General features: G+C 34.9%; 2 pseudogenes; both read right to left on the minus strand.

The window, feature by feature from the left end:
* Positions 1–61,247: 61,247 nt before the first annotated feature.
* Positions 61,248–62,794, minus strand: LOC124098077 (tubulin beta chain-like; annotated as a pseudogene).
* A 2,166-nt stretch (positions 62,795–64,960) lies between these two features.
* Positions 64,961–112,446, minus strand: LOC124098076 (fatty-acid amide hydrolase 2-like; annotated as a pseudogene).
* Between the last annotated feature and the right edge of the window lie 31,733 nt (positions 112,447–144,179).

The raw sequence follows: 144,179 nt of genomic DNA on the forward strand, positions 1-144,179 counted from the left end.
AATGCCAATCAATTTTCTGACTGCAAGACACCATGAAATAAGACTCCATCACTGAATCTTTAACCTTGCCTTTGATGTACGCCCTTAAATAAACCACAGGAGCCATTTTTCTAACTGTCTAGCTGTAACTCCTCTACAGATTGGACCTATCAGGTACTTCTTCCTTTAAAACTAAATCCAACTTTGTGTTTTGTTCTTCATTAATTATTCTAGACTTTAATTTATTAGGTTAGTTACATCCTCCTGAGCAGAAAGAAGAATCCCCTAATGAGGTGCTGGATGCCCCCCCATATCCCATATTTTCATGATTACATCAAAGTGAACTTCAATATCATGTATAAGTCACTAATAAAATAATAAAGAAGACTGGCAAGAATTATGGCATGTCATTGATATAATTAGCCATGGGCTGAGGTTGTAACTCAGTGGTAGAGCACTTGCCTACCATATGTGTGGCACTGGGTTTGATTCTCAGTATCACATATAACTAAATAAAATAAAGGTCTGTTGACAACTAAAAATATTTTGAAAAAAGATAATTAGCCTTGCTAAATAAAATTACTGAAATTGAAGTTTGAGAACAAAAGCATATGAGGAAATAATATTAAAGAAAGAAGACTCTCATTATTTCTTTTTCAATAGTAATGGAAATTTAAACAGAGTAATTAAGCAAGAGTAAGAAATAAAAGAAACCAAAAAAAAGGGGTATTATGTGTTTGTTGACAACAAGATCCTATATAGAAAACTAAAGTTTCAATCACAAAATGTTTAAATTGATAAGTGAATTCAGGACAATTTCAAGTTAAAAAAGTCAACATACAAAAATCAGTACCACTTGTAGGGTACTGAGGTCAATCCTCAGTACCACATAAAGCAATAATTTTTTTTTTAAAAAAGGAAATTAAGAAAATACTACCATTTGAAATAGCTATAAAACAAACCCTTAGAACTAAATGATCAAGGACATGAAAGACATGCATATGATGGAATATTTATAAACAAAATTCAAGAAAAAACAGATGGAAATATATTATGTAGTCATGAATTGTAGGAATTAACATTGTGAAAAAGTCTATATTAAGTAAAGTGAAAAAAATGTTCATCATGAATCCAATTCCATTTTTTTCACATAAATAGAAAAAAATTCTTAAATTTCTATGATACAATAAAAGAACCCACAGTTCCAAATAAATCTTGAATAAAAAAAAGTGCTGGAAGAATCACATCCCACAGTTCCAACATATTATAAAATTACTGTAATAAAAACAACAAGCCACTGGTATAAAAACCTAAATGTTGAAGAATGGAACAGAATGTAGAGTCACAAATTAATGGTCAATTTATGACCATTGGTTTTTTAAAAAAATGCCAATAATACAAAATTGGAAAAAGTCTTTTCAATAAATATTGTTGGGCCAACTGAATATACATATGCATGTAAACAAAATTTGTTCCATGTCAAACAATAAATTCAAAATGAAACATTATATATTACATTATATATATATATATATATATATATATATATATATATATATATACACACACACATGCATATACACATATCCTAAAAATGTAAAATTACTAGAAGAAATCACAGAAAAATTCCCCACAAATTGCTCTGTGAAATTATCTTTTTTGTTTGTTTTTGGTTTTGGATATAATCCCAAAAGGATAGGTAATAAAACAAAAAATAGATGAAGGGATTGCATCCAACTAAGACACTTCAGCACAACAATGGAAATAATTAACCAAGTAAAGAAACAATTTACAGAGTGTGAAAAAATAATTCTTAACCACATATATGAAAATGATTCAATATCTAAAATATGTAGGTCAAACAACTCCATGACAAGAAAGCCAATAACCTGTTTAAAAATGGTCAAAGAACCTAAGTAGACATTTTCCATAAGGATACATACAAATGACCATGCGGTTCAAGAAAAAAAAAAAAAAAAACATTTGGTATCACTAATCATTAGGGATATCACATTAATACATCACACCAGTTAGAACAGATATTATCAAAAACATGAAAATAATAAGTGTGAGAATGTAGAGAGAAGGGTACTCTTATATTCTGTTGGTTGTAATGTATATTAGTGCTTTCATTTTGGAAAAAAACTGTATGAAGTTATCTAAAAAAAAAGCTAAAATAGTGAAGGGAATGGAATATGGAGAGGGAGGAGTTGAGGGAAAGGGAAAGTGCTGCAGAAAGAATTAGAGAAAATTATATCCTATGCTTTTATAATTATGTGAAAATTAATTCTAGTGTTACATATAAGTAAAAATAACTAATGTTAAAATCAATGTTAAAATTACTTATGCATTTCTTTGCTCATTGAAACACTATTCATATTAGCTAAGCAATGAAATTATTTTAAATGTCCCTTATCATAAAAATGGGAGAAAATGTAATATACACATACAAATGAATACTATTCATTCTTTAAAATGAAGGAAATTCTGTCATCTGCAATAGTATGAATGAACCTAGGAGACATGCTAAGTGAACAAGACAAGCACAGAAAAAGAAATACAGCATTATCTTTTTAAAAATAATTGGATTCTAATACAGTTATACTCATAGAAGTACAGAGTACAATTCTAATTATCATATGCTGGGGAGGATGAGACAGAATGAAGAGTTGATGATCAAACACAAAGTGATTCAGTCATACAGAAATAATAAGTTTAGATTGTATTGTACAGTAAGTGACTAAAGTCAACAAAATATTTATTTCAAAATAAATTATTGGTTTCAAATGCTTCAGCATAAAAAAGATAGACAAGATAATGAATTTATTAATTAGCTTGATTTAATTATTCCACTTTGTTAGTTTGCATATATATCTATCTGAAATTATCTACAAAATTATGTGTCAAGTATTATACTAAATTTTATAAATGTAAACCACTATTATTTATTGATTAAAAGAGTATCAAATAAAATATACTTAAATGTAGGGATTTATTTATGTGCTTTTAAATTTATTCCATTTATTTTTATAGCTAACCTTATGCTAATACCAGAGTTTGTTGATTACTTTTGCTGTATAAATTTTTCTTTTATGTTGTCAAACTGTTTTGGCTAATGCAGGTCATCTGATTACATTTGCTTATTAATTTTTTAATGAATTGTATAAGTTTTAAAAAGAAAATGCCATGTAGAATTTTGATAGGGATCACACAAACTCGACCAGAATTTGAGAAATATTGTGACCTTAATATCAATTCACGTGGTTTATCATCATAGGGTTCTTTTCCATTTATTTAGCATTTCAATTTCTTTCAGGAAAGGTTTGAAGTAAAGCTCTTGGATTTCTTTTCTTATTCCTCCTCTATGTTTCTGACACTACTGTGAATAGAACTGCCTTAATTTTGTGCTTATAGGTTTCACTGGTAATATATAAAATATAATTGATTTTTGCATATTCAACTTCAAACTGCTTTATAAAAGGTTTTCAATTTTTTTGTATTATTTGTTTTTAATAATTTTCCAGCCTTTTATTTCCAGCCAGCTCACACTTCCTAGGGCTACTTATTGTCTCCCCATGCAGGACAGAGGTGACCATTGGTGCCTGGAACAGGGATACTCCATTGGAATTCAGAAAAAAAATGTCAGGTTGGTGCTTCGGTGCTCCCTCAAGAAAAACAGACATTAGTCAAATTAAAGAGAAAGAGAGAGTGGAGAGAGGTATCTTTAAGATAGTTTGATGTTAAGAACAGGGAATTCAAACTCTAAACAGTTATTATATGCTTAGAATGAAGAAGACCCAGTTGATGCCCCTTTTAGAATCTGTTATTAAAATTTTTCTTTGTTTCTTTAAGAACGGATCACTTGATTTGCATATTTGGTAAAGACTTTTCAGAGAGTTGGATGCTGGCTGTAATTCAGCTAATATACCCAAGAGCAAGATTATAAATGCAGAAAAAATGTGGACTTGGATACAACTTTGTTTGGATTCAGATTGAGATAGTGTGATATGGTCCACAGAGTCTCCAATTGCTAGCTTTAAGAATGATGTCAGAGGGTACCAGCCTGCCTGCCTGCCTTCCACCACAGCTTATTTGCCTGCAGAGAGCATAGCACAGGAATGGAGAGAAGTTTGGTAAGTGTTTGTTCTTCACTGAGAGTCTGAACAAAATCCCTGTGGGAGGATTTATCTTGTGGTTAAGAAATTGTCTTCAATCACCTTGTCATAGTGTAAAATGTTTGGGTTCTAACTCAATTTCTGATTTTAAAGACTACAAAATGTGAACTATGAATCTTCATCCTCTTGCTTTACTTCTAGCCCCTCCCTTTCTCAACTGTAGCCTTTTTGTCTGAGAGTGGACAGGGGAAAGAGGAGGGAACAGCTAAAACTCTGGAGGTGTCTTTTAGAAAAATCTTCTCAGCCTTCCTGGAGATAAAACTCCAGAAAGAGATATTTTAACAGTGAATCAAACAGAAACTGTTCTGCTGCTGCCTGGTTGAAAAAAACAAACAAACAAACAAACAAACAAACAAAAATCAAGCCAGAGCTGTGTTTGTGCAGATGCTGAAATCATACAGGATTTATGACCAGGGAAGGTGAGAGACAAATTTAGCTTTTCAAACTAAAACATTTTCTGATTTGACCATGCTTCTTTTTTAATAACTCACCTTTCTTTTTAAACAGCACCAGGAGAGAAAAATGGAAAGGTTCTAAGTGTACAAGTTTTAGTTTTCAGTATCTTAATTAATGTATTTTTCTAATAAGTTTTATTTTATCTAATATACAGGTTTTTCACTCTGTCTTAGTTAAAGGCCAATTTCAGGAGAGGTTAATGCTGGGGATGAATCTGACAATCATCAGGACAATAACCTAGCAATCTTAAATATTTTATTTCATTGTCCTCATAATTGTCAGATTTCAAATCTGGTATTTCCATCCACACAGACTTGCCTTATAATTAAATCACAAAAAGAATGATTGGCTCTATCTTAATTTCTAAACAGGTTAAATAAAATAAAAGCTTTCATAAAAATTTGAACCATTGCTTCCTACCTATGGAGCTCCATTTAAAAAAAAGTTACAAATTTTTGTGTTTGTCTATTTTGTGTGCACACAATGTGTTGTCTTCGTGTCTATATTATGTGTTATTAAATATGACTTGTAAATAAATGAGTGTGCTCATAATTTGAAATTAAAATCAAAATGGATACAAACATATATTTTTAAATTTTTAATTCAAGTAACTTATAAAAAATTATTTTTAATTCAAGTAACTTATAAAATATTCAGTTTAATTTGGGTTGAAAAAGATAAGAGTAAAAATGTCTAATTATCTCTTTCTTCTAATAATTTTCTTCAACAGGAAAGAGATAATACTGTTATCTACATTTGGTGTGATGTCTTTTGACTTTTACAGTTAAGAATAAGTAAGTTATATGTATATGGGGTAAAAATGGGAGCTCATAACCCACTTGAATCAAATTGTGAAATATGATATATCAAGAACTATGTAATGTTTTGAACAGCCAACAATAAAAAATTAAAAAAAAAAATAAAAAAAAAAAAGAATAAGTAAGTTAATTTTAAGATAAGTAAGATTAATTATAGAAGTCTTTATTAAAGGAGACACTTATAAATTTACAAAATTAAAATGCTAAAATATTATCTAATAAATATAGAAATATCAAGCACTCAACTAAAATATATTTAAACATTTGGTGTGCTTATAACTTGGTTAATGTAATAATAGGGTTTAAATTTCCTATGTTGTCTATGTTCTCACTGAGAATGAAGTTGCTGGGAGCTAAGCTTCTGTCAGGTATGATTTATATGTAAGAGTCTAAGAAATTTTTCACCTGGTAAGGTAAAAGGCTGTAAATGTCTAAGTAAATTGAAAGAAAATTTGAATAAAATAAATTTCCAAAAGTTTACATGTAATTAAATTGGTTATATATAATTAACACAATAAGCTAAAGTTATTTAAGACTTTTTACTCTTTTTAAAAAGAAAAGCTTAGCTTTCTGCTAAGTTTCTAACATGAGGCCTATTTACAAGCATAGATAAGATCTTTTCACAGATGCCTGTTAATTGGGTCTTCTAAGTTAAGAATGAGAAGAAATAAATGCTTAAAACAGGAATCTATCCTCATTTAAATAAAATAATTTCTTATGTCTGTTGAGTTTTATTATTTAGAAAAAATAGTTTTAAATGAAGTAAGATTTGTACAATTTTGGTTAAAAAATAACTGGTAGTTTAAGGTGTCACATTACATTCCAGATTTCAAATTTTTCTTAAAAAGCTAAATTTGGTTAATATACAAGCATCACTGTACTTGTAATACTGTTATTTATTTCTACACTAAAAAATTTTTGTCTCCCAAATATATATCTTTAAATCATAAGATTCAAAGGAACAATTTTACTAAGCTGCTACTCTTCAAACTAGTTTTCCACTACAGTGGTCTCTTACAAACTTATATAAAAATAACAAATGAGTCTGTAGAAACTATCCCAGTATTTAAAATGATACTCATATGACAGGAAGTTTCACAAACACATTACACGTATTCATGCCACTGGATTTTACTATACTGGCTATGGTGGGAATTTACCTATATGTTGGTCCCATGATAAACATGCTGATTGTTTAAAAGTAACTTTTGAGGAAAATACAGCATGGGGGGACCTAGCTCAATTAATCATATTGGCCACTGAAACTTAAGATCAAACATTTGGACAGTTATTAAAATGGAACTTTCCTAAAAAAGGTCAGTTATTCCCATGGAACATCCTCCAGTAACTTATTGCCATTATCAATCTGCAATATAATTTGGTGGCTCTCCTAAATAAATGGATTGTGCATATGTCTTGCAAATACAATATAAAATCTCTAGAAGTGGTGAATGTTTTGGATTTGTCTCCAAGAATTGATAAATGACAGTTATGTCAGGATTCTACGGATCTTGGTGGATCTGTTTGTAGTATCCTAACTTTCAGTGTAGGTGACATACAAAAAGATCTGTGACATTTAATAGCTGCCTCAGATTCTCTCCATTTTACAGATGGCCCCTTATCTAACTTTATAGGCAGGAACTTCAAGGATGGTTTCTGCTATGGCCTGTGAGCCTGTGTTCAATTTCCTTATGATTTAATTTCTGGAAATGTGCAAGTGCAAAGAAAAGGAGAAAAATATCATGTACCTTGTAAGAGGTGTTATCTAACTAACTGTATCACTAGATATAATAGAGGGAGAGGGGTATTGGTTCTCTCATTTGTTTTACTCCCAGCCAACATCTCAGGGCTATGGTATGCTGGAGGGTTCAGGTTTTACAACAGAAGAATAGCCAGCTAATCCCCAATCAGGCCAACTTAAACACAACCTCTTGCTTTTTATTTACCTTGAAGAACCCTTCCTCACAATAAATTCCTTTGGTGTGTTTCAGTATAAATGAAGCATTCACAGGCTTTCCCCTTTCTTAGGATCAGACTGATCACATCTTACCACCTTTCAAGTCCCTGGTTTAAAAATAGTTTACTTAATTATGCTTTACTTCTTGATATTACTTTTTCACCCTTTTATTTTGTGCCATCCCACACCTCAGAGGGTTACTTATTCCCTCCCCATGCAGGCCACAGATGACAGAGAACTAACACACAACATATAAAGAACACAGAAAAATAACACCACCCCCCAAAAAATAACCCAATTAATAAATGGCAACAGAACTACATATACATGTATCAAAAGAAGGAATATGAATGACCAAGAAATATGTGAAAATATATTCAACATCAATGGCAATTAGGGAAATGCAAATCCAAACTACATTGAGATTTCATGTCAATCCAGTCAGAAGGACAATTATCAAGAATATAAATAACAAATTATCATGAGGGCATAAGGGGACTAGGTATACTCATTCATTGCTGATGGGACAGCAAATTAGCACAACTACGGTAGGAAGATACCCCACAAATCCAGGAATAAAATAGCCATATGACTCAGCAATCCTAATCATTGGATTTTTTCCCAAAAAGATAAAATCATCATACAATTATGATGTGGTTGCATTGGTGTATATAGCAGCTCATGTCAAAATAGACAAAATTATTAAAAAAATAGAAGAAATCCCATGAATATGATAAAGGTATCAATGTATATGAGGAAGTGGATTGAAGAGATTGAAGGATGGGTTGGAAGAGAGAACTAGTTAAATGAGATTGACAAAATTATGCTATGTACATGCAATATATATATATATATATATATATATATATATATATATATCATATAATCTCCAATAGAGAAGAGAAAAGGAGAATAGATGGATGGTGAAAGAGGAGAGGGAAAAGGCATAAGGGGATGTAATGGGAACTAATTGGAGCACATTATATCCCAGACATATTCAATAATGTCAAAATGAACCTTGGTATTATGTGTAGCAATAATGCATCAATTTAAAAAAGGAAGACTTGACACAATGATCAAGTGGGTTTTATCCATTTGTGCAAAGTTGTTTCAACATATGCAAACAAATAAATTTAATTCACCATATTGATAGCATTATGGGCAAAAATTATATGATCATCTCAAAAGATACATAAAAGGCCTTTAACAATATCCAGTGCCCACTTATGTTAAAAAACCTGGAGAAACTATGGATAGAAAAACTTACCTCACCATTACAAAGACAAAATAGGACAAACTGAAAACCAACAACATATTAACGATAAGAAAATAAAGCAAAACAAAACAAAAATTGAAAGAATTTGCCCTAAATCAGAAATAAGACAAGACTATCCACTCTCACCACTCCTATTCAGTAGAGTTCTTCAAATTCTGGCCCCCTAATTAGTCAAGAGAAGAAATTTAAACAGATTTTTTAAAAATTTCTCAAACAATCAGTTTGTTAACAATGTTACACTATATTTATAAAATTAAAAATCAAGTGCCATAAGACTTCCAAACTTCATAAACAATTTTTAAAATGTAGTAAGATAAAATATCAACATCCACAAAACAATAGATTCCCTATACTGCAATAATAATTCTACTCAGAAAAATATCAGAAAAATTATGTCCTTCACAATAAATTCAAAAAGTACTTGCAAATTAGTTGAAAGACCTCTACAAAAAAAACTGTAGATCACCAATAAGAAATTTAAGAAGAACTATCATTCTAAGTGAAATAATTAAGTCCCCCAAAGTCAAAAGTTTTGTTTTGTTTTTTTTTTCCTGATATTTGGAAACTAATATGAAATAAGGGAATGGTGGATTAAAAAAAAAAAAGAATAGAAGAGGGCTGGGGATGTGGCTCAAGCGGTAGCATGCTCACCTGGCATGCGTGTGGCCTGGGTTTGATCCTCAGCACCACATACAAACAAAAATGTTGTGTCCGCCGAAAACTGAAAAATAAATATTAAAACTCTCTTTAAAAACAACAAAAAAAGAATAGAAGAAAGATAAGTGGAATAGAGATGAAAAGAATGAAGGGATGGGAGGTGCAAAGGAATACAAAAATACAGTGAAATGAATGTGACCTAACTTTTCTATGTACATATATAAAGTGAATCTCACCATCATGCACATTCATAAAACACTATATTTTAAAAAATTATAATAGCAGACAGATCAGTAGGCATGAAGAAAATGGAAGAGTATACAGAGACAAACCCACATTTTTAGTTCTTTGATACTGAAAAACGGTGTAATTAATAGGTTGGAGAAAAAATAGCATTTTAAATTATTTGTACTTGGAAAAGTAGATATACATATGTAGAATAATAAAACTATGCCTTTGTCACTCTACACAAAAGTCAAATAAAAATGGAACAAAGACCTAGAAATGAGATCGCAGAATTTACAATTTCTTGAAGAAAACAGGCTCTACACTGCAACATATTGGCAGAGTCACAAGACTATGACTTCCTTAACAAGACCTCTAAACATCAAGATATAACACCAAAATTCAATGTGGGATGACATCAAATGAAAAAGATTCTGCACAGTAAAAGGAAATAGAGAAATTTTGCACAGTAAAAGGAAATAAGAGCATAAAATCAGAATCTAAAGAATTGGACAAAGTATTTTCCAGATGACAGATTAATATCCAGTGTATATAAAAAAACTTACACCCCCCCCAGGATACATACATTGGCAAAAGAATTCAAGAAACAGAATGACCAACAAATACATTTGAGAAGTTCAATGTTATTAGCAGTTGGGGAAATAAAGATCAAAATTGCATTGAGATGCCATCTCATTCCAGATAAAATGGAAATCATCATGAGTAGAAATAATAAATGCTAACAAGGATGTTGGGGGAAATACAGATTAATGCATTTTGATGGAACTACAAGTGAGTACACCTACTTTAGAAAGCAGTATGGGATTTATCAAATGACTGAAAGAAAACATCATATGATCCATCTATCCAACCCTTGATCTTTATGCAAAAGAGTGAAGACAGCATAGACACTATATTGATACTACTACATCAATGTTTATAGTGGCAGAATTAACAATAACCAAGTTATGGAACTAGACCAGGTGCCTTTCAAAAGATGAACAGATTAAAAATATGAGATATATTTTCAAAATAAAGTTTTACTCAGTCATAAAGAATTATAAAAGTAGTAGCTTTTGTGGTCAATGGATCAAACTGGGGGAAATCATTTTAAGTGAAATAAGCCAGACACAGTAAGTCAAATGTGTTCTCTCATATGTAAAAACAAGGACAGAGTTAGGGATTAAAGTAGGGTGGAACACACAAAAAATAGAAATACAATCAGTGGTGTAAAGAAAGGAGATTGAAGGGAAAAGGGAGGAACTGTGGAATAAAGTTGACATTTTTATGGTATGTTCATGAATGAATATAACACAGTGATTTCAGCTCTTTTGTAAAACAATAAATAAATATAATAAATACCAGCAGGATACATGTAGGGGAACAGAGGAGGAAAGAGAGGAAGGCAAGAGGAAGTATTGGGGACTGAAATGGAGCAAATTATATTCCATGCATATATGATTGTGCCAAAGTGAACCCAATATTATGTATGACTCTAACACACAACTAAAAACATCACAAAACATCTAATTTATTAACCTACTGAAGAATATTACTTTCATTTTTTTCTTGAATTTGAGGACTTGAGGGAAACATTTTCTGTAATTTTTTTTAGGTTTATTAATACAGGCCTTTTTTTTCCCCAAAGTGATTGAATTTACTATGGATTTGTAGCTCCACTCAAAGCAGTGGTGAATAATTGGTACTGAAGTGGGTTCACATTGAATGATAGTAGTGATGTTTACATATTTGCCAAACTTGGGGATCTTAGTAAATAGGAATTATATCACCAATAATTCAATTGTGTAACAGTATAATATAATAATCATTTCAGAAGATGAACAAAAACTCCATGTAATATGATAAAGGAAAGGAAAAAGATATTCTCAATATCTTACAAAACTTCACCAATTAATCCCTTTGACATTACAGTGAAGGAAATGTAAAATACAAATTTTAGAAAGTTAACAGGTGAAATGTCCAATGAACTAAATGATGGTTTAAGAAATGAACTCAGAGAAAAAATATAAAAAGCAAAGAAACATTTCAATAAAAATAGTTTCTGAAAACATAACAAATTCTAGAAATAAAAATGTGATAAATAAGATTAAAATAATCTCCAACAAATTAGACCACATTTAAGAGAGATTTTCATCTCTTTACAACAGGATATACAATCCTTAAAATAGAGTCATCAATAAAGAAAAGGTGATTAGAGACCATGACTGGAATATTTCAGAAATATGGGACAAAATTAAGAGACCAAATCAAAAAATGATTAGCATAGAAAAAGGCAGCAAGGTATAAATTTAGGGAGTGCAAATACTTTTCATTGTGATAATATAAGAAGAAATTTTATGGTATTAAACTTTTTGAGTTTTTGTATATATGGGAAATAAATGCTATATTTGAGGTGCAGGTAGCAAAGATTTTCTCCCATTCCATATGCTCTTTCTTCCTGTTCTTGATTGTTTACTTTGCTTTGAAGAAGCTTTTTGTTCGATACCATCCCATTTATTGATTCTGATTTAACATCTTACACTTTAGGACTCTTATGTAGAAAGCTGGTTCCTAAGCCCACATGATGTAGAGTTGGGCCTACATTTTCTTCTAGTAGGTGTGGGGTCTCTAGTCTCATGCCTACGTCCTTGATCAACTTTAGTTGATTTTTGTCCATGGTGAGAGATAGGGATTTAATTTCATTGTGCTACATATAAATTTCCAGCAGCATTTGTTGAAGAGGCTATCTTTCCTTCAATGTATGGTTATGGTGCTTTTGTCTAGTAGGAGATAACTGTATTGATGTGAGTATGTCTCAGGGTCTTTTTTTTTTTCTGTTCCATTGGTATTCATGTCTGTTTGGTGCCAATACTATGCCACTTTTTAAAATATATTTCTGTAGTGTACTTTAAATCTGGTATTGTGATTTCTCCTGATTAATTTTTTCTTGCTAAGAAATGCTTTGGCTGGAGATCCTGGAGATGATTGAATAGAAAGTTTGTTTACCTGACTACTGCATGGCATGAAATCAAGAAAAACAGACAAGCAGCTTCTCAGCAAGGTGGATGAATGAACAAAAATTATGGGCAATTTAACTGGAACTGAGCATTGAACTTAAATCATATAAGGGACTCAGAAGATCAAATATAGTAAAATAAGGAAGAAATCCTCAGTCTCACAGCTGCAGAAATACCTGGAGGCACAAGTTAGAACTGTCCCTCCATGAATGCAGCAAAGTGGCAAGGGAATTAAAGAAACACACATTTTGGGGAGGACTGACATGTGACTGGGTATGAAGAGTTTGGAGATCAAAGACACTGGCTGACTAAACTGTAAGGTGCAGTGAACAATATATTTGTATAGAAAAGAAATTTCATCTCTCCCAGCATCATGCAAAGAACAGAAATAGGAATCATTTCACATCTGTGGCACAGGGGCCAGCAGCCAAGGGAGCTTATTTCTGGCAGATAAGACTCTGAAATATAAACAGGCCTAAAAAAATGATGGTACACAACACAGTGTGTGTAAGAGAACAGGAGAAAATCAAGCATGGAGAGAAGTTTTCACAGGGGAATACTTGTCATGGAAACCAACCCAGTTCCCCTCTCTCCCCATGAGCCTTCTGTTCACAGGACCTTCTGAAAGAGAAGTGCCTGACCAGGCATTAAAAGGCAGAGGTGGGAGATATTGAGTTTGGAGACTGAATCCAAGACCAGGAAACACATTGGGAGAGGATGTAGTGGACTAAGAATTGGTGTCTATACCACATTAGTGGAAGCCAAAGGACATCCCTGGGGTGCAGTATTCTAGCATGCACTGGAAATTGCTGGACATTGGAGGTGCACTGATTTAAAATTCCCAAAACAATTTGTAGTCAGTGAAGAGCATGGAACACACCTAATCCTGAATTCTGCCAGGAGTTCATGGTGAACCCTCTCAGCCTAATAATCCCACCCTGAGTGTGGATCAAACATCACATTCTAGACAAAACACTGTGAAGAAGATGAAAATCATTTGATCCCCAATGGAAACAATTCTTCAACTTTTCATTGAGATTTTTTATTTCTCTCATATTTCTACCATTCTGGAAACCAGTTTTTAATTATGGTTTGCTTTATTGAGGACAGGAATGTCTTATTAAGTATATGTTAGTTTTGATTTCTACTCTTTTATTTTTACTTCTATTTTTATTTTTTTTTAATTTTGCCATATATATTATTCTCCCACTCATCTGTTTCCCTTTATTCTTTCTCTCTTCTGGTAACAGCCAACCTATATTGTTCCCCCTTTTAATGTTAATTTTAGTTTGTTTGTTTGTTTGTTTGTTTTATTTCTGTATCCTCTTCTCCTCCTTCATAATAACTTCATCTTATACCCCTTCAATATGGACACAATATTTTTTTAAATTTATTTTTATGTGGTGCTGAGGATTGAACCCAGTGCCTCACATGTGCAAGGTAAGCATTCTACCATTGAGCTATAACCCCAGATCCTGATCTATCCTTCTTGACCATTTGAAATTGTAAACCCATTTGAAAACTTACCGTTCATATTATAGTCAATAACTGAATAATTATTTCTGTTTATTGTGACAAAATTGTATTCATCTTAGCAGAAGCTTTTTGGTTTAATGCTATATATGTTGCATTGGTTGCTGTTATTTTTGACTCCTCCTTAATGGCAAGGTACAAGAAACCTTCAGGAACACTAAAAGTCTACAAGGCAGAAACTGCACTGCATCAGTTACATACGGCTAGATAGGTAAACACACAAACAACATGAAAAAACAAGGTACAAAATTGCTCCAAATTATATTATTGATTCTTCAATAATAGAATCTATTGACACCACAGTAGAAGAAATGTCATAGAAGTAGTTTAGAAAGTAAATAGTTGAACTGATCTGTCAAGTAAAGAACAATGTAAGGAGTGAAATCAGAGAGAAAGTACCCAGGAGGTGAAATATTGCTTCAAAAAAGAGATAGAGATTTTAAAAAAGAAATCAAACAGAAAATTTGAAGTGATGAAATCTATAAACCAAATTAAAAGTTGATGGAAAGTATCACCAACAGACTAGACCACTAGGAAGACATAATTTTAGGCAATGAAGACAAAATAAACAATCTTGAAAATCAAGTTGATCATGGAGAAGAGATATTAAGAGATCTATGAACAGAACTTCCAAAAATTATGGGATAAATAAAAAATACCAAATTAAAGATATATTGGGATAAATTAAGGCAGAGAGATACAAACCAAAGGAATACACAATCTTTTCAATAAAATTATATCAGAAAATTATCCAAACCTAAAAAATAAAAGGGAAAATCTAAAACAGGAGGCTTAGTATATCTCAAATACACAAAATTACAACAGACCTACAATGAAGCTCATTATCATGAAAATGCCAAACATGCAGAATAAAAATAGAAATTTAAATTGGCAGAGAAAATACAGATAATATATACAGGGAAAACAATCTGGATCTCAGCTGATTTCTCTACCCAGACTCTCAAATATGTGGGGTAGTAGAATAATATACAGAAATCTCTGAAAGAAAATGGGTGCTAACCACGACTTCTATACTCAGCAAAACTAAAACTAAGCTTCAGATTTGACAATGAAATAAAATCTGTCAATGGTAAACAAAAGTTAAAAAAAATCACAACTAGAAAACCTGCACTAGAGGACATTCTCAGCACAATATTTAATGAAAAAGAAGTAAAAGATAAAAGTTTAAAACAGCAAAGAGGGAAACTAAACTAAAGAAATAGCCATCCAGGGCTGGGAATGTGGCTCAAGTGGTAATGCACTCACTTGCCATGTGTGGGGTCCTGGGTTCAATCTTCAGCACCAAATAAAAATAAAATAAAGATGTTGTTTCTGCTGAAAAAACTAAAAATAAATATTAAAAAATTCTCTCTCTCTCTCTCTCTCTCTCTCTCTCTCTCTCTCTCTTTCTCTCTCTTTAAAAAATGGAAAAAAAAGAAATAGCCAGCCAAATACACACTAGTTCACATTAAATCCAGAAATCAACCAAAATGACTGGGAATAAAAATAATATCCAAATAATAACCTTGAATATGAATGGCCTAACTCACCAATCAAAAGACATAGACTGGCAGATTGGATTAAAAAACAAGGCCCCAAAACATGCTGTCTCCAAGAGACTCACCTCATAGGCAAAGACATCCACAGACTGAAGGTAAAAGGATGAGAAAAAAACATATCACTCACATGAACCCTGTAAAAAAGCAGGAATTTCTATCCTCATATCAGATAAAGCCAAATTTAAGACAAAGGTAAAAAGAATAGACAAAGAAGGACATTTCATTCTTCTAAAATGAATTATACATCAACAAGACATAGCAACTATAAATATTTATGACCAATGAAGAAAATCTAAGTACATAAAACAAACCCTTCTCATTTTCAAAAATCAGATATACCACAACCTAATTATACTTGGTGACTTTAACAACTTCTCTCACCACTTCATAATTCCTCCAAGAAAACTAAAGAAATCATAGGACTAAATATATAATCAATATTTTAGATTTAATAGCCATATATAATGTATTCCATCCATCAATGACTGAATACACTTTCCTCCCATAAGCACATGTTTCTGTAAAGTAGACCATATCTTAGAACACAAAGCAACTCTTAGCAAATAAAAAAAAATAGAGAGATCACTTTGCATTCTCTCAGATCATAATGGAATAAAATAGAAAATAAACATTTTTTAAAATCTACTGTAGTACCTGGAGACTAACTAACATGCTATTTAATGACCAATGAATAGCAGAAAAAATCAGGGATAGTTTTTCTTTTTTTTTTTAATACAAGTACATGAAAAGAGCAGCACAGCATATCAAAATCTCTGGGACACTGTGGATGTAGTTCTAAGAGGAATGTTCATTGCATTGAGCCCATTCATTAAAAGTATAGAAAATCACCAAATAAATAACATAACATTACACGTCAAAGCATTAGGAAAAGAAGAACAAATCAACACCAAAAACACTAGAAGACTGGAAGTAAATAAAATCAGAGCTGAAATCAATGAAATTGAAACAAAAGAAACAATTCAAAAAATCAACAAAACAGAGTTGGTTCTTAGAAAAAGCAAACAAAATTAGTAAACCATTAGCGACACAAACGAAGGGGAAGAGAGAGAAAACTCAAGTTACTAAAATTCATGATGAAAAATGAAATATTAAAAAGGACAGTAGTAAAATACAGATGATACTCAGAAATATTTTGAAAATTTATACTACAATAAAATAGAAAATCTTGAACACATTGACGAACTTTGAATTTTATATGAACTACATAAACTGAGTCAAGAGGACATAGACAATTTAAACATACCAATTTCAAGTAATGAAATTAAATATGCCATCAAAATCCCAATAACTATGAAAACCCCAGGACTAGATAGATTCTCAGCCAAGTTCTACCAGATTCATAGAAGAATTAAGATCAATAATCCTCACATTATTCCATGAAATAGAAAAGGAGTGAACTCTTCCAAATTCATTCTATGATGCTAGAAATTATCCTGATACCAAAACCAAAGACATATCAGAGAAAAAAAATTCAGACCAATATCACTGATAAATATAGATGCAAAAATTGTTTTAAAAATCTTGGAAAACTGCATACAAAACGTGTTAAAATGATAGTGCACCACAATCAAATGGGGTTCATCACCGTGCTGCAAGGTTGATTCAACATACAGAAATCAAAAAATATATTTCATCATATCAATAGACTTAAAGACAAGAATCACATGATGATTTCAATACATGCAGAAAAAAGCTTTCGACAAAATATAGCACCCCTTCATGTTCAAAACACTAGAAAAATAAGGGATAGTAGGAACATATCTCAATATTGTAAACGCTATATATACTAAACCCAAGGCTAACAGCCTTCTAGATGGAGAAAAATTGAGTGCACTCCATCTAATCCTGGTTCAAGACAAAGATGCTCTCTTTCAGCACTTCTATTCAACATCATCCCTGAAAAGCTAGTCAGAGAAATTAGACAGAAGAAAGAAATTAAAGAAATACAAGTAGAAAAAAAAAAGAACTCAAACTATGCCTATTTGCTGATGACATGATTCTATATTTAGAAGACCCTCCCCATGAGGGGAGGAAACTTCCACCATTGAACTTCTAGAGCTCATAAATGAATTCAGGAAATTAGAAGGATATAAAGTTAATACCCATAAATCAATTGTGTTCTCATAAAGCAGTGATGAATCAACTGAACGTGAAATTAGAAAAACTACCCACCTCAAAAACAATTGGAATCAATCTAACAAAAGAGGTGAAAGACCTCTACAATGAAAACTATAAGAACTACAGAAGACAAAAGTAAGAAACTGAAGAAAACTTTAGAAGATAGAAGTATCTTCCATGTTCTTGGGTAGGAAGAATTATTATTGTTAAATGGCCATGCTACCAAAAGCAATATACATATTTAATGGAATTCCTATTAAAATTCCAATGACATTCTTCATAAAAATTGAAAAAGCTTTCATAAAATATATTTGGAAAAAATAAGAGACCCAGAATAACTAAAGCAACTTTTGTAGAAAAAGTGAAGCCATAGGCATCCCGACACCAGACCTTACATTTATTACAAAGCTATAGTAACAAAAATGACATGGTACTGGTAACAAAACAGACATGCATACCAATGGTACAGAATTGAAGACACAGAGACAGACCAACCTAAAAACTGTTATCTCATACTAGACACAGGTGCCAGAAACATACATTGGAGAAAAGATAACCTTTTAAACAAATGGTTCTGGGAAAACTGGAAATCCATATGTAGGAAAATGAAATTGAACCCCCATCTCTCACCATGCTCAAAACTCAATGCAAAGTGGATCAAGAACCTAGGAATTAGATCAGAGACCCTACACCTAATAGAATAAAAAGTAGATCCCAAACTACAGTCCAAGAAGTAAAATCAAGAATCAACAAGTGGGTTGGAATCAAACTGGAAAGCTTCTTCAATGCAAAGAAAATTATAAAGAATGTGCAGAGACAGCATATAGAATGGGAGAAAATTTTTGCCACCTGTACCTCAGATAGAACCTTAATCTCCAGGATATATAAAGAACTTGAAAAGCTTTACAGCAAGCAACAACAACAACAAACCTAATCAATAAACAAGGGAACTGAACAAGAACTTCTCAAGCGAATAAATAGGAATGGTCAACAAATATGTCAAAATTGTTCAACATCTCTAGAAATTAGAGAAGTGCAAGTTAAAACTACACCGAGATTCCATCTTACTCCAGTCAGAATGGCAATTCTCAAGAATACAAGTAACACAAAATATTAGCAAGCATGTGGGGAAAAATGTTCACTCATACAATGCTGGTGGGACTGCATATTGGTGCCAAGAAAGATTCTGGAAATAGTATATAGATTCCTCCCAAACCATGGAATGAAACAACTATTTGGCCCTGTTATCCCACTCCTCAGTATATATCCTAAACATTTTAAAATCTGCATTTTACAATGATGTGGCCACATCAATGGTTTTACAGCTGCTTAATTCACAATAACATAACTATGGAATCAACGTTAGTGCCCTTCAAAAGATAAATAGTAAAGTAAATGTGGTAGATATACACAATAAAAATTACTATTTCATAAAGAAGAATGAAGTTATGGCATTTGGCAGTAAATGGATGGAACTGGCGACTATCATGCTAAGTGAAATATCTAAGTAAGCCAATCCCCCAAAAAACTAATACTAAATATTCTCTCTGATATGATTGTGCTAAAAATCAATAAGGAGAGGGGAGGAAATAATATAAGTTCTTTGAATTAAACAAAGGGAAACGAAGGGAAGGGAGGAGAGATGGGAAGAAGAAAGTTTATTTTTTTTTCTTCTCAACTTCACATGGAACATTCACCAAGACAGATCATAATTTAGGACAAAAAAAGTCTTAGAAAATAGAAAATAAGATCAAAGTAATTCCTTGCATCTTGTAATATCATAATAGAATGAAATTAGAAATCAATACCAAGAAAAAAACATAAAGACTTTAACACAGGGAGACTGAATATTATACTTGAAATGAGAAATTGGTCATAGAAGAAATCAAGCATGAAATACAAAATCGTTAGAAACAAGAATGAATACAGAACCTATTAGAAATTAAGAAACAATATGAAGTCAACTTTCAGAGGAAAATTTATGGCACTGAGTGCTTATATAAAAGATGGAAAGATGAACTATTAAATGCCTCAACTGAAAGCCCTATAAAAGAAAAAAATCTAATTCTGAAATCAGTAGAAGATAGGAGATAATTAAAATCAGAGCCCGAATTAATAAAACAGAGAATACAAAACAATTTAAAAAATCAAGACATACTTCATTCTTTGAACAGATAAACAAGTTTGAAAAACACTTCGTCAAACTATCCAATAAAAAGAGAATAACCAAATCAACATAATTAGATGAGGGAAAAGTGACATTAACATGATTGTTGAGTAGTGGTGCATGGTACATTTCTCTCTATTAGAATGTACCAAAACAATAAAAAAGTAATTTATAATTTACTGGTTTTAAGTAGTCAGTTCTACAGTGCAAAAGTTGTGTGAGTGAGATGTCAGAGCCTGGAAACCTAGGATGGCGTTATAAAGAAACAGGTAAAGAACACAAGATATATTTCCTATCTCACCATTCATTATCAACTCTAAACATGTAAGGGCTACCCATGATGACAGATGGGTGAGCATGAGTGAGGGCTTCAGCAGTCTCTACTATTGCTGTGGACAATCAAAGTATTTTCTGTTGGAGAACAGGAAAACCACACAGACCACAATCACAGTTTTAGGGGCTATGGAGTAATTAACATTTCTTCACTACGCAACAGAAAGAGCTGAGTCCATATTGTACCCTCTTCCACTTGAGCTCCTGTTAAAAAATGCCAGATTAAAATGGGATACACCCACATTCCTGCAACGGAGCTAGGCAGCCACTCTGTCTCACTTGTGGCTCTGCTATGGAGTTAGATAATCCTGCCCACACTGCCAGTCAGAAATGTTGTCAAACAGCACTTCCCACACAATCACAGTTTTGAGAAGTGGTTAGGCTAGCCCAAATAATCTCCTACACACCCAAGAAGGTGCAAAGCATTGCTCTAACCACCATCACAGGTGACTTGTAGCCTTATAAAACAAATGGTAGCCTCCCCTGAACAATTTTTCATGCTGTGGTCCCAGAAGGGATACAGATTGCCCTTTCCAGGATAAGCCATATGAAGCATCTAAGAAGACCCAGCCAAAAGTTTGAGGCCCTGGAAAGCAGGCAGGCAGACTTCCTTGAGTGAATTGTACCACTGACACTTCAAAGATCATTCTGCAACTCTTACACATTTTCAGATGTTATGGCTAGGTCCACCAGTATAGCCTGTATCACCTGTAGGCCTCTGAATCTGGTAAGCATACTTTCCTCACTATCACAACATTTCACCAGACTTACCTCTGTACACCAGAATTTATTGGCCCTAATGTGGTCCCCCAACACAAATGGCACCCATCTTTCAGCTATGGGAACTCTGTACTGTGCATCCTGGGATCCAAATAGTAGCCCCACCTACATGAAACCCTTGGAAACTGACAGCTATCCTGCATTTACAACTGCATACCATGTCTCAAAGGTGGTGGAAAACCTCTGCAACAAAAGATAGTTAAATTACACCTAATTAAGCAGTGTCACAAACTCATGCAGCCTAGATAACTGAGAAAAATACAGGCATTACTAACATTAATTACATCAGAATAAGCTCCATGGAGACCACATTACTTCACCTACCAGAAAACAAAGCCAACATGGTTTTCCAAACTGACATTATTACACATATTGCATTCTTTGAAATATGCATAGAATATTCTTTACTGAGAAAGCAGCCCTCTGAAATTGACAGTGGCAACTAATTGAGTAGATGTGTAAGTTTCAATATAGCAACATTAGAAACATGATAAACCAAAATAATGGGATGTCTCCAAAGAAACAAAACTCTCAAGAATGAGATCCCAAAGAAAAGGAAATAGAGAAATAGTCTGAAATGAATTTAAAACAATGATTTCAAGGAAACTGAGATATGAGGAACCAGATGGACAATTCAAGGAAATTAGGAAAACAATTCATAATCAGAATAAAAATTTAGCAAATAGATATCATGAAGGTAAATAATTAAACAGTTATCTTTGAGCCGAAAAGTCAATAATTTAAATAAAAATTCAGTATAAAGTCTCAATAACTTACCATGTAAGGTAGAAGAAAGAATTCTCGAGCTTAAACACAGGTATTCTGAAGTATTTATGGTCAGAGAAACAATGAATAAAAATGAAAAAAGTTGGAGATCCAACATGGCGGCGGGCATGGAGGTATCAAGTCTCTGACCTCTTCAGCTGCATGGGCAAAGGGAGTCTTAAATCATCTAAATGCTGTTTTCTCAGGATCACTAGGCATTGCTGAGCTAACATGGATCTGGAGTGAATAGTCTGCTCCTCTCAGAACACACCCCGAGCCCGGAGCGGCCGAATTCAGGCTCCCATTTGCCTGTGTCTTGCAGACAAACCGCTGTGACTCAGTGCTAAACGATCCCACTGAAACAGCTTGTCGGTCCTGGTCACGCTGGATCCTGCAGAGGTTAATACCAACCGAGCCTTCATAGGCAGTGGCCACAGGATTGAGATGGGGCCTGGGAGAATCGGTCAGGACCTACCTGTTGCTTCAGTCACCTGGCAAAAGGAACGAACTGCTGCCATTCGCATGGGATACCAACATGGCAGAGAACTGACGTCACCATAATGCAGTGGAGGAGATGACTTCATTGAAACCAGTGGCGGCAGGTGTGTAACCCCCTAGCCCCCACTCTCCACACAGCGGGGAAACCTCAAGGGCCCCTCCCATCACTCCCGTGAACGTGATAGTCATACCAAGGGATTCAGGAGTGGCACGGGACACGCGGGGTGAGACCCCCGGCTACCGCTCCCAAAAGCACAGACAACTGAGGTCTCTTGCACCAGCTCCCGGGGGCGTGGCTACCAGAGGGCAAGCAAAATACGCTGAGGGCTCTCAACTCCAAGCTCCACAACCTTAGGGGCTGAGGGACTGGCAAGCAGGGAGAGTGTGCCCAGTTGTTCAAGAAAATAGGGCTCCCAGGAGCAGCAGACCTGGCGCGTAACCAGTATTGTGGTGAGCATCACCTGTGAGCGGGCCAGTGGTGAAGTGACTAGACACAAGAAAAGGCCTGAGGCACTCAGGATTGGAGACCCGCCCAGTTGGGGAGGAGGAGCTGCTGCACAGTGATTTGTTCCGGCGTATTGAGAGGAGAAGCTTAGCCCAGTGGGCACAGCTCCACCTACTGGAAGAGAATTTAATCGAACTCTAAGACTGCATTTTAATTTTTTTTTAATTTTTATTTTTTTAATTTTTTTAATATTTTTTATTATTTTCTTATTTTTTATTTTTAATTTTTTGATTATTTTTTTCTTTTTTTATTTTCTATTTTTTTCTTTTGTCTTTTCATTTCTTTTCAATTTCCTTAATCCCCTTTCCTTGAATTCTATCTGTTTACTCTCATTCTCTTTAGTGACTTCTTCCCTTCCCTTCTAATACCTTTCCTCCCAAGCAACACGACGCTGTTTATGGGTAATTTACTAAATATATATAGGTCAATGTTCTGAGAGTTTATATAGTGCACGAAGACCCTAGCTTCCCCCAAATACTCCAGACCATTCTCCTGTTAATATCCCTAGTCAGTAGAGCAATCTTCCAAGGTTGCCAAGAGATACCAACCTCAATACCATCACATCATTCGACCTAAATATAAGTCCCAAGACCAAACCGCAGACCACTATATGCCATCAGAATCCATACACAGTTTAGGAAACGAATGAATCTGCACTAAAGTGCAACAAAACTCATCATCTCTAGTCATAGTCTCCCATCAAAAAAGAGAGACCCCAGAGACACACAAAAACCAAATAAATTTATAGGAGGAAACAGTAACTCAGAAGTCAAACAGAGCAAGAAGTAACATGAGCACCATGAAAAAGCAAGGAAGAAAATGAGTACAAAAAATTCAGGACAGCCTAAATATACAGGAGGACCTAGAGGCTTCAGAAAAATGGTCAAATAAACAACTCAAGGAATACCTTAGACAGATGGAATGGAATCTTAAAAAGGATATGAGACAGCAAATTCAAACAATGAAAGAACACATTGAAAATGAATTACACAAGCAAATAAAAGAAGCAAATAAGCATCTTTATCAGGAGATAGAGATTATAAAATAATCAAACAATAATTCTAGAAATGCAGGAAACTATAAACCAAATTAAAAACTCAAATAAAAGTATCACTAACAGAGTGGAGCAAGTAGAAGCCAGAACGTCAGATAATGAAGACAAAATATATCATCTTGAAAAGAGTCTAGCCAGCTCAGGAAGCCTGGTAAAAAATCACGAGAAAAACATACAAGTGATATGGGATAACATAAAAAAAACAAACTTAAGAGTCATTGGGATAGAGGAAGGTATAGAGGTTCAAACCAAGGGAATGAACAACCTGTTGAATGAAATAATTATAGAAAACTTTCCAGATATAAAAAAGGAAATGGATGTACAAATTGTAGATGCATACATTTGTTTAAAAAAAAAAATCCAACAATATGCTGCCTCCAGGAGACACATTTGAATGGAAAAGACATACACAGCCTGAAGGTGAAAGGTTGGGATAAAACATACCACGAACATGGCCCTCATAAGCAAGCAGGGGTGGCCATCCTAATATCGAATAAAATCAACTTCAAGTCTAATTTAATCAAAAGGGATAAGGAAGTACATTATATACTGTTAAAAGGAACCATTCACCAACAAGTCATAACAATTATCAATATTTATGCACCAAATAATGGTGCTGCAACATTCATAAAACAAACTCTCCTCAAATTCAAGAATCAAATAGACCACAACACAATAATTATGGGTGACTTCAACACACCTCTGTCACCATTGGACAGATCCTCCAAACAAAAGTTGAAGAAAGAAACTATGGAACTCAATATAACAATGAATAACCTAGAATTAACTGACATATATAGAATATATCAACATCATCAAGTGGATATACTTTTTTTCTGATTAGCACATGGATCCTTCTCAAAAATAGACTATGTATTATGCCATAGTGTAACCCTCAGTAAATATAAAGGGGTGGAGATAATACCATGCATTTTATCTGATCATAATGGAATGAAACTGGAAATCAATGATAAAAGAAGGAAGGAAAAATCATACATCTCATGGAAAATAAACAATATGCTACTGAATGATCAATGGGTTACAGAAGACATAAAGGAGGAAATCAAAAAATTCTTAGAGATAAATGAAAATACAGACACAACATATCCAAATCTATGGGACACAATGAAAGCGGTTTTAAGAGGGAAATTCATTGCCTGGAGGTCATTCCTCAAAAAAAGAAAAAAAAAAAAAAAACAACAAATAAATGAGCTAACACTTCATCTCAAAGTCCTAGAAAAGGAAGAGCAAAAAAACAGCAAATATAGCAGAAGGCAAGAAATAATTAAAATCAGAGCAGAAATCAACAAAATTGAAACAAAAGAAACTATTGAAAAAATTGACAAAACTAAAAGTTGGTTCTTCGAAAAAAATAAATAAGATTGACAGACCCTTAGCCATGCTAATGAAGAGAAGAAGAGAGAGAACTCAAATTACTAACATACTGGATGAAAAAGGAAACATCACAACAGACGCTATAGAAATACAGAAGACAATTAGAAATTATTTTGAAACCCTGAATTCCAATAAAATAGAACATAGTAGAGACATCAATAAATTTCTTAAGTCATATAATTTGCCCAGACTGAATCAGGAGGATACACACAATTTGAACAGACCAATATCAATGGGTGAAATAGAAGAAGCAATCAAAGGAGTACCAACAAAGAAAAGCCCAGGACCAGATGGGTATACAGTGAAGTCTTACAAAGCCTTTAAAGAAGAATTAAAACCAATACTTTTCAAGTCATTTCAGGAAATAGAAAAAGAGGGAGCCCTTCCAAATTCATTATATGAGGCCAACATCACCCTGATTCCAAAACCAGACAAAAACACCTCAAAGAAAGAAAGCTACAGACCAATATCTCTAATGAACCTAGATGCAAAAATCCTCAATAAAATTCTGGTGAATCGGATACAAAAACATATCAAAAAACTTGTGCACCATGACCAAGTAGGATTCATCCCTGGGATGCAAGGATGGTTCAATATACAGAAATCAATAAATGTTATTCACCACATCAATAGACTTAAAAATAAGAACCATATGATCATCTCGATAGATGCGGAAAAAGCATTCGACAAAGTACAGCATCCCTTTATGTTCAAAACAGTAGAAAAACTAGGGATAACAGGAACTTACATCAACATTGTAAAAGCTATCTATGCTAAGCCTCAGGCTAGCATCATTCTGAATGGAGAAAAATTGAAGGCATTCCCTCTAAAATCTGGAACAAGACAGGGATACCCTCTATCACCACTTCTATTCAATATAGTCATAGAAACACTGGCCAGAGCAATTAGACAGATGAAAGAAATTAAAGGCATAAAAATAGGAAAAGAAGAATTTAAATTATCACTATTTGCGGAGGACATGATTCTATACCTAGAAGACCCAAAAGGGTCTACAAAGAAACTACTAGAACTAATAAATGAATTCAGCAAAGTGGCAGGATATAAAATCAACACGCATAAATCAAAGGCATTCCTGTATATCAGTGACAAAACTTCTGAAATGGAAATGAGGAAAAACACCCCATTCACAATATCCTAAAAAAAAAAAAATACTTCAGAATAAACCTATCAAAAGAGGTGAAAGATTTATACAATGAAAACTACAGAACACTAAAGAGAGAAATAGAAGAAGATCTTAGAAAATGGAAAAATATACCCTGTTCATGGATAGGCAGAACTAACTTCATCAAAATGGCGATATTACCCAAAGTTCTAAATCCCAATGGCATTTCTTGTAGAAATAGATAAATCCATCATGAAATTCATATGGAAAATAAAAGACCCAGAATAGCAAAAGCAACTCTAAGCAGGAAGTGTGAATCAGGCGGTACAGCAAAACCAGTCTTCAAACTATACTACAGAGCAATAGTAACAAAAACAGCATGGTACTGGTACCAAAACAGGTGGGTGGACCAATGGTACAGAATAGAGGACACAGAGACTAATCCACAAAGATACAACTATCTTATATTTGATAAAGGGGCTAAAAGCAGTCAATGGAGGAAGGATAGCATCTTCAACAAATGGTGCTGGGAAAACTGGAAATCCATATGCAACAAAATGAAACTGAATCCCCTTCTCTCTCCATGCGAAAAAATAACTCAAAATGGATCAAGGAGCTTGATATCAAATCAGAGACTCTGTGCCTGATAGAAGAAAAAGTTGGCTCCAATCTACATATTGTTGGGTCGGGCTCCAAATTCCTTAATAGGACACCCATAGCACAAGAGTTAATAACAAGAATCAACAAATGGGACTTACTTAAACTAAAAAGTTTTTTTTTTTTTTTTTTTTTTTTTTTTTTTCCTCAGCAAGAGAAACAATAAGAGAGGTAAATAGGGAGCCTACATCCTGGGAACAAATTTTTACTCCCCACACTTCAGATAGAGCCCTAATATCCTGAGTATACAAAGAACTCAAAAAATTAAACAATAAGATAACAAATAACCCAATCAACAAATGGGCCAAGGACCTGAACAGACACTTCTCAGAGGAGAACATACAATCAATCAACAAGTACATGAAAAAATGCTCACCATCTCTAACAGTAAGAGAAATGCAAATCAAAACCTGAACAATAATTGGGGAAGGTGTTCCAGTACATGCCTATTTCCCCTGTTTTCTCCTAAATTGCTCTTGGATAAATTCTTTTTTCATGCTTAAGGTACTTTCACAAGGAACAAACCAGAGCATGGCCACAGCGAAGTGATTTAGTGTGTGAAGTTTCATGCAGCTAGCATCAACCCTGTTTGATTTCCAGCTCCATTTCCATTCACACCTATAGGCCATAATGTAGTGAAAACTAAAAATTCAAACTGTTCCTGACACTGAAGCATTGAACCTTGAAGGCCCAAACTTGGGAAGCCTACTAAGGTTGGTCAAAGATGAATCCTTTATCAAATATAAGATAGTTGTAACTATCTTATATTTGATAAAGGAGCTAAAAACATGCAATGGAGGAAGGATAGCATCTTCAACAAATGGTGCTGGGAAAATTGCAACAAAATGAAACTGAATCCCCTTCTCTCGTCATGCACAAAATTAACTCAAAATGGATCAAGGAGCTTGATATCAAATCAAAGACTCTGCATCTGATAGAAGAAAAAGTTGGCTCCGATCTACATACTGTGGGGTCGTGCTCCAAATTCCTTAATAGGACACCCATAGCACAAGAGTTAATAACAAGAATGAACAAATGGGACTTACTTAAACTATTTTTTTTTCTCAGCAAGAAAAACAATAAGAGAGGTAAATAGGGAGCCTACATCCTGGGAACAAATTTTTACTCCTCACACTTCAGATAGAGCCCTAATATCCAGAGTATACAAAGAACTCAAAAAAATTAAACAATAAGATAACAAATAACCCAATCAACAAATGGGCCAAGGACATGTACATGAACAAATGCTCACCATCTCTAGCAGTCAGAGAAATGCAAATCCAAACAACCCTGAAATACCATCTCACTCCAATAAGATTGGCAGCCATTACGAAGTCATACAACAACAAGTGCTGGTGAGGATGTGGTGCAAAGGGTACACTTGTACATTGCTGGTGGGGCTGCAAATTGGTGAGGCCAATTTGGAAAGCAGTATGGAGATTCCTTGGAAAGCTGTGAATGGAACTATCATTTGACTCAACTATTCCCCTTTTGGACTATTCCCTAAAGACCTTAAAAAAGCGTACTATAGGGATACTGCTACAACGATGTTCATAGCAGCAAAATTCACAATACCTAGACTGTGGAACCAACCTAGATGCCCTTCAATAGATGAATAGATAAAAAATGTGGCATTTGTACACAATGGAGTATTACTCTGCACTAAAAAAAATCACAAAATCATGGAATTTGCAGGGAAATGGATGGCACTAGAGCAGATTATGCTAAGTGAAGCTAGCCAATCCCTAAAAAACAAATGCCAAATGTCATCTTTGATATAAGGAGAGCAACTAAGAACAGAATAGGGAGGAAGAGCATGAGAAGAAGATCACCACTAAACAGGGACGAGAGGGGGGATGGAAAGAGAGAGAGAAGGGAAATTGCATGGTAAAGGAAGGAGAACCTCATTGTTATACAAAATTACATATAAGAGGAAGTGAGGGGAAAGGGGAAAAAACAAGAGAGAGAAATGAATTACAGTAGATGGGGTAGGGAGAGAAGATGGGAAGGGAGGGGAGAGGAGGGAAGGGGAGGGGAGGGGGGATAGTAGAGGATAGGAAAGGCAGCAGAATACAACATACACTAGTATGGCAGTAGGTAAAAAAGTGGATGTGTAACCAATGTGAATCTGCAATATGTATGTAGGGTAAAAATGGGAGTTCATAATCCGCTTGAATCAAATGTATGAAATATGATATGTCAAGAGCTTTGTAATGTTTTGAACAAGTAATATTAAAAAATTAAAAAGAATAAAAAAGAAAAATTGTGTATATGTGTAATAAAAATTGTGATGCATAAAAAAAAATCAAGAAAGTTTACAAAAATATGAGGAACAATTAAACCAAACAGTTGCTTATTGCTGTTTAAGAAGAAGAGAAGGCAAACAGCACAGAAAATGTATTAAACAATATAGTAAATTCCAAATCTTGGGAAAGTTATATAAATGCAGGTCCAGGAATATTTGAGGATCCCACTTACGTTGAAACAGAGAAGGTCCTCACCAAGGCAACTTGCAGTCAAACTGTGAAATATTATTGATAAGGAGAGAATTCTAAAAAATGGCAATAGAAAAGCATCAAGCCACAGGTAAGGAAACCAGAATCAGAATAACAGCAGACTTCTCATCAGAAACCTTATATGCTAGTAAAAAATGTAATGATATAGTTAAATTTCTAAAAGGAAAAAAAAGCCTGCCTACTAAGAACATTATATACAGCTAAGATATCATAGAAAAGCAGAAAAAGATAAGCATAAGCATAAACTGAAATAATCACCATATGTACATTACAGAATATAGTTAAGGGATGTCTACATCAAAAAGTAGAAGTAAGCTGAGTGTGGTGGAAAACCCCTATAATTCCAGCAAATGGATGGTTTTATTCAGTAGGATAGCAAATTCCAGTACAGCCTCAGAAACTCAGTGAAACCCTGTCTCAAAATAAATAATAATGATAATAATAATAATAATAATAATATAATAGTAGCAGTAGTAGTAGTAGTAGTAGTAGTAGTAGTAGTAGTAGTATAGGAGAGGTTACATAGCTCAATGTGGCAAATCACTTCTGAGTTCAATCCCTAGAACAAAAAATAAATCTAACAAATAAAAAAGTAGAAGTATGACAACTATCATGATGAAAACATGATAAAGTATAAAACTTGCTAGAGAACACATACTAGAGAAATAATAAAACTATCAATACATAAAATAACCCAATAACAAAGGTTAACAGCAGGAGAGGAAGAAAATAGCAAAGGATATACAAAATGATAAAAATTAACAAAACATCTGGGTGTGGTAGTGCACACCTATAATCCCAGTAGCTCTGGAGGGTAAAAAAGGAGGATTGCAAGTTCAAAGCCAGCCTCAGAAAAAGAGAGATGCTAAGCAACTCAGTGAGATGCTGTCTCTAAATAAAATAAAAAATAGAGATGTGGATGTAGATCAGTGGTTGAGTGCCCGTGGGTTCAGTCTTCAGTACCCCCCACCAAAACAACAACAACAACAACAATATTGATTATAACTTTTAATATAATAATATTGAACTTTCCAATTAAAACAGACTAGCTGATTGGATTATTTTTTTAACTGGTGTTAAGTGTTTTTATGCTTTTTGTATATCCTAGAGACTAATGCTCTTCTGAGAAGCAGGTGACCAAGATTTTCTCCCATTCTGTAGGATCTCTCTGCACATTCTTTATTGTTTTCTTTGCTGAGAAGAAGCGTTTTAGTTTGATACTATCCCATTTATTGATTCTTTTAAAAAAATATTGTGTTGTATATGGACACAATACCTTCATTTATTTTGTTTGGTGCTGTGGACTGAACCCAGTGATTCACAAATGCTAGGCAAGTGCTCTAATGCTGAGCCACAAACCCAGCCCCCCATTCATTGATTCTTGATTTTACTTCTTTTGCTTTAGGAGTCTTGTTGAGGAAGTAAGTTTCTAAGCTGACATGGAAAAGATTTGGGCCTACATTTTCTTCTAGTACGTAGGGGGTCTCTGGTCTATTGCCTAGGTCCTTGATCGACTCAGCTGAGTTTGTGCAGGGTGAGAAATAGGGGTTCGATTTCATTCTCCCAGATGTGGGTTTCCAGTTATCCCAGCACCATTTGTCAAAGAGGCTGTCTTGTCTCCAATGTATGCTTATGGCACATTTGCCTATTGTGATGTAACTGTGTATATGTTGGTTTGTCTCTGTGTCTCCTCTTCTACTGCATTGGTTTTTATATGTTTTTGGTGCCAATACCATGCTATTTTTGTTACTATATCACTTTAGAATAATTTAAGGTATGGTATTGTGATGACTACTGCTTCACTTTTCTCACTAAGAATTGCATTGGATATTCTGGATCTCTTTTTTTCCTAATGAATTTGTGGACTGCTTTTCAATTTCTATGAAAAACATCATTGGAATTTTAATGGGATTTGCTAAATCTGCATTGCATTTTTAGTAGTATAGCCATGGTTCTCACCAAACTATCATCCCAGATATAAGTTAAACTGATTTGTAAAGTAATGGATGGTATAAGGAGTGACATCAGAGATAAAACACAGCAATTTAAAGATCAATTGAAAAAAGAGACAGAAAATGTGAAAAAAAAAACAAGTAGAATCTTCAAAAGGAAGAAAACAAAACAAAACAAAAACATAAATATTCAATGGAAAGTATCATAAACAGACGAGACAACTTGGAAGATAAAACCTCAGGCAATGAAGAAAAAAATATAATCTTGAAAACAGAGTTGACCATGAAGAGATGTTAAGAAATTGGGAACAGAACTTTCAAGAATTATGAAATAAATGAAAATTCCAAATTAAATATCTATTGGGATAGATGAAGTCATGGAGATACAAACCAAATAAATAAACAATCATTTCAATAAAAAAAGTCAGAAAATTTCTTAAACCTAAAGAATTAAATGAAAAATCAAATACAAGAGGCTTTCAAGATCCCAAATGCACAAAATTATGAGACATAAACTAAGACATATTATAATGAAAATGCCTAACATACATAATAAAGATATAATTTTAAAGGCTATGAGACAAAAATATCAGATTATGAATAGAAAGAAACCAATTAAGATCTCAGCTGATTTCTCAACCCAGACCCTCAAATCTAGGAGGACCTGGAATAATATATACCAACCTCTTAAAGAAAATGGACGCCAAAAAGAACTCTATATCCATAAAAATTAAACTTCAGATTTGGCAATGAAATAAAAACCTTCCATGATAAGCAAAAGTTAAAAAAAAATTCACAACTAGAAAGCCTGCACTACAGAATATTCTCAACAAAATATTCCATGAAGATGAAATTTTAAAAAAATGTGAGAACCACCAAATGAAGAAACTACACTAAACTACACTAAGTCAATAAAGAGATAAACTAATTAAAATTAAAACTAGAAATTAATAAAATGACTATGAGTACAAATCATATTTCAACAACAACCCTGAACATTGATGGCCTAAACTCATCCTTCAAAGACATAGATTGGCAGATTGTACTAAAAGGCAACACCCAACAATATGCTGTCTCCAGAAGACTCTCATTATAGGGAAAGACATCTACAGACTGAAGGTGAAATGATGGGGGGAAAAACATACCGCCAACGTGGATCATGTAATAAAGCAAGCGTTTCTATCCTCATGACAGATAAAGTGGATTTCAAGCCAAAGGTAATCAGAAGGGGAAAAAAGGACATATCATATTGCTAAAAGAAATTATACATCAACAAGACATAAAAATAGTAATGATTCATGCCCCAAATAATGGAGCATCTAAGGACCAAACTTTTCTCAAATACAAGAATCAAATAGACCACAACACAATAATACTGGGTAACTCTGAAACACCTCTCTCACCACTGGATATATCCTAAAAACAAAAACTAAACACAGAAATTATGGAATTAAATAACACAATGAATGATTTAGACTTAACAGATATATATAAAATATTATTTATCAAAAATTGAATACACTTTCTTTTCAGCAACACACAGATCATTTTCTAAAATAGACAATATTTTATGCCACAAAGCAACTTTTAGCAAATACAAAAAAAATAGAGAAAATACTCTGCATTCTATCAGATCTCAATGAAATGAAATTAGAAATCAATAATAGAATAAAAATAGAAGCTACTCTAACACCTGAAGATGAAATAATATACTATTGAATAACAAATGGATAGCAGAAAAAAATCAGGGATTAAATAAAAATACTTAGAAGTAAATGAGAACAATGATAAAACATATCAAAATCTCTGAACATTATGCAGGCAGTGCTAACAGGAAAGTTCATTGTGTTATCTCATTCATTAAAAGAACAGAAAGTCAATAAATAAATGACTTTACCTTACATCTCAAAACCCTAGAAAAATAAGTATAAATCAACACAAAAAGCAGTAGAAGAAAGGAAATAATTAAAATCAGAGCTGAAATCAATGAAATTAAAACAAAAAAAACAATTAATAAATTGATAAAAATGTTGGTTCTTTGAGAAAATAAATTAAATTGATAAGCCTTTAGGCACATTGATGAACAGAAAGAGAGAGAAAACTTGAATTGCTAAAATTCGTGATGAAAAATGATATATCTTGATGGACACTACTGAAGTACAGATAATAGACAGAAAACATATTAAAATTTTCTTCTCCAATAAAATAGAAAATCCTTAAGGTATTGACAAATTTCTAGAGACATATGAGTACCCAAACTGAATCAAGAGGACATACACAATTTAAACAGATCAATTTAATACAATGAAATATAAGATGCCATCAAAAGCCTACCAACCAAGAAAAGCCCAGGATCAGATGGATTCACAGCAGAATTCTACAAGACCTTCAAAGAAGAATTACCAACATTACTTCTCAAATTATTCCATTAAATGAAAAAGGTGGAAACTCTTCCAATCCCATTCATTAAGCTAGTATCACCCTGATATGAGAACAAAACAAGGGAACATCAAAGAAAGAAAATTTCAGACCAATAACCCTAATGAACACAGATGCAAAAATTCTCATTAAAATACTGAGAAATCACATACAAAAACATATTAAAAAGTAGTGCACCATGATTAATTGGGGTGCATCCCAGTGATGCAAGGTTGGTTTAACATGTGGTAATCAATATATATAATTCATCACATCAATAGGTTTAAAGACACGAACCATATCAACATCTCAATATAGAATCATATGATCACCTTAATAGATGCAGAAAACGTGCTTGATAAAGTACAGCATCCCTTCATGTTCAAAACACTAGAAAAACTAGGGATAGTAAGAACATTCCTCAATGTTGTAAAAATTATATATGCAAAAACCCAAGGCTAATGCCATTCTAAATGGACAAAAATTGAAAACATTTTCTCTAAAAACTTGATCAAGAAAAGGATGCCCCATTCCACCAGTTCTATTCAACATCATCATTGAAACTCTAGCCAGAGCAATTAGGCAGAAGAAGCAATCAAAATGATAAGAATAGGAAAGTAAGAACTGAAACTATCCCTATTTGCAGAGACATGATTCTATATTTAGAATAAACCCCAGGGGAAAAAACACAACAAAAACAAAAACTCCACCTGAAAACTTCTAGAGCTCATAAATGAATTCATCAAAGTAGCAGAATATAAAGTTAACATCCATAAATCAGTTGCATTCCTGTATAATATACTTCAGTTATGAATCAACTGAAATATAAATTAGAAAAATACAGCATTCATAATTGTCTCAAAAATATGTGGGAATCCATTTAACAAAAGAGGTGAAAGTCTTCTACAATGAAAATTATAAAACACTAAAGAAAGAAACAGAAGAAAATCTTAGAAGATAAAAAGACTTCCCATGCTTTTGGATTGACAGAATTAACATATCAAAATGGACCTACTACTCAAAAAGGTTATACAGATTTAATATAATTCCTGTAAAAATCCTAATGATGTTTTCATAGAAATAGAAAATGGAATCATGAAATTTATTTGTAAAATTAAGAGACCCAGAATAGTCAAAGCAATCCTAAGCAAGAAAAATTAATCCGGAGGCATCACAATAGTAGACCTTAAATTATATTTCAGAGCCATAATAACAAAAATGGCATAGTATTGGCAACAAAGCAGACATGCAGACCAATAGTACATAATAGAAGACACAGAGATAAACCCACGTAAATACAGTTATCTCATAGTAGACAAATATGCCAAAAAATTCATTTGAGAAAAATGGCCTCTTCAACATATGATGCTAGAAAAATTGAAAATCCATATATAGAAAAATGTCTCACCCTTTAGAAAACTCAAAGAGGATCAAGGTGGGCTGGGATTATAGCTCAGTAGCAGAGCACTTGAGTATCACATGTAAGGCACTGGGTTCAATCTTTAGCACCACATAAAAATAAATAAATAAAGGTATTGTGCCCATCTACAACCAAAAAACAAATTTTTTAAAAAGTGAATAAAGGACTTAGGCACTGGAACTAAGACCCTGAACCTAACAGAAGATAACGTAGGCCCAAATCCCCATCATAACAGCTTAGCAACCAACTTCCTTATCAAGACACCCAAAATTCAAGAAGTAAAATCAAGTATCAATAAATGGGGACTGAGGCTGTAGCTTAGAGGCAGAGCAGTTGCCTAGCATGCATGAGGCAATGGGTTCAATCCTCAGTTCCACATAAAAATTAACAAATAAAATAAAGTCATTTTTTCCATCTAAAACTATAAAAAAAATTTAAAAAGAATAAATGAATGGAATGGAATAAAACTAAAATGCTTCTTCACAGCAAAGAAAACAATAAATAACATGAAGAGAGAGCCTACACAATGGGAGAAAATCTTTACCACATGCACCTCAGATAAAGCATTTATTTCCAGGATATATAAAGAGCCTAAGAAAACTAACACCAAAAAATAATTATAATAACACAATAATCAATGGTCTAAGGAAGTTAACAGACATTTCACAGAACAACAAAAATACATTGATCAACAAATATATGAAAAACTGTTCAATATCCCTCATAATCAGAGAAATTAAAATCAAAGCTACTGTAAGATTTCATCTCACTTCAGTCAGAATGGCAATTATCAAGAACACAGCAACAATAAATGTTGCCAAAGATATGGGAAAAAAGGTAATTTCATGCATTGTTGGTGGGACTGCAAATATGGAAAGCAGGATGCAGATTCCTCAGAAAACTTCGAATAAAAACACCATTTCACCAAGCTATCCTACTCCTTGGTTTATATCCAAAGGACTTATAATTAGCATACTATAATGACACAGCCACATCAATATCTATAGCAGCTCAACTCAATAACTAAACTATGGAAGCAACTATACCCTTCAACATATGAATGGATAAAGAAAATGTGGTATACAAACACAATGAAAAATTACTCAAATAATGAAATTATTGAATATGCTTATAAATGGATGGAGATAGAGGCCATCATGCTAAGTGAAATAGGCCAATCCTATATAACCAAAGGATGAATGATTTCTCTGATATGCAGATGGTAATTCACAATAAGAGGGAAGAATAGATGTACTTTGGATTAGATATAAGGGAATAAAGGGAGACGATGGAGCATGGGGGTAGGAAAGATAGTAGAATAAACTGAACATTATTACACTATTGCACATATGATTATATGACTGATATAACTCTACAAGTTTTACAACCAGAAGAATGAGAAGTTATATTCCATTTATGTACGATGTGTCAAAATGCATTCTACTTTCATGTATAACTAAGTAGAACAACAAAAAAATAGTGTCTCTTGCTACTCCACAGATTCTTCCAGGCCATTTTTTTTCCATACTTTTCTTTCTAAGTACTCATGCTTATCTTTTCTTCAGCAGCAGGAGTAGCAGCCACTGCTTCCACCTGCAGCAGCAAGATGGTTTCTAACATAGTAATTGTTATTATGTTCAAAGTTTCTGAATTTATGTGTCTCCACAGTTTCTCTTACAGTCAAGTGTTAATTTTTTTTTTCTCTTGTGTCTTTGTCTGCTTTGGGTAAACCTCTCCTCATAGAATGAGCTTTAAAAAAATTGTTCATTTTTTTTATTTGAATAGTTTGAGATTTGTCATTAGTTCATTAAAAGTGAGATTATTTAGCATTAAAACTGTTTCATGTGCTGGATTTTGCTGGGAGATATTTATTACTGAATCAGTCTTACTAGTAATTACTGATCTCTGTAGATATTTTATTATTCAATTTTAGTAATTATTATCTTTCCAAAAAATACCCTTTTTATCTTTCATTTTGCTGTCATATTGTTGTTCATAAAAGTCTCTGGTCAGAAGGTGAAAGGTTGGAAAAAATCATACCACTCACATGGACCCCAGAAACAAGCAGGGGCATCCATACTCATATCCAGTAAAGTAGACTTCAAGCCAAAGTTAATCAAAAGAGATAAAGAAGGACACTAAATACTGCTCAAGGGAACCATACACAAACAAGTTATAGCAATCATTAATATATATGCCCCCAAAAATGGTGCAACTATTTTCATCAAACAAACTCTTCTTAAGTTCAAGAGTCCAATAGACCACAACACAATTATCAAGTGTGATTTTAACATACCTCTGCTGCAGTCTGGCTGGGCACAATTCACGAGCCACTTGTCAAGCAGAAACAAACTTTATTTTTAGAACACACACGCCACACCACAGGAGCTCTTCAGGAATTCCCTCAGAGCCCAACTGCCACCACTGGCTTCCCAGAAGCCTCTCAACCTCCCCCACTCCTCCTGCTCTTGAGGCCAATTGGCTGGGTCCTGTGAGTGGAGCAAAAAAAAAAAAAAGTTCCCCAATGAGCAGCTCAGTGGTCTGAAAGGGCGGGGAAACAACACAATGAGCATCACCGCAGAGGAGCCAATCAGTTGGCAGCTAGAAGTTTGCTGGGGCCACTGTGAGCCAATCATCAGCTGGCAGCTGGAAGTTTGCAGGGGCCCCTTCAGCTGTGGCTCTCAACATCTCCCCCTCTCTATTTAAACAACAAGCATGTGGCTTAGGGACCGTTCCTGCCTTAGGTTTTCCAATACTTCATATGGTTCTTACCCATGATCAGATGAGCTGATCTCAAGGCATCAGCCTCCTGTCTTAGGTTGTTACCATTTCAATTGGATCTTACCCATCATTGACTACTGGTCCAGCATAAAGCCACACCTGTGGATAGGACTTTGTACCAGTGGGGGAGGTGAGGTTCTTTGCCTCACTTCTGTTGGCCCCCAAATTTTAGCTGAACGACCATCAAAAGCAGAAGGGAGGAAGATACACCAAGCCAATTGGCAGCTCCTTTTGGAAAAATTGCACCACCGATGACACCATCAGCAAAAATACCCCAACACTACCACAAGTCGCTTCACCAACACATAGTTCACAATGCATATAAGTGAGTTCTCAATGCATACAAGCGATACATAGTTGAGGCAAGTTCTGCAAGCAGTTCAGTGATAGCTATAGCAGAAGCTGTATATTGGTTTTATCTTTGTCTTCACCGGCACTGGGATGAAGATAGGAATTCTGGCAATAATGGCTAAAGAAAAAATTATGTAACATTCCAGAAGGCACTAAAAGAAAACAATTTTCTGAACAATTTACATTATCTTGAACAAAATTATTAAATATAATGAAAAGGAAAGTTGAAAGTAAACAAACAGATCTGTTAACCTCCTTTTTTGTTCGTTCACATATTAAAACAATCCTCAACAGCTGTTTACCCAATTTAAATGAAACCATTTAAATCACGTGAATAAAAAAAAAATATATTTGGATCCATTTTTTCATGAGCGCTCATCATATATGATATATGGACATACGTACATAAAAACCTACAACACAAAACACAAGTGTGCACACATAATATAATACATACAACACATAACATAATAGTAAAGGCCTTATAACATTTTACAGGTGAAATCTCCATTGCAATGTTTAAAAACTCTATAGTCAAAATTAGAAATTATCAGCAAAACATTAACCTAGGTCTGTATGAGCTATAAAAACAAAATAGAACTTCATGATGTGGGAAAAAGCAATAATAAAATAGACATTGAAAAAAGCATCCTGGTTCTGTCCCAGATGTAAGGATAGCCAAACTGGAGTTCTGGATATCAGCTGTTATGGATTTGAGCCAAATCATCTTCTTTTTTGTCTGTAGAAATCACTTTAGTTAATTTCTCTGGAATCCAAATCAGATGCTGTTCTCCCTGTGGAAACACACAAACAGACCCCAAACTCCAGACAATTACTGGGTCAGGACCTTTCCATTGTCCTGTTAGAATATCCTTCCAAAGTACCTTGAGCTTATGTACATTTTTTGGACACATATGCCTTTCTGCAACACTAAGCACTGATGAATCCAAATTTAAAAAGTTTAGAGTAAAAAGGGTTATTTTAAGTTTATCTTTGGGGAATATATACCCCTTCCCAATTCCCTCTTTTTGCTTTAATAAGTAAATTTTAATAGCTTGATGAGCTCTTTCAACTATGCCTTGTCCCTGTGGATTGAATGGGATTCCTGTTATATGAGTAATGCCAAGTGATGAGCAAAATTGTTTAAAGGAGGTAGCAGTATAACCAGGGGCATTATTTGTTTTTAACTGTTTTGGAACGCCCACAGTGGCAAAATTTTGTAAGCAATAAGCTATAATATCTTTAGTTTTTTTTTTTTTTTTTTTTTTTTTTTTTTTTCCTGCAGCATGAAGGGAGCCCATCAAAAATCCGGAAGAAGTATCAACTGTAACATGTAAATATTTTAATTCTCCAAATTCTGAAAAGTGTGTGATGTTCATCTGCCAAATACGGTTAGGTATCAGTCCTCTAGGCTTGACTCCAAGATTAACTTGTGGTAAAAAGTTCACCCAATTTTCACATTGTTTTATTAATTGTCTAGCTTATTCCTTAGTTATTTTAAAACACTTTTGCAAAGTATTAGCAATGACATGGAACATTTTATGAAAATTTGTAGCTTCTTCTAGTGTAGAGAAAATATGTACGTCATGTGTAGTTTTATCTGCTAAATCATTGCCCAAACTAAGGGCTCCAGGCAATCCTGTATGTACCCTGATATGTCCTATAAAGAATGGATCTTTTCTGTCCCAGATTAGACTTTGTATACTGGAAAGCAAAGAGAGAACAGTAGAGGAAGGGAAAATCCTAGTAGCATCTTCAAGGGATACTATAGCATTAACTATATACTGACTATCGGAAAATAAATTAAATACAGAATCTTTAAACATCACAAAAGCTTGTAATACTGCATTAAGCTCTACATTTTGAGCTGATTGCTTGGGTACTAAAAATGTAAAAGTTTGATCAGGTGTAACTATTGCTGCTGTACCATTATTTGACTCATCAGTTAATATACTTGGAGCATTCATAATAGATGTTTTTCTTGACATTCTTGGAAAAAATACAGGATGCAATGATCAAAAAGACACTAAATGATCAGATGGTAAGTGGTTATCAAATTAAACATTAGGTTTGCACATGATTATTGCCCAAGTATTTAACTCATTAGCTACCTCATCAATTTGATCCATTGCATATGGAGTAATAATTTTATTGGGAGAAATTCCAAACACTCCCTTTGCTGCTTTTATTCTTTGAGTATTAATTGTCCTACAGCCTCCAGATACCTAGTAAGAATAGTGTTAGGAGAATAAGATAAATGTATCCATAATAATGGACCTTCTTGCCAAAATACTCCTGTAGGAATATTTTTTGTTGGTAGTACAATAAATAATAAAGGCAAACTTATATCAATTCTATCCAAATGCATATTTTCCATATATGTTTCAATGATTTTTAATGCCTTTCTTGCTTCAGGCATTAACATTCAGGGTGAATTTGGAACTGATGGACATTTTAGGTTATCAAATAAAGGTCCCAACTCTCTTGTTGGTATACCTAGATAAGGCCTTATCCAATTTATGTCTCCTAATAACTTTTGAAAGTTGTTAAGTGATTTGAGTTGATCTACTTGTATTTGAATTTTTGTGGACAGACCATGGTTGAGGATAATAGAACTCCTAAATAATTAATTGGAAAATTTAATTGTACTTTATCTATTGCTATCTCTAGATTATAATTTTTAATAAGTTTGTAAGTGTGGCATAACATTCTAGCAATGTGTTTTTATCTTTGTGTGCTAATAATACATCATCCATATAGTGAAATATTTGTAGTTCAGGATTTTGATTTCAAAGTGGCTGGATTACTTTGTTAACATAAATTTGACACATAGTTGGGCTGTTAGTCATCCCTTGAGGGAGTAATTTCCATTCATATCTCTGATCAGGACCTTCTTGATTCAGTGCAGGGATAGTAAATGCAAAACCTGCACTATCCTCAGGATGAATTGGAATTGAAAAAAAAAATAGCAATCTTTACTATCTATAACTAAAACATACCAGGTTTTTGGCAAAGCAGACAATTGAGGAATCCCCAATTCAGCAGGTCCCATAATAACCATCTCATTATTAATGGCTCTTAAATCTTGCAATAATCTCCATTTACCAGATTTCTTTTTGATGACAAAAATGGGAGTATTATGTGGAGATACAGAAGGTTGTATGTGTCCTTCCGCTAATTGTTGTTTGACCAGGTCATGGGCTGCTTGTATCTTTTCTTTAGTCAGGGGCCACTGAGGAAACCATACTTGTCTTTCTGATTTCCAAGTAATTTTTATTGTCTCAGTGACACCTTCTGAAAATCCAACCCATGTCTTTCTGTTCCTTGATCTATTTGTATTGGTGCTGCTATACCTTTTTCTTCTAATCTTTTTCCTTTCCTAAAACCTTGTTTAGCCATAATAGTGGGCACATTTGGATTGATGTTATTTGTTAATGTTAGTCCTAATTGATCTAGGATATCCCATCCCCATAAATTTACGGGAAGATGATCCAATACATATGGCTGTATAGTTCCTTCACATCCTTCAGGATTCTTCCAATCTAATACCATTGCACTTCTATGGGGATTAGTCACCACTCCTAGGCCTCGAAGCATTTGAGTGGCTTGTTGTAACGGCCAATGTTTTGTCCATTCTTGACAATAGATGATGCTAAGGTCTGCACCTGTATCCAGTAGTCCATTAAATTCATGTCCTTGAATATTTAGTTTTAGCATGGGGCGAGAATCTAAATTTAAAGAAAGCATAGCCCCATCTACACCTGTGGAGCCTAATCCTCTGGAACCTCTTTCTACAGTACAACTAGAAAATTTATCATGTAGGCTGGGTATTATTAGTAACTGTGCTATTCTATCTCCTGGTGAAATTACTGATATACCCTTTGGAGAACTGGCTATAATTTTTATTTCACCTTCATAATCGGGATCAATTACCCCAGGACTTATCATAAGTCCTTTTTGAGTAGAAGAACTACGTCCCAATAATAAGCCTACTGTTTCTTTTGGAAGAGGTCCTCTTACCCCTGTGGGAATGATTTGAACTCCCATCTCTGGAATTAGTACTGTTCTGGCGGAGCTGCAGATTTCCAATACTGCACTTCCTATGGTTTGTCTAGTGATGGATTTAATGGACAATGTGTCCTGTGCACTACCCTGATGGGGTTGCTGGGTTCCTCCAGTGCTCCATATATTTGTGGTCTTGGGCCCCGGAGCATTGCCCCCCCCCGTCCATTTTTTGGCAATGGAGCCTGATGCTTTTCTCCATGATATCGTGGATAGACACCTGGTCTTGTTCGTTTTCTGATAATGGAGTACCCTCTATGGTGCTTTGAGAACGGCATTCATGAGCCCAATGTCTCCCTCTATAGCATCATGGGCAAATACCCAGTATTCTACTCCTTTGATACCTAGTTTTGTTAAACCCTCCTCCTATGGGGCAATTCCTTTTAAAATGTCCTGTTTGTTCACAATTGTAGCATGTTTTTGGCCTGGCATCTAAACCTGTTATACTGCAGCTGCCAGGACTTGCCCTTGTTCATTAATGTCTCTACATAATTTAATATATGTGTTTAAATCTTCATGTTTCCATGGTCTAATGACTTCTCTGCACCAACGATTCGCTTGCTCATAAGTCACTTGTTTTATTAATGGCATTGCTTGTTCTGTATTCCCCAAAACTCTGGTAGCTGTTTGAATAAGCCTATCTACAAATTCAGCGTAAGGTTCATTATCTCCTTGTATTACCTTAGTTAATTGACCTTGTAAACCTCCATGTCCTTGTAAAGTCTTCCATGCCCTAACCGCATCTACAGCAATTTGTGAGTATACACCAGGATCATATGAAATTTGTTGCTGCTGATCCTCATAAGGTCCCTTTCCTAACAACATATCTAGATTTCTCTGAGGATAACCAGCTGCTGCATTTCACCTAGCCATCTCCTTGCAAAATTTCTCATTGGCAACTTTCCATAACTGGTATTGTCCTCCATTTAGCACAGCTTTACACATATTAGCCCAATCTGCTGGCGTCATGTTCAAGTTGCTAATGGATTTGACCATGCTTACAGTGAAGGGTGCTTGAGGACCATAGGTTGTTACCACCTCTTTTAGCTGCTTCACTGTTTTGAAATTTAAAGCATGGTGAATTTGCTGCCCTCCTGCCTGCTCAAATACAGGGCATGTTAATATTTGAGATCCTGTCTCAGGATCCCATCTATCAACTGTGGGTGTTGGGGGCCTCCCAGCATATGGAGGTGGTGTTGTTGGTTGGTCACTTACGCCCTCTAGTGGTAGAAAGGTGTTAGTAGCAGTCTCCTGTTGTAACTTTTCCCCTGATGGCTTTTTCTGCTCTAAACATTTTCCTCTGTCTGACTAGCTCGAGAGACCTTCTTTTTTACTTGAATTTTTTTCTCTGACTAGCTCGAGAGACCTTCTCTTTTACTTGAATTTTTCTACTATAATTATAATACAACCCAACAAGATAACGCCAAACAAAACTGAAACAGAGTGAAACAAAATTGGAACAAAAAAATCATTATAATAGCCTCCTGAAATGTCCATCCTTCCTTTCTCCCTATCTGATCCTCAGATGTGAGCGGTTTTTCTTCCATCTTACACATCTCCAGGGACAGGCAACTTAAAACAAAAGTGAAGCAAAACAAAAGAAGAATCTTAAAATGGCTACCCATCCTCTCGCCCTGGCCTCAGGGGCGAGCAGTTTACCTTATCACTTACCCTCAGTTGTTCCCCTTGTGGGCCACCAAATGCCGCAGTCTGGCTGGGCATAATTCACGAGCCACTTGTCAAGCAGAAATGAACTTTATTTTTAGAACACACACACCACACCACATGAGCTCTTCAGGAATTCCCTCAGGGCCCAACTGACACCACTGGTTTCCCACAAGCTTCTCAACCTCCCCCACTCCTCCTGCTCTTGAGGCCGATTGGCTGGGTCGCATGGGCAGAGTGAAAAAAAAGTCCCCCAATGAGCAGCTCTATGGTCTGAAAGGGCGGGGAAAAAGCCCAATGAGCATCACCACAGAAGAGCCAATCAGTTGGCAGCTAGAAGTTGGCTGGGGCCGCTGTGAGCCAATCATCAGCTGGCAGCTGGAAGTTTGCTGGGGCCCCTTCGCTGTGGCTCTCAACACACCTCTCTCAGCATTGGACAGGTCTTCCAAACAAAAGTTGATTAAAGAACCTCTATAACTCAATAACACAATTAATAACTTAGACTTAATTGACATATATAGAATATATCAACCAACATTAAGCAGATACACTTTCTTCTCAGCAGCACATGGATCCTTCTCAAAAATAGACCATATATTATGCCACAGAGCAACTCTTAGGAAGTACAAAGGAGTAGAGATACTACCATGCATTTTACATGATGATGGAATGAAATTGGAAATCAACAATAAAATAAGGAAGAAATATTCCTACATTACATGAGAATGAACAATATGTTACTGAATGAACAATGGGTTACAGAAGACATCGTTTTAAGAAATTAAAAAATTCTTAGATGCAAATGAGAACACAGACACAACATATTGAAATCTCCAGGACACTATGAAAGCGGTACTGAGAGGAAAATTCATTGCATGGAGTTCATTCCTTAAAAGAAGAAAAAGGTGTGGCTGGGTTTATGGCTCAAGCGGTAGCATGCTCACTTGGCATGCATGGTGGTGCTGGGTTTGATCCTCAGCACCACATAAAAAAAAATAAAGATGTTGTGCCCATGGAAAAAACTAAAAAATAAATATTAAAAAAATTATCTCTCTCTTTAAAAAAAAGAAAAAAAAAAGCCAAGAAATAAATGACCTCACACTACATCTAAAAGCCCTAGACAAAGAAGAACAAAACAGCAGCAAAAGCAGTAGAAGGCAAGAAATAATTAAAATCAGAGCTGCAAACAATGATATAAAAAAAAGAAACAATTTAAAAAATTGACAAAACTAAAAGTTGGTTGTTTGAAAACATAAATAAAATTGACAGATCCTTAGCCATGCTGATGAAGAGAAGGAGAGACAGAACCCAAATTACTAGCATATGGGGTGAAAAAGACAATATCACAACAGACAATACAGAAATACAGAAGAGAATTAGAAATTACTTTGAAACCTTATACTCTAATAAAATAGAAGATAGTGAAGGCATTTATGAATTCCTAGAATCATATGACCTTCTCAGATTGAATTAGGAAGATATATACAACTTAAACAGACCAATATCAAGTGAGGAAATAGAAGAAGCCATCAAATGATTACCAACAAAGAAAAGCCCAGGACCAGACAGATATATAGCTGAGTTTTACAAACCTTTAAAGAAGAACTAACACCAATACTCTTCAGTCTATTTCAGGAAACAGAAAAAGAGGGAGTACTTCCAAATTCATACGATGAGGCCAATATAACCCTTATTCCAAAGCCAGAAAAAGACACCTCAAAGAAAGAAAATTTCAGACCAATATCTCTAATGAATATAGATGCAGAAGTCCTCAATAAAATTCTGGCAAATTTAATAAGTAAACATATCAAAAAGATTGTGCACCATGAGCAAGTGGGATTCATCCCAGGGATGCAAGGTTGGTTCAACATATAAAAATCCATAAAATAATTCATCACATCAATAGACTTAAAGATAAGAATCATATGATCATCTCGATAGATGCAGAAAAAGCATTTGACAAAATACAGCACCCCTTGTTCAAAATGCAAGAAAAACTAGGAATATTAGGAACTTATTTCAACATTGTAAAGGCTATCTATGCTAAACCTCAGGCCAACATCATTCTAAATGGTGAAAAACTGAGGCATTCCCTCTAAAATCTGGAACAAGACAGGGATGCCCTCTCTCACCACTTCTGTTCAATATAGTTCTTGAAACACTGCCCAGAGCAATTAGACAGATGAAAGAAATTAAAGAAATAGCTATAGGAAAAGAAGAATTTAAACTAGCACTTGCCGCAGTCTGGCTGGGCACAATTCAGGAGCCACTTGTCAAAAGAAACGAACTTTATTTTTAGAACCACACACGCCAAACAAAACAGCTCCTCAGGAAAAACCCTCAGAGCCCAACTGCCACCACCGGCTTCCCACAAGCCTCTCAACCTCCCCCACTCCTCCTGCTCTTGAGGCCGATTTGCTGGGTAGCGTGGGCGGAGCCAAAAAAGTCCCCAAATGAGCAGCTCCGTGGTCTGAAAGGGCAGGGCAACAGCCCAATGAGCATCACCGCAGAGGAGCCAATCAGCTAGAAGTTGCTGGGGCTGCTGTGAGCCAATCATCAGCTGGCAGTCTGAAAGTTTGCTGGGGCTCCTTCGGCTGTGGCTCTCAACAAGCACTATTTGCTGATGATATGATTCTATACCTAGAAGACCCAAAAAACTCCACCAGGAAACTTCTAGAACTAGTAAATGAATTCAGCAAAGTGGCAGAATATAAAGTCAACATCCATAAGTCAAAGGCATTTCTGTATATCAGTGACAAATCCTCTGAAAGGGAAATGAGAAAAACTACCCCATTCACAATATCCTCAAAAAAAAAAAAAAAAAAAAAAAAAAAAAAAAAAAAAAAAAACCTTGGGAATCAACTTAAGAAAAGAGGTGAAAGAGCTATACAATGAAAACTACAGAAACCTTAAGAGAGAAATAGAAGAAGACCTTAGAAGATGGAAAGATTTACCTTGTTCATGGATAGACAGAATTAATATTATTAAAATGGCCATACTACCAAAAGCACTATACAGGTTCAATGAAATTCTAATAAAAATCCCAATGACATTCCTCATAGAAATAGAAAAAGCAATCATGAAATTCATCTGGAAAGATAAGAGACGTAGAATAGCTAAAGCAATTGAAAGCAGGAAGAGTGAAACAGGTGGTATCACTATGCCAGGTCTTAAACTATACTACAGAGCAATAGTAACAAAAACAGCATGGTACTGGCACCAAAAGAGGCTGGTAGACCAATGGTACAGAATAGAGGACACAGAGCCTAATCCACAAAACTACAACTATCTCATATTAAACAAAGTTGCCAAAAGAATGCACTGGAGAAAGGATAGCATCTTCAACAAATGGTGCTGGGAAAACTGGAAATCCATATGCAAAAAAATGAGAATGAATCCCTATCTCTCACAATGCACAAAAGTTAACTCAAAATTGATCAAGAATCTAGGAATTAAACCAGAGACTCTGCATCTTATAGAAGAAAGATTAGGCCCTAATCTTCATCACCTGGGGCTAGGCTCCAACTTCCTTAATAAGACGCCTATAGCACAAGAATTAAAACCAAAAATCAACAAATGGGATGGATTCAAACTAAAAAGTTTTTTCTCAGAAAAGAAATAATCTGTGAAGTGAATAAGGAGCCTACATCCTGGGAACAAATTTTAACCCTCACACATCAGACAGAGCTCTAATCTCTAGGATATATAAAGAGCTCAACAAGATAATCACCAAAAAAATAAATAAATAAACCCAAGTAACCCAATCAATAAATGGGCCAAGGACCTGAACAGACACTTCTCAGAAGATGATATGCAATCAATCAACAAATATACGAAAAAAAGCTCATCATCTCTAGCAATCAGAGAAATGCAAATCAAAACTACTGTAAGATATCATCTCACACCAGTAAGAATGGCAGACATTATGAAGACAAACAAGTGTTGGCGAGGATGTGGGGAAAAAGGTACACTCATATACTGCTGGTGGGACTGCAAACTAATGCAGCAATTTGGAAAGCAGTATGGTGATTCCTTGGAAAGCTGGGAATGAAACCACCATTTGACCAGCTATTTCTCTTCTCAGACTGTACCCAAAGGACTTAAAAACAGCACTACAGGGACACATCCACATCAATGTTTATAGCAGCACAATTCACAATACCCAAACTGTGGAGCCAACCTAGATGTCCTTCAGTGGATGAATGGATAAAGAAAAATGTGTCATTTATACACAATGGAATATTACTCAGCATTAAAAAATAAGATCATGTCTTTTGCTGAGAAATGGATGGCATTAGAGAAGATTATGATACGTGAAGTTAAACAATCCCAAAAAACAAATGCTGAATATTTTCTCTGATATAATTGGGGTGGCTCAAAGTGGGGAAGGGAGGGAGAGCAGGGGAGGAAGATTACCTCTAGATAGGGAATAGGGGTGGGAGGGAAAGGGAGGGAGAAGGGGTACAGCAAGGATGGTGGAAGTAGATGGTTATCATTATACAAAATACATGTATGAAGATGTGAATTTGGTGTCAACATACCTTATATACATACAGAGATATGATAAATGGTGGTATAAAGATGTATTAAGAATTGTAATGCAAAAAAAATCAATAAGAGAGCTCATGTATAATGGCATAATTTGGCATGAACATACTTTATATACAGAGTTATGAAAAATTGTGCTGTGAATTTATAAATATGAATGTAATGCATTTCACTATTGTAATGCATAAAAGAAATTGAAAAAGGTTCCAGTTAAACTTAGCATTTGTGTGGTATGAGTTGTAACATATTTTTAATCTTCCATTTTTATTTGAGTTCTTTAATTTTTCCTAGTTTGCTAACTATTTAAATAACATTTTATTTTATATTTCAAAGAACCAACTGTTCCATTAGTCTTCTGTAATTGTAGTCTCTTTTATTTATTTATAATATAATTTTGCTTATTCTTTCTTTCTCCTAATTTAGAGTTTACTAAGATTTTATTTTTCTAGTTCCTTAAGATTCCCTATGAGGGGCTGGGGATGTGGCTCAAGCGGTAGTGCACTCGCCTGGCATGCGTGTGGCCCGGGTTTGATCCTCAGCACCACATACAAAACAAAGATGTGGTGTCCGCTGAGAACTAAAAAATAAATAAATAAATAAATATTTAAAAAATTTCTCTCCCTCTCTCTCTCTCTCTCTCCCTCTCTCTTTAAAAAAAAAGATTCCCTATTAGTTTATTTATTTGAAACATTTTTAAATTTTTTTTATAGATGGACACTACCTTTATTTTTATTCATTCATTTTTATGTGCTGCTGAGGATTGAACCTAGGGCCTCATGTATGCAAGGCAAGCACTGTACCACTGAGCTGCAACCCAAGCCCTGAAACATTTTATGTTTATAAACATTTTAATGTTTATAAAGTGATTTTGTTATAAATTTCCCTTTTAATACTGCTTTTTATGAGTCCCATTAATTTTGCTATGCCGTTTCTTTTCATATTTTTAACAAAGATTTTGTTTCCATTTTATTTAATATTACTTCTTTCTTAGCATGCTGTATACATGAATTTGAACATCTTCTTTTAAAATTATAATTATTGTGCATAATAATTTTATAACATAATGGAATATATTGTGACAATTTCTTTGATCATATCTACCCTCCCTATTTCCCCTGTCATCTTTCCCACATTCTTCTCCTATTAATATTCCCCATTTCAACTTTCATGTAAGACATTTTTTTTCTTGCTAAATTCCACATATGAGAGGAAACAAATGATATTTATCTGATTCAGACTTATTTTTTCTCAACATAATGATCTTCTTTTCCACCCATTTTCATGCACATAACATGATTTTCCTCTTCCTTATAGCTGCATACTATCACATGGTTTCTTTATTCATTTTTGTGTTGATGAGCATATAGGCTGGTTCCATAACTTGATTATTGTCAATACTGGCAAAATACACATGTGTGTGCTAGAATTTCTACAGAATGCTTACTTTGATTCATACAGGTATGTATCAAGAAGTGGTTTTGATGGATTCAATGGCATATATATATATATATATATATATATATATATATATATATATATATTTTTTTTAATTGAGGAACTTCCATGCTGTTTTTCACAGTGGCTTTGCCAATATACATTCTCACAAACACTGAAGGGTTTCTTCTTCCCACATTCATGCCAAAACTTGTTTTAATTTTATTTAGTTTTTAATTTTTATTTATTTTAATAATAGCTATTCTGACTGAGGTGAAATGAAATATCAGTGTAGTTTTAATTGCATTTCCCTGATTTTTAAGGATGTAGACATACAATAAAAATCTACTAAAAACATATTTACACCACCACTAACCATAGAGAAGAAAGGGACTATAAAAATATGAAACATTTTCTTTATTCATTCATCTATTGAGGGACACCTATGTTGGTTCCATAGTCTAGCTATTGTGAACTGAGCTGCTATAAACATTGATGTGCCTGCATCACTATAGTACACTGATTTTAAGTCATTTGACTATAAATCAAGGAGTGTGATAGCTCAGTGAAATGGTGGTTCCATTTCAAGTTTTCTGTGGAATCTGCATCTTGCTTTCCATAGTAGTTGCATCAATTTCCAGTACCACCAACAAAGTATGAGTATTCATTTTTCTCCTATCATGGCCAATATTTATTATTGCTTGTATTTTTCATAATTGCCATTCTAGTTGAAGTGAGATGAAATCTCAATGTAGTTTTATTAATACCATTATTTTTTTATTTAGTTTTTTTTATGTGGTTCTGGGACTGAACCCCCTGCCACATGCATGCTAGGCAAGCACTCTACCATTGAGCCAGAACCTCAGCCATCAATGTAGTTTTGATTTGCATTTTCCTAGTTGCTAGAGATTTTGAATAGTTTTTCATATGTTAGTTGAATGATTGTATTTTTTTCTTCTATGAAATTTCAGTTCAGTTCCTTAGCCCATTTATAGCTTAGGGTTTCTTCTCTGTGTGTGTGTGTGTGTGTGTGTGTGTGTGTGTGTGTGTTTGGCTCTTTATATGTCCTAGAGGTTAATGTTCTATCTGAGGTTCATGTGGTTAATATGGGTAAAGCAAATGTGGTATATATACACAATGGAATATTACTCTGCCTTAAAAAAGAATAAAATTATGGCATTTGCTGGTAAATGCTTAGAGCTGGAGAATATCATGCTAACCAAAATAATCCAATCCCCCAAACCAAAGTCTGAATGCTTTCTTTTATATGTGAGTGATAATTCACAATAATGGGGGCTAGGGAAGAAGAGAGGTAATTTGGGTTATGCAGAGGTGAATGAAGTGAGGAGAAAGGGATATCGAGGTAGGAAGGATTGTACAATGTATCAGACATTGATATTCTACTTACAAATATGATTGGCCAATGCAATCTACATCATGTACAAGATTCACTCCATTTATGTATGATTTGTCCAAATGTATTCTACTATCATGTATATCTAATTAGAACAAAAAATTAACATAAAATTAAATTGCAAGTATTTTCTCAGAATCTACTAACATCATAGCCAAAGGCAATACACTGCTAATATGAAGCATTTGTTCAGCTCCAGTGGACATATTCTTCTACGATTTATGTGAAAAAAAGTCTTCATATTCTTTTTCATAGATTCAGCAATGAGGATTCATTTCTTATTTAAGCGTAGAAAGTGTCGAAATTTTAACACCGAGAAGCCAGCAATTATAACACTGAATTATCAATAAAAATAGTCAAATAAAAATAATAATATGGAACAGGGAAATGTTACATATTAATGAAAATAAAATTAATACTAAATTAAGTAAAAATATAGAAAATGAAAGAAAGACATAAAAGTAATTGTAAAGAGAAAGTAAAAAAAAAAAAAACTAATAAGAATTAAAAGAGAGGGTGCACTCCAATTGGAAAATTTAAAATACATTACAGTGTGGGGAAAAGAGGAAAAACAAAGCAAGACAGAACAAAAATAAAGTAAAAATAAACACAAGTCAAACATACCTTATTATTGAGGAATTTCAGTGGCATAATTTGTTAGTGCACAGTACATATAAAATTGAGACATTTCCTTCTGGGTCCCCTAAATTTGTAATTAACCAGGTAAGGGCCTGTTAGTGAGTCACAGCTGTACCCAAGTGTGTTTTTCAGCTCCAGGTCAAACAGACCAAACTAGTTAGCGCAATTTGTAGGTGGAGTTTTACACTTTTGACCAACAAAGGTGTCTGCAGTTCCCTACCACAATCCTTGCACCTTGGATGCCAGTATGAAAAACAGAAGATTCATGCCAACCCCTCTCTCCCACTGTGCCTGTGGACCATGGGATTTTCACATCCTTCATTCTGAGACTTTCAGTCAGCGCACATAAAGGCATAGCCAATATTCAAGTTATTTTGTCTTATAATCTGAATGCCTCTAAGCATAGAGGAAGTGACAAAGCCAATAGTATCTGCATTGAGTGAGGTGCTGCAGGAAGTTAGGGTTCTGCCAGTCCCATCCACACTGCTCCCATGCCTACTCCTCTAGCAAAATCACACACAGATCATCTCCCTCATAGTCACAGAATTTGAACACCAAATATATATGGATGATCCTTCCTTTTCCTTCCACCTCACAGAGTACACTTGGAATATTATTCAGTCATAAGGAAAACGAAATTATAGCATTTGCTGGTAAATTGATGGAAGTGGTGACTATCATGCAAAATGAAGTAAGCCAGACTCAGAAAGCCAAATGTTTTCCTATCTCATCCCCAGTGAGTCTCCAGACACCAGACCCAATGCGTGCAGTGCTAGCTCATGGACAGCTCACAAGCAACTTAACAGAATCACCTATCAGCATCTCTGCAGAACTCCAGACTGCACTCCGATGCCATGCAGGTCACTCGGATGCTACCTATCAACAGCGTAAGGCCATCACCCAGCTCCCCCCACCTCACCAAACCCTCCAGCGCTGGAAGAAAACTCCATCTTCAAAAACCTTCCTCGCCATTTTTTGGTGGGCGTGCCTATCAGATGTGATCTCCACTTGAGCAGGTACTTGATTTCCAATCCCCCCTAGTGGTGACAACTTGGCACAATAACCAAAACAGCTCTCAGTTGGACAGGAGTGCAGTGAGAACAGGGCACCGCCCACCTGGTGTGAGCCTGGGGGTGAGAGGTCTTGCAGTTGGGACCTGATAAGAAATATAGGGGAGAGTACTACAGTCTGAAGCATAACAGAGAGACCAGTATCTGAGAAATCTTTTAGGCATGGAGGGAGATGATACTGGGGGATCAAGTCAGACAAGTGGTTACAAAAACAGAACCGTGAGGCACAATTCCCCTGTTGGGATTGTTGCATGGCACTCCCCAAATCCAGATGCCCAACAACAAGTTAAGTCTTCTCAACCTGGTTTACTACACCATCCTGAGGGCCAAGACACCAGCTTAATACAGACAACCCCACCTAGTGGATGAGAAGAGAAGCAGGAAAGAAATGGATCTCAAAGTGTGTTTTATTTTCTTTTTCTTCTTTCTCTTCTACCCTTCTATCCTGTGGCCCTCACATCCCCAACATATGTAAAACCAAGAACTTTGCATGAAATAAGACTTTGAGGACTGAGTCAACTGAATAATATAATATAGAGGAGTTGCATAAGCCTGTTTTTAAATTTTTTCTTTTTCTTTTTCTTCTTTCTTTCTTTTTATTTTTTCTCAGTCTTCTTCTTTCACCCTGCAAATTTTACTATTTTTACATCCTGTGTTTTTTAAATACATAGGTGTGTTTGTAGTAGTCTACTGTCTTCCCACATAATTGTCAACCCAAAATTATTTCCTCTCTAGACCCCTGCCACTAACATCATTAGATTTCTCCTTCACATTTCCTAAGATATGTTAACTCTATACTCTCACATATTTTCCCCTCAGCATATTGTTCTACACCTTACCCCCATTTCATTGTCTACCAAAAGAAATTGTAAACCTTTTTATGAAACTACTGATTATATTTTAAGTAATACTTGAATTCAAAATCTCTGCACATTTATAATAAACACTAAATTTCTTAATAACAACAAGGATAATGTTAGCATTATTCTTCCCATAAAGGAGAGATCTTGGAGCACTACAAGAACACTACAAATCTATAGGGTAAAAACAATAATACAAGAGATCTACAGAGCTGGGAAGGAAGACATATGAGGAACATGAAGAGACAATGGAAGAAAGTACCACAAACAAATCAAGATGACACATCATTAAAAGCGTTTGCAGCTTCGGCAGAAAATATAACAGAGAAAGATTTCATGGTTTAAATGTTTTGGGAATTCAAAGACATAAGAGAACAAATACAGGCAGTGAAAGATCACTTTGACAATGAACTACATAAAGAAATCTAAGAAGCAAAAGATCACCTCAAAAGGGAGATAAAGGTTCTAAAAAAATAAGTGAACAGAAATCCTTGAAATGAAAGAAATAATAAACGAAATTAAAAACTCAAATGAAAGCATCACTAACAAGTTACACCACTTAGAAAATAGGACATCAGACAATGAAGATTAAATAAATCATCTTGAAAAAACATAGAACACAGTGATAATGGTAAGAAACCATGAGCAGAATATTGAAAAATATGGGATATCATCAAAAGGCAAAATTTAAGAGTTATTGGGATAGAGGAAGGCATAGAAGTCCAAACCAAAGGAATCAGCAATTTACTTAATGAAATAATATCAGAAAACTTTCCAAATATAAAGAATGATTTGGAAATCCGAATTCAAGAAGCCTACCAGACACTGAATGTACGAAATCACAAGAGATCTATACCAAGGCACATTAAAAGGAATATGCCCAAAATGCAGAATAAAGAGAGATTTTATATATAGGGGAAAACAATTAGGATAATGGCAGATTATTCAACACAGACCCTGAAAGCTAGAAGATACTGGAACAACATTTATTAAGCTCTGAAAAATAATGGTGCCAACAAAGAATCTGGTATCCAGCAAAATTAACCATTAGAATTGAAGATGAAATAAATCCTTCCATGATAAACAAAAGTTAAAAGAATTTATAGTTAGAAAACCAGCACTACAAACCATCATTGGCAAAATATTTCATGAAGAGGGAATGAAAAACAGCAATGAAATTCAGCAGAGGATACAGTAAATGAAAACCTAATGAAAGAGAAAAGCCAATTTAAGTAAAATAACAAAAAATAAACAAATATGGCTGGAAATGCAAACCATATCTTAATAGTAACCCTAAAGGTTAGTGGCGAAAACTCACCAATCAAAAAACATAGGCTGGTAGATAGAATTTTAAAAAGACCCCAAAATATTCTGCCTCCAGGAGACTCATCTGATAGAAAAAGACATACACAGACTGAAGGTGAAAGGTTGGGAAAAATCATACCACTCACATGAACTGCGGAAGCAAGCAGGGGTTCCCATACTCACATAAAATAAAGTAGACATCAACCAAAGTTAATCAAAAAGGACAAAGATGGACCTTACATACTGCTCAAGTGAACCATATACCAACAAGACATAACAATCATAAATATATATGCCTCAAACAATGGTACAGCTATGTTCATCAAAATAACTCTGCTCAAGTTCAAGAGTCAAATTGACCACAACAGAATATTTGTGGGTGGCTTTAACACACCTCTCTCACCACTGGATATATCTTCCAAACAAAAGTTGAATAAAGAAAGTATAAAACTCAATAATACAATCAATAACTTAGTCTTTACTGACATATATGGAATATTTCAACCTGCATCAGGCAGATATACTTTCTTCTCAGTAGCACATGGATCCTTCTCTAAAATAGACCATATATTATGCCTCAAAGCAACTCTTAGCAAATACAAAAATGTAGAGATACTACCATGCATTTTATCAGATCATAATGGAATGATATTGGAAATCAAAAACAAAATAAAAAATAAAAATTTCTCCATCACCTTGAGACTAAACAATATGCTACTGAATGAACAATGGGTTACAGAAGACATCAAGGAGGAGATTAAAAAATTCTTAGAGGTAAATGGGAATATAGACACAACATATTGAAATCTCTGGGACACCATGAAAACAGCATTAAGAGGAAAATCCATTGCATGGAGTTCATTCCTTAAGAGAAGAAAAAAGTCAACAAATAAATGACCTCACACTATATCTCAAAGCCCCAGAAAAAGAAGAACAAAGCAGCAGTAAAAGCAGTAGAAAGCAAGAAATAATTAAAATTACAGCTGAAATCAATGGAATTAAAACAAAAGAAATAATTGAAAAAATTGACAAAACTAAAAGTTGGTTCTTTGAAAAAATAAATAAAATTGACAGACTCTTAGACACATTAATGAAGAGAAGGAGAGAGAGAACTCAAATCATCAGCATATGTGATAAAAAGCTAATATCACAACAGACACTACAGAAATACAGAGGATAGTTAGAAATTACTTTGAAATCTTATACTCCAATAAAATAGAAACCATTGAAGGCATCAACAAATTTCTTAAGTCATATGATTTTCCCAGATTGAGTCAGGAAGTTATACACAATTTAAACAGACAATATCAATTGAAGAAATGGAAGAAACCATCAAATCTTACCAACCAAGAAGGACTGGATGAATACACAGCCGATTTCTTCAAGACCTTTAAAGAAAAACTAATACTAATACCCTTCAATTTATTTCAGGAAATAGAAAAAAAGGCAGTAAATTCAAACTCATTCTACGAGGCCACTAATGTCCTGATCTCAAAACCAGGAAAATACACATAAAAGAAAGAAAACTTCAGACAAATATCTCTAATGATCATGGATGCAAAAATTCTCAGTAAAATTCTGGCAAATTGAATACAAAAACATATCAAAAAGATTGCTCCCCATGATCAAGTGGGATTCATCCCAGGGATGCAAGGTTGTTTCAACATATGGAAATCAATAAATTCGTCACATCAATAGACTTAAAGATAAGAATCATATGATCATCCCAATAGATACAAAAAAAAAAAAACATTTGACAAAATACAGCATGCCTTTATGTTCAAAACACTAGAAAAATTAGGGATAACAGGAACATATCTCAATATCATAAAGGCTATCTACACCAAGCTTCATGCCAACATCATTCTAAATGGAGAAAAATTGAAGGAATTCCCTATAAAAACTGTAACAAGACAGGGATGCCCTCTTTCACCACTTCTACTTAACATTGTTCTTGAAACACTGCCCAGAGCAACTAGACAGATGAAAGAAATTAAAGGATATGTATAGGAAAAGAAGAACTTAAACTAGCACTATATGCTGATGGTATGATTCTGTACCTAGAAGACCCAAAAATCTCCACCAGAAAACTTCTAGAACTAGTAAATGAATTCAGCAAAGTAGCAGGATATAAAATCAACACCCATAAATCAATGGCATTTCTATATATCAGTGACAAAGCTTCTGAGAAAGAAATGAGGAATACTACCCCATTCACAATAATCTCAAAAAAAAAAAGATACTTGGGAATCAACTTAACAAAAGAGATGAAAGATCTCTGCAATGAAAACTACAGAACCCTAAACAAACAAAAAAAAAAAATCAAAGAAGATGTTAGAAGATCTACCTTGCACTTGTATAGGCAGAATTAATATTATCAAAATGACCATACTACCAAAAGCACTATACAGATTTAGTGGAATTCCAATCAAAATCCCAATGGCATTCCTCATAGAAATAGGAATAACAATCATGAAATTCATCTGGAAAAAATAAGAGACCCAGAATAGCTAAAGCAATTTTCAACACAAAGAGTGAAGCAGAAGGCATCTCTATACCAGACCTTAAACTATACTATATTGCAATAGTAACAGAAACATCATGGTATTGACACCAATACAGACTGGTAGACCAATGGTACAGAATAGAGGATCCAGAGAAACCCACAAGCCTACAGTTATTTTATATTAGACAAAGGTGCCAAAAACACACACTGGAGAAAAGATAGCATCTTCAATAAAGGGTGCTGGGAAACTGGAAATCCATATGTAACAAAATAAAATTAAACCCCTTACTCTCACCATGCACAAAACTTAACTAAAAATGGATCAAGGACCTAGGAATTAAACCAGAGACTCTGTGTTTAATAGATGAAAAAGTAGGTCCTAATCTTCATCATGTGGGATTAGGCCCCAACTTCCTTAATACGACCCCTATAGTACAAGAATTAAAACCAAGAATCAATAAATGGAATGAAATCAAACTAAAAAGTTTCTTCTCAGCAAAAGAAACTATCTGAGGTGAACAGAGAGCCCATATCCTGGAAACAAATTTTTACCCCTCACAATCAGGTAGAGCACTGATCTATAGGGTTCATAAATAACTCAAAAAGCTAAGCACACACACACACACACAAAAAAAAAAAATAACCCAATCAAAAAATGGGCCAAGGACCTGAATAGACACTTCTCAGAAGAGAATATACAGTCAGTCAACAAATATATGAAAAAATGCTCATCATCTCTAGCAATCAGATAAATGCAAATCAAAACTACTCTAAGATATCATCTCACTCCAATCAGAATTGTAGGTACTATAAAGACAAACAACAATAAGTTGGAGAGGATGGGCGGGAGGGGGAGACTCATGCATTGCTGGTTGGACTGCAATTTGGTACAGCCAATATGGAAAGCAGTATGGAGATTCCTTGAAAATCTGGAAATGCAACCACCATTTGACCCAGCTATCTCTCTCCTCAAACTATACCCAAAGGACTTAAAAACAGCCTACTACAGAGACACAGCCACATTAATGTTTATAGCAGCACAATTCACAATAGCTAAATTGTGGAGCTAACCTAGATGGCCATCAGTGGATAAAGGAATAAAAAAAAATTGTGGCATATATACACAATGGAATTTACTCAGCATTGAAAGAGAATAAAATCATGACATTTGCAGGTAAATGGGTGGCATTGGGGAAGATAATGCTAAGTGAAGTTAGCCAATCCCCCAAAACAAATACCAAATGTTTTCTCTGATATGAGGAGGCTGACTCATACTGGGGTAGGGAGGGGGAGCATGGGAGAATTAGATGAATTCTAGATATAGAAGAGGGGTGGGAGCAAAAGGGCGGGGGCAGGGAATCAGCAAGGGCTGTGGAAGGTGATGGACATCATTATCCAAAGTACATATATGAAGAGGCCATTTGGGTGTCAACATACACTCTATATAAACAGAGATATGAAAAATTATGATATATATGTGTAATAAGAATTGTAATGCAAAAAAACAAAAGAAAGTATATGTATAAAGGCATGAATTGACATGGACATACTCTATATACAAAGATATGAATAAGTGTACTCTATATATGTAATAAGAATTGTAATGCATTCCGATGTCATGTATTTTTTAAAAAATAAAATCAATGAAACAAAAAGTAAAATAAATAAATAAATGCTTTCACAAATGTCTTAAAAGTAAATAAAAGAAAAAAAAACAACTGTAAAAAATAATTAAAAATCCAGTAGAATAGACGGAAGTGAATGAGGGAGGGAGGAAGGGAATGTAAGGGGATGTCCCAGTGACTGAATTAGACCAAATTATTTTCCATTATTTTATAATTATGTCAAAATTAATCTTATTGTTATGTTTAACTCAAAAGAACCAATAAAAAATAACAAAAGTGAATCATGGTATTATGTATAATTAGGATTCAATAAAAAAAAGCTCAATATTGTATTAAAAATCTTCACTCACAAACCTCATAGCAATACTTCATAATAGAATTTTATTTGACATAATTGTATCCAATATATGTTCAAGTTTTTAGTTATTTCATAAAATTTCATACAGATACATGCGAATTAAGTACCCTGTAAGTGCATAATAAATGTTAAAATACTTAGCATTTAACATTAAATATTTCTGTTTTAAGATAAAGTTTAATATTTAAAAATTTTTTTTCTCCATTATGAAAGGACAAATAAGTCACAGAAAATCAGATAAATTTCATATATAAAAACTCAAACAGAAATATAATTCTCAAGTGAAACATTTATAAGCATATTATTTCACTTCATGTAATAATTGTACTAAGTGCAATTATTAAATCTTTTTTTTTCCAATTCCCATTTATTTTTGGCTCTTGGGGCAATGCCATCTTTTCAATATGAAAAAAATCAGCAAGTTCAACACAAATTAGAAATTTGAAGGGTAGGATAGGACAAAATCAACAGTAGGAAGGAAAAAGCAATAGCAAAAGAAATGAGATGTTCTTTAAAAAAGGGTTTTGTTGCCCCTCCTCTGGAGTGACTCACATTTAGGTGGTACATACCTTTCCACATATCAGACATGTTACTCTTTGGAGGGGGTTGAAAAATAGGGCTTTGTTGGGAGGGCAATTCTGGAAGCTTCAGGACAAAGGCTGGTCTTCTCTTTTTTGAAATGCACTGTGAGAAAGGTGAAGCAGAAAGAGGAAGGATTCACCTCTCAGAATGGGGCAGATACCTCCAAAGGGAGAGCACAACACGGGACAGCTGAGAGGGAGGATTCAAATGGAAATAATTCTGTTAACAACTCTTCTGAAGCTGAGAGATGGAACATGGAAGTGACTAAAAATGACTGTAAAAGCATAGATTCCTCTCTTTAAAAAACTGTCCTAAAATGAAAAATTCCATCCTCATCACAAGTGATTCCTACCTGCTGCTACCTTCTACCTCGTACTATTTTTCCTTAGGATGGTGGCCACAAAAAGCACCTGGCTAGTTCTAAATGAGATCTGGACAAGAACCAGCTTCTTGGGAGAATCATTTTGGAAATAGATGATATTAAATGGACAGATGGGAAAAATAGGTACCAGAAAGAAATGCAGGGTAATCCAGCATGGAAGAAATTTAAGTTTGCCAGAGTGGAAAGAGGAGACATTCAAGAAACAAATATTTATTGAGCACCTAATATGGGTCAGGCACTGTTCTGCATGCCTTCCAAAAGGAAAGAAAAGGAAAAAAAAAGGCAGTTAACACAAATTCTGAAGAAAGGGGCAGCAGAAGGCTGGGGAACTGAGAAGCCTGAGGTGATGGGGGAGCTGCCTTAGGCTTCCTCTTCAGCCTCCTCACCAAAATTCTCTTCCTCTTCTGCAGTGGTATCCTCGTACTGCTGGTACTCAGAGACAAGGTCGTTCATGTTGCTCTCAGCCTTGGTGAACTCCATCTCGTCCACACCCTCACCTGTGTACCAGTGGAGGAAGGTCTTTCGGTGGAACATGGCAGTGAACTGCTCTGAGATGCGCTTGAAGAGCTCCTGGATGGGTGTGCTGTTGCCAGTGAAGGTAACTGCCATCTTGAGGCCAAGAAGTGGGATGTCACAGACAGCTGTCTTGACATTGTGGGGATCCATTCCACGAAGTAGCTGCTATTCTCGTTCTGCACGTTCAGCATCTGCTCGTCTTCCTCCTTCATGGACATCTGTCCACGGAAGACTGCAGCCATGGTGAGGTACCGACCATGGCGGGGGTCACAGGCAGCCATCATATTCTTCACATCAAAGACCTGCTGGGTGAGTTCAGGCACAGTGAGGGCCCAATACTGCTGTCTTCCATGGCTGGTAAGAGGGGCAAAGCTAAGCATGAAGAAGTGGAAACATGGGAAGTGCACCATGTTGACTGCTAACTTGCGGAGGTCAGAATTGAGCTTGCCAGGGAAGCAGAGGCAGGTAGTGACACCACTCATGGTGGCTGAGACAAGGTTGTTCAGGTCTCCGTAGGTTGGTGTGGTCAGCTTGAGGGTACGGAAGCAGATGCCATAAAGGGCCTCGTTGTCAATGCAGTTGGTCTCATCAGTGTTCTCTACCAAATGATGGATGGAGAGGGTGGCATTTTAGGGCTCAACCACAGTATCGGACACTTTGGGTGAGGGTACTATACTGAAGGTGTTCATGATGTGGTCAGGATACTCTTCATGATGCGATCAGGATCTTGCTAATGAGCAGGGTGCCAGCTCATTCCGGAGCCTGTGCTCCCTCCCAGAGAGTGGGTCAGCTCGAAGCCCTGCAGGCAGTCATAGCTCTCTGCCTCCCTCCGCACCACAGCCAGGACTGAGTCAACCACCTCAGCCCCTTCTGTATAGTGACCCTTGGCCCAGTTGTTACCTGCCCCATACTGACCAAAAACAAAGTTATCTGTTCTGAAGATCTAGCCAAAAGGACCTGAGCGAACAGAGTCCATAGTCCCAGGTTCTAGCTCCACCAGGATAGCACGAGGAACATATTTGCCACCTGTGGCTTCATTGTAGTACACGGAGATGCAGTCCAGCTGCAGGTCACTGTTCCCATGGTAGGCACCAGTGGGGTCCATGCAGTGTTCATCACTGATCACCTCCCAGAATTTGGCCCTGATCTGGTTGCCACACTGACCGGCCTGGATGTGCACGATTTCCCTCATGGCTAGAATTTATTTTAGTTTATTTTTGCTCGCCTCAATGTATGGTCGGGACAAGGAAATATGTAATTTGTTTTCTGTGCTGGTCGCGAGCTGAAAGAGGGAACATGCCCGGGAGGATGGAGCAGCGAGATTCAAATGCGACGGCAGGAAGATTCTCTATTAAATCTTATAATACAGTTCATACTATATGTGAAAAGTTTTACTTCTTCTACTCACCATTATAACATACAAAATCACCTTTGGTATTTATACACTTTCATAAACTTGGCTTTAAATGATTAAAAACAATTCTATTGTATTCATTAAAGATAATTTATTTCCTATTCCTCTGTTATTACACCACTGGGTTGTTTCCAAATAACTTATTATAAATCTTGCTGTATTGTTCATCTTTATGAAAAAAATCATATATAGTGTATGATAGTTTTACTGTAGTCCAGCTTCAGTGCAAAACTGGTATGTACGATTTTCAGGCCAAACCATAAACAATTACAAAGGCTTTATCTGGCAAGCTTCACCAGACATGGTGCATAATTAATGCACTGCAGTATGTAAAAAGATGTAGCAGTCAGTCTCAGACTCCTTTGGCAAGTTATGGTCTTACACATATTTTTATTACTAAGCAAAGGCACATGAATTTTTTGATCTATTTACATGAGGTCTTTGATATAGTCCTACTTCAGGACTTGCCAGCCCTGGGGAGGAGGGAGAAACCTTGATGACACTTTTACCCATTCTGATACAATACTCAGAAGCTTTCTACCTGGAACCCCCCTCTCTCACCCTATTTTATCATTGGAGTCCAAAAACTGTTGAAGACATCTGTTCAGAGATCCCAGAATAGTGAGAAGACCCCCACATCTGAAGGTTTTATCTCTTATTATAATACTAAAGTAAGTTATGAAAAATTCACTGTTGCTTCCATTTTGCTTTGCTTTTATTTTCTTTCATGACAAATAATAGCCTGGATATGTCTCCATTGCAAAGGGCCCTTTATATTATTTAGGGAGATAAATCATGATTTTTTTTTGTTTCAATTAAGCTACCATAAGACAATTCAAGATTTATTTAAATACTTGATGTCTGTATACTACTTTCCCTCAAATGAATTGTCATGGCTACATATAAGGAAGAGAATATTAGTGACTACCATGCCATCAAGATATTTGGAAAAAACTTAACTCTTTCAAATAATATTTGAATATGTACTTTAAATTATCTTTTTATTAAAATTTCTTCTGTTTCTATCAAAATAACATAGCCATTAAAGGCACAATAGAAAACTTTCTGGTAATAGGGACTTCATAAGTAGAACTATGTGATTATAAAAAATAATGAAGAGTTTCTATTATTCAATATTTACTAGGTTCTCAGATCCATGTTTCCAACTTCCATAATAAATGAGAAAATTCTAGTACCTTCAGAATTGGGTATATCTCAGATGCTTTGTGTACACCATATTATTTAACTGGGAACACATGAAATGAAAAGCATTTCACTTAACCCACTCAATTACAAAGATAGCACATAATTTTATTACTCTTATTTTGTAGAGTAAAACAATAAAAAAACTGACAGTATAAATAACTTAATGAGAATAAAGCAAGCTACTCTTTGAAAAAGTTATGATTAAATGTCAGCTTGATGTAATTCAAATAATTTATATTCACTTCAGTTTTCTCAATATAAAGAATGAGCATACCTGCAATATCCAACTCCCTTGAATATTTAAAGGGATGGCATATATATCATGCCAGAAGTACACATTTGGTACTCAAGGTACAATTTCTTACAATAACAGCAATCATCAATTGTTCAACAAGTGTGCATTAACCATGCTAATTTGGTGAGCTTTTGAACTGAACTTATTGTACAAGAGCAGTGATTACTATTTTATAAGTTGATTCATCAAAATATCATTGAGTGGGATTATTTCTAGGGTCAAATATATTTTACAAATTTAAAATTGAGATATTGAAATCCAAAATACAGAAAATTCTCACCAGATTTAGAAATTATTATACACGTGTTTGAAGAGCACTACTTAACTTGGTAGTGATGTAGGCTTATGCATTATGTATGGTTTCTAATCCAGTAAAATGGTCATCAGAACATCAGAATAAATTTGCAGCAAATGAATGGCATATAATACACAGGACAGTTTTTGGTACATAATGATATATTAGAATATGGTGAGTGTGGATAAAGTTATCCATATGTTGCATCTTTCCTCAAATATTGAGATTGGTTCTCATTAGGTTATTTTTGGTAGAATGATCTTCTCTTCCTTTATCTATCAAACAAGTAAATAAATGAAGATGATTTACATACCAATGGAAGGAACAGTGTATACTGACAAACCCAAGCACCATTTGATAAATTCCCAAAGAGGATTAACTTGTTTTCCATGGTCACCAAGGAGATCCACAAATTTTACAGGTTTCTGAGATTTAGGTAAGAAAGAAAACACAAGAATATTTTCTGAAAAAATAGAGTTAATGAAAAAATAGACTGTTAGAGTCTGTAAACAAGTCAGGATGGTGTCTGGCAAATGTTAGAGTCTGTAAACAAGTCTGGATGGCGCCTGGCATTTTGCCAGAGGGAGTGGTTTATGAAGTAACGCCAGTGAGCCATTAAGTGTGGAGATTCCTTATTGGTTGACTGCTGTATCTAGTTAATTAAGATAATCTGTATGGAATGTATAAATACCTCTCCTGTCCTACAATAAACGGCTCCCACTCCTGCTGTATCAATCTACACAAGTTGCTCATCACCTCCCCCCCCCCCCCCAGTTATTCTGCTGCAGCCGGACTGCGGCAGATGGTGGCCCATACCGGGAGCCCCGGGACACTCGGGGGTAAGTGATGGAACAAAAAAAAAAAAAAAAGCTGCCTGTCCCTAGATAGGATGGGAACAAATCTGCTTGTCCCTAGGCAGATAGGGCGAGAGGAAAAATGGCAATTTCGAGAAAATGGAGAAGATTGATCCAGTATGTTTCTGTCTTGTTTTGTCTTGAAATGTTGTATTGTCTTTGTGATGAAAATATAGAAGGGGTGAGAAGTAAATTACTAAGGGAAGGAGGCACCCCAGTGGAACCAAGAATAGTTAGGGCATGTATTGATAAAAGCCCAGGAACTCTAGTCAGAAAGAAAAAGAAAGTTCAGAAGAAGAAAGATTATCAGGAAAAAAGTTGCAGCAAAATGCTATTACTAAATACTTTTCATTACCAGAGGGTGCATGAATGGGAATCGTCACGGTGGCTGCCATGTGTGAGAGCAGGTCATGGCACAGCAAGGACTTCCCAAGCGGCAATGGCCTGCTCTTCCCTGCTCCCCGCCCGGGGAGCGGGACGCCACTGCGAGAGCCCAAATCAAAACCTGACCCGGAGGCACAGTCTCGCAGGCTCTTGCTCCCTGTGCCCAGTGGCAGTTTGAGTCCAGAACACTCCCCGGACTCTCTCCGGGGCCATCTGGGGCTGCCTGGACGCTGCAGGCGGAAGATGGCCCTCGTCACTGAAGTTTGGTCATTTTCAATGCCAATAACTAAGGTACAATGGTTCTCCCACACCTGGAGGCTAATGAGTAATGAGCACTATTAAGGCTTATTTAAAATGTAAAAAAAAAAACCTTGAGATAATGTATTAAATTGTTCAGAAGGTTGTTTTCTTAGTGGAATGCTACAGGATTTTCTTTAGCCAGCATCCGGAGTTCCTGCCTTCGTCCCAGTGCTGGTGAGGACCAGGGTGGAAGAATTTCCAGTGTTGCTGAGAACCAGAAGAGACTTCGGCTGAGAAATGGACAAAACTTCGGACCAAGCTAGCTGCCTGCAGAACTTACCTGGACTGTGATTTAAGCTAGCTGCCTGCAGAACATACCTGGACTGTGATTTACCTGGACTGTGAGTTAATCTATTGAGACACTTCTTTACCTGGACTGAGACAACAAACTGTAATCTACAACAAATTGTAACTCAGTATCTTTGCTAATGGTGTCATTGCTGGTATAATTTTTCCAAGGGCTCCTTGCATGAAGCCATCAATTGGCTTGGGATTGTGGAATTTTGTATCCTCCCCTTCTGTTTGTAGCAGATTATTTATGGTTTTTGTGTAAAAACCACTATGGTCATTATTTAAATTAAACAAAAGGGGAACATGTTAGAGTCTGTAAACAAGTCTGGATTGCGCCTGGCATTTTGCCAGAGGGGGTGGTTTGTGAAGTAAGCCAGTGAGCCATTAAGTGTGGAGATTCCTTATTGGTTGACTGTTGTATAGAGTTTATGTTAATTAAGATAAGCTGTGTGGAATGTATAAATACCCCTCCTGTCCTACAATAAACGGCTCCCACTCCTGCTGTATCAATCTACACAAGTTGCTTGTCACCCCCCGGTTATTTTGCTGCAGCCGGACTGCGGCAATAGACAATATCATTAGCCATCAGAGAAATGTGAATCAAAATTATAATGTGATATCATCTTTCCATAGTTAGATTTTTATTACCAAACAACAACAACAACAAAAACAAATGCTAGCAAGTATGTAGGAAAAAAAAAAGAATGCTCATACACTGTTGATGGGAATGTAAATTTATACAAGTATTATGGATGCTACTCAAAAAAAAACTAGCAATAGATGTACCACATTGATCCAGCTATCCCACTTGTGGATACATAATCAAAGTAAATAAAATCATCATATCAAGGGGATCACATGCCCTTGTTTATTTTGACACTATTCACAATAATTAAGATATGGAATCAACCTAGTAATCCATCAATGTATGAATCAATAAGTTTATACATATACATGTATATTCACACATGTATGTACACATAAATAGACTGAAATATTATTCAGGATTAAAGAAGAAAAAAATTCTGCTATTTGCAAGAAAAAGAATTGAACTGAAGGAAGTTATGTTATTTGAAGTAAGCAAGAAACAGGAAGACAAGTACTACATATTCTCTTTCCTATGTGGTAGTAATTAAAAAGATTTAATGAATGTATAGTAGTGATTATTAGAGATTGGGATGTATTGTGGGAAGGATGAATGAATGAAGGCTGGATTTTAACAATTCATACTATAAGCATGTATTTAGATATCACACTAAATCCCATTAATATGTATAACATTTACATAGTACTCAAAAGAGAACATAATTCTAAAATCATGTGATTAAGGCAAAAATGTGTGCAGGAGACTAGCCCAGAAAGCACAAACCTGATTCTGTGCACAAAGTAAAATATTTTGAAATCCTAGAATTTTGAAAGAAAGAAATGCATAAAAGAGAATAGTATTCCCAGTCACAGCATCATCATCTGATTTCTTTGTCAAGAACTTTATTACATAAAGTTTATACCTGGGATAGATAAACTGGAGAACAGAACCATGATTTTTTGCATATGGTTAAATAGTATTTGACTTTGTCCTGAAGTGTTTGTGCTAAACAGGGGTCAGTGGCTTCTTGGAAAATGGTGGTGATAATGAGGATAGCAGAGGACACACATTGAGTTAAAGTACCTATACTTAGATATTCACCAAAGATGAGAAAACTGAAGATAAATAAGTACATGAAATACTCCATTTAAAAAGAAGAAGAAGAAGAAGCAATAAGCATCCCAACAGATGGGTAGACATACAAGCAGCATGAAAAAGCAACAAAATGACCCAAATTGAGAAGAACACAGAGACAATTTACTCCAATGACACCATAGTAGAGGAAATGTCAGATAAAGAATTTAGAAAGTTCATAGATAACTTGTGCAATGAGCTAAAAATGATGTAAGGATAAAAATTAGAGAGAAAAGACAGGAAGTGAAACATTATTTCAAAAAAGAGAGATGATGAAAAAGAACAAAAGAGAAAAACTTAAATGAAAACTCAATCAAATTGAAAAATCAATAAATAGCATCACCAATATATGAACCACTTTGAAGCTAGATTTTCAGGACTTGAAGAAAAAGAATATAATCCTGAAAATAAAGCTGACAATATAGAAAAGATGTTAAGAGACCATGAACAGAATATTCAAGAAATCTGTGATAATATCAAGAGATAAAATTTAAGAATCATTGATGTAGATATGGCTCTAAAATAGAAACTAAAGAAATGCACAACCTTTTCAATGAAATACTAGAATTTTTTCAAATTGTAGGAATGAGACTTGAATCCAAATATAATATCCATGTGGAACTCAAAATAGGCAAGATCAAAAAACATGGACTCTAAGACACATTTTAATGAAAATGCCTAATATACAGAATCAGGCTAGAATTTTAAAAGCCACAAGAGAAAAAACAGCAAGTCAAATTTAGAGGAAGATCAATTCAGATTTCAATTGATTTCTCAGCCCAGATCATAAAAGCTAGGAGGGTTGCAATAATAATGAAATCAGTAATGAAAGAAAATAGGTGCCAAGCAAGAATACTTCATTCAGAAAACTTGTCCTTCAGAATTAAAGATGAAAGAAAAACCTGTGAGAAACACAAATAAAAAAAATTATAAACACTAAGTCTGCACTACAAAACATATAAAATAAAGTATTTCATGCAGAATAAAAAATAAAAATGAAAACAAGCACAGGGATGAATTGCACCAGAATAGTTAATTAAAGAAAAATCAATTATGAATTGACCAATAGAAATAAATCAAAATAGAAGGAAATAAAACCTATCTATGTATAGTAACACTGACTGTAAATGGTCTAAACTCTTCAATAAAAGGACATAGATTGGCATGTTGGATTAAAAAACAAAATCCAAAAATAGGTTGTTTGCAAGAGACTCACCTCAGATTGACAGATTAAATGCAAAAGATAACGTTTGCTGAAATTAAGCAGGGTAGCTACTCTCATGTCAGATAAAGTGAACTTCAAATGAAAATTAATCAAAAGAGACAAAAATGGTCACATCATAAAGGTTAAAGGAATCATCCAAAAAAACCAAAATGATTATAAATATTCATGCAACCCCCAAAGATGCATCTATGTACATAAACCCTCCCCAATATAAAGAATTTAATGGACCATATACTATAATACTGGGTAATTTAAATACACCCCTCATACCATGCAATAAGTCATCCAGACATAAACTAAGTAAAGATTCTTCATAACTGAAAATATTGTTAATCAAATTGACTTAACAGACATTTACAGAATATTTCATCCATCTATGACTAAATTCACCTTCTTCTCACCAGCTCATTTAATTTCTAAAATGGATCTTATTTTAGATCACAAATGCAAATCATAGGAAAAAACAAAGTAGAATTTATTCATTCAATGGAACAAAATTAAACATAAAAAAAACATGATAAAAATTAGAAAACATTCTAACATCTGGCAACTTAATAATACACTGTATTGAATGATGAATAAACAGTAGAAGAAATTAGGGGAGAAGTGAAAAATTCTTAGAAATATGTGGGAATAGTGATACAAAATTTTAAAATTTCTGGGACAGTATGAAAGTAATTATAAGAGGACAATTTGTACAACTGACTTTCTACATCAAAAAATAAAAGATACCAAATAAATAATCTAATTTTAGACTTCAAGGCCATAGAAAAAGAGGAATAAACAAACCACCAGAATGAGCAGAAGACAGGGAATAATTAAAATCAGAGCTTAAATTAAAGAAATTGAGACTAAAAAATAATAAAAAGTATAAATAAAACAAAGAATTGTTTATTTGAAAGAATAAGCAAAATTGATAAACTCCTACCTATACTAACAAAAAGAAACAGAAGATACACATAAAGGGATAGAAATAGGAAAAAAAGAAATCTATTTCTCTCTTTGCCCATGACATTATCTTATAAATCAGTGACGCAGGACACTTCACCAGAAAAATTCTAGAGTTAGAAGTACATTTGGTAAAGTAGAAGGATACAAGATCAACATGTATAATCAATCACTTTTCTATAAACTGAGAATGAATCTGCTGAAAAACATATTTTTTAAAAACTATGCCATTTAAAATAACTCCAATTAAAATAAAATTAACTGGGTTTTGATTTCCATTTCTCTAATTGCGAGAGATGATGAACATTTTTTTAATATGTTTGTTGATCAATTGCATTTCTTCCTCTGTGAATTGTCCAGTTCCTTAGCCCATTTATTGATTGGGCTATTTGATTTCTTTGGTGTTAACTTTTTTGAGTTCTTTTTATATCCTATCTGAGGTGCATGTGGTTAAGATTTTCTCCTCCTTTATACCCAAGGAAATTAAAATCATCATACTACAGTGACACAGCCTCATCAATGTTTATAGCAGCTCAATTTATAATAGCTAAACTATGGAACCAAACTAGATGCCCTTCAACAGATGAATGGATAAAGAAAATGTGGTACATATACACAGTGGAATATTACTCAGCCTCCAAGAAGAATGAAATTATGACATTTGCAGGTAAATGGATGAAGCTGGAGAATATCATGTTAAGCAAAATAAGCCAATCCCCTTTCCCAAAACAAAGGCCAAATATTTTCTGTGATAAGCAGATGCTAATCCATGGTTGGGGGCATGGGTTGGTATGAATGAAGGAACTTTGGATTGTGCAGAGGGGAGTGAGGGGAGGGGAATGGTTGTGAGGATGGGAAGAATAGTGAAATGAGATGGACATTATTATCCTATATACATGTATGATTACATTACCAGTGTGACTCTGTGTCATGTACAGCCAGAAGAATGAGAAGTTGTGCTCCATTTGTCTACATGTGTCAAAATGCATTCTATGCTATGTAGAATGCATTACAATACATTTAAAAGTAAAAAAGGTAAACAAATGAAATACATGGGAATTAATCTAATTAAGTAGGTGAAAGACATATAGAGTGAAAACTATAGAACACTGAAAAAATTGAATAAGAACCCAGAAGATGGAAAGACCTCCAATGTTATTGGATACACAGAAATAATATTGTCAAAATGGCCATACTACCAAACAACTTATAGAGAATCAATGCAAACACACACACATACACACACACACACAAAAAAAAAAGACACAATGGCTTTTTTCACAGAGCTAGAAGAAATTATAATATTTATTTGGGGGCTGGGTTTGAGGCTCAGTGATACAGCCCTTGCCTCGTATTTGTGGGGGCACTGGGTTTGATACTCCACACCACATAAATAAATAAAATAGAGGTATTGTTTTCATTTACGACCAAAATTTTTGAAAGGTTTAAAAATAATTTGGAATAATTAAAGATCCAGAATAATCAAAGCAATACTGAGAAAGAAGAGAAATCCTAGAGGCATCACAATACCATAACTCAGATTACATAACAGAGTTATAATAACAAAAATAGCATGGTACTGACCCCTAAACAAACATAAAGAACAATTGAATAGAAGACAGAGACAAACACACATAGATACAGGCAGATGATACCTTGGAATAAAGACTATGGATCATAAAATGTCCACATCCCTTTTACTTATTAAAAGCTTCATGTACCAACTATACCCTCTTCCTGTTCTGAGGAAATAACTTATTAGTGAGTGATTATGACTACTGGCTCTGTGTCAGGCATCATATTATAGTTAGGAAAATAACAGATTTTTATTCCCTTTAAGTCTTTGGAGGCTTTTAAATTTCAGAACAAATTTTAATAATCATCATGCATGTTAAGGGTCACTCCAAATGTAAAGATTGGAAGTGGACCCTGAATTGGGTTTTTGTTACTAATCTTTTCCTTTATTTATGATGCAACACTCTGATTATTGAGCTATATCTCAGGCAAACATCCTCCACTTATAGATTTACATAAACTTTTAGGACATTTCCAAGATTTTTATATGAAGAAAAATGTCTATTTCTTTAAAACAAGTTACTTTTTATTTATATTTTAAAGTAGTAAGGGATGCATGAGTTCTTCTTATTGAGAGGCTGCTACATGTCACACAATTCACAAGTAATACTCTTAATCCATATAATAGTCCTGTAACATAAGTATCTACTTAATTTTATATCTCTATTGAGGAATAGGTAAATAACCTGCCTCCGACACCAAAACTAGGAAGTGGCCTGTGATTCAAATTTGGGCCTGTCACAATCTATAAAAACACTCCTATTAGCCTATATAAAGTAAAATTAAAACATAAACCTTAACTGACTTCCATATTAGGGATGGGCCTACTCTTTGATCATACAATCATATATTCTTATACCAGAATAGCACTCACTAATCAAAGCTTTTCTTTAAATATTTCATTTTTTCTTACTTTTCCTATTATTTTCTCTATGTCTTCAAGTATATGACTTGCAAAAGAATATGAAAAATTACTTATAGAAAGAAAGAAGAAAGAAAAAAGTGAACATACCTTTCCATCATGTCCCTTTGTTGACCTCATTATAATCCACCATTGAAAAGAATACTTCATTTCCTTCAGTTTAACATGTTGAACTGAGGCACCTAGAATATTTTCAAGGTGGGCCACAACCTTATAAAATAAATATAAAATAGACAAATATGATAAGAACTTATACCATTGGATACTGATGTTAGCAAAATGGAAGACTATGGAGGTTTAAGTTCTTGTTCCCCTACAAAAATACCAAAAATGACATGTAGACTAATATAGCATTTTGAGATAACCAGAACTAATTGAGAAACAATTGCAACAAGGAAAATACATATAAAAGAACACAATGAAATTTCTAGGAAATATCATGGCATTTTTGCTCACCCTAGCCACCGCATTGCACGGGGAAAAGAGCAGTTGGGAAGAAGGTATTGGATTATTGATTACACCCTCTCTCAGTTTGAAAGTAAAAGAGTAGAACTTGCTTGGAAACTTCTTGTTTGTCTTGGGGCAGCCCAAGGGACTGGTTGCTGTCTTCCCTGACTTGTAGCACTGACAGGAATAGTAGCATATTTTGCAAATTGAGTTAGAAATTGCTTAATTTAATGGAGTGGTGGGAGGTATATCATGTCTGATCTGCAAAGTTACTGCAGAACTGTGTATGCTTATAGACATAATATTACAGGAAGAGAAATCAAATACAACTAAATCCTTGAGAATAAGCAGGAGTAAGACACTGATGATTATCCTCAGGATCACATTATTGCTTCTAGATCTGTAACTACATCCAAGTCCTAGCAGGCCCATAATGGTGAGACACAAATTTTGACCCTTTAGGTGCAATAAACTCCTAAAAAAATCTTCGTGGTTTTTCAATTTACACATAAAAAACTACAAGGTATAGACATATAAATGGATAACAAATATATACAACAATGGTAAAAGGGACATAAAGTTGGAATGGGGTTACAAATGGCTCTAAAAAAGTTGAGAAAAATGTTCTACAAAATGTAGCCTATGGTAAATGAAGTTAAAATTCCAGTCTGCTGGGTGCAGTGGCACATGCCTATAATCCCAGCAGCTCAGAAGGCTGAAGCAGGAGGATCATAAGTTAAAACACTCTCAGCAACTTAGCAGGCCCTAAGGAACTCAGTCAGTCCCTGTCTTTAAATAAAACACAAAAAGTGCTTGGGATGTGCACAGTGGTTAACTGCCCCTGAATTAAATCCCTGGTATTAAAAAATCCAGTCCTGGATTGTTATTCTACAGAGTAAAATAACCAAAAACTTAGTAAAGATGGACTATTGATTAATATTTCTAAATGTTTGGATCTTTTATTCTATACTAATTGTGAGAAACAACTTTGAAATGCTCCGTGATCACATTTCTCTATAAATCAGAAATTACAATGGTAAGAGCCACTATTAAACTTAGAAAACTAAATTCCATAGGGATAACTATATCCCCAAGTGTCAGAGTTAAAGTGGCAGTATTTAATTGACAAAGATTTTGTGGGCATAATGCCCACCAAAAAGATTCTTAGAAGAAATCAAAGCAGAAATTAGAATACTTTGGCTTACATGAACATACAGCACTGGCTAGTTGATCATGTTTTCAGCAGTGAAATAGATGAGAATTCCATTATGCAGAAGAGTCTGCATCAATTGAACAAAAATCTTAGTTGACCAAAATCCTGACTCCTCTACAATATGCTGTGAGACAAAAGTTGATCAGAGAGGAATGCACTGAGACACAATACTGGTCAGAGTTTTGGAGAGACTCAGAAACTCTGGTTGTTGGAACAGAAAACAAGTAAAAAAATGTAGACTCTGAACAGGGGAGGTTTGGGGGAAGTTTAGCAAAGGAAGGAAAATAAAAATACAAACTGACAATTTTCAGAACTAATAGAAAAAAAAGAAAACCAGACCAAGTTAAGCCGTGGAAGAAACTGCAAAGCACTTAGCAAGAAGTAAACAGCTTATCTGAAATTGCTGGTGAAAAACCAGCAGGCAGCCATTTTTGTAGAGACCATACCTAAGCCTACTTTTCTATAAGGCATTAAATTTATGCCTTCACCCCAAATACAGATACCAAAGAATACTATCAAAGGGAATACCTTTGAAATGGGCTGTCTAAGTAATATGTTCATGGACAAGGGGAGTGGCATGGAGTGGAAGAGAGAGCAAGTTACGATCAGGGAGTACGGCATGGGGTGGCAGCAAGGGCCTCAGCTACTGCCGTAGGTGTATGAGCCACAACAGACTGCAGAAGACACCAGGTCTCCACAGTGCCACTTGCAGTGCAGATATCAGTCACCATAAAGTGCTCACCAGAAGTGAGCCCCAACAGCCAGTAGACGACAAATGCAAACAAGCACCACAATGCGTACGACAGAAACAGTCCACAGACATGTGTCTCACAGATCTTGGGCACCACAGAGTCTGCTCAGACACATCCAATGGCACAAAGGCCCCAGAAGGCAGCGGAAGCTGCCTGTGGTCGAACACTGCCACATGCACCATGTATGTAACCTGTAGATATGTGCTGCACAGATGCTGGTGACTGCATGCCCAGATGCAGACCCATCAACACAAGAGTTGAGAACAGCTGTCACAGACCTCCAAAAGGCCACCCAGCAACACTACCACTGGGCTACTATGTTGTGATGTTATCTGCCATTCCTCAAGCATCCCAAAATCTAAACAGATGAGTTCACATCTGTTTTGACAACTCCAAGCACACAAAATATTTTTAGAGGTTCACCAAATCTGCATCTTCAATGAAGAATAGACATGAATGCTAACCCACAAACAACTTGTCATAGTTTCCTCTGACCCTCCAAAAAAGCTATGGTGCCTGTAAAAACCAAAAAAATTGAGGGAGCCTCCTATATTTTCATCTGAAGTGGGCTGGTTAGGTTTCTATCTCCATGAACTAAGAAACACAGAGATAAAGATAGAAGATGTGGGCATTTAATAATCTTCCCCAAAGCTGATGAAATACAAATCTGGAAGGTCTCCCAAAATGTCTCCATCTCAAATGTTCAGCATGATATGACTTAAAACTCTAATGCCAGGATTTGATTTCATAGCAATATTTTCTGTATTGATTTGATAGATATCCCTCTATCATTTAATATCAAAAGCCTTAATCTAATTCTATGTTTCTTTTAATGTTTTAAAACATTAATCATATTTAGTCTTTCTATGTTTATTATCTGTGTTCATATTTGTACTCTTTCATCTGTGATATGTCTTTTTCTTCTTGCATTATCTTTTTCTGTTTATCCATCCCCCTATTTTTTTTTCTTTTCCCCCTGTTCTTTATGGTTTTTCCTTATCATGGACTACATAGTTCAATAGCAATTGTACTTTAATTAGTACCTAATTTATCAGCTATTTCTAGAGCATTAATTTCCTTTTCCACTGTTGGATTACTGGAGTTGTACAGAAACTTTTAAATACCTTTCTAAGTAGATGGTATTAGTCAGCTTTTTGTCATTATGGCCAAAATCCTTTCAAAGAACAACTAGAGGAGAAAAGATTTATTTGAGCTCATGTTTTCAGAGAAGTAAGTAAATGGTCAGCTGGCTTCAAGGTAGAATCATTATGGTGATAGGGCATGGTGGAATATGACAGCCCGAAATCAGAGTAAAAGACAGGAACAGGATGGGGAGGGGATATATATATATATATATATATATATATATATATATATATATATATATATATATAGTCTCCAAATATATACCTCCACTGGCCTCCCTCTTAAAGTCATGAGCCATCTGCCTACAGTTACCATTCAATAGTCCATTCAGATATCAATGGTTTATGGATTAATCTGTCAATGGGTTCAGAGCCCTAATAATTGCCTAAAAGCCTCACTTATCAAACTTGCTGCATTGAGGTTCATACTTTTGATACATGACTATTGTGGCAACAGTCCAAATCAAAATCATGAGACGTATATTCGTATATTAGTTTGTGTGTTTGTTCTGATATGATTTTGGGGATTATTATCTCCACTAAAACATTGATGGTGATGGAACATAGTAGTATGATCATGTGGAGTGGGATTTTTTACATTTAGACATATATCCAACATGGAAAAAATAAAGCAGCACATTAAAAACTTCATACGAGAATATGATGTAATCATTCCATCCAGTGTGTAAAAATCAATATAGAAATACAGGAAATATGAGAAAACAAGGTAGAAACCTGCCCCCCAAAGTACATAACATTTCAATAACAGATTCCATAGTTATCAAAGCATAGGAAAAAACAGATAAAGAAATAAAAAAGTTGATTGTGATAATAATCAATGAACTAAAAGAAGATCTAAGAAATAAACTAAGGATATAAAAAGCATTATAATAAGGAGATACAGATAATGAAAAAGAAACACACAGAAAATCTGTAAATGAAAAATGCAATTTATCAAATAAAAACCTCAGATGAAAGGCACATTAATAGACTAGATTATGTAGAAGACAGTTTTTCAGGCCTTGAAGAAAATGTATGAACTTGAATGCTCAGAAAAGGAAAGAAAAAAAGACCAGAACATAAAATAAATATGAGACATTAAGGGACCAAACTTAAAAATTATTGGCATTGATAAAATTGTAGAGATACAGGATAATGGCATTCTTAAGCTACTCAGTAAAATAATTGAAAAAAATTCCAAATCTTGGCAATGAGATGGTCATCAAGGTACAGGAAGCTTTGAAAATCCCCAAATAAATAAGGCCAAAAATATTACTCCACGTCATATTATAATTAAACTGCAAAATAAACAGAATTAATATAAAATTTTAATATTCTCCAGAAGGAAACATCATGTCCATTGTATAGGCAAGACAAATAGAATAATATTCTATTTCTTAGAAGAAACTCTAAATCCAAATCCAAATAGAAATAAAACAACTTGTTTCAATCGCTGAAAGAAATGTCTACTAACCAAAACTGCTAAACCCAGCAAAGTTATCCTTCAGAATTGAAAAAGAAATAAAAACTTTTCAGGATACGCATAAACTAAAAGTATTCATACCTATTAAGTCAGAATTGTTTAAGATACTTTAAAAAATCCTACAAAGAGAAGAGAAAAAAATGGTATATCTTATAAACCCACAAGTAGCAGTTCCCTGAGAGTAAATTAAAAAAAAATATATATTTTTCTAGCAACAGATGAATGTAGGAAGACAGTGGGAAAATGCCAGTAAGAAATTCAGTGAGCTAGCAACCAGTTGAAAACAAAACAAAACAAAACAAAATGACGTTTAGAATAGAAAGACAATAAAGTCAACAGATGGTTGCAGCACTGGGAATTCTGCAGTGTGGGAAGGGAACTGACTCTCAAACAAGCTGAAAGTATTGAGCAACATATTCATAAAATGAGCAGAAAAGAAGTTCAGAACAGTGAAGTGAGATTAATATAACTAAAAGTTCTGGCACTCTTGAGTAGAAAAACTCCCAGTGTTATGGGCCAGGCTATATGGGGAATGACTAAACAGACTCCATTTTACCTGAGACTCCATGTCACGTAAGAAATGCTTCTCCCATGGGAACACTCCACCTCTGCACCTATCAATAGTTGCTTAATATAGCATGTTTGGCAACATAAAATGGCAATTCTTATAAAATGTAAAATTGTTCTTTCTTTGGTTCCCATTTTTCTTGGGCAATGTACCCAGTCAGAGACTGATTGTCTAGATGTTAGTAACCATTTTCTAATTTCTATTCAACTAGGGTCATTTTGACCCACTTCCTTTCTGCTTGCTTGCTGCTATGCGAACCTGGAAACTCCTATGGGATATACAAATTTATCCATTGAATTGTTTCACTAACTGCTCATTTCAGCTCTTGTATACCTGGTTGCTTGAAGCAACATCAACCTGGATGTGGTTTTTGTAGGTTTTGCCTTTAAAGACCCTGAAATTCTCAGGCTCAAGGCTGTTCCTTGCAGAGATAGTTATGGGTCCTGTTGGGAGCAGTTGCCAGCCAGTTGGCTGGCTAAATAAAGACTATCCAATTCAGACAAAATGGATTAGTACATTTTCTGAGTGGTCTGCCCCATAACATCAGAACTCATTAATTGTTTGTAATATAGAAGCAATAAAAGCTTGAAATGATTATTTTTTCTGACTTCTAGAATGACAGACTATGACTATCTGTGATTTGCCTTTTTCTTTCATATTTCACTCTCTATGTTTGTTTTCTTTTCTATTTTGTTTACTCCTTTCTTGGAATAATTGTTTTGAATATCTGAGACCAAATCTCCACATAGGCTCTACTTTTCACAGGATCAATGCAAACTCACAGCATAAGAGTGTATGGACTAAGAGTGCAACATAGACTAGGGAGAAATGCACAGGACCAGTTGATAGGTCTGCAGACGAGAGAAGGGCATTTTTCATTTGAAATTCAAGGTCTGGTATCTGCAATAACCTGGATGGAGATTGGATGATGGGAGATAATTGAGATATATCATGGTAATAGAGAATCAGAGAACCCCTGCATTATTTCACAAATTAACGAAGGAGATAAAGGATAGATTGATATATCCCATTTAACCCTCTTTGGCACAGAGACTGAAGCTCTTCAAACAAGGGATGTGATGCAAACCAGATCAGTCTACACATGTAGCTGGTGAAGTAGGTGTTCACTCTTACAAGACTTTCAATCCCACCAATGAACAAAATAACTAAGTTATTTTGAGAGTGAAGTATGTTCTGAAACAAAGTTCCAACAATGGAGATGGCCAGGGAATGAGGAAGTAGAGGTAAACATACAGACTTCCCTAATGAGGTTAGACAAGAGTCACAGACAGAAAACAGCAAAACATTTGTGTTGCACAAATACCCTCACAGTTGGGAGATTGTAAAATCGAAATTAAGAAAATAATTCCTGTATTTCAAAAACCTCAGCAGAAAGAAAGCTGAAACTCTGATAGATATTAATTCCTTTTTGTTAACGATTCATAGATTCTCTCCACAATGAGTTTTTTCAGAGTTCTATATGATCTTATATATTTTTTCATTAATTATTTATCTCTTAGCACGTCTTTTCTTCCCTTCCATCTCCATTCACATTTCTCGTTCCTACAACACCCTGTTCTCATTTTATTACTCTTATTATTTTGGAGCCCATATTCAAATTAATTCAGTATACTATATTCAATGTGTACTATTTTCAACCTTTCCTACATTATTTATCACAACATTTGTCCTTGGCTAATAGAGTTGTAGAGATAATTAGTAATAAAATTCATAGCATATATTAATAGATGGTTTATTCTTAAATTACAACTATATCTGGAGATTACTCTTTTCTTTAAAGAAATACCGGAGGTTTAAATTACCATTTTGTGTGCACAGATCAGATTATTGAGGCTACAATAAAACACTAGCCTAAGATATATCATAAAGAGATAAAGGAAACTCACAAAATACTGGAACAAAATGCATCTCAGCAGATGTACATATTAGGACCTCAGAATGTATAAACAGGCCAAGATGCCTCAAAAAATTTACAACCCAAAAATTAAGTCAATAGATATTGACATGGATAAAATTCCAGTTAAACAAGGAAAAAGTTTGATTACTAAAATGACCAAAGAATTAAAAGATGGCAGGAGATGAAAAATATATCTTGATAGAAACACTGAATAAATGTTTTCATCTACAATTAAAAGACAGATTGCCACAATGAATTAAAAATACATGAAAAAGCCATTTTATTTCCAAGAGATTCATTTCAAAGGCAAAGATATACACAGGACAAAAATGTTCCATGCTAATGGAACCTAAAAGTAATCAGGCATAATGACTGTGATATACATTCAATCAGATATCAACTCAAAATTAAGCAGAAAACACAAAACTGGTCATTTCTTACTGGCAAATGAAACAATATGAAAATCTACAATTGTTGTAAATATTTGTTCCCCAAATTTTGGTGCACTAACTACATATGAAACAAACACCATTCATTAAGACTAAGACCAATTGAAATACAAAAATATTGGGTGATTTCAACATTCATCTTTCATCAATATATCCATCATCCAGATATAAATTCAGCAAAGAATTGGCAGACTTAAATATTTTATAAACCAAATGAACAAACAAATGATCTGTATTATATTTCATCCAATGAATGATATTAATCTCTTCTTAGCCGATCATAGAACTTTTTCCAAAGTTGAGAGTATATTAGGTCACAAAGAAAGTCTTATCAAAAATAAAATGAATAAAATGCCCTGAAACTTCTCTAATGATTATAGAATAAAATTAGAAATAAGTTACTAGAAAAATTATAGATACTTCATAAACAAAGTAAAATATAACAACACAATTTTGAACGATTAATGGATGATAGAAGAAATGGGCAGAATGTTTAAAAATCCTAGAATCAAATGAGAATACAGATACAACATATATAAATATTTTGGATGTTATAAAGATTTATCTAAGAGGAATGTTTGTATAAACAATGCCTAAATCAAATTTGAGATGAAAAAGAAGATACCATCATACATATTATTGAATCCAGAGGGCATTAGAGATGATTTTGAAAATATATATTCTACTATATTACAAAATATAGAAGAAATACACACTTTTCTAGACACATACAACCTAACAGAATTGGATAAAGAAAATACAGCACATATAATCTACCAATAACAGGCAACAAGATTAAAGAAATAGTAAGAAGCCCTCCAACAAACAAAACATGGGACCAGATGGACTCAATCAAGTTCCATCATACCTTAAGGATTAAATTCCAATGTCCCTCAAATTATTCCTTGAAGTACAAATGCAAGCAAGTCTCAAATTCAATCTATTAATCCAGTATCACCCTGATAACAAAACCAGACAAGAACACATCACAGAAATCAAACTATGAATAAATATATCTGATAAAAACTAATACAGGGGCTGTGTTTGTGGCTCAGTGGTAGAGCATTTGCCTTGCATGTGTGAGGCACTGGGTTCAATTCTCAGCACTGCATATAAACAAATGAATAAAAAAATCATCATGATAAAGACAGCAATTAAAAAAAATATATAAAAATCCTTAATAAAATATTAGCTAGCAATCTGTACTGGAAAATACTTTAAGAGGACAGTACATTATTGTCAAGTTGTCTTAATTACAAAACGGCAAGTGTGTTTCAATATACATAAATAAACATAATGCATCACTTAAATAGAATTTAGGACAAAATCACATGATTAACTCAATAGTTCCAGAGAAAGACTGACAAAATTAACACTCCTATTCATATTAAAAAACACTGAAGAAATTTGGGATAGAAGGAACTTATTCAACTTCATAAAGGCTATATGTAACAAACTCAAAGCCAACATCAAACTGAAAAATTAAAAGCTTCCTATTTCATATTATACTTCAAATTTTAGAGAGAGCAGTTAATCAAGAGAATAAAGTAAAATAGATACAAATAGAAATATAAGAATTCAAATTTTCACTGTTAACACTTGATATGATGCTATTCTTAGAAAATTTGAAAATCTCAACCAGAAAACTTCTGAAGCCAATTAGTAAATTCATCAGAATAATTGAATATAAAATTAACATACAAAAATCAACAACTTTTCTTTACAGCAATAATGAATGTGATGAAAAAAGAAATCAGGAAAACAATTCCACCTAAAATTAATATTGTGAGAAAGAAATCAGAGAAACAATACCACCTACAAAAACCTTAAAAAAATGAAACACCTGGGAATACATTTAACAAGAGGAGAGATACTTCTACAATGAAATAACAGAACACTCACAAACATATTCCATGAAGAGGAAATAAAATACAACAATTAAAATCAGCAGAAGGATGTATTACACAAAATGAAAAACTAATCAAAGCAGAAACCAAGTCAAATTAAATAACAAAAAAATAAACAAAAATGGCAGTAAATACAAATCATGTCTCAATAATAATCCTGAATGTTAATGGCCTAGACTCACTAATCAAAAGAAATAGACTGGCACATTGGATTGTTTTTAAAAAAGACCCAGCAATACGTTATCTCCAAGAGACTCATCTCATAGGAAATGACATTCATAGATTGAAGGTGACAGGTTGGGAAAAATCATACAACTCACATGGACTGTGGAAACAAGCAGGGGTCTCCATCCTCAAATGAATTAAAGTATACTATAAGTCTATGTTAATGAAAAGGGATAAAGAGGGACCTTTCATACTATTTGAGGGAACCATATATCAATAAAATATAACAATTATAAATATACATGCCCCAAACAATGGAACATCTACATTCATCAAACATACTCTTCTCAAGTTCAAGAGTCAAATAGAAAACAACACAATAATTATTACACCTATTTCACTACTGGATAGATCTTTCAAACAAAAGCTCAACAAAAAACTACAGAACTCAATTATACAATCAATAACTTAGGCTAAACTGACATATATAGAATATTTCAACCCACACCAAGTGGATACACTTTCTTCTCAGCAGCACATGGATCATTCACTAAAATAGACTGTATATTATGCTTCAAAGCAACTCTTACAAAATACAGAGAACTGGAGATAATGCCCTGTATTCTATCAGATTATAATAGAATGAAATTAGAAATCAATGATAAAATAAAAAATAAAAGCTACTCCAACACCTAGAGACTAAATAACATGTGACTGAATGAACAATGGGTTGCAAAAGACATCAAAGTGGAGACTAAAAAATTCTTAGAGGTAAATGAGAACACTGATACAACATATCAAAATCTCGGGGATACTATGCAGGCAGTTCTAAGAGGAAAGTTCATTGCATGGAATTCATTCCTTAAAAGAAGAAAAAAGTCAACAAATAAATGACCTAACATTACATCTCAAAGCCTTAGAAAAAGAAGAACAAATTTACTCCCAAAGCAGTAGGAGACAGGAAATAATTTAAATCAGAGATAAAATGAATAGAATTAAAACAAAAGAAACAATTTAAAAAAATGGCAAAACACAAAATAAATCTTGAAGAAAATAAATAAAATGGATAAACTGTTAGCCGTGCTAATGAAGAGAAGCAGGCAGAGGATTCAAATTACTAACAGCTGTGATAAAAAACAAATATCACGACAGACACAAAAAAATGCAGAGATAATTATAAATTATTTTGAAAATTTGTACTCCAATACAATAGAAAATATTGAAGGTAATCAACAAATTTCTTGAGTCATATGATTTGCCCAAACTGAATCAGAATGATATACATAAGTTAAACATATCAATTTCAAGCACTGAAATAGAAGATACCTGCCAACCAAGAAAAGCTTAGGACCTACAAGAAATTCAAAGAAGAATAGCAATACACCTGAAATTATATCATAAATTAGAAAATGAGGGAACGCTTCCAAACTCATTTTATGAAGCCAATGTCATCTGGATTCCAAAACCAGACGAAGACACATCAAAGAAAGAAAATATCAGACCAATATGTCTAATGAACATGGGTGCAAAAATTCTCAATAAAATTCTGGCAAATCAAATACAAAAGGTAGTGCACCACAATCAAAAGGATTCATCCCAGGGATGCAAGGTTGGTTCAACATATGGAAATCAATAAAATCAATAAATATAGTTAATCATATCAATGAACTTAAAGATAAGAAAAATATGATCATCTCAGTAGACTCAGAACAAGCATTCAAAAAGTACAACACCCATTAATTTTCAAAACACTACAAAACTAGGATAACAGGAGCATATCTCAACATCATAAAAGCTACCACTGCTAAGTCCCAGGCCAATATCATTATAAATGGTGAAAACTTGAAAACATTCTCTCTAAAAACAGAATAGATGAAAAAGAAATCAGGAAAACAATTCCACCTAAATTGATATCATGGTAAAGAAATCAGAGAGACAATACCACCTACAAAAACCTTTAAAAAAAACACCTGGGAATACATTTCACAAAATGAAATTAAAGACAATGATGCCCTCTTTCATCTCCTCTAATAAACATAGTTCTTGAAACACTAGACAGAGAAATTAGACAGACTAAAGAAATAAAAGGGATACAGATAGGAAAACAAGAACTCAACGCTATTTGTCAATGATATGATTTTATACCTAGAAGACCCAAAAAACTTCCACCAGAAAACTTCTAGAACTAATAAATGAATTCATCAAAATAGCAGAATATAAAATCAACACCCATAAATCAAAGATATTTCTGTACATCCATGACAAATCCTCAGAAAGAGAATAGCCTCAAAAAAAAAAAATACTTGGGAATCAACAAACAAAAAAGGAGAAAGACCTCTACAACAAAAACTATAGAATTCCAAAGAAAGAAATTAAAGAAAACCTTAGAAGATGTAAAGATCTCAGTTGTGCTTGTATAGGCAGAATTAATATTGTCAAAATGACCATACTACCAAAAGCACTATACAAGTTTAATGCAATTCCAATAAAAATCCCAATGACATTCCTCATAGAAATAGAAAAAGCAGTCATGAACTTCATCTGTAAAAATGAGAGACCCAGAATAGGTGAAGCATTCCTTAACAGGAAGAGCAAAGCAGGTGGAATCACTATACCAGACCCTAAAATATACTACAGAGCAATAGTAACAAAACCATCATGTATTGGCACCAAAACAGACTTGTAGACCAATATTACAGAATAGAGGACACAGAGACTAACCCACATATTTACAGTTATCTTATATTAGACAATGGTGCCAAAAACATATGTTGGAGAAAAGATAGCCTCTTCAACAAATGGTGCTGGGGAAACTGGAAATCCATATGCAACAAAATGAAATTAAACCCTGTCTCTTACCATGCACAAAATTCAACTCAAGGTGGACCAAGGACCTAGGAATTAAACATGAGACACTGTGCCTATTAGAAGAAAAAGTAGGCCCAAATCTCCATCATGATAGATTAGGTCCCAACTTCCTTAGTAAGACTCCTATATGGCAAAAATTAAAACCAAGAATCAAAAAATGGGTTGGATTCAAACTAAAAATCTTCTTCTCAGCAAAAGAACTAATCAGTGATGTGAATGGAATGCCTAAATTTTGGAAACAAATTTTTACCACACGAACATCAGATAGAACACTAATCTCTAGATATATAAAAGAACTCAAAAATCATAACACCAAAAAACCCAAACAACCCAACAAATAATTGGGCCAAGAAACTGAACAGACACTTCTCAAAAGAAGATATACAATCAATCAACAAATATGTGAAAAAAAATGTTCAAAATCTCTAGCAATTAGAGAAATGCAAATCAAAACTAAAATTTTATCTCAATCCATTCAGAAAGGCAGCTCTTAGGAATACAACAAAAATAGGTGCTAGTGAGGATGTGGGGGAAAAGGCACACTCATACATTGCTGGTGAGATTGCAAATCAATGCAGCCAATATAGAAAGCATGGAGAATACTTGGAAAACTGGGAATGGATCCACCATTTGACCCAGATATCCCACTCATCGGTCTATACCCAAAGGATTTAAAACCAGCACATTATAGAGACACAGCCACATCAATGGTTTTAGCAACACAATTTACAATAGCTAAGCTGTGGAACTAACCTGGATGCCGTTCTGTAGCTGAATGGATAAAGAAAATGTGGTATATATACACAATGCAATATTACTCAGCATTAAAAGAGAATAAAATCATGACATTTGCAGGTAAATGGATCGCGTTGGAGTATATAATGGTAAATGAAGTTTGCCAATCCCTAAAGCCAAATGCTGAATGCTTCCTCTGATTTAAGGATGCTGATTCATAACATGGTTGGGGGCATGCATGGGAGGATCAGATGAACTCTAGATAGGGCAAAGGGGAGGGAGGGGAAGAGAGGGGACATTGGGGAAGGAAAGACCATGGAATGAGATGGACATCATTACCCTAAGTTCACATATGAAGGCACAAATGGTGTGACTCTACTTTGTGTACAACCAGAGATATAAAACTTTGTGTTCTATATGTGTAATATGAATTTTAATGCATTCTGCTGTCATATATAACAAATTTAAATTTTAAAAAGGGTGGAAAATGAACACTTTGGAAAACATGTTGTTTGAAAAAGTGTATACAAATTTTGGGCCAATTTTCTTTGCCACTGCATTCACTGATGATTTCAATCTTAATAATCTAAGCAATAAAAGAATCATATTTAATTTTTCTATAGCTTTTATTTAACTACTTTTTAAAAATTTTTTGTATTTTTGGTTCAAGGTATTGAACCCAGGGTCACTTAACCAATGAGCTACATTACCATCCCAGTTTTAATTTTAATTTTCATTTTAAGACTGGATCTTGCTAAGTTGCTTAGGGCCTCACTAAGTTGTTGAGCCTGGCTTTCAACTTGTGATCCTCCTGCCTCAGTCTCCCAAGATAATGAGATTATAGGAGTGTAACACCACACTCCACTTATTTAATTATTTGTAAGGTGTAATCTTTTTCAAATTTCACATATATCTTCTTTAATTTGCCTTTCTCTTTTTCTTAGGGCTTTGGTGTTATATTTCTTCTTGTGGGTTATGGACTATATAAGATTATTAACTATTATATTTTTCTTTTTCATAGTGCTGAAGATTGAAATTAAGGCTTTGCTCACACCAGACAAAAACTCTACCACTGAGTTACACCCCCAAACTGAAACTTGTATCATTATTACTGCCAATTTTATGTAATTCATTCATTTTAAATGGTATTAATGTAGACTTGTGAAGCTGTCTTAATATATATGAAAAGTTAATGCAAGTAAAATGCCTATTTCTGGGTATATATTATACAGATTATAATTTTCTTTTTTTCCCATTAAACATTAAAAAATCCTCTCAATTATTATTTGAGTTACATTACAGTTGGATAGGTTATAATTATAAATTTATGGTAATATTTCCCTTCATAACATGGTCTTCAAATCTAGCAACATGGTAATGAATACACATGCCATGATTTGAATATGTCACCTGAAAAATTCAGGTGTTGACAGTGTGCCAGACTTAAGACATGGGACTTGTAAGAGGTGAGTAGGCCATTAGATCTGCACCCTCATTACTGGTAGTTAAGTCTTTAAAATGGGGATTTCTGATAAATATATGGAACTGGAGAACATCTTTCTAAGTAAAATAAGCAAGACTCAGAAAATCAAGGGTCAAATATTTTTTATATGCAAAAGCTTGAGCACATAAGGTGGACAAAGGAGGGCTCATATATAAAAACAGAGGGAATATCACTGGAGTTCAAGAAGGAGATTGATGGGGGAGGGAGGAAGAATAGAAAATGTAGAATGAATTTTACAAAAATATACCAAGTGCATGTATAAATAAAGTGCAGTGAATTCCACCTTTAGGTATATCTATAAAAAACAACAATTAAAATATGTAAATGAGTATAAGGTGGATAATTAGAGTAGAGGAAGGCAAATGGAATGAGAGAGAAGGGGAAGTAATGGTGGGTCATTGAAATGCCACCATTTCACTGACTGAAATGTTGTAAATTTAATTCCATGCATATATGATTTTGTCAAAATGAACCCAAGTATTATGTTGCATGACTATAATGCACTAATAAAAGCAAAAAAAAAAAAAAATAAAAAGAGGTTTTCTAAAATTTAGTTATCTTGCTCTTCTGCTTTTTTCTTATGGGAAAGTACAGCATTTAACCCCTCTGAAGGGCACAGAAAGAGGGTCCTTAATACACATAAAACTAACCTGTGCCTTGCTCTTGGATTTCCTCAATTCCAATATTGTGAGAAATTTCTATTCTTTATAAATTACTCAGTCTCATGTATTTTTATAGAATCAAAAAATGAACAAAGCATAAATATAAGGCTATTTTTGTAGTACTCAAACTTATAATTTTCTTAATTTAGCCTTCATATATATTTCAGCTAATGCATAAGTATGGCAAAATCAGATTTTACTGATTATTTACAAGTAGATTGAGATGTTTCTAATTTGTAGATATTTGGATTTTTGGCTAACTATTACTGTATTATTGCATGGATTCTCTTGAGGATTGAAATACAAAATTGCATTGTTTTGAAATAATGATAGGTATTATTTTAAAATGATGACATATGTTATTTTACTGTTGTTTGTTTAAGTGTTTTTAAATTTTGAGAGAACTCTTCCCCTTCATACTATTATTTGGAGTAAGTTTTACTTTTAGAAAGACAAATTTGTTCCATTATTTCATCTGATTATGAAAGTATTTTTTGAAAAACTAAAATCAGAATAAAATTATAAATGTACAATGCTATTATAATCATGTAAAATTTACACCTATACATAGATATACAAGAACCACTGATTAGAAACATATTAAACAAATAATGATGATTATCTCTAAGCAATTTCGTTCATTGCTTTATCTTACTTTACTTTCAAAATAACTTTCTTTGGTATTAAAAACAAATATCTAAAATAAACATAAAAATCACACCGCAAATTACTTAGAACTACTCTGATCATATTAATTCTATATGTTGACAGAGAAATATTCAACACAATTAACTCATGATGTTATAATGTTGTCTTTTTATTGAATATAAATTCTATTAAATGAATCTATTAAAAATTACCTTTCTCAGGATGAGATTGTGGTTCAATGGTAGAGCACTTGCTAGCATGTGTGAGGCACTGAGATCAATGCTCAGCACCACATAAAAATAAATAAAATAAAATCCATTGACAAATAATAAAATACTGTTTAAAACTTACCTTTCTCTGAGCAAGAATAAGATCTTGGTCTACCTTGGAGATTAAAAGTGAGCCTCCATCATGTTCCATGCAGTAAAATTTCAAGTGCTGTAAATGTACTTTTGCATCCAGTTTTAACTTGTGTATAATTAAAAAGAAACTAATGTCAATATATTATTTATATGTGCTTATTATAGTTATACTTTTTAGTTTAATCTTAACAACTGAACTTCAGTTATAATGAAAAAGTTCCCCTTAAAATTTTGTGACAGAGGGCTGGGGCTTTAGCTCACTGATAGAGTGCTTGTCTCACACATGTGAGGCACTGAATTTGATCCTCAGAACCACATAAAAATAAATAAAATAAAGATATTGCATCCATAAAAATTTTTAATTGTGTGACAGAAGCAGTGCATGCCTTCAGAAATCAGATTTACATTTAAGACTATTATTTCAGTTTATAATGTGTCAAGACTAGAGTTGGAGTGACAGATAAAAAGCTTGCTGCAGTAGTCCAGTTGAGAAATGGCTGTACCTAAACTATAACTGCAACCATGGTGATGGGGAGAAGTGTCAAGGTGTAATAAACAATTAGTCCCAAAAAAACAAATGCTGAATGTTTTCTTTGATATAAGGAGGCTAATTCATATTGGGATAGGGAGTGGGAGCATGGGAGGAATAGACAAACTCTAGATGGGGCAGAGGGGTTGGAGGGGAAGGGAGGGGGCATAGGGTAATTAATGATGGTGGAATGTGATGATCATTAATATCCAAATTTCATGTATGAAGACACAAATTGGTGTGGATATACTATGTATACAAACATAGGTATGAAAAATTGGGCTCTATATAAGTAATAAGAATTATAATGCATTCTATTCTCATATAAATACAATTGGAAGGTAGTTTTAATAGTATGGAACTACTTAGATGTAAGGAGTGAAATAGGGAATCAGTCTTTAGCAACTACTTTTATTGTAATCCAGTCACTGAAATTTTATAATAATATATGTAGCAGATTAGTTTCTTAAAACTTACAAGAATGAGATTAGTTTTAGGCATATTGAGTTTCAGCTATCTGAAATGACTATTATACCAGTGAATACAGTCATAAATAATAGGTGAGAAAACTGAGCTAGACATGTGCATTTGGGAGTCATCCACATATGGGAAATTGGTGAAGTTACAGGTGTAGATGGAGTCATCCTGGGAAAGTAAGTAGAGAGAAATAAGCTGTGAATATCTAGAGTATATGAGATTAGCAGAAGGAAAAAAGCCAGCAAGGGAGATGGAAAGGGAAAACCATAGATAAATGAGCTATATCAGAAGAGTGGGAATCATGAAATCCAAAGATACAGATTATTGCAAGATGGAGACAGTAATTAATAGTGTCAACAGTTATAATGAGATGATGTATGGTAAGTATTAAGTTGATAGTGTATTTATCAGAAAGGAAAAAAACTGAAACTTTGGATTTGAAGACTAATTTCAGTGTTGAAATGATTATGTAGTGTATTGAGAAATAATTGGGCAATGTGAGGTTTTAGATTTAATGAATATAAATGATTAATATAATAAATTTGTCCACAAAGGCAAAATATAACATAGGGTAGTAGCAAGCAGTATGTGAGACTGAGAAAGTTTAATTTGTTTTTAAGATGAGATACAGTTGTCAGTGATAATGAGGAAGGAGTGAGAAAGGGAATCAGTCTTTAGCAACTGTGTTACTATGTATATATGCGTATATATATATATATATATATATATATATATATATATATATATATATATATATATATATATATATTATGTGTGTGTATGTGACAGAGGCTGAAGTTAGTAAAGTGAGGTAGTAATTGGGCAGAGATCTAAGAGTAAGAACACATGAAATTCAGAACATAAGTGAAGGTACTTATATAACAAAACAAAAAGGAAAGACATTTTTACAATTTTAAGAGAAGAAACAAGGAATGAATGACTGGAGACCTAGGAAATTGTGATGGTAAGAAACTGAAACAAATTCCACACTGCAGGCATTTTTTAGTGAGATAAGATATGGGATTATTTATTTGAATATAATGGGATAAGAACATCACATGCAGGCTTGAAATTAATATACATTTAAGTCACTGCAATAGAGAAATGTGATTAAGAGCTGTCTATGGAAACATTTCTAGGCAGAAGTGATGGTCCAGTGATGCGGGAAAATATGAGTGTGCTGATAGATGGCAGAACCAGAAAACACCAATTTAAATTTAAATTTAAATTTAAATTGCCAAGTGAACAAATGATTCACTGTCTCTATCCCAGAATAAAATCTTTGCTTGTATTTTATCATTAAAATATTCTACATAGTACCTTCCCAATGTGTGGAACATGTTATCCACTTATATAAAACCTCTCTCATTTAAAATATGATAATTCTTTGTTGGAGGACTGGGAGTGTACCTCCATGTCACTAATAAGCAAAGGAAGAAAGAATGTCAGAATAGGACACAGGAAATATGTGAACATACCTTTTAATCCCAGGTCCTGCCATGACTCTCAGCATAGGGATCAGATCTTCGGCATAGCGGCACACTGGAACACTGCACTGAAAAAGCTCCTGGGCTTCTCCAGCCATGGGAAACTGACCCTGGTTGGAAACTACACCTGAAAGATTACATCTCAAAAAACAAACAAACAAAAAAAGAAATGATCTCTGCCTGGTGTATTTTATCATAATGTTTAATATATCTAAAAAAAATATTCTCCTGCTGTACTTCCAACCCCATTTATATTTTCATGTTAGTATAAATTGTTTATTATTAATAGACACATACATACTTATGGGGTACAATTTGGTGTTCAGTGACATGTATATATTGTATAATATTTAAATAATATTAAACAGATCTATGTTCTCAAATATTTATCATTTTTAATAGTTTATTTTTAGTTGTAGTTGGACACAATATCTATTTATTTATTTATATGTGGTGCTGAGTATCGAACCCAGGGCCTCCCACATGCTAGGAAAGTCATCTATTACTGAGCCACAACCCCAGCGCCAAACATTTATCATTTCTTTATGGAGAAAACATTTAGAATGAAGATGGCAAAGTGGAAGTAGGCCAAAAATCTCAAATCCTTCACAATCTGGAAATGAAGCTGATCAGAGAGGTGATTGACAGTTAGACAGGTTTATAGCAGCACAATCCACAATAGCTAACCTATGGAACCAAACTAGATGCCCGTCAACAGATGAATGGATAAAGAAATTCTGGTACATATACACAATGAAATAGTACTCAGTTATAAAAAAGAATGACTTTACAATATGTGCCAGTAAATGAATGGATCCAAAGGTTATCATGCTAAGTGAAATAAGCCAATCCCCCTGCTTTAAAAAGTCAAATGTTCTTTCTTATACATGGATGCTAATAAACAAAAAGGGGAAGAGAAAGAATAGAAATTTGGTGGATTAGACAAATGTAAATAAAGGGAAGGGGAGAGGGTATAGTAATAGAAAAGATAATAGAAAAGACAGTGGAATTAATCTGACATAACTTTCCTTTGTACACGTATGAATCCACCACAATAAATCTCTACATCATGTACAACCACAAGACTTGATCCTAATTAGAATAAGATATATTCTATGTATGTATAAATAAGTCAAAATATACCCTATTTTCATGTATATCTAAAAAGAACAAATAAAATTTTAAAAAAGAATACAAATCATAATAAATGCTGGAGAAGATGTGGGAAAAAAAGTTTCAACAACTGCCCTAATTGAGTCCATAGCAAGAAGAAAAAAAAATCAATAAACCAAGCATATATTAAAGGATAGAACACAACAATAATTGTCATTTAAATACTTTAAGTGCCAAGAACTTTACATTTATTATATAATTAAATCCCCCTAGTAACACATGTCATATTATCCCCATTTTATAGCTAAAGCCACTGAAGCTCAATGAACTTAAGTGCTTCAAGTACTATATTGAATAGAGTGGTGAGAGTAGACATCCTTATCTTATTCCTGATTTTTGAAGAAATGCGTTTTTCCCTTGGTTATGATGTTGTCTTTGGGTTTCTCATATTCCTTATCATGTTAAGGTAAGTTCCTTATTTTCCTAGTTACTTCAATGTTTTAACATGAGTAGGTTAAGTGAACAGAGATCTTCACAGAGCCATGTGATGTTCACAGAGATCACATGGCTGAGCCAGGATATATATGTTTGCTTGATTCAATAAACCATGCTGCCATAGAGAAATGAAGATGGTGTGCGTGATTAGAAAATTCATTCCCTAAAATACAAATGAAAAGTAAAAACATATTTCTCTCTTCTTTCTCTTTTCCTTCCTTATTTCCTTCCTTTCTCTGTAGCTTTTTTTCTCCTCCCTCCACAAGATTAATTATAGTGTACTAATTGTTCTATCCCTTATTTTTTTTGCCAGTTGCTATATTTCAAGAACTATTTATATATCAGCTCCTTTAGATCTGCTTCATGCTTACTAATAGGTTCATCATATCCCCTTGTATGCCCAGACTAAAGGAGAGATCACTGATATTTTTATTAGTTACATAAAAAGTGAAAACTAATTTTCAAATTTTCCTCATTGGTTACTAATTATATATAATATAAGTTGGTAGCATGAGCACAATGGTCCAACAATCTAAAAATAAAAGTTCATAGGATATATTATTCATTATATTTACTCTAATTAATTGAACACCAGCAATACTTCATCCTAACCTTTGTACCTATTGCTAAATTCTTCCCAGTCCTCTCTGCCCTCACACTATGCACATCAAATGTGTACAATTGTTATGTACTGCTTATAAATAAAATTTTAAACTATACAATGGAAAAGTTCCCTTATACTTCTGAATCCTGACACTCTCTTTAACAACTAATGTTATCAGTCTTTTTGCATCTTTTCAGAGACATAGGTATATCTATGAAAGACAGATACTAAATAGAGATGGACCAAAGATTTTTTCAAAAAAGTAACAATATATTAGAAATTATTTTTTTCATTCAAAATACAAGTGGAAACTCATTCCATATCCTATACATAATGTGCTGCCTTATTTATTATTTGTTGTAGACATAATGTACCACACTAAATTGAGATCTAGATTTGCCTTTATGAACATTCACTTTGACAACATATGAGGATATCATCATATATGTCATTAGGTGATCAGTCAACTGTGAAATCACTAACAAAAACAAATTTCCAAATATGCAGGAATAATGCCCAGGCTATGGCTAGAAGTGAACATAGTAATTTGATATTCTTTTTTTTTTTTTTAAGGCTCAGTCTTGGAAGTCAACTGAAGCTATAGAATTTCAGATGAAATAGAGGTAGCCTGAATTCTGAGTGGTGAAAGAGTGCTCATATAGGGAATGAAAGGCGAACATAAAGACAATAGAAGCTGAATTAGAAGGAACTGATAGTTCAATCAGAGAGCTGGTGATCAGGAAGCATTACTCTTTCAAAAAGAGCCACGAAAATATGCAATCAGATTGACCTGTCTCTATCACTTCATAACTATATGACAAGTTATTGGACAGTTTTAAACCTTCTCTTCTCATCTATAAGATGATGATAATGGTACCAACCTCAAAATGTGGTTATGAGGATTCAGTTTACAAAAGTCTAAGTTAACCATTGTCTCAAGTGGCATATGGTAGCTGCTTAATAAAATTTAGTTGTTTTCTGGAGAACATTTCTATGTATTAAGAAGGCAGGGACTAAGGGAGAGCTAGGACAAATAAGATTTTGTATGTTCTTCACTTCTCCTCTTCAGAACATTTTTATATATCCTGATAAATTATATACAGCATATAATCTTCTATCATGAGCAAGCATGAATATATTGATATCTCACCTAATAATAATAAAAATAATACAATTAATGCTTATATAGTGCTATTATGTCAGGCATTATTTTAAAAGCTTTAGATACACGAATTCATTCAATTCTCACAACAATCCTATAAATAGATCATGTCATCAGTACATGTTCTTATCTCCTCATTAGGAGAATTAAGATCTACTTACTTACTGTCCCTGACCCCTAACTACATATTTTATAGTGTTTGGTTATGAAGAAAATAAATAAAATTTCAAAAAGAAATAATAAATATATCATAGTTATTTTTTTTCATTTTGCAGAGTTTTCTGTAAACTTGTAAACTACAGAATTTATGGGGTTCACTGCATCAAAATTACATTATAAGAATATGTATGTATATATGTGTGTACTTGTAGGTATTTGTGTAACTGTAGATCATGAGAGAATGTTTGAGTAAACTAAGAGTAAGTAGCAGGAACCAAGATACCCAACCAAAATTCCCCAGTATGTGCTAGTATTCATGATTGTATTCCTATTTTCTACAGAAAGATAAGACTACAATCTATAATATTAAAGTTAACATTCACTGAGAATGTGCTGAGTATTTTAGAGCTGTTATCTCATTCAAGTATCCCAATAACTTTATGAAATAGGTACAATTATATTATCCCATTTTACATTTAAGGAAACTGTCACTCAATTACTGATATTTAAGAGAAATACAAAAGGCAATACTTTGACCTTTTGAGGGATAAGGAAAACAGACTAAATGGTCTTGTTAATCCTGTAATAGATAAATACGAAAAAATACAGGTGCCATTCTGATAGCACAGTCAAAGGAAAACGGAAAATACTTGATTTTGCTGTAAATGATCTTAAGGCAAAATGAATATATCAGCAGTTTAGAATTTTCTTGCATCTGGAGTATAAAATTTACTCATCCATGTATTCAGGCACCAAAAGTTAGCTAGAATTCAAATGCATGTGGGTGACAGAATATGAGTCAGTATATACACTCTATTGGAGTTAGGTATCAGCATCAATTCCTCCTCCATCTTGATCTTAAATATTTTTTTTGGTATTTAATATGCAAATTGGAGATAAAATTCACAAAGTTACTAGTATGCAATAGGTACTCTATAAATGGTAACGGTTATTATGACAACTAGAGTCCTAGATTTGACCAAAAATTTAACTGGTATCAACCCAGTCTTACATAAAAAATAGGTCAAGTTACCAATTTATTTTGTAATGCCTTTCTCTCAGGCCTTATCAAGTAAGACTGGAAAGAAACCAGTTTGCTCAAATAATGCTTGAGTAGAATTTCTCAATTTTGCCACTATTGAAAGATTGAGCCAAATAACTCTACTATGGAGAGGGCTGTCCTGTTCATTGGAGTGTGTTTAGCAGCATCCCTGATACTCATTCAATTGTGAAATCCAAAATGTTTCCATACATTGTCACATGTCACAGGATGGCCAATCCCTCTCACCCCCCAACCATTTCTCTATATAAAGGAAGAAAGTTTTAAAATATATATAACAAAAGTTAAGGTCTAATGGTGTATATATCAACATCACTAGAGACACAACCTTGCTGGGACTGAAGGAAAACTCATACAAATAAGATTTTATATCTACTTCACTTCTCTTCAGAACACTTTTATATAAAATATATCTAGATAAGCTCTTATCATGGGCAAGCATGAACATATAAATAACAGCTATCAAAAACTTGATGGTAGTAATTTTAGCCAGGACCATTATGCCAGGAAGTGTTTTAAAAGTTTCATGTGTAGGAACTCGTTTAATCTTCACAACTCCATACAGTAGATTCCATTATCTAGTCCATTTTTCTTACAGGATATTTAGAGACACAAAAGTTTAAAGGATTTTTCCAAGATCACACATCCAGATAGCAAGATAGTTAGGATTTCTTAACCCCAGTAATCCAGCTCCAGTGTTCATTCTTGTAATTTCTATGCTACATAACTTATTGTGTGCCAGAGACTTGACTTGCATTATCTGCAATTGTCCTGGCAACCCTTGCACAGGGTCATAAAGCTATGAATATACACACCAACATTTTAATCTACTTTCTTTATACTACATCCCACTATCTGCCTATTAGCAAAACCATGCATGATTAGTGGATATTGGGGAGTGAATTGAGGAATAAGAAAAATATGTTGTTTAAAGGTAACCAGGAGTTAAATGAAACAATAGAGAGATAAAGATAAAAAATGAAAAACAATACTAGGAAATAGCCCAGCATCTCTAGGGAATCCACCAATCATATGACAAGGAGATTACTAGCCCTGCCAGAACAACTGTAGAGAAAAATGATTGCTTAAGCTGCTTAAAATTAAAATTAATAATTTTAAATAAATAATTTATAAATTTTCATGCATTTGTATAAATCATTTTACTCCAATTATTTTACATGGATATTACCTGTAGAACCGCATCAGTTAGATAAAATATGTTTAATTATTACTGGTATCCACAGTAATCACTATTTTAGATCAAGTACTACTGTTCTTCTAAATTTAAAAAAAACACCCTGGACAGAAAGCAAAAGTCTCTAGGACAGGTAGATCTGAGGAGGAAGAGGGAAAGGAAGAGGGAGAGAAACCCCATTGCTGAGAATCAGTTTCAAAAACCACTCCTGGTTTTTCTTCTGCACAATTATTTTGCACAAACAGGAAAAATGGACATAATGACTGAAGGATGCAGAAATAATCCAACCAGTGCTTACAGCAAATGTATAAACATGCACACTATGACTACCAGAAGTTTCCTTTTAATCCCCATTCGAAAGCCTCTCCCATGTCTCATAGTAGAGGGTGGAAAGGAAATTGATTTCCCCAACTCAGACATGTACCACAACCACTACCACCACTAAACTTCCAGGAGTCTGAGACTAAAATATGTCCCCTGCACTTCTAAATCTACTCCCTTTGTGCTCTCACCTTCCTCTGTCTAATCAGCTTAGCCAGCTGTATTGCAGAAAGCAGAAGCAAGGGTTCTTTCACTGGACCGGTGGTTCTTGAGCCAAGTTTTGGGCCCCCAAATGCTGGAGCCGCTTGGCCTATTAGGCCTATGAGAAAACGTACTGCTCACAAGAGAAGCAGCTGGGTGCGGGCACTGAATGGAGGTGCCATAGAGGCCTGGATTCCGCTGGGTCCTAGCACTGGAGGGTTTCGTACACCCTGGGAAAGCAGGAGAAAAGACTAAGCAAAGAGCTAAAAAAGGATTCCTTTGGCTTACAAATCCAGTGTCTACCCACAATTCCACAGGAGCTTATTTGTCATCACCTGCTGGGCTCCTGGCCAGAGATGGGAGTGGAGATGACCATTTTCAGCAGCTTACTGTATGACTGCAACCTGTGGTTAGTGTTGGCATAAATCCAACCTGGAAAATGAGATGAAGGAAAGAATAATGGCTTTGAAGCTCTCCAGTTCTGCTACTGTATTGCCTTGTCCAATTTATACTAATCTCAAATTCAATTTGTTCATGTAAAAAAGGGCATAACTACTTTGACATGAAATAGTTATGATAAAAACCAAAAAATAAATCACAACACAGTACAACTCATAGCAAATTTTATAAGTAGTAGCTAAGATTTATTTCAGCTCTATCTCTGAAAAAATGTTAGAAGTTTACATTTTTATATAAAATAGTATGATCAGAAAAAGTTAACTTGAAAGCATATACATTTTATCCACATGCATGTTACCTAATCCTTATAAGCCCATTGTCAGGTAGTACTATTTAACATTAAATCTCCAGCCCATATCACTCTTCTAAACTCCAGACACTTGAAATTCAATGTCTATTTGACATCTCCATGTGAATGTCTCACCAATTCATCAAACTAAACATGTTCAAAAGTTATCATTTTCTCACCAAACTTGCTGTTCCTCCAAGTTCACAAGTGGCATTTTCATGTACCCAGTGAGTCATGCAAAAATCTGAGAATCCTCTCAGCTTCTTCTTTTACTCACATCATCATGAACAATAACCAAACCCACACAATACCTTTCCCTTCCAACTCAGCCTCATTCTGATATTATTGATGTTTACATGAACTTCTATAAATACTCTAGTTGATCACCCTGCCTTTATTTATGAGTCCATATTTTTAATATACAAATTGGACCATGTTCCTCCCTTGCCAATGACTCTGAAATAATTATACATTGTCCACAGGTTAAAGCCACATCTACTTTGGCATTCAGAGGTTTCACGATTGATGTATGCAAAACTGTACTCTTCATCCCTCAAGTCTATGCTACAGCCAACTGGAACTGAAAGTCCTCTTTCCTCTTCTTATTTGGTTAAGGACAAATACTTCAACTTTTTCCCGAGCTCCCAAATGCCTTTAATGGCACTCTTTAATTACCCTACACACTACAGATCAACAATATTATAATACTTCTCTATTTAAACATAAATATTTTTATAGCTACTTACTATCTAGAAATGAACTCCTTGAAGAATAAGGGCATTAAAAACATTTGTTGTATTGTCAAAACTCAACATAGTACTTAGCATGCAGTTGACACTACTTTGTAAGTTAAAGTTAAGAACTTATGAAAGAATGAATGTTGACTTGATCTTGATATTTAGGGCCTTGGGTTGGTGCAATATTTTCATCTACAAAAGTCAGGTGAATAATCAAGGTGTCATCACAAAATTTCCAGCTAATTGGAAGCACCTGGTAGAATACAGGTTAATCAAGATAGGCACATCTGGCAGATCCAGTGAGCATAGCATTTAAAGTAGGTTATCATAATCTAGACACCATTATAATCTCAAGCAAAATCATTGGTGAGTGAACTATTTTTAATACCTTTATTTTATTTATTCATTTATTTGTTTTTACGTGGTTCTGAGGATCGAACCTAGTGCCTCACACATGCTACATGAGCACTCTACTGCTTAGCCACAACCACAGCCCCATGGGTGAACCATATTTACCAGAAAGAATCTTTGTCAAAATGGAAGTCTATCCTTGGCCTGACTTCTGTTACATTATCTAAATTATAAATGACCAATATATGAGTCTCTGGTATGAAGAATGTTCACTGATTGGGGACTGAATACAAAGAACTGGATTTAAACCTTAGGCTCGCCTCACATGTTTCTGACTTTGTACAAATGACATAATATCTCTGAATGTGTTTCTTTATCTGTAAAGTAGGATAACTGTTAACTTATGGTGTTAAGAAAATTAAATGAGATATACATGTAAAGCTCCTGATGATGACTTTCTGGTACATATTCACTTGTAGTGGGCAAAGAAAAGAAATATGCACAGTCTTGAGAATAAGTAAAATGTGTAAGAGAAATTCATTTTGTCTCAAAAGAAAAAAAAATTCTATATGAGACTGCATGTGTGTATGTGTGTGTGTGTGTGTGTGAGAGAGAGAGAGAGAGAGAGAGAGAGAGAGAGAGAGAGAGAGAGAGAGAGAAATCTTCCCATCAAACTTAAGGTGGATTTATGTAAACTCATCATCCATTAACAATCAAAGGTGAGACATGGGACTAATCTTTGATTCCTTACTAAATCTCATTTATCATTATATACCTTAAGTCTAGTATATCTGCCACATGTTTTTTTTACTCACACTTCCAGAACTATTAGCTAAATTTTGTACTGGCTTACTTACTGGTCTTATGTTCCTTTCAATATGTTCTGTTTCAAAACAATTCACTATGCTTAATTTTTATTTTTTTCAGGCAAGTAAGGTATCTATTTATATGACATATATTTGTCCTTTAACAAATCCTCATGAAACTGAGTATTGTGGTCTATACCAACTTCATAAGTATAAGTATTTTTTCATATTATTCAAATTTATATTTATTTGATTTAGAGAGATAATGATGGATAATCATTTTAAAATGATTATAGATTGTTTGTATATCTTTTTGTGTGTAAGATTTTCTTCTTTCTTTTTATTTGTTTATTTATTTAAATTTTTATGTATATATGACATCGAAATGCATTACAATTCTTATTACACATATACAGCACAATTTTTCATACCTCTGGTTGTATACAAAGTATATTCACACCAATTCATTTCTTCATACATGTACTTTGGATAATAATGATCATCACATTCCACCATTATTCTAACCCCATGCCCCCTCCCTTCCCCTCCAAACCCTCTGTACTATCTAGAGTTCGTCTATTCCTCCCATGCTCCCTCTCCCTATTACACTATATATCAGCCTCCTTATATCAGAGAAAACATTTGACATTTGCTTTTTGGGGATTGGCTAACTTCACTTAGCATTATCTTCTCCAACACTATCCATTTATCTGCAAATGCCAAGATTTTATATATACATATATATATATATATATATATATATATATATATATATATATAACATTTTTAAAATCCATTCATATACTGAAGGGCATCTAGGCTGGTTCCACAATTTAGCTATTGTGAATCGTGCTGCTGTAAACATTGATGTGGCTGTGTCCATGTAGTATGCTATTTTTAAGTCCTTTGGGTATAGACCCAGGAGAGGGATAGCTGGGTCAAATGGTGGTTCTGTTCCAAATTTTCCAAGAAATCTCCATACTGTTTTCCATATTGACTTCACCAATTTGCAGTCCCACCAGCAGTGTATGAATGCACCTTTTTCCCTACATCCTTGCCAACACTTACTGTTGTTTGTTTTCACAATAGCTGCCATTCTGACTAGAGTGAGATGAAATCTCAGAGTGATTTTGATTTGCATTTCTCTAATTGCTAGTGATGATGAACATTTTTTCATATATTTTAATTGTATATCATCTTCTGAGAAGTGTCTGTTCAGGCCCTTGGCCCATTTATTTATTGGGTTATTTATTTTCTTGGTGCTTAGTTTTTGAGTTCTTTATATACCCCAGAGAATAGTTTTCTATCTGATGTTTGAGGGGTAAATATTTGTTCCCAAGATATAGGCTCTCTGTTTACCTCAAGTCTGTTTCTTTTTCTGATAAAAAATAAAAAAAACCTTTTCAGTTTGATTCTATCCCATTTATTGTTTCTTCATTTTAATTCTTGCACCAAAGGAGTCTTATTAGAAGTTGGGCCCTAATCCCACATGTTGGAGATTAGGGCCTACTTTTTCTTCTATTAGATGCAGGATCTCTGGTTTTATTCCTAAGTCCTTGATCCATTTTGAGTTTCATTTTGAGAATGGTGAGAGATAGGGGTCTAATTTCATTTTGTTGCATATGGATTTCCACTTTTCCCAGCACCATTTGTTGAAGAGGATATCTTTTCTCCAATGCATGCTTTTGGCACCTTTTTCTAATATGAGATAATTGTAATTTTGTGGGTTAGTCTCTGAGTCCTCTATTCTGTACCTTTGGTCTACTAATATGTTTTGATGCCAATACCATGCTGTTTTTGTTACTATTTCTCTGTAGTATAGTTTAAGGACTGGTATATTGATGTCACCTGCTTCACTCTTCCTGCTAAGGACTGCTTTAGCTATTCTGGGTACCTTATCTTTCCAGATGAATTTCATGACTGCTTTTTCTATTTCTATGAGGAATGTCATTGGGATTTTGACTGTATAGTGCTTTTGGAAGTATGGTCATTTTGATAATATTAATTCTGCCTATCCAAGAGCAAGATAGATGTTTCCATCTTCTAAGGACTTCTTTGACTTTTTCCTTTAGGGTTCTTTAATTTTAATTATATAGATCTTTCACTTCTTTCATTAAGTTGATTCCCAGATATTTTATTTATTTATTTATTTTGGGGGAGGCTATTGTAAATGGAGTAGTTTTCCTCTTTTCCCTTTCTGAGGATTTGTCCCTGATATATAGAAATGTCTTTGATTTATGGGTATTGATTTTTTAATCCTGCTACTTTGCTAAATTCATTTAGTAATTCTAGAAGTTTTCTGGTAGTAAACTGTAGGGACTTCTACGTATAGAAACATATCACCAGCAAATGGTGACAATTTGAGTTATTCTTTTCCTATGTATATCCCTTTAATTTCTTTCATTTTTGTGCAAAAAGCTAACAAAAAAAACTATTTTATGTTCTTATCAACTGGCAATATTTTTTTTTTGTATTTTAGCTACTGTGGCTGATATATAGTAAAGTGAGTTGAATTTCTATTTCTCCAGTGACAAATAATGTAGTACAACTAGTGCTTATTTGCCATATGCATATCTTCTTTTTTTAGTTTTATTGATTTTATTTCCTTTAATTTCTTTCATGTGTCTTATTGCTCTGGCCAGTGTTTTAAAAACTATGTTAAATAGAAGTGTTGAAGTATGGCATCCCTATCTTGTTCCACATTTTAGATGGAATGCCTTCAATTTTTCTCCATTTAGATGATTTTTGCCTGAGGCTTAGCATAGATAGCCTTTATGATGTTGAGATATGTTCCTATTATCCCTCATTTTTTATGTCTTTCATGTTCTTTCTCAAATGTTTGTCAGTTAATAATTCACTGCATTATCCGTCTTCTAATGAATTTTTTCTTTATTTTGCAGATTTTTTTTACTGTAAAGGCAAATTTTAGTATAAAGCCAAGGCCATAAAGGACATAGTGATTAATGGCTTTCTCATATTTAACTATCACCTGCCACCTCTTTACATATTCATGCTCTGCTCCAAACTTACTAAACTATTTGCAATTCCACAAAACAGTTGTCTTCAAATTGCAACTACCATTTAAATAATTAGCATGCATACTGGTATATTTCAATTTCTTTATAGACTGTATTGTACTATGATAATACAAATATTAAGATTATATGTGCTATGGCTTAATTGCAATTTGAGCATCCCCCAAAAGTGCATATGAAAAAGTTTTGTTCCCAGAGCGACAGTATTGGAAAATGCTGAAGACCTTTAGAAGTTGGGACCTAGTACAAAGTCCTTAGGAAATTGAGAGAATGCCCTTGAAAGGCTCTGGTTAAAGATGTGGCCAGTTTCCTTCTACATGCATTCCCACTATAATTTGCCATACTAACCAAAGGATAAACCAATGGAGTTTCCCATTTTGAACAGAAATGCCACAGTCTGGCTGACTGTGCAAAGTAACCGGGTGGTGACAAGCAACTTGTGAAGGTTGATACAGTGGGAGCTGCTTTATTGTGAGATAGCAGAGGTAAATATACATAACTGAATACACAGCTTGTTTCAATTTAGCATCATCCAGTTACAGCAATCAGTCATTAAGGAATCCTCATCATCTTAATAATTACACACAGCTTAACTCAATTAACATAAAGTAGATACAGCAGTCAGTCATTAAGGAATCCTCATCATCTTAATAATTACACACAGCTTAACTCAATTACCATAAAGTAGATACAGCAGTCAGTCATTAAGGAATCTCCATCATCTTAATGGCTCACTGGCATTATTTCACAAATCACTCCCACTGGCAAAATGCCAGGCGCTATCTTGACTTGGTTGTGGCTCTCAACACAGAAAAATCTAAAACTGTGAGCTAAATAAACCTTTTGTCATTATAATTCATCATTTCTGGTATTTTGTTTTAATTACATTAAACTATTTGATACAGTATGCTATGGCACTAATATAAAATTTAAATTGTAAAAAAAAAAATAACAAACTGAAAGATAAGGGTTTTTTTCCTAGTGACTTCAGATGTAATACTAGATTATTTATTTGGTGTCTTTCTATTCTTTTAATGAATGAGTTTAATGCTATAAACTTTCCTCTTAGAACTGTCTTTGTAGTGACCCAGAGATTTTGATATGTTGTATCACTATTCTTTTTTTTTTCTGATCAAGCTGCAAATTTTTATTGTTCACACAGGGCTATTTATATGCTGGGGATGGGGAAGCTCTCTTATCCGCAGTTGCTGAATGTGGGTGGTAAAACTGCCAGCTGCAGCATGTCTGATGATCCTGATAACCGCAGGATGTTTCAGGAAGATAGGTAGCTGCAGGATGTCTCAGGGAGATAGATGGCTGCAGGATGTCTCCCAGGCAGGATGTCTCCCAGGGGGCTGTTTCTTGTAAATGTCAGGCTATTCTTTGAAGGAGAATTTCCTTCAAGCCCCTGACACTTCTCTACCAACACAAGTTAAATTTCATACTTCATGGTCTCTTCTGATCTCAGAGCAACTTCCTTCCCCTCTCTCCTTCCCATATACCCACCTGGCTAAGTCGCAGGGCCCATTAAGCCCAATTCCGCAGCCCTTCACCTTGCACCTGAGCTGAAGGAAATGCACAACCATGCAAACCTGCTTCCCACTGAGTTCATACTTCCTAACATCAGAAGGGCCTGTGCCCAGGTACCTTTCTTTTTTGTTGGTCTGCTCACTGCCACATTTGCATAAATAGTTATTTCCTGCCTTCTTTGTCCTCAAATCTCCAAAGCCATCTCCTTTCAGTGATGATCTTGACTCCTGTTTTGCTGAAGACTCAAGGGAAAATTTTCAAACTCCCACCTTTCTTTTTCCTACTAAAATCTGACTCATGCTCCCAAGTTGAACCTTCCTCTTTTTTATTTTTATTTTTTTTTAGTTGTTGATGGACATTTATTTTTATGTGGTGCTGAGAATTGAACCAGTGCCTCACCTATGCAAGGCAAGTGCTCTACCACTGAGCCAGGACACCAGCCCTCGAACCTTCCTCTTGCCCTCAATGCTTATCCCTTGTCCCTTTTAACATTATAAATTTTCCTCTTTCTTAGATTATTTCCATTGTATTAGAGCAGATTATGCTAAGTGAAGCTAGCCAATCCCTAAAAAACAAATGCCAAATGTCTTCTTTGATATAAGGAGAGTAACTAAGAACAGAGTAGGGAAGAAGAGCATGAGAAGAAGATTAACATTAAACAGGGATGAGAGGTGGGAGGGAAAGGGAGAGAGAAGGGAAATTGCATGGAAATGGAAGGAGACCCTCAGGGTTATACAAAATTACTTATAAGAGGATGTGAGGTGAAAGGGAAAAAAAAACAAGGGGGAGAAATGAATTACAGTAGATGGGGTAGAGAGAGAAGAGGGGAGGGGTGGGGAGGGGAGAGGGGATAGTAGAGGATAGGAAAGGCAGCAGAATAAAACAGACACTACTATGGCAATATGTATCACTATTCTTATTTGAACCTATTTTTTTATTTCACCCCTGATTTCTTCTGTTATCAATTCATCAATGAAAAGTCTATTATTTAGTCACCAGGTGCTAGAGTAGCATCTATTTTTATCTTATCATTGATTTCTAATTTTATTTCATTATGTTCTGGTAGACACAGGTATTAGACCAGAAACCCTGCACCTACAAGAGGAAAATGTAGACCCATCACTCCAACAAATAAGCTTAGGAATCACCGTCCTCAACAAGGATTTTTTTTTTCCTAAAACTTTTTTATTTATTTAATTTTATATGGTGCTGAGGATCAAGTACAGTGTTTCACATGTTCTAGGCAAGTGCTCTACCACTGAGCTATAACCCAGTCCCTCAACAAGACTTCTAAAGCATAAGAATTAATCTCAAAAATCAATAAGTGGGTTGGTATCAAACTAAAAAAACTTCACAGCAAAAGAAAGAATCCAGAGTGTGAAAAGAGATCCTACAGAATTCGAAAAAAATCTTTGCCACCCACACCTCATGTAAGGCATTAATTTTCAGAATATACAAAGAACTCCAAAAGCTCAACACCATAAATAAATAAATATATAAACAGACAAAGAAACTAAACAGACACTCCTGAGGAGGAGAATTACAAATGGCGAAAAAATATATGAAAAATGTTCAACATCTCTAGCAATTAGAGAAATGCAAATTAAAATGACACTGACATTTCATCTCACTCCACTCAGAATGACAATTATCAAGAAAGAAGTCACAATAAATAAACAAATGTTGTCAAAGAGGTAGGAAAAAGGGTACAATCATATGTTGTTATTGGGACTGCCAATTGGTGCACTATGGAAAATAATAAGATATTTCTCATAAAACTAAGAATGGAACCACCATTTGACACCCAGTCATCCAACTTCTCTATATATTCAAAGGAGTTAGAATCAATTTACTATAGTTACACAACTACATTAATGGTTATAGCAGCACAATCCACAGTAGCTAAGCTATAGAACCAACCAAGATGCCTGTGAACATATAAATGGATAACAAAATTGTGGTTCATACATACAATGGAACATTACTCAGTCATGAAGAATGACTTTACAACATTTTCTGGTAAATGGATGGATACAGAGACAATCATGGAAAGTGAAATAAGCAAATCCAAAAAACAAATAAAGGTCAAACGTTCATTCTGACATAAGGATACTGATACATAACAAGATGGGGAGAGGTGAAATAGATGTTTGGTGAATTAGACAAAGAAAAATAAAGCAAAGGAGGTGGATATGAAGAGAAAATACAGTGTAATAAATCTGACATAACATTCTTATGCACATATATGAATACACAATACTGAATATATACTGGCTATTAAAACTTTAAGATTTAACCCAGAAACTGAGCCTTTCAGGCAGCCTTTTCTAATCACTACCATTCCCAAATGGATTAGATATGCTTACTTGTGTTTCCACAGAACAACAAAAAGTTTGCCCTTGATGACATTCAGCACACTGCTCTAATAATCTTCCTCTTCAAAAGAGTGTAAATATTATAAGGCCAAAAACCTATATTAGTCTTCTCAATACCACCAGGGCCTGAAGAAATGTAGGCACTAAAATATTGTTAATTTAACTACTGAATTAATATGTGAAAACATCTTAATTTATGCAAGAACTAACCACAGATTATATGTTTTCTTCACACATACAATAATCACACAACATACTACCACCCATGTAGATAACCATAGTCATATATAAATAAAGGAATGCACACCCTTACCAAAAAACGTATATTCATAATACAAATGTTAATATGTACAAACATATATTCATAACACAAATAAAAATATGTACTTTTACTCAGTAAAACACCTGTACTCATCCTCAACTATGGAAAAAAATGTTCTTTTTGCTACACACTGATTTGGTTAAAGCTCTAATAATCCAATTACTTTACCTCTAAACTTTCTTGCATTGTGTCATACAGGAACTTTTGTGGAACACCTCATACCTAAACCACAACATATTTTTTTTAATAATTAATGCCTTGTAGATATACAGAAAGGTGAGATTCACTGTGGAATATTTATATGTGTACATAGGAAAATTTGATCTAATATATTTTCCCATTCTTCTCTTTTTCCTTCCCTGTTTTCTCCCTTTCAATTCTATTCCTCTACTCCATTTATCAGAATTAACCCACTACCACCGTTAACTTTCTTCCTCCTTGTTTTGGTCTACTTCTGCTTATCAGAGAAAATAATTGACCTTTGTCTTCTTAGGTCTGGCTTATTTCACTTACAATGTTGGACTCCAGTTCCATTAATTCACTGGAAAATGACATAATATCTCTCTTCCTTATGGTTAATACCTTTTCTTTATCCATTCACCTATCAACAGATACCTATGTTGGTTTCAGAGTTTGGATACTGTGAACCCCTCTACTATAAACATGGATATGGCTGAATTCCAATGATATGTTGATTTTATATCATAGGGGTATCTACTGAAAAGTAGGAAAGTTGGGTCATATGGTGGTTGCATTCCATGTTTTCTGAGGAATCACCATACTGCTTTCTAGAGTGGTTGCGCTAATTTGCAGTACCACCAAAAATGTATGGGTGTATTTTTTCCCCTCATCCTGGCTAACACTATTATTTGCGTTCTTGATAATTGCCATTACGTATAGAGTGAGATGAGATCTTAAGGTAGTTTTTATTTGCATATACATGATTGTTAGATATGTTGAACATTTTACATATACTTATTGGCTATTTTTATTTCCTCTTCTGAGAAGTGTCTTTAATTATTTTGCAGATTTATTAATTTTGGGGGTGTTAAGTTTTTTAAGTTCTTCATATATTCTTTTATAATATTTTTTTGTTTGTTTTTTAGTTGTAAATGGACCCAATATCTTTATTTGATTTATTTATTTATTTATTTTTATGTGGCACTGAAGATTGAACCCGATGCCTCACACATGCTAGCAAGCATTCTACCACTAAGCTACAACCCCAATCCATCTTCATATATTCTTGATATTAATTCCCTATCATAGAGCAGGTGGCAAAGAACTTCCATTTCCTATTCTCTATTATCACATTCTTGTCTCTTTGATGCAAAGAAGCTTGTAATTTGATGCCTTTCTACTTACTGATTCTTGGTTTTATTTCTTATGCTTTATGAGTATTGTTAAGAAAGGGAGTGGCTGTGGCAATATGCTGAAGTATTGGGTCTATACAGTCTTGTAACAGTCACAGAGATACTGGAATATCAGTCCTTTCCCCCAGTTCCAATCCATTAATGAAGACAGGTATTAAGAAAATGAAAAAAGAAGTTTTATTGTTTTGCTAGTAAAGGATAAACACAGGGAAATCCTGTTTCACAGGCTATAATTCTAACTGTTCATCACAACAAAGGACGTTTTTTTAGTTCTTTTTAGATATACATGACAGTAAAGTGTATTTTGACCCTATTATAAATACATGTAGTATAATTTCTTCTAATTAGGATCCTATTTTGTGGTTATACATGGTTGGATTTATTCTGGTCATGTATACATATGTAAGGATAAGAAAGTTATGTCCAGTTCATTCTACTGTCTTTCTATTCCATCCCTTCTTGCTTCTCTTCATTCCCCTCTGTGTAATCCAATTAACTTCTATTCTTCCTCTCCCTGCCTCCCTTGTTGTGGTTTAGAATCCACATATCAGACAGAGCAGAGGGCTTTTAAAGAGGTGATTCAAAGGCCACATTCAGTTGTGCCCTGTTAGGGGTGATAATGTGATAATTTACTTGTAACCTCAAGATGTAAACATTTCATAATTTTTTGGAAACAGTCTTGAAGTCTGAATTACTTTAACTGTGGTATGTAAGCCAGAGGACAGATAACTTGACCTAGGATAAGAAGAAGGCTATTCTTGCTTCCCCAACATGAGAAGGGGAGAGGGAAAAGATAAAGGGGGAAATGTCAGATTTAAAATAAGGAACAATGGCAGAGCAGCAAGTTATATTTAAAGCATGAAGTGGACCAATTACATTTGCTTATTGTCAATTCTACCTTGAATTTCGACTGAAAATGAGATGACAGATATCTCCAAGATGCTTTCTACTGAAACTGGGTGATGGAGAGAGTCTTAAAATAAATGTTTTCATCTCTTACCATTTTTTCTGTTTTGTACTTTTATGAGTAAGAATGGTGAAATGATTCCAACCTTGGTGGTGACCTGGAAGAAGCACACTCATTTACAGCAATTATTATTTGACTGTTTTTTGTACATACAAATTTAATCTAATTTCATTTGTTATAAACACATTTCACCTTTTACCCCCAGGGTAACATAAAGGGTGTACAATATACCATTTCTTTCTGGGTCCAGTTTAAACCTGTGTCATGTGATACCTTTACTGAGCAGAAACTGGCAACACCTTACTCCATTGCAGGTCGGTTACTCGGCATAATTTAGCCACCACCTTTTCTAAGGTGTGCTTTACCTTTTCTGTTCACCTGTAGATTGAAGTCTCCAGGATGCATTTAACTGTCATTGATTATCAAACACTGTGCTCATTTCTTGAATGAAAGATTGTCTATTGTCACTTTGCTTTGAGGAGGGTATCTCTTACCTCAGAATCAGCTCTTTCAAGACAACTTTAGTTATTTCTAAAACCTTTTCTGTTCTGGTAGGATAAATCTTTACTCACCCAGAGATACCATCTACCAGTATACACAAATATCTGAAGTTTTCCATGGCAGAGGGCATTTGGGTAAAATTTGTTAATCATTAAATGGCTATAATTTTACATATTCTATCTTTTTTATGCTAGACTGTTTTTTATTCCTCAAATGGTTTGGGGCACAGAAATCACACTGCCAAATAATTTGCTAAAGAGTATGTTGGAGTTGTGGTCCTCAGAAATTTGGGTTCATGAAATTCACCAAGGCACCCTCCCATTGTGAGCACATTTCATTTTTCCCAAGGGATAGACCAATATTTTAAAAGGATGATGAGCCCAGGGGCATTTGTCTCCACTTGGCAGTGCTATCTCAGACATCAAAGCTTCATTCTTTGCCTATTTTTTTGTCCTTCTTGGTATAAAAGGGTTTGCATTGGTCCAATTCAAACTGTGGTATTAGGGCCCCAATAAGTGGTTGACATTTGGATTGTCTGATAGGATGGCCTTCTATCTCCTCATCATCCCAGTAGTTGACCAGTATTCTTCTTTTTCTGTGTAGTCAGGCTGTTTTTAACAAATATGCTACTGGACACTTTATGTTCCCCAATCTCTATAAGATAACTTTTATGTGTTGTACTTTGTTTCTCATGCACATATAGTCTGAACTCATTTTGTAAATCAGGCAGGTCTATGACAGGGGCTATCATGGGGTGATTTTTAATTATTTTTATTAGCTTTTTATAGACCTTTATAATGTATATGTGGTGCTGAGGATCAAACCCAGTGCCTCACACATACTAGGCAAGCACTCCACCATTGAGCCACAACCCCAGCCCTGTCATGAGTTTTTGATTTAAATTCTTCAAGGAATTTTGGCATTCTGGTGTCGGTCCAAGTCAAGTTCTATTTATGGTCCATTTAAAGCCTCATACAGAGGTTTAGTTATTTGTCAAAAATTGGGGATCCAAATCTTGCAGAATCCTGACATTCCCAGGAACCCACATAACTGTCTCTGGTTCTTGCTTTCTCTAAGTCTCAAGGTAGCTTTCTTTTTATCTGACATCAAACTCCTGTTTTGTTGGCTTACCTGAATCCCAGATGGTGACTTGTTTACAAAAGTGATCCATTTTTATAGTGGATACCACATATCCATGAGAGGCAATGTGATTTAGTGCAGCAATAGTGTTTGAAAAGCAGTGTTTATACTCAGAGCTATATATAAGCAAACCATCCACAAATTTAAAAAGAATTCCTTGATCCAGCTGTAAATTTCACAGATCTTTAGCTAGACTCTCATTTAACAGAGTAGGAGGTTTTTAATCCCTGAGGTAGGACAGTTCATCAATTCTGGGTAGTTACTATGGTATCAGAGGCTTTCAACTCAAAAGTAAATAGTAATTGGGACTTCCTTTCCAGAGGGATGCAAAAGAATGCATACTTTAAATGTAACACTGTGAATCAGCCATAGTTACCTGGCATCACAGAGAGTAGGACGTATGGATTTAGTACTGTGGATTGATTATTCTTAACAATATTATTTACAGCTCTCAAAACTTGCACAAATCAGTATTCATAAGTGTGAAGTTTCTTTTGTTTCATAGTTTAATCTTTTTTGATATTTTAGCTTCTTTGTAACTACATCAAAAATCCAAATGAAATTTGAAGTATTTTATTTAAGATATTTTAAGCCAATACGAATATTTAGAGTGCTGACAAAATTGAATATTTATAAAGGTATGGTTCATTTTCCTTTTTTATAATAATGACAATTATTATTATTTCATAAATTTTATTAGATTATTTTTATTATTCCACGTCATGATCATATTCTTCATATCTTCCTCTAATAATATTCTCCCATGGCAGCACTGATACATTTTTAAATATTCTCCAGGGTTTAATCAATGGCAATTTTCTTCCTTCAAACTTGGTACATTCAAAAGCTATCAGTGTCACTAAAATAGTACTCAATATTTAATCCAATTTTCTGTGTCAAATATTCTTTAAGATTTTACAGTTGGTTGTTTTAATTTACTTGACTCTTTGAGAGATATATTCAGTTCTAAAATGGTTATATAGGTTTTTTGTTAATGTCCTCAATTATAGTGTCTTTAATCTACAGGATGCTTCTGGAATTAAGGGACTTCTGAAATCCTTAACCCATCATTATGGTTATATACCAAAGACCAAAGGGCAATTTTTTTTTCTGATATGTGGAAGCTAACACACAATAAAGGGGGGAAAGGAATGATAGAAATTCCGTGGATCATAAAAAGGTGAATGAAGAGAAGGCAGGGGAGTTTGTAATAGGAAAAACAGGAAATAATCTCACATAATTTTCTTATGTACCTACAAAAATACAACACAGTGAATCCTGCTATTGTGTACATGCACAAGACTGAGGTGCTAATTAGAATATGATATATTCCATGCATGTATAATTTTATCAAAACAGATTCTAATGTCATGAATTAAAAGAACCAATAAAAAAACTTGATTCACATTTTCTGATCATTGTAGTAATTACACTCCAATGCCAGAAACTGAAAAGCAATAGTTCCATAGATTTAGTGCTTGAGTTATAACCTTATAAAGTGTTTATTTATATTGGTTTGTATTTTTTCTTTCAATGCATGTGCTATGACACCTCAATGAGTAGGCTGCTAAAACCTTCTCTTGTTTTGCTATAAAAGTGTGAAGTTCCTTAACAGAAAAAAATAGGTGTATTGTAGAGTATGAGGCAAAATGGACTTAATCCATATTTAAAAATTTGTCCAGAAAAGGTTATATCATGATCAATGCATCTAATTACCTCCTCCTTAAACAAAATATTGATTGGGATAATATTGATTTCTCTTTTCAGGTTCCTTTAGTAGAACTCCAGCAGAACAGGCTTAATCCCTATTTCTGGATAGCAAGTGAAAGTGGAACCACAGGTGTATTCTGATGTAACTTGTAAATGGAGTCATTGTTTTTTGTGTGCAAATGTTTTCTTAGTATTGAAATTACATAACACATCTAATCAAAGGAAAATGATCAGACAACCTGATGTTTTCAAAAAATAAACACACAAAAAAAATTCTGCTTTCTCTTCTTCCCAGGTTGCATACAAAGGGTTGAAGCACAGGATATTGTTGAGACTGACTTTCCACTCTTACCATTATCACAATGCCATAAACTTCAAGTTACCCCTATTAATTGCACCCAGAGGTTCTTGTTGGAACATCTACATTCAGTAAGCATGTTGATATTCATTGTAGAAATGCCCTTTCCATCCTTTTTCTCCGGCTTCCTTGAAGATCCCTTTTCAGAGCCTGCTAAGAAAACACAAGTTGGTTTACGTTTCTGTTCTTCCAAGACATTATATACCTTAAGTAAAAATATCAACTAGCCATGAAGGATTATGTCAGTTTCCCCCCTCTGTTCACTGAAACTTTTTTTTTTTTATGTCCAGGGCACTTTATCCAATGAAGGTCACATTGACCATACAGAGTTTTTTTAGAGACCTGTCCCTGAAGAAAGCAGAAGGGCCCAGAGACAGATATCTGCATATGTAGGACTCTGGGAGTCATCCAGCAGGGTTTCATCCAAATATTTCCACAGCTCAAGGAAGGAGATCAGGAATTAATTAAGGACACAGATGATTGAAAAGCATCCAAAGAAGGCCTTGACTCTTCTAGGCTGCTTTTAAAAATAATTTTTATATTTGTTCTTTTTAGATATACATGATACTAAACTGTATTTTGACATATTGTACATACATGAAGTATAACTTATCCTAATTAGGATCCTATTACTGTGGTTGAAGGGAGGTTTGGGATCTAGAAGTCCTAGGATACTTTGCTTTAGTTACTGTTGAGGCCTGAAAAGTTTTGTTTCTGATGCTGAGGCCACAAAGATGGTTCAGTTTATCTCCATATGAAGATAACCTCTGCTGCTTGTGGTGTAGCTGTAGTATAGTCCAAGCAGTTTAAGGCCTTTAGCTTTTTGAGCCAGACCATAGCACTGGGCAGTTATTCAGCTCAAGTTTTACAGCTGTTGCTTTTGTCCACAAAGGCTAGGGTGTTGCAGAATTTACTCTACTCTAGCAACATGCTTTCAAGCCATCACTGGTTTTATTTTCTGTTTGCAGGTGTTTATCCTGCCAATGTCCCTGTGTATTTAGGTTGATGGGTTATAGTCATAGCAAAAATCATTCTGCCCTAGTATTGGATATCCCCTGCCCAAATGGGATGCCCTGTCAATCTTAAGTGGGGAAACAATTCCTGTCCCCAAGTCATAATCTAGCAGTTCAGACACCCACAACCACACACTTTTTGACCAGAAGCCACAATCTCATTTGAGCAAAAGGGGCTGGAGGGCATGTCTGATGTCAGGTCCTCTTTTCCAATTTCCCTATAGCTCAGGCAGCTTTTCTGGGATTTTTCTTTCATCTCAGCATTCCTGGTCCACAATAAGATGATCTGCTGTTTCTTGGAGATAGACTCAGAAGCAGTGCTAGGACAGCCAGCCCTAGGTTGAATAAATTTAAATCTTTAAAATGTTTCTTCTGGTGTCCTGCCATCCTTGCACACAAGAGTCAGTGCCTTTTCTGCACCACTAACTCAGTTTCTGACTACTCAGACTCCTTATCATGCAATTGAATAAATGCCAGCACATTCAGAATTTCTTTCATTCATTTTATCTCTGATAGACCAATGTCAACTGAAAGATTGTATAATTCAGAGAACCATCCAATGAACAGATTGTGTTTCAAAAACCATCAAACTTTTCTTAGGTAGGTTTATAATTACAGGTGGCTCATTCAGTCAAGATCTTTCCCAATTGATTACTGGTAAGATCAATGTAGCATTTATCAAGTATGAAAGGGCCAGTAAGAGATACAAATAAAAACACAGAGACATACAACCAGAGGTATTCCACAAAACCAGGAACAACATATGGTGATCTTTAAAATAGGCAGATCAGAAAAGAAATAAAAATTATTCCCTAGATTCCCTGCTCCAATTTAACCATGACTGCTATATCAATGTTGCTATAGATGTTCCCCAAAAGAATAAGATGTTACCATGAAGGGGAACTAGAAGTCCTCATGAAGGGGAACCAGATGTGTGGAATAAAGCCTCTTGACATGTACACCATGGCAGCTTACCAGCTAGAGCTATGTGTTGAGATTTAATGTATTCATTTTCCCTTTTCTCAAATTAGATCATTTGGTAAAGCAACCGAAACTGTTCAGAGAGAGAAGACAGTTGATCCCTAAAGCAAAAGGAACCTTAACAACTGCTTGTACAGTCCTTCCCCACTCTCTCTCTTTACTTACAGAATATATTCCTGGGTTTTAACACAAGGTTAAAACACCAGACTCCAAATTATCCAGTGGTACTTTCTCAACAAGCTCACCAGTGACCTTACATTTTTCTGGATGGAAGGGGGGAATGTTTGGACTGTCTAACCAGCCCAAGAAGTCCAGAGCAAAAGCCACTCTCAGGACCAATACTTCTGTCTACTGATAATTCAATAATGAGGACAAAATTTGAAGAAAAAGTAAAATGAAGTTTTATTAATTTGTTTGTAAAGGAGAACCACAAGGGACTTCTGTTCCAGAATCTGTATTTCTGTTAGGGGGAAGAGATGGCTTTTAAAGAGATATTTCAAAGTCCACATTCCAGCTGTGTCATGTCAGCAGTAAAAATTCACTTGTAGTCTTCAGAGTTAGTCATATCATAGATCATCTGGCACCAGTCCTGAATTCTGAATTTCTTTATTCCCGTGGTGAATGAGCTCAAGGATAGGTAACTTATCTAGGATGGGGCGAATTTATTCTTGCTTCCTTCATCGTTACGAATGGGGGAAAGGAATAAAGTAATACAAGCAGGCCAGTTTTAAAATAAGCCATAGTTACAGAACAATAAGTTTTATGTTCAAAGCATGAACTGGACCCCTGTTACAAGTTTAGGGCAGTTTTTGAAAAGGAAAGCTGAGGTAGAGATGAAAAACTAATAAACATTTTACCAAACTTTACAGTGTTGGCTGCTGTGGTCATTTGCCCTATCTCCAGAGACACTTATGGGGCAACATAGCTGAAGCTTGGGCATTGCCATGCCTCACAATACCTAGCATAATCTAAAGTTGGAAGGCCCAACAAGAAATTTCTCCATCTCCAATGTCTCAGCCAGGAGAAGTTTTCGGCACTGTAATGTTAGTGTTTTGATTTTACTGCTATTGTCTTCTGTGTTGGTTTAATAGGATGCCAAACTATTTGACATTGCATATGTTATCTCAATAGATGGATCTGAGGACTCTTATGCTAAGCTAAATAATCCAATCCCCCTAAAAACAAAGGTTGGATATTCTTTCTGATATGTGGGCATTAACACACAACAAGTAGGGGTAAGGGAAGTGTTGCAAGCCATCCATGTGCTGTGTGTGTGAGCTGTGTGCATCATAACCATATGAGTGGACAGGTCTGTCACTGCATGCTGACTGAGTTGTGTGATACAAGTGTGCCTCTCTTCTTGATCTCCCTGTGATCCCACACAGCACCTGAGATGGGTATGACTTGCGAGATGTCAATCAATCTGCTGACCACAAGACATCAAGGAGCAAGATTCGACCTTTGAACCATTATCCCCTGGCTTATTTGGTGAAGAACATTCTATCAAAACTCTTTTGTCAATCCCCCAATAAAAATAAAGAGATTCTGGGTGCATGCTCTCTTTTCCAGTGTTGAGCATGGAAGCTGACCCTTAAGGTTGTATGCAGTCCCACCCTTGATCTGAAAAACTCAGATTCATGTGTTGCGTGATTTCTTCACTGTTTTCTAAGTTTAATATTGAAGCCAGGCTTTTGAACCCATTTCATCTCGTCAGCTCAGGTCACTGGTGAAAGGGAAGAGTAGAAGTTCAGTAGATAAGATAAAGGTGAATGAAGGGAATGGGGAGGGAACAGTAATAAGAAAGACACTGGAATGAATCTGACATAATTTTCCTATGTACATATATGAATAAACCACAGTGAATCTTTACATCATGTACAACCACAAGGATAGAATAAGATGTGCTTCCTATTTGTATAAATATGTCAAAATATACTTTAGTGTAATTTCTAACTAAAAAGAACAAATAAAGAATGAATAAGTTCCCTTATTCATGCACTGGAAGCAATAATATGAAAGTTAACATACTATACAAATCAATATAAAGATTCAATACAATATTCAGAAAAATACCAATGACATTCTTCACAGAAATAGAAAAACAATTCTAAAATTCAAATGGAAGTGCAAAAAGCCCAAATATCCAAAAAGAATGTAGAATAAGAATACAGACAGAGGCATCACAATACCTTTCTTCAAGTCATACCACAAAGCCATAGTAATTAAAGCAGCATGCATTAGAATAAATGCAAATATATAGAAAGATGCAAGAAATAGAGATACCAGAAATAAACCCTTATATCTCATCCATATAATTACCCAAAAAATCACAAATTACATTGAAGAAAGAATGATCTCTTCAAAATGAGCTGGAAAAACTGGATACAATATGCAGAAAATGACCCATATCTCTCACCCCATAAAAACCAACTGAAAATGGATCAAATATATTAATGTAAGTTTTAACACTATGAAATTATTGGAAAAATACCAAGGGGCAACACTTCAATACACTGATATAGACATTATATTTTTTTCTGGATAGAAACCCCAAAGCACAAGAAACATAAACAAACCCTACAAATAGAATAAAATCAAACTAAACAGCTTTTGCATAGAAAAAGAAATAATCAACACTCTGAAAAAGCCAAATGTAGAAATAGAGAACATATTTGCAAATTTATAACTGAAAAGGGTTAATATACAGAATATATTTGTAAAACTAAAAATCTTAACAATTAAAAGTATGCTATCAACCCAACTTAAAACTAGAAAAGCATCTGAATAGATACTTATCAAAAGAGGAAATACAAAGTGGCAATAAACACTTACAAAAATGCTTAATATCAACTCAATAATCAAAACTATTGAAACACCATCTCATCACATATGTATGGTTGTTAGAAGAAAAATGAAGAAAAAGAGGAAAGAAAACAAAGAATGACACATGCATCTGGGAGTGATGCCCAGAAAAGGTAATTGTTAAACACTGTTGGTGGGAATTCCTAAAACACAAATGAACAAACAAACAAACAAAAACATGTAATACAGTTTTCCTCCTTCTGAGTATACATATCCAAAGGAAATTAAATCATACACAAAAGTGATTCTTGCATTCCCATATTTATTGTGACACTATTTGCAATAACTAGTATATGGAATAAGCCTATATGTTTGTTAGCAGATAAATGGATAAAGACAATATGGTAGTTATACATAATGGAGTATTAATCAGACATAAACAGATTGAGCTGGTCAATATCATATTAAATCAAATGAGCCAGGCACACAAAGTGCTATGTTTGTTTGTTTTTTTTTTTTCTCTAACTTGTGGAAAGTAAAAAATAAAAAGTCAAAATGAAATTAGAATGGTGAGTACTAAGGAATAGGAAGGGTACTTGTGGAGGGGGGAATAGAGGGCAAGGGAGGAAGAGTGGAGATTGGATATGATCAATGTACTCTATGAATGTGTGTTACAGTTAGTGTTAGGGTTTTGTTTAGGTTTAGGTTTAGGTTTAGTGTAAGAGTTAGCATTTAGATTACATTTAGGGTTACAATTAGGGTTAGGGTTTGTGTTAGTTTTAGGGTTAGGTTTAGGTTTAGGATTAGGGTTATGTTTAGTGTAAGGGAAAAGGTTAAATTAACATCAGGGGTAGGTTTAGGGTTAGTGTTAGGGTTGGGGTTACTGTTAAGGTTAGTGTTAGTGTTAGGTATACAGGTCGTGTTAGAATTAGGGTTAGGCTTAGGATTAGGTTAGGTTTAGAGTTACGGTTTGGTTTAGATTTTGTGTTAGGGTTAGGGTTAGAGGTAGGGTTACAGTTAGGGTTAGGTTTAGTGTTAGGGTTAGTGTTAGGGTTAGGGTTAAGTTTAGTGTTAGGTTTAGGGTTGGTCTTAGGGTTAGGTTTAGGGTAAGGTTTATGGATAGTGTCAGTGTTAGGGATAGGGTTAAGATTAGCGTTATGATTCGTATTAGAGTTAGGGTTAGTGTTAGGTTTAGGGTTAGGGTTATTGTTAACATTAGGATCAGGGTTAGTCTGTGTGTTAGGGTTCTGGTTAGGGTTCCGTTTAGAGTTAGGGTTAGGGTTAGCGTTAGGGTTAGTGTAAGGGTTAAGGTTAGGTTTAGGCCTAGGTTTAGTGTTAGGGTTAGGGTTAGTTTAGGGTTAGGGTTTGTGTTAGAATTAGGGTTAGAGTTGAAGTTATGGTTATGGTTAGCATTAGGGTTAGGTTTAGGATTTGAGTTTGGGTTAGTGTTGGGATCAGAGTTAGGGTTAGTTGTAGGGTTAGTGTTAGTTTTAGGGTTAGGTTTAGGGTTTGTGTAAGGATTAGGGTTAGTTTTAGAGTTAAGGTTAGGGTTAGGGTTAGGCTTGGGATTTTGGTTAGTGTTAGGGTTAGGGTTAGAATTAGTGTTAGGTTTAAGGTTAGAGTTTATGTTATGTTAGGGCTAGAGTTAAATTTAGGGTTAGCGTTAGAGTTAGGGTTTGTGTTAGGATTATGGTTAGGGTTAGGGTTAGGGTTATTTTAGGGTTAGGGTTAGGTTTAGGGTTAGGGTTTCTCTTATGGTTAGGATTAGCTTTAGGGTTAGGGTTGTGGTTTGAGTTAGTGTTAGTGTTAGGGTTATGGTTAGGGTTAATGTTAAGGTTAGGATTAGGGTTTGTGTAAAGGTTAGGGTTAGGGTTAGTGTTTGGTAAGGTTTAGGGTTAGGGTTAGTTTAGGTTTATGGTTAAAGTTCGGGTTAGAGTTTTTGTTAGGGTTACGTTTAGTGTTACAGTTAGGATTACAGTTCAGGTTTGGGTTGAGGTAAGATTTAGGGTTAGTTATAGGTTTATTGTCAGGTTAGTGTTAGAGTTAGGTTTAGGGTTAGAGTTAGATTTAGGGTTAAAGTTAGGTTTAGGTTTAGTCCAAGGGTTAGGGTTAGAATTAGGGTTTGTTTGAGGGTTAGGGTTATGGTTAGGGTTAGTGTTAGTGATAGGGTTGGTGTTAGGCTTACGTTTCATGTTAGGTGTGGTGTTAGGGTTAGGGTTAGTGTTAGGTTTAGGGTTCAGTTTAGGGTTAGGGTAAGTGTTAGCTTTAGGGTTAGGTTTGCAGTTAGAGGTATTGTTAGGGTTAGGGGTACTGTTAGGGTTAGTGTAAGGATTAGTTTCAGGGTTAGGTTTAGGTTTACTGTTAAGTTTAGGATTACAGTTTGTGTTAATGTTTGGGTTAGGTTTAGGTTTAGGATTATGGTTATGGTTAGGATTCTGGTTAGGGTTAGGGAAAAGTTTAAGGTTAGATTTGGTTTAGGGTTAGGTTTATGGGTTGTGTTAGGGTTAGATTTTGTGTAAGGAGTGGGGTTAGTGTTAGGGTGAGTGTTAGATCTTGGCTTCAGGTAAGTTTTAGAGTTAATGTTAGGTTTAGGATAAGGATTAACGTTAGGTTAGGCTTCGGTTTAGGGTTAGATTAGAGTTACTGTTATGATTAGTTTTAGGGTTTCTATTAGGTTTAGGGTTAGGGTGAGGGTGAGGCTTAGAGTTAAAGTTTTTGTTATGGTTAGGGTTGGGTTTAGGTTTAGGTTTTTTTGAGGGTTAGGGTTAGGTTTAGGGTCAGGGTTAGGATTACGATTAGTATTAGCGTTAGGGTTAGGGTTGAGGTTTGGGTTAGTGTTAAAGTTAGGGTTAGGGATAGGGTTAATGTTAGGGTTAGGGTAAAGGTTAGTGTAAGTGTTATGGTTAGAGTTAGTGTTATGGTTACAGTTTAAATTAGTTTAGGTTTAGGTTTAGGGTTAGGGTTACACTTAGGGTTAGGGTTAGTGTTAAGACTAGGTTTAGGGTTAGGTTTATGGTAAGTTTTGGGATAGTTTTAGGATTAATCTTAGAGTTAGGGTTACAGAAAGGGTTTGTGTCATGGTTAGGGTTAGGGTTAGATTAAGAGGTAGGGTTAGGCTAGGTTTAGTGTTAATGTTTGGCTTAGGTCTTGTATTAGGGTTAGGGATAGGGTTGGGATTAGGGTTAGGGTTAGTGTTAGTGTTAGGGTTAGTGTTAAGGTTAGTGTTAGGGTAAGGGGTAGGTTTAGTGTTAGGGTTAGGGTTAGGTTTAGTTTTAGTGTTAGGGTTAGGATTAGTGTTAGGGATAGGGTTACTGTCAGGGTTAGTTTTAGGGTTAGGAATAGTGTTAGGGTTATGATGCGTGTTAGGGTTAAGGTTAAGGTAAGCGTTCAGGTTAGTGTTAGTGTTAAGGTGAGGGTTAAGATTAGGCTATGTGTTAGTGTTCTGGTTAGGGTTATGGTTAGAGTTAGTGTTAGGGTTAGGGTTAGGTTTAGGTTTATTGCAAAATAAATGTTAGGGTTAGCTTTAGGGTTAATATTTGGTTTAGGGATAAGGTTTGTATTAGGGTTAGGTTTTGGCTTAGGTTTGGGGTTAGAGTTTACTGATAGGGATGAGTATAGGTTTACTGATAGAGATAATTATAGGTTTAGGGTTAGGGCTAGGTTTAGGGTAATGTTTAGTGTTAGTGTTAGGTGTTAGTGTTATGCTTAGTGTTAGTTTTAGGGTTAGTGTTAGGGTTTGTGTTAGGGTTAGGGTTAGTGTTAGGGTTAAGGTTAGTGTTATGGTTAGGAATAGGTTTAGGGTTAGGGTTGGGGTTTGGGGTTAGTGTTGGGGTTAGTTTTATTGTTAGGGTTTCTGTTAGGGTTAGGTTTAGGGTTAGTTTAGGTTTAGTGTTAGAGTTAGGGTTAGGGTAGGTGTTAGGGTTAGTTTTAGGGTAAGTGTTTGAGTTAGGGTTAGAGTTAGGCTAAGTGTTAGGGGTTAGGGTTAAGTTTACAGTTAGAGTTAGTATAAAGGTGAAGGTTAGGTTTAGGGTTAGGGTCAGTTTTAGGGTGAGGGTTAGGTTTGGTTTTAGCATTAGGGTTAGGCTTACGGTGAGAATTAGTGTTAGAGTTAAGGTTAGTATAAGCGTTAGGGTTAGGGTTAGGTTTAGGGTTAGTGTTAGGATTAGTGTTAGGGTTTGTGTCAGGGGTAGGGTTAGGGTTTGGGTTACGGTTTCAGTTAGGATTCGTGTTAGGGTTAGGTTTAATGTTAGGTTAGGGTCAGAATTATTGTTAAGGTTTGTGATACAGTTAGATTTACAGTTAGGGTTAGGGTTAGGGTTAGTATTAGGTTTAGGGTTAGTGGTAGGGATAGGGTTAGGGATAGTGTTAGGGTGGGGTTATGTTTAATATTAGATTTAGGTTTAGGGTTAGGGTTAATTTTAATTTTAGGCATAGTGTTAGGCTTAGTGTTAGGTTTAGGATTAGGTTTAGGGTTAATGTTAGGTTTAGGGTTACGATTAGGGTTAGTGTTAGTAATAGGTTTAGGGATGGGGTTATGTTTAGTGTTAGGGTTAGGTTAAAGATAGTGTTATGGTTAGTGTCAGTGCGATGTTTAGGGTTAGTGTTAGCGTTAGGTAAGGGTTAGGATTAGGGTTAGGTTAGGTTTAGGGTTTAGGTTTGTGTTAGGGTTTTTGTTAAGGTTAGGTTTAGTGTCAAGATTAGGGTTATGGTTCAAGTTTGGGTTAGGGTTAGGGTTTGGACTAGGGTTAGGGTTAGAATTAGGGGTAGTGTGAGAGTTAGGGTTAGGGTTAGAGTCAGTGTTAGGGTTAGGGTTAGGGTTAGGGTTAAGTTTCCTTTCAGGGTTAGTGTTAGGGTTAGGCTTAGGTTTAGGGTTAGTGTTAGGGTTAGGGTTAAGTATAGGGTTAGTGTAAGTGTGAGGGTTAGGGTTACGATTACAGTTAGAATTAGTGTTAGGTTTAGGTTTAGGGTTAGTTTAAGGTTAAGGTTAGGGTTAGGTTTAGGGATAGTGTTAGGCTAAGAGTTAACGTTTGTAGTAATGTTAGGGTTACGGTTGGGGATACAGTTATGATTACAGTTAGGATTCAGGTTAGGGTTAGTGATAGGGTTAGGGTTAGGTTAGAGATAGGGTTAGGGTTTGTGTTAGGATTAGATTTTGTGTTAGGATTAGGTTAGTGTTACTGTTATGGTTAAGTTTTAAGGATAGTTTTAGTGTTAGGTTTAGGGGTAGGGTAAGGGTTAGCATTAGGTTATGGTTACATTTAGGGTTAGATTAGGGTTACTGTTAAGGTTAGAGTTTGGTTTGTGTTAGGTTTAGGGTTAGTGTTAGTGTTCGGTTTAGTGTTAGAATTTGTGTTAGGGTTAGGTTTAGGTTTAGGGTTATTGTTAAAGTTTGGGTTAGGATTAGGGCTAGCTTTAGGTTTAGTCTTTCTTCTAGATTAGGGTTAGGTTTAGATTTATGATTAGTATTAGTGTTAGGGATAGGGTTGGGGTTTGGTTGAATGTACAGGTTAGTGTTAGTGTTAGGGTTAATGTTAGGGTTAGGTTAACATTTGTGTAAGGGTTAGGGTTAGGATTAGTGTTACGGTTACTGTTTGGATTAGTTTAGGTTTAGGGTTAGGGTTAGGGTTAGGGATACAGTTAGGTTTATGTTTAGGGTTCGGGTTAATATTAGCTTTAGTGTTATGCTGAATGTTAGAGTTAGGGTTAGTGTTAGGTAATGGGTTAAGGTTAGGTTTAGTGTTAGGGTTTGTGTTAGGCTTAGAGTTATGGTTAGGGTTAATGTTAGGTTTAGGGTTAGGATTAGGGTTAATGCTAGGTTTATTTTTGGGATTAGTGTTAGGTTTAGTATTGTGGTTTGGGTTCATGTTTTTGTTAAGGTTAGTGTAAGGGTTACAGTTAGGGTTAGGTTTAGGGTTAGGGTTAGAATTACTGTAAAGATTAGGGTTAGTGTAAGGGTTAGGATTAGGGTTAGGGTTTGGATTAGTGTTAAAGTTAGGATTTGTTTTAGGATTAGGGTTAGGGTTATGTGTACTGTTATGGTTAGGATTCTAATTAGGGTAAGTGTTAGTGTTAGGTTACGGTCAGGGTTACTGTCAGGGTTTGTGTTAGTGTTAGATTTAGGGTTTGGATAAGGGTTAGGGTGAGGATTAGGGTTAGTGTTAGGGTGAGCGTTAGGATTCGGGTTACATTTAGGGTTAGGGTTAGGGTTAGGATTAGGATTAGCATTAGGGTTAGGGTTGGGGTTTGGATTAGTGATAGTGTTAGGGTTAGGTTTAGGATTAATATTATGTTTAGGTTAAGTTTTGTGTAAGGGTTAGATTTAGGGTTAGGAGAAGGGTTAGGTATAGGGTTTGGCTAGGGTTGTTGTTAGGTTTAAGTTAGGGATAGGGATAGGGTTTGTATTACCTTAAAGTTTATGTTAGGCTTAGGGTTTGTTTTAAAGTTAAGGTTACGATTAGGTTACAGTTACAGTTAGGATTAGGGTTATAGTTTGGGTTAGGGTTAAGTTTAGTGTTAGTGTTAGGGTTAGGGTTAGGGTTAGGGTTAGTGTTAGGTGTAAGGTAAGGTTTAGGGTTAAAGTTAGTGTTATGGTTATTATTAGGGTTAGGGTTATGGTTAGGCATAGTTTTAGGGTTAGTGTTAGGGTTAAGGTTAGTGTTATGCTTAGTGTTAGGTTTAGGATTAGAATTAGTGTTAAGGTTAGGTTTAAGTTTAGGTTTAGGTTAAGATTTAGTGTTAGATTTAGAGTTATGGTTAAAGTTAGTGTTAAAGTTAGGGTTAGGGATAGTGTAAGGTTGAGGGTTAGGGTTAGCTTTAGGTTTAGTGCTAGGGTTAGGGTTAGGGTTTTCTGTTAATGTTAGGGTTAGGGTTAAGGTTAGGGTTATGGTTAATTTTAGGATTTGGTTTAGGGTTAGGAATAGGGTTAGTGTTAGGTTAGAGTTTGTGTTGGGGTTAGGGTTTGTGTTAGGGTAAAATTTTTGTTAGGATTAGGGCTAGGGTTAGTGTTAGGTATAGGTTTTGGTTTAAGGTTAGTTTTAAAGAGAGTGGTAGGTTTAGTGTTAGGGTTATGGTCAGTGTTAGTGAAAGGTTCAGGTTTATGTTTATGTTTATGGTTAGGGTTGGTTTAGGTTTAGGGTTAGGATTTGTGTAAGTGTTAGTGTTAGGTTTAGGGTTAAGGTTAGGCTTAGGGCTAGGGTTAGAGTTAGGGTTAGGTTTTGGGTTAGTTTTAGGTTTAGGGTTAGCGGAAGGGATAGTGTTAGCTTTAGATTTAGTTTTTGTGTTAGGATTAGAGTTAGGGTTAGGTTTGGGCTTAGTGTTAGTTTTAGGTTTAGTGTTAGGGTTAGGGTTAAGATAGTGTTAGGTTTAGGGTTAGGTTAAGGGTAAGGGTTAGAGTTAGGGTTAGTGTTTGGGTAAGTGTTAGGGTTAGGGTTAAATTTACATTTAGAGTCAGTGTTAGTGTTAGGGATAGGGTTAGTGTAAGGGTTAGGGTTAGGGTTAGGTTTTGGGTTAGTGCTAGGTTTAGGGTTAGGTTTTGTTTTAGGGTTAGGGTTAGGGTTAGGGTTACAATTAGTTTTAGGGTTGGGTTAGGGTTAGGGTTATGTCTAGGGTTAGGTTTAGGGTTAGTGTTAGGTTTAGGGTTATGGATTGTGTTAGGGTTTGGTTTAGGGTTACGGTTAGGATTTGGGTTAGGGTTAGGTTTATGGTTATGTTAGGGTCAGGATTATGGTTAGGATTTGTGTTTGGGTTTGATTGAGGTTTAGGGTTATGGTTATTTTTAGGGTTAGGTTTAGGTTTAGGGTTAGTGTTAGGGTGAGTTTGAGGGTTCGTGTTACTGTTAGGTTTAGGGTAACTTCTAGTGTTAGATTTAGGTTTAGGGTTAAGTTTAGGGTTAGGGATAGTGTTATGGATAAAGATAGGTTTAGGGTTAGTGTTAGGGTTAGGGTTAGGGTTAGGGTTAGTGCTTGTTTTAGGGTAAGGGTTACTGTTAGGGACACTGTTAGGTTTAAAGATAGGTTTAGGGTTATTGTTACGGTTACAAATAGGATAAGGATTAGATTTAGGTTTAGGCTTAGGGTTAGTGTTAGTGTTCATGTTAAGTTCAGTGTTAGGGTTAGGGTTAGGTTTAGGCTTAGTGTTAGCATTAGTGTTAGGGTTAGATTTAGTGATAGGGTTAATGTTAAGTTTAGGATTATGGTTAGGGTAGGGTTAGGGTTGGGGTTAGGGTTAGTGTTATGGTTAGTTTAGGCTTAGTGTTAGGGTTAGTGCTAGTATTAGGGTTAAGGGTAGTTTTAGGGTTAGGTAAAGGTTAGGGTTAAGGTTAGGTTAGGTTTAGTGTTAAGGTTTGTGTTAGGTTTATGTTTAGTGTTAGGGTTAGGGTTATGGTTCATATTAGTGTTAGCATTAGAGTTAGGTTTAGTGTTAGGTTTAGGGTCAGCGTTAGTGTTAGTGTTAGGGTTAGGGTTAGATTTAGAGTTAGGGATAGGTTTAGGTTTAGGTTTCATTTTAGGATTAGAAATAGGGTTAGGCTTAGTTTTAGGATTAGGTTTAGGCCTAGAGTTACGGTTAGTATTAGGGTTAGGTTTAAGTTTAGGTTTCGGGTAATTTTTCACATTAGGGTTAGTGTTAAGGTTGAGTTAGTGGTAGTTTTAGGGTTAAGGTTAGGGTTAGTGTAAGGATTAGGGTTAGGGTTAGGTTCAGCATTAGTGTTAGTGTTAGGGTTAGGATTAATGTTAATGTTTGTTTAGGGTAAGGGTTAGGTTTATGGTTATGGTTATGATTTGGGTTAGCTTTAGGGATAGGGTTAATGTTAGGTTACTGTTAGTGTTAAGGTTAGGGTTTGTGTTAGGGTTGGATTTTGTGTAAGGTTTAGGGTTAGTGTTAGTGTTTTTAAAGTTTAGTTTTAAAGTTAGTATTAAGGTTAGGGTTATGGTTAGTGTTAGTGTAAGGTTTAGGTTTATGTTTTGGATTAGGGTTAGGGTTAGTGTTAGGGTGAGGTTTAGGGTTTGTGTTATTGTTAGGGTTGGGATAAGGGTTAAAGATAGGGTTGGGTCCGGGTTAAAGGTAGGTTTGGGATTTGGGTTAGTGTTAGGTTTAGGGTTAGGGTTAGTGTTAGGTATAGGGTTAGGGTTTGTGTTAGTGCTAGATTTAGTGGTAGGGTTAGGGTTAGGATTAGTTTTAGGGTTAGTGTTAGGGTTGGGTTTAGGATTAGTGTAAGGGTTAGGGTTAAGATTATGGTTAGAATTACTGTTAGGTTTAGGGTTAGGTTTAGGGTTAGTGTAAGGGTTAGGTTTATGGTTAGGTTTAGTGTTTGGGTTAGTGTGAGTTTTTTTAAAGTGTAGGGTTAGGTTTTCAGGTTAAAATTAGTTTTAGCTTTAGGTTTAGTGTAAGTGTTAGGGTTAAGGTTATGTTTAGGGTAGTATTAGGCTTAGAGTTAGGGTTTGTGTTAGAGTTAGCGTTAGGGTAATTGTTACAATTCGAGTTAGGGTGAGTTTTAGGGTTAGGTTAGGGTCAGGGTTATGATTAGGGTTTGTGTTAGGGTTAGTTTTAGGTTTAGGCTTAAGTTTACTGTTAGGGTTAGTGTTAGGTTTAGGTTTAGGGTTAGGGTTAGTGTTAGGGATAGTGTTAGGTTTTAAGTAGATTTAGGGTTAGTGTTAGCGTTTCAAATTGGATAAGGGTTAGATTTAGGGTTAGTGTCAGGTTTAGTGTCAGGGTTAGTGTTAGTGTTACGGTTAGTAGTAGGGTTAGGTTCAGTGTTATGCTTAAAGTTAGGTTTAGGATTAGTATAAGCAATAAAGTTATAATTAGGGTTGGTTTGAGAGTTAAGGTTAGGGTTAGGGTTGATGTTAGGTTGAGGGTTAGGGTTAGTTTTAAGGTTCGTGTTAGGGTTAGGGTTAGTATTAGGGTTAAGTTTAGAGATAGGTTTAGGGTTAGTGTTAGCATTAGTGTTAGATATAGTTTTACGATTCATGTTAGGTTTTAGGATTAAGGTTAGGGTCAGTGTTAAGTTTATTGTTAAGTTTAGGGTTAGGGTTAGTGTTAGTGTTGGGTTAGTTTTAGTGTAATGGTTACATTTACGGTGAGGGTTAGGTTAGTGTTAGGTTTATGGTTAGAGTTTGTGTTAGGGTTAGAGTTTGGTTTAGGTTTAGGGTTAGGGTTAGTGTTAGGTATAGGCTTAGGTTTTGGGTTTTGGTTTTGGTTAGTATTTGGGTTAGGGATTGGGTTAGGAATATGTTTGGGTCAGGGTTATCTTTAGGGTTTGTGTAAGGATTAAATTTATGATTAAGGTGAAGGTTAGGGGGCTGGGGATGTGGCTCAATCAGTAGCACGCTCTCCTGGCATGTGTGCAGCCTGGGTTCAATCCTCAGCACCACATACCAACAAAGATGTTGTGTTCTCCAAAAACTAAAAAATAAATATTAAAAAATTCTCTCTCTCTCTCTCTCTCTCTCTCTCTCTCTCTCTCTCTCTCTCTCTCTCAGTTTAGGGTTAAGTTTAGTATTAGGTTTAGATTTAGGGTTAAGTTTAAGCTAACTGTTAGGGTTAGGATTAGTGTTACAGTTAGAGTTACTGTAGGGTTAGTGTCAGTGTTAGTGTTAAGGTTAGGGTTCCTGTAACATTTAGGGTTAGGTTTAGTGTTAGTGTTAGGGTCTGAGTTAATGTTAGGTTTAGGTTTAGGGTTAGGGTTAGTGTTAGAGATAGTGTTAGTGTTAGAGATAGGTTTAGGGTTAGTGTTAAGTTTATGAATAGGATAAGGGTTTTAGGTTAGGGCTAGGGTTAGGGTTAGTGTTAAGCTTTTTCTTAGGATTAGGTTTAGTGTTAGAGTTAAGTAAGGGTTAGGGTTATGGTTAGGTTAGGTTTAGGGTGAAGGTTAGGGTTAGGATTTGTGTTAGAGTTAGGTTTAGTTTTATGGTTAAAATTACAGTTTGGTTTTGGGTTAGGGTTAGGTTTAGAGTTGGGTTTAGATTTAGGTTTAGAATTAGGGTTAATGTTAGGTTTAAGGGTTTGTGTTAGGGTTACAGTTAAAATTAGGGTTAGTGTGAGGGTTAGGTTAGTGTTAAAGTTAGAGTTACGAATCATTTTAGGGTTAGGGTTATGATTAGACTTTGGGTTAGGATTAGTGTTAGGGTTAGGATTAGTGTTAGTGTAAGGGTTAGTGTTAGGTTAGATTTATGGTTATCGTTAGGGTTAAGTTTATGGTTAGGTTTAGTGTTCGGTTTAGGATTAGGATTAGGATTACGATTCGTGTTAGGGTTAGAATTAAGTTTAGAGTTAGGTTTAGGATTGCTGTTAGGTTTTGGGTCAGGGTAAGTGTTAGTTTTAGGGTCATGATTAGGATATGTGTTAGAGTTCTGGTTAGGGTTCTGTTTAGAGTTAGCCTTAGGGTTAGGGTTGGCCTTAGGGTTAGTGTAAGGGTTACGGTTAGAGTTAGGTTTAGAGTTAGTGTTAGGTTTAGGTTATGGTTTGTGTTAGGGTTAGGGTTTGTGTAAGGGTTAGATTAGGGTTAGGGTTAGGGTTTGTGATAGGGTTAGTGTTAGGTTATGTGTAGGGATTGTATTAGGTGTACAGTTAGTGTTAGAGTTACCGTAAGGATTAGGGTTAGGGTTAGTGTTAGAGTTAGTGTTAGTGTTAGGATTAGTGTTATGGTTAGAGTTAGGATTAGGGTTAGTGTTAGTTTTAGGATAGGGTTAGAGTTTGTGTTATGGTTAGGGTTATTGTTAGGGTTCAATTTAGGGTTAAGTTTAGTATCAGGTTTAGGTTTACGGTTCGGGTTTGGGTTAGTGTTAGGGTTAGGTTTAACTTAGGGATAGTGTTAAGTTTAGGGTTAGGGTTTGTTTTAGGGTTAGACTTAGTTGAGGGTTAAGGTTAGTTTTAGTTTTAGATTTAGGGTTAGTGTTAGGGTTAGTGTAAGGGTTAGGGTTAGGTTTAGGTTACGTGTTAGATTTAGGGTTAAGTTTAGGCTAAATGTTAGGGTTAGGATTAGTGTTACAGTTAGAGTTACTGTTGGTGTTAGTGTTAGGGATAGAGTTACTGTAAGTGTTTGGGTTAGGGTTTGTATTATGTATAGGGTTAGGTTTAGTGTTAGTTTTAGGTTAAGGATTTGGGTTAGTGTTAGGGTTAGTGTTAGGTTGAATGTTATGTTATGTTATGTTAACGGTTTATGTTATGTTAGGGTTAGTGTTAGGTTGAATGTTATGTTATGTTAACAGTTTATGGTTATGATTAGGGTTAGGATTGGTTTTAGAGTTTGTGTTAGTGTTAATGTTAGGTTTAGTGTTAGGGATAGGGTTAGTGTTTGTGTTAGGTTTAGGGTTAGTGTCCGGGTTTGTGTTAGGGATAGGGTTAGGGTTAGTGTTAGGGTTACAAATAGGATTAGAGTTAGAGTTAGGATTAGGGTTATTGTTAGTATTACTGTCAGGGTTAGGGTTAGGCTTAATGTTATGGTATAGTGTTAGGGTAAGTTTTGGGTTAGTGTTAATGTTAGATTTAGGTTTACGTTTAGGAATAGGGTTAGTAATACCGTTAGGGATAGGGTTAGTGTTAGAGTTACAGTTAGGTAAGGGTTAGTGTTATGATTAGTGTTAGTGTTAGGGTTAGGGTTAGTTTTAGTGTTAGGTAAGGGTTAAGGGTAGAGTTAGCTTATGTTTAGATTTAGAGTTTGGGTAAGGGTTTGTGTTAACGTTATTGTTAATGTTAGGGATAGGGTTACAGTTAAGGTGAGCATTAGGTTTAGAGTTAGAGTTAGTGTTAGGTTTTGTTTTAGGGTTTGTGTTAGGGTTAGGTTTAGTGTTAGTGTTAAGGTTAGGGTTATGTTTATCATTAGGGTTAGGGTTTGGGTTGGGGTTTGGTTTAGGGTTAGTGTTAAGTTTAGGGTTAGTCTTAGATTTAGGGTTAAGTTAGGGTTAGGTTTAGGGTTAGGTTTAATATTAGGTTTAGGGTTAGTGATAGGGTTAGGGTTGGGGTTAGCGTTAATGTTAGGATTAAGTTAGATTAGTGTTAGTTTTAGGGTTAATGTTAGCATTTGGGTTAGGGATTTTTGTTAAATATATGTTTAGGGATATGGTTAAGGTTATGGTTATGATTAGAATTCCTGTTAGGTTTACGGTTAGGGTTAAGGTTAGGTTAGGTTTAGAGTAAGCATTAGGATTTGTGTCAGGGTTAGATTTAGGTTAAATTTTAGGGTTAGGTTTTGGTTTAGTGTTAGGGATAGTTTAAAGGTTAGTTTTAAGGTTATGATTAGATTTGGTTAGGGTTAGGTTTAGGGTTAGGGATTTTTTAGGGTTAGGGTTAGGTTATTGTTAGGGTTTGTGTTAGGGTTATTGTTAGGGTTATGGTTACAGTTACTGTCAGGATTAGAGTTAGAGTTAGGGTTAGGGTTAGGTTTAGGGTTAGTGTTAGGGTTAGAGGTTAGGGTTAGTGTTAGTGTTAGGTTTAAGGTTAGGTTTAGTGTTAGGGTTAGAGTTAAATTTAGGGTTAGGATTATTTTTAGGTTTAGCATTATGCTTAGGCATAGTTTTAGCATTAGTGTTAGGGTTAGGGTTAGGGTTAGTGTTAGGGTTAGGGTTAGGTCTACGGTTTGTGATAGGGTTAGTGTTAGGGTTAGGGTTAGTGTTAGAGTTGGGGTTAGTGTTAGGGATAGGATTAGGTTTAGTGTTCAGGTTAGGGTTAGGTTTATGGTGTCAGGGTTAGCTTTAGGGATAGGGTAAGTGTCAGGGTTTAATTTAGATTTACGGTTAGAGTAGTGTTTGGGAATGGATTAGTCTTAGGGTTAGTGTAAGGGCTACTGTTAGGGTTTGTATTAGGTTTAGGGTTAGGTTTACGGTTAGTTTTAGGGTAAGGTTTAGGTTAGGGTTAGGGATAATATTAGGGTTATGGTTATGGTTAGGTTTAGTTTCAGGGTTAATTTTAGAGTTAAGGTTATGGTTAGGGTTAAGTTAAGTGTTAGGGTTAGGTTTAGGGATAGATTTAGTGTTACAGTTATGGTTTGGGTTAGGGTAAGTGTTAGGTTTATGGTTAGGGTTACAGTTAGTTTTAGTTTTATTTTTAGGGTTAGGGTTATGGTTAGTGCAAGGATTAGGTTTAGGGTTAGTTTTAAGTTCAGTGTTAGTGTTAAGGTTAGGGTTTCTGTTAATGATAGTGTTAGGGTAAGTGTTAGGTTTATGATTTCAGTTAGGATTCTGGTTCAGTTTAGGAATAGGGATTGCATTAGGTTTAGGTTAGGGCTAGGGTTAGGGTTGGGGTTTGTGTTAGGTTAGGGTCAGCGTTATGGTTAGGGTTATGTTCCGGTTAGAGTAATGGTTTGGCTTACGTTTAGGGTTAGTGTTAGGGTTAGGGGTTAGGAATAGGGTTAGTGTTTCAGTTAGGTTTAGTGTTATTGTTAGGGTTAGGGTTAGTGTTACGGTTAGTGTTAAGTTTAGGGTTAGGGTTAGGGTTAGGGATAGATTTAGTGTTAGAGTTATGGTTTGGGTTAGGGTAAGTGTTAGGTTTAGGGTTAGAGTTACAGTTAGATTTAGTTTTATTTTTAGGGTTAGGGTTATGATTAGTGCAAGGATTATGTTTAGGGTTAGTTTTAAGTTCAGTGTTAGTGTTAAGGTTAGGGTTTCTGTTAATGATAGTGTTAGGGTTAGTGTTAGGTTTATGATTTCTGTTAGGATTCGGGTTCAGTTTAGGAATAGGGATTGCGTTAGGTTTAGGTTAGGGCTAGGGTTAGGGTTAGGGTTTGTGTTAGGTTAGGGTCAGCATTATGGTTAGGGTTACGTTTGGTTTAGAGTTATGGTTTGGTTTAGGGTTAGGGTTAGTGTTAGGGTCAGGGGTTAGGAATAGGGTTAGGGTTTCAGTTAGGGTTAGGTTTAGTGTTATTGTTAGGGTTAGGATTAGTGTTAAGGTTAGTGTTAAGTTTAGGGATAGGATTAGTGTTAGGTATAGGGTTATGTTTAGGGTTAGTTTTATGGTTAGGTTTAGGATTATGGTTAGGGTTAGTGTTATGGTTAGGGTTAGAATTAGTGTTTCAATTCTTCATAGGGTTAGGGTTAATTTTAGCATTAGATTTAGGATTAGTGTTAGGGTTAGGCTTAGGGTTTATGTTAGTGTTAAGGTTATATGTTAGGGTTCTGATTAGGGTTACAGTTGGAGTTAGTGTTATTGTTAGGGTTAGAGTTAGGGTTAGTGTAAGGGCCAAGGTTAGGGTTTGGTTTAGGATTAGTGTTAGGTTTAGGGTTAACATTTCTTTTAGGTTTAGTGTTAGTTTTAATTGTAGGGTTAGGGTTTGTGTTAGCTTTAGGTTAGGGTTGGGGTTAGGGTTAGGGTTTGTGATAGGGTTAGTGTTAGGATATGTTTAGGGATTGTGTTAGGGTAAAGGTTAGGGTTAGAGTTAGGGTTATGTTTAAGGTTAGGTTTAGGTTTAGGGTTAGGCTTAGGTTTGTGTTAAAGTTAATGTTAGGGTTAGTGTTAGGGTTAGTGTTATTTTTACAATAAGGGTTAGGGTTTGTGTTAGGGTTAAGTTTAGATTTACGGATAGGATTAGGTTTAGAGTTCGGGTTTGGGTTTGGGTTAGTGTTAGGGTTATGTTTATGGTTAGGGTTAATATTATGTTTAGGTTTAGGGTTTGTGTTAGGATACAGATCATCATAAGGGTTAGGGTTAGTTTTAAGTTTAGTGTTAGGGTTAAAGATAGATTTAGTGTTAGTGTGAGGTTTATGAATATGATAAGTTTTAAAGTTAGGGTTAGGGTTAGGTTTAATGTTAGGTTTAGGGATAGGGTTAGGGATAATGTTAGGTTTAGGGTTAGGGTTAGGTTTAGGTTTAGTTATAGGGTTAAGTCTGCACTTAGGCTTAGTGTTAGTGTTAGGTTATGTTTAGTGTTAAAGTTAGTGTGATGGTTAGTGTTAGTGTTAGGGTTAGGTAATGGTTAGGGTAATGGTTAGGTTAGGTTTAGTGTTAAGGTTTGATTAGGGTTAGGTTTAGTGTTAGGGTTAGGATTATTGTTCAGGATAGGGTTAGGGTTAGAGTTAGGGATGGTGTTATGTTTAGTGTCAGGGTTAGTATAGGGTTAGGGTTAGTGTTAAGGTTAAAGTTAGGCTTAGGGATAGTGTAAGGGTTAGGGTTAGAATTAGGTTTATTGTGAGGGTTAGTGTTAGGATTAGGGTTAGGATTAGGCTTCATTTTAGGGTTAGGCTTAGTGTTAAGTTTAGTGTTAGTTTTAAGATTAGGGTTAGTGTTAGTGACAGGTTTAAGTTTAGGTTTAGGGTAAGTTTTAATGTTAGGGTTATGGTTATGGTTAAAGTTGGTGTTAAAGTTAGGGTGAGGGTTAGGGATAGTGTAAGGGTGAGTGTTAGGTTTAGTTTTAGGGTTAGTGCTAAGTTTAGGGTTTGTGTTAATGTTAGAGTTAGGGTTAGGTTTAGGGTTATGGTTACTGTTAGGATTCAATTTAGGGTTAGGAATAGGGTTAGTGTAAGGTTAGGTTTTGTGTTAGGGTTAGGGTTTTTGTTAGGGTTAAATTTTGTGATAGGATTAGGGCTAGAGTTAGTGTTAGCACTAAGCTTTGGTTTAAGGTTAGTTTTTAAGTAAGTGTTAGGGTTAGGGTTAGGGTTAGTGTTAATGTAAGGTTGAGGTTTATGTTTATGTTTAGGGATAGGGTTGGTTTACAGCTTAGGGTTAGGGTTAGAGTTAGTGTTAGGGTTTTGGTTAGTTTTAGATTTAGGGTTAGCTTTAGGGTTAGTGTTAGCTTTAGATTTAGGTTTTGTGTCAATATGACAGTAAGGGTTAGGTATGGGGTTAGTGTTAGTTTTAGGTTTAGTGTTAGGGTTAGGTTTAATGTTAGAGTTAGGGTTAGATTATGGGTAAGTGTTAGATTTAGGGTTAGTGTTTGGGTACATTTTAGGGTTAGTGTTAATGTTATAGTTAGATTTAGTGTTAGTGTTATAGTTATGGTTAGGGTTAGTGTAAGGGTTAGGTTTAGGGTTAGGTTTTGGCTAGGGTTAGTGTTAGGGTTTGCTTTAGGGTTAGGGTTTGTGTTAGGGTTAGGGTTACAGTTAGTTTTAGGGTTGGGTTAGGGTTAGGTTTAAGTTTAGGGTCTGGTTTAGGGTTAGTGTTAGGGTTAGGGTTATTGGTTATATTAATGTTAGGGTTAGTGTTGCAGTTACGATTTGGGTAAGTGTTAGGGTTAGGGTTAGGTTAGGGTCAGGGTTATTGTTAGGATTTGTGTTTGGTTTAGATTTAGGCTTAGTGTCAGGGTTAATTTTAGGGATAGGGTTAGGGTTAGTGTTATGGTTAGAGTTAGGTTTATGGTAAGTGTAAGTGTTAGAGTAAGGTTTAGGGTTAGTGTTCAGGTTAGGGTTATGGTTCCAATTAGGTTGAGGGTTGGGTTAGGGTTAGGGTTAAGTTTAGGGATAGGTTTAGGGTTGGTGTTAGGATTAGTGTTATGTTTAGGGTTATGAATTGTGTTAAGGTTAGGGTTAGGGTTACGGTTAGTATTGGGGTTAGATTTAGGTTTAGGGTTAGTTTAGGGTCATGGTTATGGTTAGGATTTCTATTTGGGTTCGATTCAGGGTTAGGGTTAGGGTTAATTTCAGGGTTACGTTTAGGGTTAGGGATAGTGTTAAGGTTAGCTTTAGGTTTACGGTAAGTGTTAGGGTTAGGGTAAAAGTTGGGTTAGGTTTAGGGTTAGTGTAAAGTTTAGGGTAGGTTTTAGAGTTAGTGTTAGGGTTAGGTTTAGGGTTAGGGTTTGTATTAGGTTTAGGGTTAGGATTGGATTAGTGATTGTGTTAGGGTTAGTGTTAGTGTTAGCGTTATGGTTACTGTCAGCTTTAGGGTTAGAGTTAGGGTTAGGGTTATGTTTAGGGTTAGTGTTAGGGTTAGGATTAGGGTTAGAGTTAGGTTTAGTGATATGTTTAAGGTTGGGCTTATGCTTAGGCCTAGTTTTGTGGTTAGTGTTAGCTTAAGGTTGAAGGTTAGAGTTAGTGTTAAGGTTAGAGTTAGTGTTAAGGTTAGAGTTAGTGTTAAGGTTAGTGTTAGGGTTAGGGTTAGGTTTTGTGCTAGGGTTAGGGTTAAGGTTAGGTTTGCAGTTACAGTTATGGTTAGGTTTGGGGATAGGCTTTGTGTTATGGTTAGCTTAGCTTCAGAGTCAGGGTTAGAATTTGTGTTAGATTTAGGGTTAGGGTTTGGGTGTTTGTTAGGGTTAGGATTCTGGTTAGTTATAGAGTTACTCTTAGGTTAAAATCAGGTTTACTGTTAGGGTTGGTGTTAGGGTTAGATTTAAGTTTAAGGTTAGATTTAGGGTTAGGGTTACAGTTAGTTTAGGGTTATGGTGAGGTTTAGGGTTCATGTTACGGATAGGGTTAGTGTTAATGTTAGGCCTTGTGTTAGGGATAGAGTTAGGGTTAGTATTAGAGTTACAAATAGAATTAGGTTTAGAGTTATGGTTAGTGTTATTGTTAGTATTACTGTTAGGGTTAGGGTTAGGCTTAGTATTAGGTTTAGTGTTAGGGTTAGTGTTAGGGTTAATGATAGGTTTAGGTTAAGAGTTAGGGTTAAGGTTAGTTATAGAATTAGGTTTGGTGTTAGAGTTAGAGTTAAGTTTAGGTTAGGTTTAGTGTTAGGGTTAGTGTTAGTGTTAGTGTTAGGGTTAGTGGCAGTTTTAGAGTAAGATAGGGGTTAGGGTTATGATTAGGTGAGGTTTAGAGTTAGAGTTTGGATTTGGGTGTGTTAGTGTTAGGTATAGTGTTGGTGTTAGGATCACAGTTCAGGTTAGGGTTAGGGTTAGAGTTAAGATTAGTCTTGGATTTACTGTTTGGCTTAAAGTTAGGTTTAGGTTTATTTAAGGGTTAATGGTAGTGTGGAGGTTAGGGTAAGGGTTAGGGTTAGTGTTAGGGTTAGGTTTAGGGTTATACTTAGTTTTAGGGTTAGTGTTAAGTTTAGGGTTAGGGTTAGTGTTAGGGTTAGGTTTAGGTTTAAGGTCAGTGTTAGGGTTAGGGTTAAGGTTACAGATAGATTTAGTGTTAGGTTTAGGATTAGGGTTAGGGTTAGTGTAAGGGTTAGGGTAAGAGTCAGATTAGGGTTTGTTTTAGGGTTAGAGTTCAGGTTTGGGTTAAAATTAGAATTAAGTTTAGGATTAGTGTAAGGTTTAGGGTTAGGGTTAGGTTTAGGGTTAGAGATAAGGATAAGGTTAGGGTTTGTTTTAGGGTTAGATTTAGGATTAGGGTTTTGGTTACAGTTAAGTTTCGGGTTAGGGTTAGGTTGATAATCGGTTAGAGTTAGGGTTACGGTTATAATTTATGTTAGGGTTAGATTTAGGGTTTGGGTTAGGGTTAGAGTTAGAGTTTGGGGTAGGGTTAGGGTTGGGGTAGGGTTAGGGTTGGGGTAGGGTTAGGGTGAGGTTTAGGGTTCATGTTATGATTAGAGTTAGTGTTTGTGTTAGGGTTAGTGTTAATGTTAGTGTTTGTGTTAGAGATAGTGTTATGATTAGTTTTAGGTTTAAGTTTAGGTTTCAAGTTTGGGTTAGGGTTAGTGTTAGTGTTAGGGTTATGGTTAGGGCTAGATTCATGTTAGGGTTAGGGTTAAGGTTATTGTTAAGTTTAGGGTTATTGCTAGGGTTAGGTTTAGGGTTATTGTTAGTGTTAGAGTTAGAGTTAGGCTTTGTGTTAGGGTTCTGGTTAGGGTTTTGGTTAGGGTTAATGTTAGGTTTAGGGTTAATTTTAGGGTTAGGGTTAATGATAGGGTTAGTGTTGGGTATATGGTTAGTATTATTATAAGGTTAGGGATAGTGTTATGTTTAGTGTTAGTGTTAGGGTTTTGGTTAGTGTTAAAATTAGGTAAGGTTTGGCGTTAGTGTTAGGTTAGGTTAGGTTTTGGGTTAAAGTTTGGGTTAGGGTTTATGTTCAGTTTAGGTTTATTATTAAGTTTAGGATTATGGTTCCTGTTCGGATTAGGGTTAGAGTTATGGTTAGTGTTAGGTTTAGTGTCAGGGTTAGTGCTAGGGTTAGGTTTAGGGTTACAGTTAGATTTATTGTTAGGGTTAAAATTAGGTTTAGGGTTAATTTAAGGGTTAGGGTTAAAATTAGGTTTAGTGTGAGGGTTAGGGTTAGGGTTAGGGTCAGTGTTAGTGTTAGGGTTAGGGTTAGGTTTAGAGTTCATGTTAGGTTTAGGATTATGTTAAGGCTTAGGGTTATGGTTAGTGTAAGTGTTAGGGTTAGGGTTAGTGTTAGTGTTATGGTTAGGATTAAGTTTAGGTTTAGTGTGTTAGGGTTATCATTAGGGTTAGAGTTAAATTTAGTGTTAGGGTTAGGGTTAGAGTTACTGTATGTTTTAGGGTTAGGTTTAGGTTAAGTGTTTGTGTTAGAGTTAGAGATAGGGTATGTGTTAATGTTAGGGTTAGTTATAGGGTTATGGTTAGGGTTTGAGTAAGTATTTGGGTTAGGCTTAGGGATAGTGATAGGGTTAGGTTAGGGTTAGGGTTAGGTTTAGGTTTTGTGGGGGTTAGATTTTGTGTTAGGATTAGTTTTATTGTTAGTGTTAGTGATAGGGTTTTGTTTAATTTTAGTTTTAGAGTTTTGGTTAGATTTAGGGTAAAGGTTAGTGTTAGGTTAAGAGTTAGCTTATGTTTAGTGTTAAGATTTTGTTTAGGGTTTTTGTTACAGTTAGGTATAGTGTTAGGAATAGGGTTATGGTTAGGATCAGGGTTAGTGTTAGTGTTAGGGGTAGTGTTAGGGTTAGAGTTAGGTTTAGTGTTAGGGTGTGGGTTAAGTTTAGGGTTAGTGATAGGATTAGGGTTAGTGTAAGGGTTTGGGTTTTGGTTAGGTTTAGTTTTAGGGTTAGGATTGTGTTAGAGTTACAATTCTTGTTATGGTTAGTATTAAGGTTATTGTTAGGGTTAGGGTTAGTGTTAGAATTAGGTTTAGTGTTAGGCTATGTGTTGTTGTTCTGGTTACAGTTATGGGTAGAGTTAGTGCTAGGGTTTTGGTTAAGTTTAGGTTTAGTGTAAGGGTTAGCATTTAGGTTACACTTAGCGTTACTTTTAGGGTTAGGGTTTATGTTAGGTTTAAGGTTAGGTTTAGGTTTAGGTTTATGGTTAGGGTTATGTTTAGTGTAAGGGATAAGTTCAGGGTTAATGTCAGGGGTAGGTTTAGGGTTAGGTTTAGGGTTAGTTTTAGGTTTGGAGTTACAGTTAAGGTTAGTGTTAGTGTTAGCGATATGGGTTGTGTTAAAAGTAGGGTAAGGGTTAGGATTAGGGTAGGTTTAGAGTTAAGGTTTGGTTTAGAATTGGTGTTAGCATTAGGGTTAGAGGTAGGGTTATGGTTAGGGTTTGGTTTAGTGTTAGGGTTAGTGTTAGGGTTAGGGTTAAGTTTAGTGTTAGGTTTAGTGTTAAGGTTATAGTTAGATTCAGTGTTAGAAATAGGGTTAAGATTACCGTTATGATTCGTTGTAGAGTTAGGCTTAGTGTTAGGTTTAGGTTTAGGGTTAGTGTTAGTGTTAGGATTAGGGTTAGTCTGTGTGTTAGAGTTCTGGTTAGGGTTAAGATTAGAGTTAATGTTAGGGTTAGGTTTAGTGTTAGGGTTAGTGTAAGGGTTATGTTTATGTTTAGGTTTAGGTTTAGTGTTAGGGTTAGGGTTAGTGTTAGTTTAGGTGTAGGGTTAGGGTTTGTGATAGGGTTAGGGCTAGGTTAGGTTTAGGGTTTGTGTTAGAATTAGGGTTAGAGTTGAAGTTATGGTTAGGGTTAGGGTTATATTTATGGTTAGGTTTAGGGTTAGTGTTAGTATCAGGGTTAGGGTTAGTGTTAGGTTTAGGGTTAATGTTAGTTTTAGGGTTATGTTTAGGGTTTGTATAAGGGTTAGGGTTAGTTTTAGAGTTAAGATTAGGGTTAGGGTTGGCGTTTGGGTTAGTGTGAAGGTTAGGGTTAGGTTTAGTGTTAGTTTTAAGGTTAGAGTGTGTATTATGGTTAGAGTTAGGGTTTGTGTTAGGATTATTGTTATGGTTAGGGTTTTTTAGGGATAGTGTTAGGTTTAGGGTTAGGGTTACTGTTACAGATAGGATTAGCTTTAGGGTTAGGGTTATGGTTTGGATTAGTTTTGGTGTTATTGTTAGGGTTAGGATTAATATTTATTGTTAGGGTTAAGTTTTGTGTAAGGGTTAGGGTTAGGGTTAGTGATTGGTAATTGTTAGGGTTAGGTTTAGGTTAGGTTTAGGGTTAATGTTCAGGTGAGGGTTTGTGTTAGGTTTATGTTTAGTGTTATGGATAGGATTACAGTTCAGGTTCAGGTTGAGGTAAGGCTTAGGGTTAGTGTTAGGTTTAGTGTCAGGTTAGTGTTAGGGTTAGGTTTAGGGCTAGAGTTAGATTTAGTGTTAAAGTTAGGTTTAGGGTTAGTGCAAGGGTTAGGTTTAGAATTAGGGTTTGTGTGAGTGATAGGCATATGGTTAGGGTTAGTGTTATTGTTAGGGTTAGGGTTAGACTTACTGTTCATGTTAGTTTTAGGGCTAGGTTTAGGCTTAGGGTTACAGTAAGTGTTAGGTTTAGGGTTAGGTTTGCAGTAAGAGTTATTTTTATGGTCAGCGTTATTTTTAGGGTTAGTGTAAGGATTAGGTTTTGGGTTAGGTTTAGGTTTACTGTTAGGGTTAGGATTAGTGTTTTTGTTACTGTTCGGGTTAGGGTTGGGGTTTGGGTTAGTGTTAGGGTTAGGGTTAGGTTTTGTGTCAGGGGTAGGGTTAAGGTTTGTGTTATGCTTTTGTTTAGGATTAATATTAGGGTTAGGTTTTGGGTTAGGTTAGGGTCAGTGTTACTGTTAGGATTTGTGTTACGGTTAGATTTACAGTTAGGGTTAGGGTTAGGGTTAGTGTTAGGTTTAGGGTTAGGGTTAGGGTTCATGTTACGTTAGGGTTACTTTTAGGTTTAAGGTTAGAGGTAGGGTTAGGGTTAGTGAGAGTGTTAGCGTTCAGGTTATGTTTAATGTTAGGTTTAAGTTTAGGGTTAAGGTTAGTTTTAAGCTTAGGCATAGTGTTATGCTTAGTGTTAGGTTTAGGTTTAGGTTTAGGGTTAATGTTCAGTTTAGGGTTATGGTTAGGGTTAGTGTTAGTGATAGGTTTAGGGTTGGGATATATATATATATTGTTAGGGTTATGTTAAGTTAGTGTTATGTTTAGTGTCAGTGCTAGGTTTAGGGTTAGTGTTAGCGTTAGGTAAGGGTTAGGATTAGGGTTTGGGAACGATTTTATTTAGGATACGTGTTAGGGTTAGGGTTATTGTTAGGGTTAGGTTTAGTGTTAGGAATAGTGTTAGGGTTATGATTCATGTTAGGATTAATTTAAAGGTTAACGTTATGGTTAGTGTTAGTGTTAAGGTTAGGGTTAGGATTAGGCTATGTGTTAGTGTTCTGGTTAGGGTTATGGTTAGCATTAGTTTTAGGGTTAGCGTTAGGTTTAGGTTTGTTGTTAGAGTTAAGATTATGGTTAAATTTAGGGTTAGTGTTTGGTTTAGGGTTATTATTTGTAATAGGGTTAGGTTTGGGTTTAGTTTCGGGGTTAGGGTTAGGTTTAGTGATAGGGATAACATAGGTTTAGGGTTAGGGCTAGGTTTAGGGTAATGTTTAGGGTTAGTGTTAGGGATAGGGTTAGGTTTAGTGCTAGTTTTAGGTTTAAGGATAGGGTTCGTGTGAGAATTAGGTTTAGGGTAGGGTTAAGTTAGGTTTATGGTTAGGTTTGGGCTAGGGTTTGTGTTAGCATTAGGGTTAGGGTTAGGGTTTGTGTTATGGTTAGGGTTAGGTTTAGTGGTAGTGTTAGTGATGGGGTTAGGTTCAGGGTTATTGTTAGTGTTAGGGTTAGGTTCAGGGTTAGTTTTTAGGTTAGCGTTAGGTTTAGTGTATCTTTTGGGTTAGGATTAGGGTTAGGTTTAGTGTTAGGGTTAGGGTTAAGATGAGCGTTATGATTCATGTTAGGGTTAAGGTTAATGTTAGCGTTAGGTTTAGGGTTTGTGTTACAATTAAGGTTAGAGTTAGTGTTAGATTTAGTGTTAGGTTTAGGCTGTGTGTTAGGTTATGGTTAGGGTTACAGTTAGAGTTAGTGTTAGGGTTAGGGTTAGGGTTAGAGTAAGGGTTAAGGATAGTTTTAGGTTTAGGGTTAGTGTTAGGCTTAGGGTTACAATTTGTGTTATGGTTAGTGTTAGACTTAGGGTTAGTGTTAGAATTTGTGTTAATATTAGGTTAGGGTTAGGGTTATGGTTTGTGATAGGGTTAGTGTTATGTTAGGTTTAGGATTTTGTTAGGGTTAATGTTACTGTTATGGTTTTGGTTATTGTTAAGGTTATGTTTAAGGTTAGTGTTAGGGTTAGTGTCAGGGTTAGTGTTAGTGTTAGTTTTATGGTTAATGTTGAGATTTGTGTTAGGTTTAGGGTTAGTATTAGGGTTAAGGTTAGGGTTATGGTTAGGTATAGGTTTGGGGTTAGGTTTGGTGTTTGGGTTAGTGTTAGGGTTAGGTTTAATGTTAGGGTTTCTGTTAGGGTTAGAGTTAGGGTTAGGTTTAGGGTTAGTTTAGGGTTAGTGTTAGATATACAGTTAGGGTTAGTGTTAGGGTTAGGGTTAGTTTTAGGGTAACTGTTAGAGTTAGGGTTAGAGTTAGGCTAAGTGGTAGGGTTAGGGTTAAGTTTATGGTTAGAGAAAGTTAAGGGTTAATGTTAGGTTTAGGGTTAGGGTCAGTGTTAGGGTGAGGGTTATGTTTTGTTTTAGCATTAGGGTTAGGGTTATGGTTAGAATTAGTGTTAGAGTTAAGGTTAGTATAAAGGTTAGGGTTATTGTTAGGTTTAGGGTTAGTGTTAGGATTAGGGTTAGGGTTTGTGTCAGGTGTAGGGTTAGGGTTTGGGTTATGGTTTCATTTACGATTTATTTTAGGTTTAGGGTTAGGGTTAGGATAGGGTCAGGGATA

Source organism: Marmota monax, unplaced genomic scaffold (genome assembly GCF_021218885.2).
Source record: "Marmota monax isolate L192 unplaced genomic scaffold, Marmota_monax_Labrador192_F-V1.1 WCK01_AAM20220418_F8-fsc00374, whole genome shotgun sequence".
NCBI classification, from domain to species: Eukaryota; Metazoa; Chordata; class Mammalia; order Rodentia; family Sciuridae; genus Marmota; species Marmota monax.